The sequence below is a fragment of the Nuphar pumila genome, chromosome 16 (genome assembly GCF_984573655.1).
Source record: "Nuphar pumila chromosome 16, dmNupPumi1.hap1.1, whole genome shotgun sequence".
Lineage (NCBI taxonomy): Eukaryota > Viridiplantae > Streptophyta > Magnoliopsida > Nymphaeales > Nymphaeaceae > Nuphar > Nuphar pumila.
In genome coordinates this window covers 75,284,843-75,429,021 of record NC_143264.1, presented here as the reverse complement: position 1 = coordinate 75,429,021, position 144,179 = coordinate 75,284,843, and the positions used below count along the sequence as shown (strand labels likewise).

Here is a 144,179-nt window from a genome sequence, read left to right as displayed (position 1 = left end):
CACATTGTGGACCATTGATTTTTGAACCCCTTAAAAAACCTAATTACTTGTCATAATCACATGATTCAAAACAAGTTTCTTACTAAACAAACCATGTAGATCATATCCGTAACATTTGATCTGTGAAAAATTGGAAATTTTGAAAGAAAAAAGTGATTTCTACTCATTAGTTCCGTACCTTCATTAGTGGCCAATATATATATATATATATATATATATATATATAGAGAGAGAGAGAGAGAGCTCTCTAGAATAAACCTATAAAATCCTATGTAGATCAAGATTAGTAGAGTTCACTAGAATAAACCTATAAAATTCTATGTATCAAGGTCAGTAGTTCCAAAGTAATTTATACAATTGGATCGGGACTCACCGTTCAATCGTATGTTATTAAGTTCAGCAATACAACAATTATGACTAGCCTACATCAGGGTCATGGATATAGTAGACAAATTTTCTTACAAGGAAAAATCCTGATCATAAAATTCCAAAGTGATACAGTAGGTCAAGATATTCCAAGGCGCTACAATCAGGGTAGGTGTACAATCAATATTATAGGCATACCGTGATATGTAAGATGTTACCATATGAAGAGTGAAAGTGAATCACGTGATTGTAGACTACAATTGGCAAAACAGCTATTTACATGAAATGATTGAACTGTTAAGAAAACTAGAGCTAAAGTCCTAATCTTTATCATTGTTCACTTAGCTTATCACTAATGTGGATGAAAAAGTTAAATTGAGAAGAGTAACTTTTGATTGCTTTCTTTTTCATTTTCTTCCTTGATTATTACTGATCTAAAGTAAATCTAGTTTTAAGAGAAAATCAAGTTTTAGTGCATGACAAGCTAAGATTCTTATGCACATTTTCTCTTGTTCACATTTAAGACCTACATTTTTACATGAACTTCCAAATAACTAAGTATATGAACCCAACGGGGCTAACCCCCAGCTACAGAATATATACTTTATCTCCATTGTCAAAGAACCTTAAACTTTATGCTCATCTACATAGTCAATTCAATAGCATGATGATAAAGTTTAACGAAAACAGATACCATTTATTTTTTAATTGACAACAGTGACAAATTACACATTGGGCATTCAAGTGAGAATTCATATCACCTTCAAATCTCTGTGTTCAGTCATTAAGAAATTACATACTGAAAGAAGCCAATCTTGTCTACAAGAGAAAAATGAAAGGTACACAGTTTAAAACTTTAAATTAAAACACAAAAGGGTGTCTGTCAATTTAGAAACTGCGCCCAATCATACATAGGAAAAGTAATGCGCTAAGTGCATTATCATTACCATCTTAATCATTTCAACCACGTGTAAAACTATAACGTGAATTCTCATAATTGAATCCAATTGCATGCATATAAAAAGTTGTTGGTTTTGCTTCACTGAACTTACAGTATAATATCACACACAACGTTATCTTCAAAAAAAGTGAATGTATCCACTATGAGTTTGAGCTCCAAAATAAATTATGCTGATTAAGGAACCAAAATGGTTGAACCAAAAAGTGATTTGCAGGTTGTTAATTAAAACCAAGCACCTTAAGTACCATTAGAACCAGTCAAACTAAATAACAAGATCTCTCAAAACTAGAAGTCATCACCATGGACTGAAACTGATTCTTCATTAAGACTCACATTTATAGGTTCAGTTTTGGAATTGGGGCTCATCTGCAGTTTGTTGACAAGCACTTTGGACCTACTTTTAAGTATCATATGCCATGACCAACATGGAATTTGCATTTAATATTCAATAAAACAACAAGGCACCATCTACTTTATAAAGGGACAACATCAAGTGTGCCTAAAGAAAGGCTACAGGGTCACTAAGGCATCAATTTGGTCAAGGAAGGACATAAATTAATAAAAGGGAGAGGTTAAGAAAATCAAAGTTACGTGGAGGGTACATTGTGTGTGCAACCATGATTAGGACGTGCCACGTGATCGATACTGACTGGATCATTATTTTAATCTTCATGTTGGTCCAACTTGTTTGCCATCATAATTTAATCCAATCCCAACCTATCCCACCCCACCACATGACTGATGACTTCCGACTACAAGCAAAAAAGAAGTCATTTGTAAGGGAAAATTTAGTAATCTCTCTCTCTCTCTCTCTCTCTCTCTCTCTCTCTCTCTCTCATGCCTGTCTGGTTGATGAAGGACGGATTTTGGTTGCTTGTGTGACAATGATGATCAACATCATCATTATGGTCATGAGGTAGAGGAGCACTGATTTGTTATTGTGAGAAAGCTGTTATTTTGTTCAAACCAGTAACAATATCAGTCATTTTTCTGAAAATCTTGTGATTTTATGGCAAATGCTTTTTCTTATACTCTTTTATATAGTTTCTTATACACTGAAAATTTAAATATATCGATATTCTCCGGAGTTTTTTCTGAAAAAGAGATTTTTTTTTAAATTTATTGAGAGATTTTCATTTCCCAGGAAAATCTCAATAACAAGATTTGTGACTATGATTCAAGCCAACTGTTTTTCCTTTTACCAAATCATTATAAAAATGCATTTACTCAGAGCAGGTTTTATAAGATTAGTGACAACAGAAAACACCAACGGGGGCTCCGGTTGTCTGGTAGGAGCAGCTAGTGCACGTCACCTTGTATTGGGACGTTGCAGGTTCAAAACTCAATGGTATGGATCTGCCTAACCCCAGCTTGCCTTTCAAAAAAGAAAACAGTAACAACAAAATTACAGAAAATTTAAATGTCAAATAATTTTTAAAACTTAAGCGATGACCTTAAAAATACAACCAGCATTGTCTCTTTATGATCTCCATCAACCCAATTTTTTTTTGAAAGAATTTCATATCACCACAAGTACTGCAGAGATATTCATGAAAAACCTTAGGAGAAGCTCCTCGTGAAATACCATGACAACTTTATACATTTTTTCTTCTCTTTTTTTACGAGCATGGAAAATTTTTGGCCCTCTAATTTTCAAACATTAAGGGTGTGTTGCTTAGATAAAAGGAGAATCATTCTCTCTAATTTTTGAGAGAATGATTCTGAGGAGGACCGTTTTCTCACGTGATTGCAAGAGGGAATGCATCAAAAAAAGAAAATGATTCCCCACTTTTGAGAGAAAGGGAGTCACGGGGTGGAGGAAGTGACTTTGTTTCCATAGAGAAAGATTCAAAAGTGATTCCAAATAGCTTTTGCAAAGTGCTTGCAAACCTGCCCCATATATATATATATATATATATATATATATATATATATATATATATATATATATATATATATATATATATATATATATATATATATATATATATAAGCTGAGCAACCCTTAGGTGTGCAACTACCAATAGAATGACGTTTTTCTCAATGTCAATTTCCACAAAAGACTTTTACTGGCGCACTAAAAGTGTATGCCAGTAAAGGCTCCAAGCGTGCCGTTAAAGGTCCCAGACCTTTATTGGCACAACTTTTAATGTGTTAGTAAAGGTATTTTTGTTAAAATTGATGCTTAGCGTTCATCGTGTTGCGTGATGGATGCTCAGTGTGTAAAACCTATACATTTTAGATATTATAGATAAATAAATAAATTAACTTTATCCTCAAGTTAGAAATGTGTTTCTATCTTTTAAAATTATTTATTGGTATTTTACATGCTCAATTACTTATTTTTAGCCAATAGGAGTAAAATTAATATTTTTCAAAATTATTTCAAACAAGTTACTATTACAATATTTAATTTATTATTAAAACTATTTATTTTGGTGGGTTATGAGTTATCAAAGTGTTTTAAGCCTAACTAAATGTATTTTTGCAATTTTTGAAAGAAATTCTAATGAAGGGTATTTTGGTCATAAAATAATTTATGAGAATATTTTAATTAAATAAATTATTATTTTTTAAAGCACCAAAACCATGAATTATATACAATTAACATATATAGCTATTTTGAGTTCGTATGAAGAAAGAATTTATTTTAGAAAAAATGATGGATTTTAGAATGGACCTCTCCACCCCATTTGTGCATAGGTGAGTTCTTTTGGTGCATTTTCTTCTTCTCCTCTTCCTTCTTTCTTTTTGGGATTTTTTTCTCTTAGCCATTTTTTTCTAAATTGGGAGTTTATTGGGATTTGCACCATTTTAGCTTTAAAAACCGTGCCCTAGCAGACCTGGACCCTCTTATATCCCCATTGATGTGTGTAGGTATATATTCTTCCTTATGTCTTCTTTATCAATTCTTTGTTTTTTTTTTCTTTCTAGCTGATTTTCCTAAATTGAAATTTTCTTGGGTTTTATGCCTGATTCCCAACATTGGGAATCATGCATTGCAGTTGACATCTCCGTCAACAGCACCAACGTAGATTTTGTTCCCTCCATATTTGTTTTGGACCGATTTTCCCAAGGAAATCAAGCTTCTTGTTTGAGATTGCACATTAGGAAGCTTGTTGGAGCGTTGTAGCCACTTGGATTTACGTGCATAACAGAGTAAACTCCTACCACAATCGATCAGCCCAACCTTAGTTGTTTTTGGTATTGCTTGACTCAATGTTTGAGAAATCGACTTACCTAATTTTTGCTATTTTTATGTGAAAAGACTTTCTGATACTTTCTCGTATTTTATGCAACATTGTAGTGTTCTCCAATAGTGAAGAAGCACCCCAACTGAACCTTTTGTTGTGTTTATATTTGGTGTTGCATGCCGCACAAGTGTTTAGTGAATTGCCAAAGCGACAATTCTTTGCGGTTTGCAAAACCTCATGGAAGTTAGGGTTTTGCTATATTTGTTCTTTGATTTATGAAGGTAGGATCCTTAAACTAATCTTGCTAAATGCTTAATTAAGTTGTTTGGTCATAATCTAGTGTATTTGTATGTCATGTTAGCCTAAGCATATAACATAGGTACCATGTTAGCGAATTAGATTTTTGAGATGCCTAGTTAGTGAATTATATCATGATTTGATTATTGGTTGTAATTAGCATGACTAAATTAGTTAATTTAATTGTATATAACATGATTATAATTCTAAAAATTTAGATTATGCTATGAGAATTGCGTTGCATGCTAAGTGTTCTGTAAAATGCTCAAGAGAGCACAATTTTCATATTTGAAAGCGATTTTGAAGAGGATTTTAAATCAATTTTCAAATATGAATCATGTATATTTAAAACTCAGTTTTGAAAGGGTTTTATGCATGATTAGATCATGGTTATTATTATGTATGAGATGTGTCATAAAAATGCATGTAAGTAGGCACGAATGTGCATAGTTAACCATGTTAACAAGCATATCGTAAGTGCGGTTTTTGTACGTGCTCATGTATTGTTTGTGTTCAAATATTAAAAGTATTTAGAAACATGTACAAATCTAGTTTAGAATGTTTTAAATACTCGAATGTATGTACTATGCAATTATGCAAATTGTCATGCATGTACTACAAAATAAATGATATTTTATGTTAAGTATCACTTGCGGATAGAAAGGCTAGGCACATAAAATGCAATGCATTGTGCAAATTAGGTAAACACCTGTCGTAGTGTATATGATGCAAATGCATTACACAAAAGAATGTATGCTTGCATAAAACATGCTATGTGCACACATATCACTTAATTGGGGATATCTAGGACTCCTATGATTGTAGTTCAGAGATCATGTCGGGCATGATTTGAATGTATGATAATAAAAATATTTTTGGGTTGTGGTTCAGGCGATCATACTTGACATGATTTTAGATAACAAAATATGAACTATTTTTGCAAGTACATGTGTGTATACATGATTGATATGACTGTATGACTAAAATTGATTGTTTGTGCAAATGTTTTATGTGATGTATGTCATGTATGCAATAAATATATCATGCATATTAATTTAAATTGATTGATTCATGCAGAAGGAATTGAATTTATTAATTATGACATGTATCATGCATCAAAGCATATTTATTTGAGTCATGCATATGGTCATGAACTGTTAGTCATGCATGAGGGTATAAACTATTGAATCATGCATAACAACATGAGAAGATTATCCTGTGAGATAATGATATTGTAATGTGACCTATGACTTAATAATAAAGATAATCTTGAGACCACAGTCCAATTAAGGCATCGATGAAGCCGGGCACTCAAAGATGGTTGGGTCCATTATGATCTTTTGTCTTCCTTGAAGAAGGAAAGGCAATACGAACTTCGTGGGGTATTTTGAGAGTTAAAGGATTACGTATGCCTCATCTCCGCCCTACAAAGGTTAAGAGGATAGGCCTACTCAGGGCATTCACAGGATAGAGCCAAAAACTCTGTAAAGTAAGAGAAGACATTCTCTTTTGTTTTTAACATGGGCGCTGTACGCAGTCATAGGCTGGTACGAGGACTCTGTGTATATCTCTCAATCGTTGTATTGAAGGATTGACTGTCTGGGATAGACCAGTTAAACTATAGAAGGAAGAACAAAATACATAAAATAAAATCTTATGATTATTTTTGTATGGCTATACCCTATTTTGTACCATATCAGTTTAAATAATAAAGAAAAATAATGTATTATATTAATATAATAACTATTATCATGTATATAAACATATAAATTTAGACATATAGAGTTTGTTAATATTTATATATGTCATTGCATATGAATTTTACATGTGAATGAAAAATACATGTTTAGGGTCATGTGATTGACTTGTTGATGCAAGTCACACACTTGATTGTTGCACTTTAAGTGCTTGTGTGTGTGAGACACATGGGAAAGGTCAAGAAATGACATATTCCCTATATGATTTAAGTGCAAGAGTGCATTAAATGTCTTGACAATAGACATGATGATTTGATAAATGTAAAAATACATATCATAGTCATGAGTTGGATATGTGTATACTCTTTTCGAAAAAAAAATATAAATGCTTATATTTTCATAGACTACTATGTTTTATTTACTTGAAAGCATGTGCATATCAAGTATGCTAGAATGGTCAAATGAAACTTTGACCTATTTGTTAAATGCAAATTTTTAGAAGCATATGCTATATTTGAGAAAGATTCTGATGTTCTGATTTTTTTTAAAACCATGTGCGTGTATTTCACGCTAGATATGGTCAAATGAGATTTAACCTAATTATATTATGCAATACATGTGAATTGCCTAATTATTACTCATTTTTGTAAATGAATGTCATGAATGTGAATAAATGAATGAAATGATTATGAATGAATAAATGAATGTTATGTGAATGATTATTATTGTGGATTCTCTTAAACCTCATTTTTTTAAATGATGAAAATTATACTTTGGTTGTACTATTACAAACTTGATTTGTATTCTTTAATTTTGGTTTTAGATTTCCTACGAGCATGTGGTTAATGACCTACAACATTACAAATACTATCTTAGAGGACTGAGCGAAAGATGAATTGTTACATACTTGGAGGGACTACTCTTACCTAAGTTCGATTCCTGGGGGATTTAGACATTTTGATTTTGATAAACTTGTAAATGATTAAACTTTGTGATTCTGTATCTTTACTTTTTGAGGACTTGTAAATATTTTGGAATGAGAATCCTTATGAATGTTGTCTTTTCTTCTAGGTAATAATTGTACTTAAAATTATAAATTTTAAACTTTTACGTAACTCCTCAATTGTCTTACCTTTGAATAAATTTTGACTTCTGCATTTTTTTTATATGTGATGGTTCCTAGAGTAATAACTTCAATAGGGTTGTGTCTAAGGTTGATTTCGTACTTTATCTAATACTGAGAGGTTAATATACGCTTACGCTTGTTCTCAGGCAAGCCGTCCAGTATTTGAAATGGTTTGAATGTGGTCACGAATAAACTTGTAGATACATTACTCTCAGGAGTGTTGTAAAACTTTGTAACAAATGAAATTTTTTAAATTTTCTTAAATTTTTAGGTTTTAAAAAGGTTGGATTGTTGAGGAACGTCACACAGTGTCATCCCACTGGCATTGCGCTCCTAGTGATTGCGCTGATACGCATCTCTCTCTCTCTCTCTCTCTCTCTCTCTCTCTCTCTATATATATATATATATATATATATATACACGGAAGGAAATCTGTCCAACCAATAGAAGGTCTAAAATCTACAACCAACAATAATAAGATGGTGATCCTTCTCCAATGCTTGAACATTTCATCAATCGGACCTCATATATTTCTTTTTTTATAATTTATTAAGTAAGAAATATGTTTTACACGAAGACTTTAGACATATAGGTCATTGATTTTTAGAGCTTTAAAAAATGCATCTAAACATAAAAAATTCACGGCCCAAAACATGTCACTCTGTACATGAATGATAAAAACCTAATATGTAAAGTTCGATCATTGAAAAACTTGATTCTTAGAGAAGAAACACCGTTGATTATCATTAGTTGTAGATTTGGACCTTCCTTTGGTTGGACGGTCCTTATATATATATAGATAGAGAGAGAGAGAGAGAGAGAGAGAGAGAGGCTTTCACCATTTGGATGTAATCGAGATGCTTAGATTTATTGAAACTGACTCTTAGATCATCAGATTACGAGGAATAATAATTTTTTAAGGCTTGAAAATCAACAACTAAGAATTTTTGTAAATATTCAAAAATCCAAACATTGAATTTTTTCATCGAAAATACATGATCGTTGATTCCTAGCAAATGGACCATGCCGACTGCAGGGTTGGTTGCAAAAGAAGTATCAGAAATCCCTAGTTCACACTTTAGTTCACATATTTCTACTTAACATTCTAGCAGACATATATATATATATATATATACTCTCCATATATATATTCTAAAATTTATGAACTTGGTATTTAGGACACTTTTTTATAGTTGATCATGCAGATGTGTTCACACTACAAGAAAAATGTTAATTAGTGACAGAAATTTGTGACAGTTTTTTCCATCGCAAATTTGCAATAGATTAGCTAGAGAAAACTATTTGTCGCAAACATTCATATGATTTATGAAATTAGCGAAGGAAAAAATTTCATCGCTAATTCTCAATATAGGAAAAACATTTTAGCGACGGATTTAGTGAGGGAATTTTTCCCTCGCTAATCCGTCACTAATTAGCGATGGATTAGGGACGAAAAAATTCCCTTGTTAAATTCGTCGCTAATTTTCGATTTAAACCGACCCATCTAGAGCGCGAAATTTTTCCTCTTTCCCCGTTCAAAATTTAAACCCACATCTCCATCGCTCGATTTAAACTGACTTCTTCGTGGAGGGCGATGAAGTTCGAACGATTTCTTCGTGGAGGGCGCAAAGCAGTTCACTGCGGTCGGGTTGACGATCGACGAGGTCATTGACGCTGCAGAGGTTCTTCCGGTGGCCATTTCCTCGACCGTCGTCGGTGAAGCATATCAAGGCATTCCTGGCCAAGTGGCAGGGAAAAGGGAAGCAAAAAAGCGGAAGGGCTTATATCAGAGAACGACGACGATGCAGAGCGGTTGCTGGACAAAAGTTTCATGGAGGACGGTAGGGCTGATATCGGAGGACGACGACACTGGAGAGCACGCCGGTTCTGTGCAGAAGACCCCGCAGTGGCGGGCCGGTCCGCTCAGGTCTAAGACCCTGAGCAACGCCTATCAGGTGTGGTACAAGTCCGGCTTATTGTTGCCGAAATACCGCCCGACAAGGAGCAATTTTTTTTTATTTTTTTTTAAAATTTAGCGACGGATAATGTCTGTCACAAAACAAAATTTGTGCTACTTATTTAGCAACGGATCATGTCTGTGGCAAATTAGCGACAGAAGTAATGACATATAAGTTTTGTCACTAATTAGCGACAGAAAATTTGCGATGGGCGCTATCCATCGCTAATTCGTCGCTAAACCATTTAACGATGGATATCGGCTGTAGCAAATCCACTATTTTCTTGTAGTGTCAGCATTGTCGATTTGTTAGGAACCAAAATGTTGGATCATGTGTTTTGACAAGAAAAAACATGACTTTAAATGCTTGAATATTTGGAAAAATTCTGGATTATTAATTTTCAAGTCTGACCAAAATATGCTTGTATGTTCTAATCAGGCGATCCTATGAGCTGGTTTCTACATAACCAAGCATGTAGACCACATAGTCAGATTTTCAAGAAAACTTTGGTTCAAACAAAAGTTCACATATTTTCTTTAGGAATATAGATACACATTGGCGTGTATGTCATGCTAAGGCAACAAGTGGGATAGTGTGGAAAATTTTCCGATAGTTGGCACTTATCCAATGATCCCCTAACACTAGTATTGTTATATGTTGAGTGTTACTATTGACCTATAGGGCCTTGATGATTATGAAGTTTTTTTTTCTGTTTTTATATAAAAAAGAAAAAAAATTGGGGGTATCGTTCCAAGCAGGAAATTTTGAAATTAATGTATTGATGAGCCCTTAAACTCAAGAATGAATTGATAAAAAGAATTACGAAGCTCCGTAAGTAAACAAAGAGACTATCAAGCTCTTTGGTAGGGCAAGTGAACCAAAAAGAAAAAAAGAAAAAAAAAGTAATGGAAAGTTTTTGGTAGAATAGCCTTGTGTTGTTCACATGCAACAGAGTGTGCAAAGAGTTCCATTTCAACATGGCTTTGCTGCTCGTCTTTCCAAATTGCATCGGTGCACGTAAGCGGTGCGCAGGTTTAGAAGATTAAGATTCCTGAAATTGTTTGTCTTTCTAGGTATTCTTTTATGCATCAGCCTTCGTATGAAAAGCAGAAGATGTATAAGAGAGACTATTTATAAACATATAGATGCATTTAGTATGATTTATTTACTTTATTGAAAGATTTTATCATGTTTAATATAACATAAGATTTCATTTTTGAGATACTGAAAAATCAATTGCTCACAATTCATCAAAATAAGGGTTGTTTAGAAATTATATAAAATATCATATTTGAGTCGATGGTTAAATTTTGCTTTTGGAGCATAGATATATGTGAATCAAGTGTCCACCACCGCGGTAAAATAACACCTTAAAAGCACCCCCCCCCCCCCCACACACACACACACACATATATATATATATATATATATATATATATATATAAAGGGAAAACTAATGCAGTGGGCCCTTGCAAGTTTATGTTCACACACCATTTTTCAAGTCTCAGCTGGCAAGCCCACAAGGGCTTTGCGCACCTAGGTGTTGAGAACTCGAAACATAGAGTGCTTGTTGCAAGGCTAAAGCCAGCTAAAATCTCTCTTTGATTAACCAAAGGCAGCTCCACATGGTTGGTAGGAGCTGTCAGTGCACGTCTCATTAGGGTGTAGTGTTGCATTTTCAAAACCCAGTGGTACATTGAATAACAACTAGTAAGTAAGGGTGGCAATCGAGTCGAGTTGGCGGGTCAGAATACCTCAACACGAACATGATCCATTTATTAAACGGGTTGGATGTGGCAAACACGAACACGACCCATTTATGAAACGGGTAATCCAACACGACACGGTTAACCCGTTTAATAAACAGGTCGGGTCGACACGACACGATTACACAACACGGTGACCCGTTTATTAAACAGGTCAACCCGATAACATAGACACGATAACCGACCCAAGTAACCCGCAACCCGATAACATAGACGCGATAACCAACCCGAGTAACACGATAACCTGTGTGCAAGGGAAAGGGGAGAGAGAGACCAGAAAGGGCGACAAACGATAAGGGTTTGATATTTTTCAACAACAGAGAGGATGAGCAACCCGACCCGCCAGATGGTATACCTTTCGAGGCATGGAAATGCTTGGGAGAGAAAGGTTTAGAATGATTGACAAATCTTTTTAACAAGTATTGGCGGATAAATAAGATGCCTAATGAGTGGAGGAAGAGTACTTTGGTGCCTCTATATAAGAATAAGGGTGATATACAAGATTGCACAAACTATCATGGTATAAAACTCATGAGTCATACTATGAAACTTTGGGAGAAGGTGATTGAGTCTAGGTTGAGGAAGGTTGTCATGATATCGGAGAATCAAGTTTTATGCCTGGAAGATCAACTATGGAAGCTATACATCTTCTTAAACAACTTATTGAGAGATATAGAGAGAGGAACAAAGATTTGCATATGGTTTTTATTGATTTGGAGAAGGTATACGATAGAGTACCTAGAGACGTTCTCTGGTGGACAATGATGAAGAAAGGTGTTTCTCTCAAGCAAGGTTGTTAAATGCGATGAGGCGAAGCGAGGCGTTGAGCCTGCGCCTCGCCTCTGAGGCGTACGCCTCAGGTACTGAGGCGTACGCCTCTCACAACTGGTATGAAAGTGAAGCGGTGGGAGGGGAGGCAGGGAGCGGTGGTGGAGCAGCTGGCCGGCACCTGGCGGTGGATCCACCGGCACTTGGGGTTAGCACAGCCGACAAATCGGGCGGAGGAGGAAGACTTGGGGATGAAGGAAGGCTTCAGTAGGTGGATCCACCGGCAATTTGCGCATCACAGCACGCCTCAGTACCTTGAGCGTGCGCCTCGCCTCTGAGGCGTACGCTTCAGGTACTGAGGCGTACGCCTCTCACAACACTGCTCTCAAGTACATTAGTATAATTAAAGATATGTATGAATGAGTAGTAACCAATGTCCGCACTTATGGAGGGGTGACAACCAATTTTCCTATAACGGTTGGGTTACATCAATGATCTGCTTTAAGCCCTTTCCTATTTGCTATAGTGATGAATGAGCTTACGAGATCAATTCAAGAAAATGTGTCGTGGTGTATGTTGTTTGCTGATGATATTGTTTTGATTGATGAGTCTAGAACTGGGGTTAATGCTAAGTTAGAATTATGGAGACAGACATTGAAAGCAAGAGGTTTTAAGTTGAGTAAGAGTAAGACAGAATATATGGAATGTCGGTTTAGTAAGCAACAAAGTAGTGATGGGATTGTAGTGAAGCTTGGTGAGCAAGAAATACCGGTGGATGATTGTTTCAAATATTTGAGATCTATCATTCAAAAGTATGGAGAAATTGATGAAGATGTAAATCATAGGATAAAGGTTGGGTGGATGAAATGAAAAAGTGCAACTGGAGTGTTGTGCAATCGTAGAATGTCATTGCGGTTGAAGGGAAAGTTTTATAGGACGACTATTAGACCCGCTTTACTATATGGTACGGAATGTTGTGCTACCAAGAGATATCATATTCAAAAAATGAGTGTAGCTAAGATGCGTATGCTTAGATGGATGTGTGGAAATACAATAAAAGATAAGATCTGGAACGAGGAGATACCTAAGAAGGTAGGCATTGCACCCATTGAAAATAAGATGAGAGAAAATCGTTTACGGTGGTTTGGACATATTCGACGAAGGCCTAATGATGCTTCAGTTAGAAGGATGGAGAAATGGGAAAATATATTAGTTAAAAGAGGTCGGGGTAGGCCTAGGAAGACAACGGGTCGGGTTTACCCGGACCCGACTCGAACCAAACCCTATAGGGTCTGGGTATGGTGATAAATAAGACCCGACCTGAGTTCTGATTATGACCCACAGATTTTCAATGTAAAAATTAGTTAAAAGAGGTCGGGGCAATCGTGTCAGGTTGGTGGGTCGACCCGACGGGTTGACGGGTCAGCATACCTCAACTCGAACCCGACCCGTTTATTAAACGGGTCCGCTGTGGCAAACACGAACCCAGCCCGTTTAATAAACGGGTAACCCGACACGACCCGCCAACCCATTTAATAAATGGGTTGGGTCGGGTAAACGGGTTCTCAAGTTCGCGGGTCGGATTGACGGGTTGACGGGTCAGGTTGGCGGGTCGGGTTGGCGGGTTGGCAGACGGGTTGGCGGGTCGGGTTGACCCGCCCGACTAACCGGTTTATTAAACGGGTTGGCGGGTTGGCATACCCCCAACCCGAACCCGACCCGTTTAATAAACGGGTTAGGTGGGTCGACCCGTTTATTAAACGGGTTGGCTTAAGCCCAACCCGAACCCGCCTAAGAGGTGGGTTGGCGGGTCGGGTCAGGTTTTGCCACCCCTACTAGTTGTGCAGGCTTACAAGTTACCAGACCAACAACGTATGTAGGCTACAAGTTTCCTTAAAACGGTCAAACAGGAGCATTAAGTATTTTTCGTTATTTAGGAAAAATAGGAGCCTTAAGTTAACGTGCACGTAAGCGGTGACCCAATAAGATGACCCAGGTCCGGACCCGAAGGTATGATTAATACATGGTCCGGACCCGAAGGTACGATTAATGCATGGACTCGGGTATAGTTTGACAGTTTTCAGAAAAGCAGAGGCCCATATCAAAAAAAGGGAGGTCATCATCAATGGAATTAGGGGCAAAAGGTAGGTCCTAAATGAAAGTTTACCATTTTTTTATTGATAAAATGTAATCGTAGATTTATACGCCTTATTCTCATACTCAAGTAGACAAAAGAAAAATTAGCTAGAATTTGTCAAAAGTTTACTGGAAGGATGATCATATATTAAGCTTAATATTTTATTTAAAAGTATATAGCTAGAAATCCAAGTCTGACACGATTATTGGGTATGGGAGACGTGCATTGAGTTGATTAGTAAGGAATTGCCAAGGAGATATGCAGTTTGGGCCGTTCATCTGTCTGGGGGTGCTGGCTGTGTGATCGATGGAAAGAAATAGCCCCATTTTTTTCATGGATCTTATGTCCTATGCAAGCTGGTCTCATGCTTAGTTCCGATATTTGGGACGTTATCAGCTCCTGGATCGTTGAACTGGATTGGGACTGAATCCTGATCCTGGTCCACTTAATTTCTCCTTAACACCAGCCAATGTGCAGCCTGTGATATGGAGTTTTTCGCATGGATTATCCCAAAAACAGAAAAAGAAAAGAAAAAAGATAATGACAGAAGCTGATGTGATTACTATTTTCTTATAGAAATTCGTGTAGCACCAAAATCTGAATGATATTTGCCTCTAGGGCACTTTGTTATCAGTGATTAAAAAGCTAAAAACCTCCATGCATGTTCATGTGTCTGGCACGGATCAAGTTATATATTGGCTTGAAGGGCCTCAATCACAAATCACAGTGTCTAGATTTTCTTGTCTAGGAAAATCTTGTGATAAATTAAAATGTCTTTTGAGAAAATCTCAGGAAAATATGTTAAATATAAAATACCAAAAAGATAAAAGTATAAATAATATGAAAAAAAAGAAGAAGTTAAAAAGTGGGGTTTACCCATTAATATGGCAATATTTTAAAAATAAGCATTATTTTGAATATATCACGATATTTTAGATATTATATCCATGTCAAAAACGTTTCGAGGCCATACCTTGGCAACTCCAGGCTGTTTCGAGGATTGTGGTCAGTAGTAAGGATGGCAGTGGACTGGGGAAGGGGCCCGCCCCATCTTGCTCCGTTTGGACAGAGGATTGAGGACATGAAATGGGGATGGAGGTTGTTGTTATACCAACCTGGTGAAAAATGTATTTCTGAAAAGAGATTTCAAGCCTAGAGGCACGTTCTTAAGATCGCTATCTTTAGAACTTCAATCGCCCCACTCCGAAAATTCCAAAGATGCGAAAAAGGGTTTTGTTACGACTGAGTTCCCAGGATACAACTAGTCTTGAACCTCAAGAGAGTCACTGCTTCGCAAGAACAGATGACCTCTACCACACATAAACTCTGCAAGCCAAACCGAGAAGAAAGAAAGGAGAAAACTGGAGAGTCAGAGATCCTGATGATTCTCAAAAGACCAAAATAGAAGAATTTATAGACTTTTAGAGTGGCCAAAACGTTTTGCGATAAATGAGATTAATGGCCATAAATCTGACGGTTTGAAAATAGGACGAAAAGATACCTGAACGATCACCCACCTTTGACTGTTAATCAAAGGCCTCCAAAACCGTCCAACAGTCACAAAGCGCCTTAAACTCAATATAAATGATATTAAAACTTTTCAAACGGCCAGATATCTCAAAACCGAAAAATCAAAACGGATATTTGCGCCTCATATGCACCTCAAGTGCGCCATCAAAACGCCACATTGCGCCTCAAGCGCACGCATGCGCGTGTGCGCAAACAGAGCGTTTGTTGTTGCACGATGCGCAGCAACGTCCGCAAGCCACCCATGGACACAAGGCTTACCAAAGTAAAGAATAGAGAACAAATTCTGTATTTAAACAACTAGAAAAACTGATTTCTCTTAGATATGGGACTAAACTTTTTAAAACACTTTTGATGGAAAGAAATCATCAATTTTAAAACTTTCCTAACAGTTGTTTCAGTGATTAAAAAGATAATAGATCGGGATAACCGGGCCGGCCGGGTCCTGGCCTGGCACAATCTTAAAATACCTAAATGCTTGATTGAAATTGTGGGTTAAAGAGAGAATAGCACGTTTTCATGCAACTAATTAGGTAAATAATAATAATAATTACAAATAACAAGTTCCCATGCTACTAATAATTAAATAGTAATAATCACAAATAACAAGTTCCCATGCAACTAATTAGGTAAATAACAATAGTTATCTAAGTTACTCTGTAACAGTTAATTTTTAAAAAATTTAAAAAAAAATTAATAAATAACTCAGTCCCATCAAGCTCGCCCGATAGCCCAAGGGCAGACTCGAATTCAGCCCACGTATATAACGGGCTGGGTTTCAGCTTAATACCTAATGGGTCCGGGCCTAAAATCATGGCCCAAACTTGGGCCATAGCGGGCTGTGATGGCTTGGCCCATTGGGTTGCCCACCCCTACTACCTACAAGAGCTCCTCTAGTCTGATAGAAGTGACTTATAAACATTGGATGAGACATTATGAGTTTGAAACCCATTGAAGCTTATTACCTGTCTCTAGACTTAGGTTCGAAGGAGCGCGGATCAGATGCAATCACATTGCACACCAAAAGTGTGCTGCTGCACCTGACTGCCTTCAATCTCACTAGTGACAGGCAGTGCCCAGAGTGAGATGGAGGCTAGTCAGGTGCAGCAGCACACTTTTGGTGTGCACTGTGATTGCACCTGATCCTCCCTGGGTTTGAACCTGAGCTTACTATTCGGTGAGCAGGGTCGGCCTCAGAGGTTTTACCAAGGGAGAGGTATGCTACTGTGCGGTTGGTGATGTATGGTTCTATCCCCCCAACCCCAAAATAAATAAAAAACTTATTGCAATCATTAATATTAAAAAACAAGCACGCAAGGTTACACAGTTTATTTGTGGTTAGACTTGAAACTACATACCTAATCAGGAAAAAGGTTATGTACAAATGGCAGAATATATATTTTTTGAAAGGAAGCTGGATTAGGCAGACCCCATCAGTTATTATTCAATCATACCTCTAGGGTTTTGAACCTGAGACCAACCAGCCTCGTTGGTAAATAGCAGAAAATTTTGCTGCTTTTATCGTGGAACAGAGGGGATGACCAAATGATAATTTTTTTTTTTATTATTATTATTATCAAGCTGGGGTTAGGACCACCTCTATCACTTAAAAGGATCAATTACACTTCATATTTCATAGACTGAAGAAAACCAGTGTGGTGGTTTATCCTTCCAAACCCGAACTCCAATACTCCTAAATTAACCAAGTTCTTTGGACCATAAATATTGCATTCTTTTGGAATCCAGCGACACTGGCACCTTTAATTACTTGAAAAATACTGAGCTGTTGAAGCCTCTATCATTACATGATGAAATGGACCTAAATTTCAATGATCAAATTTTGAAAGTCAACATCTCGGATCATTGATCTCCACCACTTCCATTCTCTCCCACCAGCTACGTGTTCCTTACAATCCATCCAATTTTTAGAAACTGACCTCAGTGGTTTTGAACTGAACCCAATCCTCCATTTATTCTTTAATTATAACACTAAACACTGAAAGTTTCACCCAACCATGAGGAGGGGCCGGGGTCTCCATCTATTAGTATAAAGCCAATTCCCTTTAGCTGGCTGATTCGAAAACTCCAATATGGGCAATATGGACTCACAAACTCCATTGATAATATCATTTTATCCATCGTCACCCTCTTCTGGTGGAATAAGATGCGGTTCCTCGTTTCCCAAATTTTCCTAACAGTTACGTGAAAGGTCACCAATCATCCTCTATGAACCATCTTATGTTGGAAACATCTCTCTCCCCATTGACAAAGAGCTTGACCAAAGATAAAATCTCTAAGGACTCACTACAAGAATTCTGCAGATTAGTGACGGACAGTATCCGACGATAATCCATCGCAAATCTGATGCTAATCCGTTTAGCGATGGATTTGCGACAGCTTAGTGATGGATAGCGTCTGTCGCAATTTTCTGGTCGCTAAGTAGCGACATAACTGATCGGTCGTTACTTCTGTCACTAATTCACAACAGATTATCGAATGTCATGATCCATCGCTAAATAAGGACTGATTTGGTTTTACGACAGATACATATCCATCGATAATCCATCGCTAAAATTTAACGACGGATACGTATCTGTTGCTAAATTCTGTCGTCAATTTATCGATGGATTCACGACGGATTACATTTCATCGCAAAACATTGGTTGATTCAGTTTTCGAGATAGATAAATATTCATCCCTAATCCGTTGCTAAATTCACGACAGATATTAGCAACAAATAATATCCATCACAAATTTCAAAAAAAAACAAAAAAAAACTGAAATATAAATATCAAGAAAAAAATTCTTGTTATACAATTTATTTAACCTGTGTATAAAAAACAAAGTACACATAAAAAAATACATATACAAAGTAGGTCAAACAAATTTAACACAAGTTATAAGTGAAAAAAATTTAACAACCCACTATAATCCTCGTCAAGTTCTAATTATTTACAAGTGAACATATACAAAGAGTTTTGTTTAAAACAATAAGTACGTAAAACAAATTCAATATATGAATCTAATCATCACAAATATTTAGAGCATCATTCTCTTCATTGTCTCAATCTGTCCCTTCATCCATGCCTCCATCAGCTCCTCTACGCTGATTATCTTCAGCATCCTACAAGAGAACTGAAATGTTAGTATTGATAAATAAAATATAATAAAATAAATTATATGCAATGCACCTAATCTAAGGCAATCAAAGTAACATGATTGAATGACACATAAACTAGCAATAAAGTGAAGGACATTAATAGAATTCAGATATGTGTTCTAAGGATGACAAAAAAAATCATAGTGATTCAATCATGCAGATATGTGTTCTAAGGTTGTGAAAAAAATATCATAGTGATTCAAGCATGCATATATGATTTATAAGGCTATCAATTAAATATGTTCAAATAAATGTGTTATGTATCACAATCATGCATATATGTGTTATAAGGCAGTCAAAAAACTTTTATAGTGATGCAATTATGCTTATATGTGTTCTAAGGTTGTCAAAAAACTTTCATAATGATTCAATCATGCATATGTGTTATAAGGCAGTCAAAAAATTTTATAGTGATGAAATCATGCTTATATGTTAGTATTGATAAACAAAATATATTAAATAAAATTATATTCAATGCACCTCATCTAAGGCAATCAAAGTAACATGACTGAATAACGCATAAACTAGCAATAAAGTGAAGGATATTAATAGAATTCAGATATGTGTTCTGAGGCTGACAAAAAAAATCATAGTGATTCAATCACGCAGATATGTGTTCTAAGGTTGTGAAAAAAATATCATAGCGATTCAAGCATTCATATATAGTTTATAAGGCTATCAAATAAATGTGTTATGTATCACAATCATGCATATATGTGTTATAAGGCAGTCAAAAAACTTTCATAGTGATGCAATTATGCTTATATGTGTTCTAAGGTTGTGAAAAAACTTTCATAGTGATTCAATCATGCATATGTGTTATAAGGCAATCAAAAATTTTCATAGTGATGAAATCATGCTTATATGTATTCTAAGGTTGTCAAAAAACTTTCATAGTGATTCAATCATGTATATATGTGTTCTAAGGTTGTCAAAAAACTTTCATAGTGATTCAATCATGCATATATGTGTTATAAGGCAGTTAAAAATTTTTTATAGTGATGAAATCATGCTTATATGTGTTCTAAGGTTGTCAAAAAACTTTCATAGTGATTCAATCATGCATATATGTGTTATAAGACAGTAAAAAAACTTGCATAGTGATTCAATCATGCATATATATGTTATAAGGTAGTCAAAAAAAATCATAGTGATGAAATCATGCTTATATGTGTTCTAAGGTTGTTAAAAAACTTTCATAGTGAATCAATCATGCATATATGCGTTATAAGGCAGTAAACAAACTTTCATAGTGATGAAATCATACTCATATGTGTTCTAAGGTTGTCACAAAACTTTCATAGTGATTCAATCATGCATATGTGTTATAAGACAGTCAAAAAAATTTATAGTAATTCAATAATGCATATATGTGTTATAAGGCAGTAAAAAAATTTTATAGTAATGAAATCATACTTATATGTGTTCTAAGATTGTCAAAAAACTTTCATAGTAATTCAATTATGCATATATGTGTTTTAAGGTTGTCAAAAAACTTTCATAGTGATTCAATCATGCATATATGTGTTATAAGGTAGTCAAAAAACTTTCATAGTGATAAAATCATGCTCATATGTGTTCTAAGGTTGTCAAAAAACTTTTCATTTATCAAACACATTTTTCTCCACATGCATCACATCCAAATTATGTCGTATCAATATGGTCGGCTAATATGGTAGTTTCCAAAATATAGATTTTTTTGTTCAATTGTGATCATTTCCAAATCCAAGGAAGAGCGTCGAAATACGGGCATATGTCAGTCCATATGAAAAGTATTACAATCATCTTAAAATCTCTATGTCAGACAACCATGTAGGTAGACCTTCTATTTTAGTTGTGCCTACTCGGAACAGATTCCTTTATCATTGGAACGGATTGTCACTGGGTAGAAATCGATGATGACAATCAAACCAACACGGCTTCCTTCCATACGTCAATCTAAAAATTTTGTATCCTCCATGCAGTACAGACATGCCAACCTCCCATGTGTGCTCCAACCAAATAACATATCATACGTAGGAAAGTCACTAATTGTCCATAGAACAACAACCTTCATAATGAAGTTTTATTTTTTGTGGGCATCGTACATGAGAACACCATCATCCCACAGTATTTTCAGTTCATCAATCAATGACCTTAAATATACATCAAGATTTTGACCTGGAAAGGTCAGACCAGGGATCAATAGAGACAAGAAAAGATTTTGACGCTTCATACACAAGCTTGAAAGAAGGTTGTATGGGGTGAAAAATACTGGCCAACACGAGTATGAGGTTGATCTACCACCAAATGGATTAAATCCATCTGTACATAAACCTAGCCTAACATGTCTCACTTTCATTGCGAAGGTCTGATGAGTACGATTAAAGTGCTTTCAAGCTTTTGCGTCAATAGGATGCGTGATCTTGTCTTCATCATGTTAAACTTTATTTGCATGTCATCTCATGTGTTTAGTTGTCCTCAAATACATATACAATCATTGCAATCTAGAGATGAGATAGAAGTAGCAGAGTGACTTGTATGACACTTCTTTTGACCTCGTGCTAGCATTGCCTCTTGTCTTTGGCTTGAACCAAGGATGCCCACATGATGGATATGATATGTTATTTTCTTGATCTTTGAAATACAACATGCAGTAATTTGGATAAGCATCTATCTTTTGATACCCCATACCTAGAGCATTGACCATAACCTTCGCACGGTAGAAATTTTGTAGCAATTTTTCATCTTTGGGCAACATAGTTTTTACAATAGAGCACAGACAATCAAAACATGATTGACTCAAATGATACTCTGACTTCAAATTCAGTAGTTGAAGAACTGCAGACAAGATAATGTGACTCTTGCAACCATTCCACAATGGCTCATCAGCATCTCTAAGTAAGTCATAAAATCTACTTGTTGCATCATTTGTTGTTTTTTCCTCTACATCAGTTGGTACATCACTAGGACCCATAGTAGAACCCAGTTCTGGTCCTGCGATATCAAATATCAAATCTATAAATGGATTAGTGTGCACCACATCTACTCGTACATCAAAATTGTTCTAAAATTCTTCACCATGAAGCATCCAATTCTGATAACCACTCATAAAACTCTTCCTGTATAGGTGATGTCTAACGCCATGACACTATAGAAAAAATGCGTATTAGCGATGGATGCTATCCGTCGCAACATCTGTCGCTAACGTGTTTAGCAACGGATAGCATCCATCACATAATCCTAGTCACTAAACCGCGACAGAATTTATCTGTCGCCAATCCATCGCTAAATAGTGATGGCTTAGCAGCGGATCATATCCGTCGCTAAATAGAGACTGATTTGGTTATGCGACAGAATTTAATCTGTCACTAAACTGTAACGAGGGATATGTATCTGTCGCTAATGTCCATCGCCAATTTGGGGCCTGACATTAATGATGACTTAAATTTCATCGCATGCCATCAATTGATTTAAATTGGTGACAGATTAGTGACGGATAATATCTGTCTCTAATTTAAAAAATAAAAATAAAAAAAGGACCTCTAGATTTTGTCTGATAGACCCTCTTATGAAGGAGGGGCCTTAATTCTCCCAGTTCTGTTATGAAAAAAAAAAGGACCTTGGAAATTATTATGCATCCATCGCTTTTTGTATATGCTAAAATATGGTTATCATGATCAACATTTTCTTTTTCATTTATTGCATGGAAAAATCACACCCAATATCAGAGACCTGGCCGCACTTGTCTTTGCCTGTCGTACCTATGATCACCATCCCAACAACATAAAAGCATAGTTGGCAAACTCGTGACTTAGAGTCAGATGGCCCAACCCTTGACTCACGAGTCAGCGGGTCGACTCGGTAACTCGAACGAGTTAGAACTATGCATTTTCTAGTGTTGAGATATAAAAAAAACAAAATTCATATTGTATATTCACTAAATTTGGCACATGACATCAATGACTAAGCTATATAAGTATTCAACTATACATAATTGTTAATATTTATGATTTAAAAACACACAATTCTTTATAACAAGTATTCTATGGGAGTTATGCATTAGAATCACAAAATGCATGAAAAAAACACATAAGAGGCATGTGGATCAGCTAATCCTGAATCGGTGACCCAGTTGGGTCCGATCCGGGTTGACTCGAGAATCTGCCAACTATGCGTAAAAGTTTGCCGCGGCCCCACCCGGGGTTTTCTCTTGCTTTGGTGAGGGTTCCCCGTCATAAAAAAAACATAGTTACAGGCTTACAGCTGAATAATGTCAGTACAAATGAACTATTACCGCACAGAGAACATAAAAAATGGAAATTTTTCATTCAAATGAACCATAACCCCTCTCATCTCATCTCATCTCCAACACCTGCTCCGAAACACAAATGAAGGCCTGAAACTATTCTTCAATTGCTAACTGAGCTTCTCTGCTCAAAAAGCAAAATGAACGTTATTTTTTCACTCCGCTACTATGCTTCTTATTTGGATCTATGCAAAACATTTTTCATTTCATATATTCATGTTTTTAGCATGTTTTATGAAGTTAAAACTGAATAATAGTGCATATATTATTTGTTAATTTCTTATTTTCATTTTTCTATGGCCGGCCTTCCTTTATGGGACTTTTTTAATGCAGTTTCATTATTTTATAAAGTTTTGCCATATCACATATTGTAAACTGTTGTCTAACGTTGGTTGAGAGCTGCATATGATTTAAAGAATTTTGATAGAATAACACCGAGCCTTTTACGTGAAAAGATCAGGTGGTGCAATATGATGGAACAAATATTTGTGCATTAAGCACCTGATCACCCTCTTGGGGACAGGTAGGGACCGAGGCCTGATGGAGGGCGATTAGGTGTTTAATGCACAAATTTTGTGCCATGTGATTGCACCCAATCTGGATTCGCCTTTTTGCTGCTAACCATCGAAAACCGCTAATCTTCGTACAAAATTGGGCCCATTTTTCATAATTTGACTGGTTGAAACAAACAGACCCCATGGAGGGCGTTTGACTGCGCGGACAGGACTATACATAACAGTCTTGTCTGAACACTACTGGTCGAGTGCAGAGTTGTCTTGGATAAGTCAAGATAGGGGCACACACCTAATTTTTTATTTTTTATTTAAGTTTTTATATTGCTCCTCTTACAGGCAATCAGTTTTTACCAAATGGTGCATAATCATATCCACCCAAACGGGATTGAGAAACCCATGGGATAAATCAAATTTACCAAATTCTGATGAACTCATCTAATTGCCTTATAGATTTTGTTTATTCTTATTTAGATTTGAAAACCTCAAACCAAATTCATTTAATTTTTTTCTTTGCCCTAGATGTGAAAGCCTTTCAACTGGCTGGTTTCATACACATTTTACTTTGGGGAAATGACCGTACTATCTTTTTAAAAAGGTGCATTATCTCTAAAACTCACAATTATGTCAAAATTCTTTGTACATCCAAAATCATTGGTTCCAGACTTATTTAAGACCATTTTACTCTTTGAAATATATTTGATCTTTGAAATATATTTGATCTGACCTCTTGACGTTTGCATAAATATTTTGTGAACCTCCAAATATGGTTAAAATCATTAAGGAAGTTCGCAACAAATTTGCACAAACTTTTTGACGTTCACATAATTATGATGTGAACCTCCGAATATGGTTAAAATAACTAAGAAAATTTACAATATATTTGTGTGCACCTCACATACATTGCAAACCTCCGAATATGATTAAAATCATCAAGTAGGTTTGCAACATATTTGCACGGACCTCCTGAGATTCACACAAATATGTTGTAAACCTTTTAATATAGTTAAAATTACTTACAAGATTCGCAACATATTTGTTCTAAGCTCCTAATGTTCGCACAAATATGTTACTAACATTTGAATATGGTAAAAATCAAAGAGATTCGCAATATATTTGCATTGAGTTCTTGACGTTCTCACAAATATATTGCAAACCTTCCAAAAGTGGATAAAATCACTTAGGAGATTCACACAATATCTGCACGGGCCTCCTAACATTAGCACAAATATGGTTAAAATTAAACTAAAGATAATTGCATGATATTTATGAGACCTTTTTGACATTTGCACAAAATATCTTATTAACCTCTAAAAGTATATAGTCACATGATTTCAAACTCATATAAATGCTTGTGATTTTTTGTTGTGAATTGATCTTTGCCCCTCAAGAGAACCCTAATTGTATGTTATCCTCAGCTCTTAGTAATTCTTGGGTGATTTGTGCAAATGTCGATAGGTTCACTCAACTATGACGTAAATCTTCTCACAGGTTTTCATCATATTCAAAGGTTTGCATGATAATTGTGTGAATGTCAAGAGGTTCACACAAATATTATGTGAATTTCTTGAGTGATTTTAACCATATTTGAAGGTTTGCAATATATTTGTGTGAAGGTGAGGAAGTCCGCACAAATATATTATGAATTTTTTGAGTAATTTTAACCATATTCGAAGCAAAATTGTTTGAATGTCAAGAGGTTCACATAAATATATTGTGAATTTCCTCAAATATTTTAATCATATCATAACATATTTGTGCAAACATCAAGAAGTCTATGAGGTTTGCGCATATATTATAAATATCTTTGATGAATTTAATATATTTGAAAGTTCACAACATATTTATGCAAATGTAAGGAGGTATGCACAAATATATTGTGAATGTCCTTAGTAATTTTAATCATATTCGGAGATTCGTAACATATTTGTGAAAATGTGAGGAGGTTTGCAAAAATATACTTTGAGGTCTACAAAGGATAAAAATGATTTTGATTATTCAGAGAATTTTAGCATATTTGTGGTTTTTTGCGAGAACACGACACAACATTTTTTTAAAAGACAGTACGGTCATTTTCAGGTTTAACTTTTTTCTTTACGAGAATCACTACCAAGATATAATTTTCTATTCTTGTGTTATTTTAAAGCTTTTAAAAAACGTTAAGTTTGTGGTATTGGATAACCGGGGAAAACTCCCCACTCACTCGCAAGCTCCTGGGGAAGGTCTCCTTGTCCATGGGAAGTACACCCAATTTGGGCCTCGTGGCAAACCATGCAAATTCTTGAGCTTTTGAACTCATGATATCCCTTCAGCTTGGTGACATTCACCAGTCGCACCCAGGGGCATAGCTAGGATTCATGTGAGGGGGGGGCAAACATGGGTGTAGAAAAAAAAATTTTGTGTGATAGTCGGGGGTTCGGGGGCAGCGCCCCGGGAAAAAAATTGAGATAAAATAAAAAAATGGCTACAATTATTAATAAAAATCTATTTCATATGGACAAATCAAACTATTTGCTGCAGTCAGGGCTGGGCTGGGTAGGACTGGGCTACAGCCCAGTCCTGCCCCCCCTAGCTACGCCTTTGGTTGCACCTGTCTAGTCACTAGAGATATATGATAAATGAGCTCAACGAGGTAAGCTTAAAGTGTTCAAGCTGGGCTCATTCTCGTCCTGAGCCACTGGTAACAAATCCAAGTTAAACGAGCCAAGTTCGAACCAGCTTATTTAATAGAAAAAACACATTGTATTAGAGCTTAAAGCAATAGGATTACAAAAGGATATACATGTAATATATTTAGTATTACCTAACAACCTTAAACGAATCAAGCTGAGCTAAGTACCTATTGTTCATATTCAGCTTGCCAGATTATTTTACAAGTTGGAACTAGCTCTTTACAATCAGAACATGAGTTGCTTCTAGGGGTGTCAATAGGTCGGGTTTGGTTGGGACCCAGGTGGAATCAGACTTGGACCAGATTTTTGGGTATAGTATCGGATCTGGACCTGAGTATAATAAGATCTAATATAAGAAAAAACATACATGGATCCGATAAGAACTACATGAACCAGACCTAAACCATGCCTGATAAAATAGTATTTTTTTATCATTTTTACATTACAAATTTGTGGGTCTTAATCGAAACTCAGGTCGGGTCCGGGTCTGATATAAAATTTTACAAACTATACTTGAGTCCATGTATTAATTGGACCTTTGGGTCTGGACTCGGGTCTTAATTGGGTCTTCTTATTTGTCACCATACTCGGACCCTATAGGGTTTGGTCCGGGTGGAGTTCAGGTAAACCAGACCCGTTGACACCCCTAGTTGTTTCCCAGCCCTACCCGTCACTCCTAGATGAACAAAAGCTTTTGCAAGATTATTACCATGAAAAAAATATTAAAAAATTATAGGAGGCCTCAGCTCTAGTCCATTGGGACGTTGCAGGTTATAACTGGAAGGAGTCTGCCTAACCCCGGCTTGTCTTAAAAAAAAAAACAAAAAGAAAATATTCAAAATTATTATTTTGCCAAGCTTGTCTTTTAAAAAAAAATCAAAAATATTATTTTGCCAATATTTTGACAGGTTAGTGACTATGGTTACATTCATCATCACAAGCCTCGGTATGAGGAAAATCTCAAGATAATTTGAAAAGTTTTTTTTTTAGAAAATCTCGGGGAAAGACATGCTACATAAATTGGAAAAGATATATTAAAAGCGCATAGAAAACCATAAATAACAGATAAAAATTAAAACATCACAACAATGCTGTTAGGGGTCGTCGGCGGGTTGGCGGGTTAGAATACCTCAACACGAACATGACCCGTTTATTAAACGGGTCGGATGTGGCAAATACTAACACGACCCATTTATTAAACGGGTAACCCGACACGACACGGTTAACCCGTTTAATAAACGGGTCAGGTCAACACGACACGATTACACGATACGATGACCCATTTATTAAACGGGTCAACCCGATAACATAGACACGATAACCGCACAGGCGCACACCACCACTGGAGAGGAGAGGTCTCGGGCTCTCGCTGCGGCTGGGTAGGAAGGAGTTAGGTGGGTGACTAAAGTGTAAAGTTAGGAGTTAGGGTTAGATAAGTTTATATATATATATATATATATATATATATATATATATATATATATATATATATATATATATATATATATATAAACGGGTTGACGGGTTCGTGTAAACGGGTTGACCTGCTCGCCTAACCCGTTTATTAAACGGGTCAAACGGGTTGGCATACCCCTAACACGAACACGACCCGTTTAATAAACGGGTTAGGCGGGTGGACCCGTTTACGACACAAACCCGTTTAAGCCAAACCCTAACCCGGCTAAGAAGTGGGTTGGCGGGTCGGGTCAGATTTTGCTACCCTTAAATGCTGTGCCGTGATATATATAAACCCAGATAATTTTGAAGATATCGCCTATATTCGTTATATACGTTACGTTATACAATTGGTAAATAATGCACCACACGCACACACATTGACCCGGTAATAAATCGATCCGATGCGGGTTTCTTTGACTAATAAATCGAAAAAAATAAAAGCTATAATATGTATATGTTAACTATTAAAAAGTGCTCAAAGAAACTAGAGATGGACTTTGGGCTTCTTCGACGACCGAGTCTTGGCTCGAGAATCGGTTACCAATGCCATCAGACTCGTCCTCCTCTCTTCCTTCTTGAACCGGATCCCACAGGCGTTGCACAGAGACTGCCAAAAACAAAATAAAACAAAATCTCGTATCGGATCACATCTTCACTCTCACAAACCGAGACGCAATAAAAAAACGGGAAAAAGTTAAACGTATCGATCCGATTCACCGACCATTCCTTCATGCTCTTTATGGCCGAGTTTATAAAAGAATATTTAAATGACGAAATTACCGTTCATCTTCTGCCTCTCCCCACAAACCATGCCAATAAAAAACGAAATTCAAGAAAAAGACTAAGGGTAATTCCGTCAGATAAAAAGACAGACATCATCATTGATATGGTGTGACGAAAAAACCCACGAGGTTTTGGGTAATATTACCTTGGCGCCATTGGGCCCGTTCCGCCAGAGGGGAGTCTGGGTCGTCTCGCACGTCGCGCACCGTCTCACCGAGCCGGACTTCTCGGAAGAACCGGCCACGCTCGCGTCACCCCTACCCTCCTGCGTGGTCGTCACGCCAACGCACCAAGATGAGGAAGAAGTAGGCTTGACCCTTCCCTCGTGGACAGGACCACCGCCCGACTCGTTCCGCAAGGACGGACCCAACGTCAACGTGCAGTCGACGGAAGCTTCGCCGGAATATTCCTCTAGTCGCCGGAGGAGGTCCTGCTCTTCCACCCGATTCGCCTCCGATACGTCCACGCACTCCATCCTTTCACGTTCACGACGACCTACAAACACAGAGGGAGAGATTGTAATTATATAGGGATGTTTTTTGCCAAAAATAAAATGACAAATGTATCCCTAACCTTCTACAAAATGACAATATAACCCTTTTTTACCCTTAAGAGCTGCGATACATGGATCCGGAATTGCGTAATGAGAACACTTACCGGATTGTCAAGCGAGTCGGGTTTGTGTCCAGTATTTAACCCAATTCCGAAGTCAGGCAGTTAGACAGACATGAAAAATTCGGACTCCCATATTATTTTGGTCAATCCGAACCATATCCAAGTAACATGTAAGCTGGGTTTGGGTTATGATTTGTGTAGGTTATCTAACCCAATCTGGTTGACCCGATTATTTTGTATGTATTTTAAGTAAAAATGCATTTTTAAGTACTCTTTAAATTATATGGGTCGAGTTTGGGATTCCATATATTCAACCCGATGCAATTCAAAATTTATTGCATGTTATTTCCATAGGTTTTAATGTACCCTAATGGGTCTGATACCCGATCTGTTTACGGGTGCCATCTCATGGTGCAAGCAAATTTGGATCGTGGTTGTATTTGAATGTCAGCTAAGATTTTAACCATAAAAACCTCAGGCCAAGTGTGAAGATTATTATGTCAATGGGTCAGGTTTGGTTTGGATAACCAACTGTGGATTACTGTTTACATTGATTCAATTAACGCCCTCTATATCCAATTAGCTAATTGGGTTGGATCTTGTTTCAGGGTTTTTCATCTGGATCTAAGATCATCGTCTGACTAATATATATATATATATATATATATAAGTGTGCTTGATACAGAATGCTTTTTCATCAAACCTGGATTCTGTTACCTATTTGCTATAATTGGATATATTATTACATGTGACGCTGGATTTGATTTTATTGGATTCAGGTGTAAAAACCGTAAAAGCCAAACCCAAGCATTAATTGGGTCCGAAAGGCATAACCAAACTACGACCGAACGGGTTCATTTGACGTGCTCGCCTTTTTAGGAGAATGTAAAGATAGGGGCAAATTTGTCTTTGACTTAAGTACGCAAGGAGACTCGCTTACGTGCACCGCTCGATTCTCGAAGCATGTTTGCACGGCAGACGATGACTCCGGTAAGACAAAACGATGCCTTCTCTTTTGGGGCGCAACAGTTTAGTCAATGACGATTAAGCGCTCTCGACTTTGTCAAATAACTTTAATACCCTCGACGCTACCACGCAATCCGTTCATCTCTCTCAAACCAATTTTACCGTCAAGGAAAGAACTACACCTGTTTTTTGTAGTTTAATATCTTAAAACATCGTAATTTTCACGGTGAGAGAAATCAAAACGATAAACTTAAGACGTTTCTTTTTCTTTTTCATAAGAACGCTGACAAACATAAAATTAAAATGTAAGAAGCATATGGTCCCGTAAATATCTTGTTAATATCACGATATTTTCGGTCAAGAAGGCTCAACTCATCTGGGAGAGGTAACTTTGTGAGTATAACCAAGCTAAAGGAGGGACATAAATTTGACACCCACGGCATCCTTTGCTGTATCAAATGCTTTTTGCTGCTGACCAATCAGCTTTTGATATTACAATTTTATGGCGACATTGGAGAATATCGTCGATATTTTATGATTTTATAAGCGTAACAGCTCTTGAAACAGGCTGCAGGGTATTTTAGTCATTAACAGTATGTAGTGGACATTTCCGTCGAGAGGAGGCGCACGTGGGGGGATAGGATCCATGGGGCTCGCAGACCGGAATCCCCTTGTCCTGTCTGTCAGCGTCTCTCTCTCTCTCTCTCTGCACGTGTAAATGGGTATGGATCCTGCTCAGAGATCCTAACGACCATGTCCGATCGTTTTTTTTGAAAGGCAAGCTGAGGTTAGCGAAACCCCTAGCAGTTATACAACTATACCATTGGGTTTTGAACATGCAACGTCGTAACACAAGGTAACGTGAACTAACTGCTCCTATCAGACAAACGGATCCTTAATCGCATGTAAGAAAAGAACAAGTCTGGAGTTTGATAAGTAAGGTTCCTTTGTGACATATCGGTGATAAAAACATGATCTCTTGAAGGCCAAAATATTTTGGCAAAATGCAATATTTTCAGAATATTATCTATTTCTCTCATATTAATGAAAAAACTTTTCTTATTATTTTTATATTTTATTTGCAAATTTTAGACATGCATAATTCATATATGCTGATATTTTCTCAAGATCTCATCAAAATCAAAACATAGTTTATCACAAGACTTTTCTCAAAACGATATTTGTGACACGGGTGACCCCTTCACCACTCGTGTTAGCTGCAAGAATTTTTCTTTTTTTATAGGCAAGCTGTTGTTAGGCAGACCCCTACCAGTTATACAAAGGTACTCTTGAGATTCGAACTTGCAACGTCCCAACACAAGGTGACGTGCACTAGCAGCTCCTACCAGACAAGCGGAGCCCCCATTGGTAATACAGAATGACGAGAACTTGAGTTTTTGAGGGCCTTGGGCTTACTAAAAGCCTGGAAATCTATCAAATTGAGATATCCCCATAAACCATGTACGTCAACCAAGTTTGTTTAGTGATTGTAACATAACTGGGTTTTTTATGGAAAAAACTTAGTTGCCGACAGTAGCAAGGGTGTGTTTGATTACCTCAGATCTAAGATCCGAGTTTTTTGAAGTAGAGATCTGTTTGTAAGAAGGTTGGATCAAGGCATGGGCCCCAGACCTTGATCCAATAAACCTCAGTTATCAGAAATCCAAGGTAATCAAACGCACCCACAAGGTAGCTTTGAAGCATTGGAATAGGTTTTGTCCATACAGAAAGAGGTTACTCTGGAGAGGAAGGCTCTAACCAGCTCTAGCAATCTACTGAAGTCAAATCTGCAAGGAATTTGCTTACAAGACTGCCAGGACCGCGGATGTTGAATAAAGTTGCTTGTATCCCGGAAGATTTTTGTTTAAGAGTGCCACGATTGGGCCCACAAAAATGAAAAACCCCGCCGCACCGCCAATGGAATCCAGTTACCTCGCCATTGATCTCAGCAGATACTTCCTTGCAGAAAGATTGGAAGATACCCTTCTGCTACTTTTCCCACATCCAAACATGACCAAAGAAATTCAAAATCCAATCCACGACTGTTACAAGTCCTGAAGGACATACTAACACTATTAATGCAATGTAGATCAGCCAAAATGATCAATAGCATATCAGCATTAACCAACCTCCCCCTAGTCCTGTTCAATTAAAATACAGCATCAGCTTTAACTAGGAATGCTTTCGCCTCATTGTCAGTCAGCTCGCTGCATCAAGATACATGGGAAACAAATGCATGGTTGTAAAATTAGAATCATTTGAAGTAAAATGCAGTCAGAAACAGAAATTTCTCATCATGAATTTCCTGATGCATTGAATTTCTAATCCTCCAATTTCTATGCAAAATACTAATAAGTGAACTTAAAATAGCAAGCCATTATGAAATAATGAGAGAAATTTTATGTGCAGTTGAAAAAAAAAAGAACATTTAGTAATGTGATTTTGAAAGGAGAATCTCAGCAAAGTTTTTGAAGCCCTTTAGCAAACATGATGCATATTGTGCATGTCTGCATGAGTTCGTGCACACATGTAAACATACGATGTTCTTGTGGAGCTACAAGAAGCAACACGCACACATGCACACACCCAGAGCACCCAGGATAGAATATATACATAAATGCATTAAACAATATTATATCTCAAGCGAACCTGTCTACAGCTTCCTTTTTGGTTATCAAAGTGATGTTCTTAGAGACAAGAAGCTCCCAGAAACTGTTGAAGCTTTCACCTCTGAACCTACTGGCAAGATGATGCATAAATTGGTTGAACTCACTGGGTTCCTGAATATAAAGAGAAAAATAATAAGAAAATGCGCAGATATCCCTGCCAAAGAAAGTGCAGGCTGTCAACAACTGAGATCCTTTTGTTGCTCGAAAGTTTGATCTTGTGATTTTCATTAAATCAACCTCATTCACAACTTCAAATGTGTACGGAAGTGTAAAAAAAATTGAATGCCACAGGTGAACTCAAGTCTCTACATGTTTAACTGTGAATTGGCAACTCAATTGAATCTCTACAAGTTTAGAGTACATAAATGTCTGATTGAACTGAAGACACACAATTCAGTGTGTAACACCAGAATTCATGAGAAGTTATCAGATTGTAGGCCTTTACATACGAACCATTAAAACAAGTTGCCAAAAGTAAGCAAATTGTTCAATGAAATATAGAAAGAATGTTTTCATTCTGCAAATAAAACCAGTGTAAATCACAGGCCTCGCTCAATAGTATATTAAACTTTGACCAATCTGGCACCTGAACTCATACTGAAGTTCCAACTTTTCTAACAGATCATGCGCATTTTCTTAAAATGGAAAATTTTATTAGCCAAAAAGAAAAGTTCTGAAACTCTCCTTTGTAGAGCAGTGCAGAGAAATTTATCACTGGAAACTGCAGCGTACCTGCTCAATAACACAGCCATTGCGCAAGGCAGCTAAACAGTCTATTGCCCTTTGGCAAGTACTAGAATCAAGGCAATTCTCAATAAGGCCAAGAATTAACTTCTTCATCTCTTCAATTGCTTTTGAGACCCATTCCTGTCCATCTCTCCTTGACAACATTGCTTCAAAATCATTGACAGGTGTTGCAATCCCAATTTTCTCAATCATTCCTACAGATGAATTTTCAAAGGAAATGGTACTCTGAATATCTGATGCATCATCTTGACCTTGCTTATTATCATCATCAGACATTGATGGTTTATCTTTCCAAAGCCGTCTGGAACCCTTCTTTATCTGAAGAACAGATTATTAAAAAACAATAAGCAATCCAAGCATTGGCAATTCTCAAACAACCTGTGAAGTGGGAGAAGTTTAGACCTTTGGATTATCCTTCAACTCAAATTGTTTCACGAAACCAGCAATAACAGAGTTGTTCTGCTCGATAAGATCAGGGTCGGGTGCAACTATCCGTTTAAGAGATTGGTCAATGGGAGGAACATCTGCATCTGGTTGTCTTGATTTTAGCTCAAGGAAACTATAAAACCTCTGAAAAAAAATATAATCCACTGTTACCAAATTTTACAGCTTGTACAAAACAGAGAAGTCAAACACAATCATTGTCTCCACCAACACCAAGAAATAAGGACCTGTTCTTAACAGGACACGGGTAAACTATATGCAAAGTGTTTCCTTTTGCCAAGCCCTAGGCCGCCCATGTCTAGAGCTAGGGACAAATCAGGACTCTGCTAATCATAGGGTGACCGAGATCACTCTAGTCTTAATTTGAAGTTCAATGGCCAGTCAACCAGAAAGCTTACCAGTTTGATCAATCAAAAAAATGATCCGTACAGGTCATGAGCCATTGTCCCGAGTCCACCACTGACTATCAACTAAGACCAAAACTAAATACTGTCCAGGTCCTCAAAGTGTTCCATGGATCAGTATGATCCCATGTGCACTTCATCTTTCTAAGTGATACATAGTGTTCACAGAAAAATCCTCTGTGCATTCCAAGTAAACTAATCAAACATTTCAACTTCACCACATACTCTGGTCTGTGCACACAAAAAACACAATTGTGATGCTGCAGAATGAAGTGGTATAAGCATGGTGAGATAAGATTCATACCATAAGGGCAGGATTAGGTGTAAGATCTGGACACAGTATCTCCTCCTCTGGGGATGGTGCAAGATTAAGCATCTTGACCAAGTTGTCAGCTGCCTCCTGCTGTTTTTCATTTGGCTGCTTTGATGAAGGCAAGTTGCTGAAGGATGGAAATCGGAATTCACGTACATCCTCAGCAAATGGAAGGATGTTGAAGTAGAAAGAATCTGGCTGATCAATTCATGAACATGTAAATAATCTTGAATCTGGATAAGCCCATGAAAGGAGAATGTCTTTGGGAGCATCCTCGAAAACTGAAATTCAAGAATGCTAAACCCAGAAATTGGGTTGGCTCAAGCAAAGTATCATTTGACCGAGGCTGTTATGAGTTGCCCAACTAATGGGCCTCAATTCAGACTCAAGCTAAGTCAGATCAAGTCAGCCAAGAACAAGTAAATTTCAATATTTGTACAGTGTGCTAAAATTCATGCAATGAAGCAAGCAATAAATCTTACTGTATTTGAAGAGGATGAAACATTGGGAGTCAGAACTCCAATAATAACATTGGCCTGTCCTTGTCTCCATACACAACGTAAAATTGCTACCCTTTTTGTTTCTACCATTGCTCTAGCCAAAGCAGAGACCGCAAGCATGGCCTTTCTGTTCCCCGGTTCAGGAATAAAAACATATGTCTCCTTCATATAGTAGTGCCTAGAAAGAAAAATAGAAACAGACAGTTAAAAGATGTTAAATATTTTGAAGAACTGAAAATAATGTTGGGGGTGGGGGGGGTGTTTTCAAAGGGAGGGTCCGGTTCTCGACAACCAAGCACAAGTAGGCTTTTTCTTTGTAAATAACCCATAACTATATATACAACAATGTTGAAAGACTACAATTTCCATCCAGTTCAATCTAATGCAGAAAATCAGAGTTTTACCTCATAATGTTAGATGCATCTGTAAAGCCTAAAAGCTTGACACTCTTTTCTGGTTTAAATTTAAGAAGTTCCAGCTCAGCAGTTGAAATGGGAACAACTTGCGGGCCATAGCGAAAACCTTTAATCCTTTGCTCTGGAGGCACCATTTTACTAGGATCTTCTGCCCTCTTGTATTCAAAATCTACTTTGACTTCATGGGTGGCAAATTTGTCTGTTGGCGGCGCGTTATCAGAATATTTCTTTAGTGTAGGAAACCTATCCTCAGTTACTTTCTTGTAAACCCACACCTGAATCAGAGAGTATCTTAGAAAAGTGGGCTAGGTCAAAAATGAAATCAAACATGAGCATGGAAACATGTCCCAAATCACTGATTGAATGCACAACTATAGCAGGAGACAGTTTGTCCAAGCCAACTGAATAAAGTAGTAATCTGGCACACTTAGCAAAGACACATGATCGACCAAATCTGAACATGCTAAAACCTGACATGTATCATTTGCAGGTGATTCAGACCTTATTTATGTGTCTCACATATACTAAGCCTTCAGTGCATAAAAAATAGAACATTGCAAAAGAAATCCTTCAAGGGAAAAACTTATTTGAAATTTCTTCCATATTCATCAATACTTTTCCAAAAAAAATCTTCAAAATTAATTTGATTGATACAAACTTGGATTTTAATCTTCAATCATGAGAAAAAACTATTACAAGTAAAAAGTTTTTAAAATGAATAAGCAGAATGCTGTCTATGGAAAATCAGCATAAGTTGAAGCATCGCCGGAATTTATGAACATTGAGGGCTGAAAGTGCCCTGGCAGACTAAACAACAGCTCCTTCAACATGAAACAAACTTGACTAGCAGTGCTTCTAATCAAGGGACAGGTTAAAACAAATTTGGTCCACAAGCAATGCTTCTAATCAAGAGACAGGTTAAAAGCAAACTGCTCGTCAGGCAGACTTGCTATAATTAACTATAACCACCAAAGTTTTACAAGCATGTATAAAGTATGAATGGAAAAAATACGAAGATCCGGGGAGACAGTTTTATAAATATAACAAAGAACCATCCATCTACTCCCATAAAAATTTTAAAACTTTAGACTGACGAAATAAGGAGTCTCGCAATGTAGATGAGAAAAAAGGATGTATCAGAAGTCACCTTGATGTTCATGATTGGGCTTATTATGAGATCTCCCCTGAACACAGTGACAGGCGATATATTTCGAGTTCTCAAGGAACCTAATAATGAAGTGGAACTTTCCACAAATATTGTTTTTGCACTTGCTTTCTTTGAGAATTGTTTCAAAAGAAGATCATTCTCATCCGTTATCCTTTGATTTGCAATTCCTGCTTGTTTTCCCCGCACAACTATACAGTCCAATTTCATTCCATGTGCTTTCATCTGGGTAGATATGGTATCAATCTGATCTTCTTTGGTTCCATCATATGGCTCTTTAATAGGATATTGTGCACCAGTAATTAGACATAACCTTTGCTTGCCCTTGTTCGTGGGTCCGAATTTCTTTATGAGCATATCCATTCCAACAACAATAGCATCCAGAACTAGCAAATCGTTAAGGATAAAGAAAGGAACAGAATAAAAAACGAGCTGGGCATCTTTGATAGCAACAGCTCATAGGAAAGCATTGAGAAAAAACAACCATCGCATAAGTAAAATTTATCACCACACCCGGGGGGGAAAAAACTCGCTGCTTCCTTTAACTAAAAGTGTGTAAAGACCAATGTCTAATGTGGAGGCCAAAAGAGTGTTCCTACTAATGACCATTGTAGGAAGAACATAAAAGAAGGGAAAACCTGCAACAACGTAGATTCTTGAAACCTGAAGTTTCACAAACAGCAAGAAGTACTTGTAAGATGACAAAAGCTAGGTTTAGCACATGGTCACCAATATCATTCTCCGCAAATTCTTGGCAAGGTTTTTCTCAGGATTTTTCTTTTCAAAATGCTGTTTTTCTCAGGATTTTTCTTTTCATAAAATTGTTTTTCTCAGGAAAGTATCGGAAGTTTTAACTTTTCAAAAAATATAAAGAATAATAAAAATATAAGAAATAATAGGTTTTCTTGCAAAAATGTAAAGAAACAATTTAAAAGTTTAAAATATAAAATAAAAAAAATAGGAAACAAATGCTTAATATATATATATAAGATGTTTTTTGAAAATCTCAGGAAAGCACACGTTATATGCTTGTGATGTGTGTGTGTGCACATATACATTTCAAAGCCCTGTCTGTCACGTATGTTTTTAGGTCTTGATGTGTCCAACACACTTTACCCATGTTTGACATGGGCTAGCTCGCTCACACACACACACACACTTGAAAAAATTGGAAGGACTGTCCAGGTAATATAGCTTATTCCTTGAGCCAAATGATAACCAGAGAATAATTCAGAACAAGGATACAATCACCAGAAGCAACTCCTCTTGGAAGTTTCTGCAAGATCTCAAATGTGTCTTCATCAACAACCTTGATAGTCCGTAATACCACCACGTGCTCATATCCACCCACCTCTTTTTCTAGCTCATTAGAAGTATCTAAATTCCAAAATCAAAGCAATAGGTTCACTGTAACTTTTATCAAATACAAAGAAGTTAAACATCGATAAATCCAAATCATTACCAAAACCAGAAACATTCAATTGAAGAAAACCAAAATGCTTGCATATTTTCAAGATATCCAAACCGCAAGATATTCAAAATATTAGAAACTTAAAGATATCACAACATTGAAAGAGAGAAAGACCCACAAGCTCCAAACACATCTACTTTTTCAAAAGAGCTGGCATAATCCTCTATGAAGTCAAGAAAAAAATAAAGGCAGCATTGGAGAGCATTGATTTAGAGGTGGATTTTCATTTGGTAAAAGTAGAATAGCACGACATTGATATTAAAGCAACAAGTTCAACCTATTTCAGCTCAACTTTCTGTAGCTAAAAGAAAATGTTGGTTCATATCTGGTATGGTGTACCATTAAAGTACCAATGCCATTTATGTGTTAACAAAAAAATTGCGACAAAAGAAAATGTACTCACCTCGATTTCACAAAACCTTTTTCCAAAATCATTTAAAAGATATCGGATGCCCGTTTTCAGCCTCGATCTTCTTCTCCACAAAAAGGTGAAGTAGAAGCAGGTTCGATTTTCGCAGCTGGAAGTCCACTACCAGGAGAAGTCCAAACTTTTTTTGACTTTTGGTCTATATGTCTTTTGAGCTTCAAATGTCAAGCTTTTCTCGGCTAAGGCCCTCTCCTGAGGCGTGAGCAATAATTCAAGGATGACCTCTCCTTGGTCCAGCAATACCTCCGTCTAGATATGGAGGTTTAAGGATCGAGACGAGAGAGGGGCTAAGTGAGGGTAAGGTTGGGGGTTTGTTCTCTCTAAGGCCAGCACTTAGACAGGGAATTTTTATATGCCTAGGTTATAGGGAATTTTCATATGTCTGATTTGATCTACAAATGAACGATCCATCGTTCTTTGCCTTTTGTTTTTCTGCAAAGTATCTTGTATGTGTTTTCTTTCTGCTACTAGCCTTTCTCCAGAGTTTGCTTCTTCCTTGAGTGGAAACTATGAAAATATGGCTCTTAGCATTTTAAGAGCGGTGGTTGAAACTTGGTGATAGGATGGCCAGGGATTTTTATGAATTTATTGAGAGTTAAATTTCATATGCAGGTTGAGCTCGAGTAACAAGCTGATGAATTTTCTTTGATGTCGCCACCTCTTGGCCATGTGGGGGAGGGACCTAGGAAGGTCCATGTGGCTGTTCCCGCTGCTCCATCAGACAACACTAGCCAGAGCTGCCCTGGGTTGACTGAGCATAATTACATGGGGCTGTCAGACTCTTCTTCTGGGGATAGCTTTGTGATCACCTATGGCTTAGTTGAAAAGGACAACAGGTTCAGCTACAGAGCTTAGGCTTGGTCTTCCTGGTTCACAGTCTCCTGTCAGGGATCTTGACTTCTCCCTGTCAAACAATGTTAAACTTGGGGGAAAAAACCTCTTTCCTTTGGGACCTGTAAAGGAGGGAACAACACCTGAGAAACAGCATGTACCCAACCTTGCAAAAGAACATTATCTCTGGTAATAAGAGAGGGTTCTCTGATGCCATGGATGGGTTTGTTGAGGTAAAAGGCAATGTGTTTTCAAAGGGGAAATGGATTTTTTCAGGTGCAATTTCTGATTCTAAAAATAGTCACTCATCACCCCAGGGGAAGTTCGTTGGCAACTCGGGGTTGTCCACAGCTTTTGTTGGTATGAAGCAAGGCTCTGGCTACACCTCAACAAAAAGTTTTCAATTTTTTTTTTAAGGCTTACGCTTTACGCCTTGAGGCTTACGCCTCGCCTGAGATTTTGGTGGAGCGCCTTGCTATGCCTCAACGCTTTTCACAACACTGATAGAAATTAAGGACGGGATTTGGGTTAAGGAATTTTTAATTCAGATCCAACTCAAATAAATATGTGTTTATCCCAAAGGGGGGATAAAGCTCATCCAATGAGAGTTTTGAGTGAAAAACACACAGAATTGGGGTAAGATAGGGTCATAGGGATAAGCCTCTTGAGGCCTATCCCTGCATTCGAGGTACCAGACAACAAAAACTTTTGTCATCACTAATATCGGGCGGCAAAAACTTTTTGCCATCCCACACTGGACGACAAAAACTTTTGTCATCCCCAACTAGACAGCAAAAATTTTTGCCATCCCAAATACCGGACGACAAAAAGTTTTGCGATCCCACACCGGTGACAGACGACAAAACCTGAAAATTGATGAATTTGTTTCAATTTTAGTATTTTTTATATTTTTGTGGGATTTTCCTAAAATTCTAAAGATTATACCTAACTTTTGGGGTTTTCCCTAAACTAGAGTAGAAAATGATTAGTTTTTTTTTTTTTTACTTTTGCCTGAGAACCTAAGAAAATGTTTTTCAAAATATCAACACTTGGGCATCGTCAAAAATTAGGTGTCTACAATATGCAACACATATAAAGCATAACCTTTTTCACAATAAGGAGGTCACATCAAGCTACAGTTCAGCACAAATTGTATCATATTGTCTCATATGATTTTACAGTCAAACAATATGGCAAGCATACCATATAATTGAAGTATCCATCCACATTTGAATGTGACACAAGTAAAGCACAACCGTTTTTCACAAAATAGAGGTTGTACCAAGCTAATAATAAGATTCTACCTCATTAAGCAATATCACAAGCACCATACCCTGCCTCATATGCTTGTTGATCATGCATCTCTACTTTCTTACAAGACCAAATAAACCATTATCAAAGAAAGTTACATGAACATAAAAAATACAACGCCGAATAGTTAAAAGGCCCAACTTAGAGATTAGATAACTATTAATTATGTCCTTTAAAGTATGCGAAAATCTTATCCCAATATGGAAAATCAAGATTACTCCACTTCCAAACTCATTCCATTTTGCACATGAAATGCATTCTTTAAACTACTAATAGCTTGAGCATATGTGACATTTGATCTCTCATATTTAAGGCAGCCATTTGCATCAGCATTATCCTTGAGCAACAACTTAGACATGGAAAATTCCGTCTTTGTTGATGCATAACTTTCATCACATGAATCTACCAGCTTTTACTTAATAAGAGCTTAACAAACTTTACAAATAGACTCTTACATTTATGTCATTTTCAAAAAGCACTATGGATGTCGATAACAAAAGTTTATGCTGGAGTCCATTTCATCATAGTTGAAAAGAAAAGGAGGAAGAAATTGCATTACTTGCTCCTATCTTGAGAACTAGCATTTTCATAGTCATTTCTAATTGTCCAAAGACAAATAACTTACCTTCAGTGCCAAATATGACAAGACCCACCTCATCAGCCTTGTTGTAAATAAGCTGAAAAAACAAGAGAACAAAACAATTAAGAGAATCTGGGAGTGAAAACCATTGCAGCTATGAAAGAGAAAGGAAAGGGATGGAAGGGGAAAGCATCAGCCACAAGATATCATGATGAGCAAAAATTAATTAGTCAAAGTTGCAACCTTGAGAAAAGCAGCTGATGAAACTGTGTCAATGCCTCACAGCAAGGGTCATGACTAACCTAAAGTATAGGAATATTTGGCTCTTTGATAGAGTGGTTAGGCGCTATACTGCTATTGCTAACAATGTGAGATTAAATTCTGAAAATGAAAATAAATGGCAAAAAATAAGGTTATATTATAACATGAACTAGAACTAAGAAGAATATCTTTATTTTTCCTATCCCAGGAAGGATGAATCAAAAGAAAGTACAGGAAGCAAAAGACAATCCTCAAACTCAAGGTAACACATAAGTTAAAACTGAGAGGCTGGCTAAAATTGTAGCATTGTAGAACAGCAGAAAAGGTATACTATACCTTCTTTTGCACAAGCAGGCGGCAGAGTTTTTCAACCTCAGGAAGAATATTATGCATTGATGGACTAACATCAAGCAACAAAAGCAAAGCTTCCTGCAAAAAACAAAATAAACTTTAAGCATGAAATGGTATTTACATTTCAGAAAACATACGTAATCTCTTAGTAGATCAAGAGATGCTATAGCCACAGCACTTTTCAAAACCTTCTTTAAAATGAAACTGTCACATGGAGGGAAAAGTGATACAAGAAGCAAAATGGTGAAATAAGGATCCCTCCAGAGAGGGAAGGCAGGAAGCACGAAAAGCTCAAGGAAACTTCTGTAAGAAGCAAACCAAAAAATGTGGAAAGCATAAGTTGGTATAGAAGTTGAAGCATTAATTATATATACAATGATATACATAGCAGAAATTGTGTCGGCAGAAAGCATGATTCTCTTTTGTAACAAAACATTCCCGCACATAAATGAAGGTACTTCAGCATATGGTTTACATCTTGAGTACTCAAAATTTCCCACTGATTACGATATGAATTCTCTAAAGCAAAAGACTGCGAGTTCTCTCTCATGCTTCCCAATGGAAAGGGAATCAATAGAGTTAACAATAACAATATCGCATCTTTAAATTATTGACTGACGTAATATTGGTAGCACCACAAACTAAAAATGACATAAATTAAAATGAAAAAAGTATTATCAAGACCAGTTCACTGCCGTCCATCTAGTGCCTGCTCACGTTCTATGTCTTGTCACTAAAATGCATGTTCCAGTATTATCCTGTCTGCAAAAAATGGCTTCTGTTTATCGCGTGATAAAACGATTACGCCCGCTATTTTCATCAAAATATTTCATATTGAGATTTTACATCCAAATAGGCCGATCTTTTTTTTTTCCTTTAGTCGAAAGGACTTATCATTTTATCCCTACAACTGATCCCACCAACCATCTAATAGCACCAACTTAAACCAACTATACAACGAGACACTCCAACCCCATCATCATCATCATCATCACCACTCTTATTCACATCAACGCAGATTGGTTCCTACTTCCAAAGGATTTTCCCCCACAACTGATCTCACCAACCATCTAAGGGCGCCAACTTAAATCGTCCATACATCCAAGCACTCCCACCAATCATCATCATTCTTGTTCTCATCGACGTGGCTCAAGTTAAATTCTACGAAACTGGACGCCATCATACGACACAACAATCACATCTCACAGGAACAATTAGAACATCCGCCAATCATGCGGTGGACATTACCATTTTATGCCACCCGACAACAACCAAAATTTTTCCATGAATTCATCCTGTTCACCATATTCCATTGTTCTTTACACTGTTCTTTCAACAAATTAAACCATTAGGGATGGCGGTTCAACGCAACAAACAGAACCCAACTTCGAATTTACGCGCTACAAGGGAAAAAAGACGACTACCCACAAAACTATATCAACAGAAACCCACGGATCATACGAAAGACAAACCAAAAAACTGGAAAGAAGAAAGGTAATGGAACCTTCAAAAGACGAAGAGAACGAAACAACGAAGGGAAGAAGAAGAACCGAGAGCGGTACCTTGTTACGAGCCATCAGCAAGCAACCCTCCACGATTCGTCAGCTTCTTCCCGCCAACGTCCTGCTTTTATACCCAGAGAGAGAGAGAGAGAGAGAGAGAGAGAGAGAGAGAGTGGCTTCCCGCCTACGCCATTCAGAGGTGCACAAACTAAACCGACCTAAAAGAAGAAATTGGGCTGGTTCGAACTTCGAACCTCGTTGAAGTCCAGGCTGAGCCCAATTCCCGGGCACAACTTATCGGCCGGCCATGAAAATATCGTTTAAACTATGTCATAAAGATTTGTGGACTCGAGGACGCAGGATGCAGGTCCGACTAGCAAATTTGTATTTTTTTTTTTAAATGAGGCACGAGGACACGGAATTTCTTGATTTTTAATCAATAGAGCATTTTTCCATAATCCATATTTTAAATGTTTTTTTATTAAAATACAATTAAAAAGGTAATAAAATTTATTAGAAATATTAAAATAAAAGTCGCCGGAGTTCGTGCATCTATACTACGTATCACATTATGCATTTTTTTTAACATATTCAGTAAAATTTTCATTGAAATTTTTACATTGAGATACTCACCTTTTGCCTGATATTTCAAAGAGCCCCCATCCATATGGCTACTTTCTAGAATAGGGGTGTCAACGGGGCTGGTTTACCCGGACTAGACCCGAACCAAACCCTATAGGGTCCCATTATGGTGATAAATAAGAAGACCCAATTAAGACTCGAGGCCGGATCCGAAGGTCTGATTAATACATGGACCCGGTATAGTTTATGAAATTTTATACCGGACCCGGACTTGACCCAAGTTCTGACTAAGATCCATAATTTTTTAATGTAAAAATAATAAAAAAATATGATTTTACCGTGTATGGTCTGGGTTTGGTTCGTGTAGTTCTTATCGGGTGTGGGTATGGTTTTTCTTATATTGGAGTCGATTAAACTCAAGTTGGGATCTGATACTATACCCGAAAATCTAGTCCAAGTCTGGTTCCACCTGAGTCCAAACCAAAACAGACCCGTTGACACCCCAATCCACGACTCAACTTTTCACTGACATGGTGAGATAGAGACTCGAAGTTAATTTCATGGTTAAGAATTTAAGATCCGTACAAAATAACATTTCTAACCTTTGGTTTCAAAATAATGCGTTTTCTTATTTTATTATGCCATATAGATGGTTTAGTAAATTTTTTTTTTATACGTAACTTATAGTTGATCCAACTGAGGCCTCTGTTCAACAGTTCAGTGAAAAGTTGGGTCCCGAAGCTTCATTTCATAATGCATAGGACTCTTTATGGCAAAAGGTGGGACCCCAAATGAAAAAATGTTTATTTGATTTATTATTTTTAAATTTAAATTTTTTTTATTAACATCACTTTATTGCCATGTGTCAATGAGTCGGGTTTGGTTCAGATCCAGAAAGAACTACACCTAACCCTGATTTTGGGGTATAGTATCAGGTCGGGTCCGAACCCAAGGCTAATCAGATCCACCATAAGAGAAATCATACTCGATCAGAACTACGTGAACCAAACCCAGGTTATACCTGATAAAATAATATTTTTTATCATTTTTACATTGAAAATTTGTGGGTCTTAATCAGAATTGGAGACGGGCCCAGGTCTAATATAAAACCTTTGGGTCCAAACTCGGGTCTTTTTATTTATCACATACCCGTACCCTATAGGGTTTTGGTATGGGTTGGGTCCAGGTAAACCTGACCCGTTGACACTCCTATTTGCCATACATGCATTTTTTCATTACATGTATGTCTCTTACCGGTTCAACAAAGTATGTGTGTGCGACAGCTCCAAAAATTAAGGATTATGATTACCAAAGGATTGAAGCTGGGCAAGTAATTAAAATTTTTTGTTTTGCCCCTTTCATAGGAAAGCTGGAGGATCGCACCCATGTGACTTGAACCCTGAGCCCCATGGTTAGGGATGTCAACAGGTCGGATGTAACCCAACAACAGACCATAATCTGAATCCAATTAGTCAGATTTGGTAGCAATAATAGAATTCAGATTCGGTATTGAATTTTACATTCAAACCCGAACCCGAATCCGATTAAGTGCAAGCATTCAGCTTTATTTGATTCCATCTAGGTTGGACTCGGTAATGCTTAGATCCGACCTTTGTCCAACCTAGATGTCCTCCATCCCCGGTTCACTATCATCTCTAAAGGTATTTTAGTTATTTTACTAACGAGAATTGAGCGGGGTGGGAGAAAGTGTAAGTCCATCCCTGTACGGGTTTTGATTTTAACCTCCATCCCCATTTCATGTCCTTCATTCTCAGTTCAAACGGCCCCTATTTTCCCCATGTCCACTGCCATCCCTAACACGGATGGTGTTATGAAAACCTATGGATATATGATAACTACTAAGGGTGTCAATGTGCATGGTTTTACCCGAACCCGACCTCAACCAAACCCTATAGGGTCCGGGTATGGTCATAAATAAATAAAAAGACTCGATTAAGACCTCAAGGTCCGATTAGTACATGGACCCACAGGTATAGTTTGTGAAATCTTATACCAGATCCGGGCCCGACCTGAGTTCTGATTAAGACCCATAATTTTTTAATATAAAAATGATAAAAAAATATGGTTTTACCGGGTTTGGTTCATGTAGTTTTTATCGGGTTTGGGTATAATTTTTCTTATAATATATCCGATTAAACTCGGGTCCAAACCCAATACCATACCCAAAAATCTGGTCAAAGTCTGATTTCACCTGGATTCGAACTAAACCCTACCCGTTGACACCCCTACCAACCACCCTCACGTCTCCCTCTGATATCCCTCAAAAAACAGCTCCCAAACATAACCTAAGACTTTATCTATTAAAGAATGGATGCCAATTATATGGGTTTGTGTCATGTTCCACTAACTCGGTCCAATGAATGGTTTGGTGAGTGGCTATTAGATTCCATCAAACTTTAGTCCCTACTCTTAAATTGTGACCTATCAGCAATCTCATTCAACCACATTGGGTAGTGATATTTTGACTCATTTGTGGGCTTGAAGAAATTAAATTTTGATTAGTCTACCAGAGCCTCTCTCACTTGGTAGGCAAATTTATGCATCAACATTTAGAAATTCACAGGAGAACATCCCTCCCTGCAAGGGAAACAGATCAGGTCATGCTGAACATGAGCTCTTTTGTTTTGAAAAGTTAAGAAGTCAACAGAACAGTTATATGCTACGTGGCATTCATCCAAAATGCAAACAGACGGCCACGATGTTGGCATGATCAAAAAGCTCATGTTCAGCATGACCTGATCTGCTTCCGGATATATTTGAGGATGAGGCAGTTGATGTCCACCAACCATCCAAGCCAAAATCTAAACACAAATTTGAGATCTCAAAACTCTTTGTTGCCATCTATCTCAGTTCTTTTGCAGAGAGAGAGAGAGAGAGAGAGCACTGAGGATGAGGCAGTTGATGTCCACCAACCATCCAAGCCAAAATCCAAACAAACAAATTTGATATCTCAAAACTCTTTGTTGCCACCTATCTCAGTTCTTTAGCAGAGAGAGAGAGATGGCACTGAGGATGTGGGCGTCTTCAACAGCCAATGCACTAAGAATCAGCTGTGGATCCAAAACCACTTCCTCTGCATTTCCTTCCATCTATCTATCTAGATACTTCTCAACTGGTATGACACACCTCTCACTCTCACTCTCTCTCTCTCTCTCTCACACACACACACACACATACACGTACTAGTTCATAATATGAAACGGATCAGGTGTGCAGGTGCCTTTAACTGGTAGGCTCCTTGACGGTTAGGGTGTCGGTGACCCCACTCGGCGTTTGCCTCTCAGGGGGCGGCCTATTAAGTGACCCAGTTCTCGGCAAGTTATCAAAAAAAAAAAGAATATGAAACTAATCGAAGCAAACTCTCTTTCTTTATGGAGACACTGGTTATCGATTATAATGTGTTCTGAAATTGTGGACTTTTTTTTGCTTCAACAACAAAATGCAGGTCCCGTCTTCTTTTCACTAAAGCGTGGCCTCACGTTATTGGCCTTAACTAGAGCATTTGGGATTTGTATTTTCAATGCATCTTTCTTGGATACTGTAAATTGTCAGCACCTATTTGGTGGGTGATTTAGCAGTCGTGCCTACAAACACATTTGATGACTTACTTTTATATTGAATTCGTGATAAGGACCAGATTGCTGCTAGGAATTGCAAACTTGTTTACCATTGATTTCACCTTTTGGTAAAAGATTGAATGCCTACACAGAGTAATAATATAATGCTCTCTTTTAATTCTGCTTTTGTTCCTGAAGGACCGGTAGGATGGCCCTGGTCTTACTAGCAACAAGATATTTATGATTTCATTTTCCAGTGCTTACATTAGTTGCTTCTTTGCAGTCCTTGATGGATTGAAATACAGTGAGTCGCATGAATGGGTGAAGCATGAGGGATCAATTGCAACTATCGGCATCACAGACCATGCTCAGGTTGCTCCTAATCAAGGGTTTATAAGCATTTTTTAAGCAAGTAATTGTTCATTTAAGTTTGTTGGGATGTGCCATTGACTCATTTTGTGGCTGGTGGCTCAGTTCATTAAGCGCTTATTTTCATACCCATGAAGGATTTCCTTGTTTCTCAGTGCTTTTGTGTTTACACCCTTCTTGCTGATTCTAATGATATTTCCTATTTATCAGAATTTTTTTTTTAGGTTCTAAAATTTCTCATTAGCTCAAAATTGGAACTGTTTGCAACTCGCACATTGTGTACAGGATCATCTTGGGGAGGTTGTTTTTGTGGATCTCCCTGAAGCCGGCGCTTCCGTTTTGAAAGGTGCCAGCTTTGGAGCAGTGGAGAGTGTGAAAGCAACCAGTGACATAAATTCACCTGTTTCTGGGGAGATTGTTGAGGTCAATACGAAGCTGAGTGAATCCCCTGGTTTGGTAAGCATTCACTATCTTCAAATCCAATGAGTTTCTTGAAATTGTTTTGTCAGATGAAAACAGTGCTCTTTCTGCATGCCAGAGCACAGATAAATACACTCATCTCTCTCTCTCTCTCTCTCTCTCTCTCTCTCTCTCTCTCTCTCTCTCTCTCTCTCTCTCATGGTTTCCTGCATATAATCTGTTGAAGGCGCATAATTCAGGGAAATTCTGTCATGAAAGTACACTAAACTATGATTTTGTTTTGACCAACATGCTGAATTAGACCTTGCATTGAGAATGAACGCTATAATTCACCGTCTCTGGCTCAAGGGTGATGGGTTATTCATTATTTAGTCGCACCAGCAAAGTTGTTCATTATATTTTACTGGGTTTTGAGACTTTTCTGTATACTTCTAGAAGAGAGATTATCACTACAAGATATGATTATCAACACTCAGATCACTGTTGAAAGTGGAAGCAAGCATTTGTTTCTTTACTTCAAAGGTACATACAATGCTGATAACAAAATTATCAGAAAATTCCTAGTAACATTCAGGATTCTATTTCTGTTAATCTACTCAAATATGAATACTGATCTCATAATATCGGGTTTATCTTGATGATGTTCAAAATTGTAAGATTATTAAACAGTTATAGTTTATGCCCGTTGGTGATCCACCAAGTTCCACTTTTTTATACTTTGCGAAGTGAATAAATTTCCAAGGAACCCGCTTATTGTTTCAATTCCACTACCATGGCACCTAATGGTTTCTTTCTCATCCAGAATTTTCTTCTTTCTGATTTTCTTAATGTTCCGCTCCATTTAGTTTAAACATCTGCAAGTGTCATTTTGTCCTGTCCAGATTAACTCAAGCCCATACATGGAAGGATGGATGATCAAGGTCAAGCCCAGCAGCCCGTCAGAACTGGGATTGTTAATGGGACCTAAAGAGTACACTGAATTCTGCGAGCATGAGGAAGCTCACTAGAATCAAAACTGCATTTATATGAGCATTACTGGTCCTAGATTATCGATGTCCAGGGTGCGGTAGTTGACATCAAGGTGGTACAGTAAATCAGTGGTTCCCTATTATACCCGTTCTAGGCCTCTTCAAATTCATCAGTCTCAGATAAGTTGAGATCTACCAGGGTTTGTTGTATGTAGTGCATTTCTGTCAAATGGTGAATCATGATTTCATGATCAGCTAACACAAGACTTAATCCTTCTCTTTTGATCTTCTGTTGTTATGAACGATGAATTTTCAAGATATAAGATCCTCAACCTTGTTCCCAGAACTGTTTAAATTCCTATAATGCTTGAAATAACTTTCACTTGCAGAGTCATCTTTGGAGCATTTTAGTGGGGTTTAAAAAACGCCAAGTGCTTCAAGGCAACGAAACTGGGAGAACTGTTTCAGTGGGAAGAAAGGTCTTCCATACCTTATGCCTTTTCATGGGGACTATAAAATTTAGATTGAAAACAATCCTTAATGTAAATTAAAAAAGAAAAGCAGTGAACCCTGCAACAAGTTTTTTTTTTTTAATCTGCAGATTGTTGAAGATACTCAAAATTAAGAAAAACATGTCTTATGGCAAGGTTTTTGGTGAATTCCTCAATATATGTTATTGTTACATGAGGATGTGACCACTGACCAGTGCACAAGCAACACTATGAAACTTGGTTTGATTGAAACGATTTGCAGCTTGTTTGAAAAAATCAAACCTAGAAGTAGTCCAGAACTTTCAGCTGCATTATATTTACATCCACCTAGATCTTTTTGTCTTAGTTGAAATTCTTCACTGGCCATTTTAATTGCTGAAGCCCAAGTTGGCTGCAGACAATTATCTAAAAAACTCTTTTCTATAAAAAAAATTGGTCATCTATATTCTTTTCGGTTCTTTTTCATTTCAACGCATGGGCAAGTATTTGTGACTAGATTTCCTATTCCCATGTAATTAATATAAATTAATTAGAAGGTAGAAAAAAAATTGGATAGTTCCCAGTAGGAAGAGTAAAAAATTGCAGCTCAAAAATCATTAGGTTTGCATGTTTCAGCTATACAATTCCTGTGATGCTAAAAAGTGATGTTCATGTATAATGAAGGCGAGAGCTTATGCTTTTAGTAATAAAAGCAAAAGCATTATAGAATGCTTAGCATCTAAGATAGGTTTCTTATTTTGACATGCAGTTGTCTGTAGGTTAAGGATGCGGTAAGCACCTAACTGGGCAGCAGGGTTAAGCCTTTCAAGTCTGCACATGGAACAATATCAAATAAAAGATATAAAGCATTTAGGAAAACAAATTAAATTAACAGGCTGAGCTAAAACTTGATCACCTTAAACAATTTGAGATCTCTTTTCCTTCTGAATTGAAGACTTCAAATTTTGGAAGTACCTGACTATATTCCTTATCAATTACTTCAGCTCTGCAGGAATGTCTTGGGATATTCTTTCTCCTATATTTTCTTTTTTAATATCTAAGATCTTGGATGCAGGGCTGGCAGACAAGACTAACTAACTGAACAGGGCATGTTCAGGCCCGTTTACTAGTGGATTGAACTTGTGACTCGGCTCGTGACTCATACATGGAATATATATTTTTTATATATTACACTTAAAATATATAATTTATGTATTACACTTAATAGTTCATATTTTATGTATAGATTTTCTATGCATTCTTCTTTTTATACATTACATTTAAAATGTATATATATATGAGAGCTCTCCTGAGTCGAGCTTGGCCAGCCTATGTTTGGGCTCGACTCGTTTAAGCTAAACAAGCTGCTCATGGATTGGCTCCCCAGCTATACAAACTAACCACGAAAGAGTTCCTGAAGAGCAGAACCAAGACAAGTCACGAGCTGCTTGGTTCATTCTACTTGGAGGCCATAGTGACTAGTGAGGCATTTTAAATATCGGCAGCGTTTAGAAAATATTGAACTTTTCAGTATTACATTGATTTTGAAATGTCCATGACAAAATCATGATATTTTGCATAATGCTAATATACGTGATGTGGATCTTGACCATCCGTCAATAGAACTGATGCTCATCACACAACTGTCCTTAATTCCAGCTACAGATTTATAGTCTCATTATCGTCCAACCACAACAAAAATATCAACCTTTCCAGCAGATTGGCCCAAAAGGGACAATTATTCCATCTAGACAAGAAGGAACGTAGTACTCCTTGAATACCTCAGAGTTACTCTATTTTTGCGTATGTATCCAAATAAAAACCATACAGTATATAGCGCAACATACAACGGTTAGAAAGTTTACAAGCACTAGAAAAACAGACAATTGTGTGTGAAGAAAATAAAAGGACACTCACTCACTCACAAAAGCTATTTAAAGTACAGTTTTCAACTTATTGTCCCAGATATAAAACGTGAAAATACCAACTTCGCAGCCTTAACTAGTGAGGCTTTCAAATTGAGAAGGCATGTTCATATGACATCTGGGGGCTCAATGTAGGAAATGGCTATCAACTTCAACCTATATTCTTCTGCTTCATGACCATCTTTAGTCTCTAAAACATTAGATAGATTCGGACTGTTGGATGGCAATTTCGAAGGTACGGATTTAGCTGGATCCGACTGTGAGATTTGGATCAGTGATTGACGAGTTTTTTCCTCAGGAACTTCAGAAACAGGTAGGTTGGGATCCATGTAATGGTGTGTCTGCACTCAATTGAAAATAAAAACACTTTCCTGTGAATCTCAATCTTATAGAAAGATGCATTCTTGATAAGAAAAGATAAGAAAAAATAGGAAAATAAGAGAAAGAACCAACTTGTAAAAAAAATTGTAGGCGCAGTTGTCTGTTCCTAGTTGTAGCAAAACAATCAAAATTAATGTCAGAAATGATGATGCCTTCAAACAGAGTTGTAGGAACTAGCCCAGTGCGAGCAACTATCCAAGTGTAAGAACAATAGTATGCCTGCACTTTTGAAAGTAAAAGATGAAAGAACTTGGTTTCCATGATAATGAAGTAAGAAACGGCAATGAATTCAAGAGATAAAGATAAAAGTTATTTAATTGCTTGACATGCCTGTGTTAACAAGCAAAATCTGAATGCTAACAACAAAGTTGCTTTGGTTCCAAAAAATGAAGAACCTAAAGGGAAAGATCATCATTCAAACTGGAGAATATTAAAGTATATAATATGAAGCTACAAAAGATTGTTTTATAAGCATTACACAGTTTGTGTTTCAGCTAATAAGTTCCAGCTGATGTTGGCAAGGGGTGACTGGTTTGGTCAGTATTTTTCTCTGCAGACAACAAACAAAAATATAACATAACAAAACAATACATGAAACGTGTGTGCATAACTACGCATATTAAATCTTTTAGATATGCTTTCCTTGACTGGAGTGCTTAACAACATGGACTAAAAAATTATCTACTTCTGAGTAGAATAGAAAATGGTCTGTGGGCATGTACATTCAAATAAAACTTCGAAATATACAGCACCAGCATAATTCTGGCTGTTCCTGGCATGTTGCTGCACTTCTAAGTAATAGTAAACTTGATCTGAAGAAGAGTTGCTTGAAGACACATCCAACACAAACATGAGTTTTGTAAGGAAGCAATTTGTGTATCATATACATCTTACTCAAAGCAACCAATAATTCAGGGAAGTGACCTGTTTGGATGGCAACAATACCCTGATAAGGATAATCTATAACAACTGGTATCTCATGATGCTAAAAAAAGCACCAAAGTGCCAGACAGAAATGCATGCAGAAAAAGTTTCATAACGCATAGCAAACAAACAATAAGAAATAACACAAAAGATACCCAAACTGACTATCATACAAAAGGAAGCATCAACTCCACAAATCACTAACAGAATGATGCCTCGGTGACTCGGTGCCTCATCCCCACACGCTTGGGGAATATGGGCATAAGTGCAAGACCTATGCCAATGATGTGAAGACTTCCACTTAAACAACCCAATTTTTCTGTAAGACATAAGGATAATCAAGAAGGTGATTTATTCCATTCCAAAAGATGAACTCATGAAAGCAATTGATCGTGAATTCACCACCTCCATCTATTTGGACAGACAAATTCTTGGTTTTAGTAAATTTTGCACATGCCATATGAAGCAATAAAAGCTATCATATATTTTACATCTAAGTGAATGAGGAAGTAACCAACAGTATTGCTGAAATCACCCATCACAGAGAAATAATAAAAGAAACCATTTCTAGAAACCATAGGAGATGGAACCATATGACATAAGAAGGCAATTCCAAACAAGAGACAAGACTTGAAGAATGCAATGGGGATCTGGAACTTTGGTCAAGTTGACATGCAGGGGAAACTGAATCTGGGCTGAGAGATCTCTTAAATGATGTAAGCTTAATGATATGTGAGATTCTTGCTTTTTTGTAGCACACTTCTTGTGTCATACATTCTCAAAAAATCATAAATAGGGTCAATATAAGTGTCAACATTGTACCTTATTGAGATGGGATAAACTACATCTTTAGCTCTAGCCTTTACGGGACTCGTTTTTTTTTTTCCTGTGATGGTTGGTACATATAAATATTTTTTATGCAAAACTAAAATGAAGAGTAGAGATGGTTGATGAGCCAATTTGAGAGATGGGAATGCAACTCCACTACCAGCAGTGACATAGTCAGGTCCATTGCAGTCTATTTGCCTTGATAAATTGGAGACATCATCAGGTCCATTGTAGCCCATTTGTTTTGATAAATTGGAGAGTTCACGAGTCATGTGATGATTTGCCTCTAAATACGGATGCCAAGAATCATTAGGAACTGGATGATAGGCTGCATGGAGGGCACTTCGTTGATGTGGTGGCCTATGATTTTGAAAAGCGTGGTTCAGGGGTGTGCCTTGCAGCCAAGAGGACCATGTTCAGGTTCTTTGCATATCTGGCATATGATTCATGGCCGTGATTTTCCTTTTCCATGATGACGACAACAATGAAAATTTTGATATTGACCACAACTTGAACCAGATAAAAGGTTAACTGATGAGCCACAAATGCAGTTTGTTCACAGGTTCAGTTAGGTTAAGCCGAGCCAAATCAGTCATCCTAATCTCTTTAGAGATCAAAGATCCACCCGTAAGCATGAGAGATGGATTTTGATGAGAGATGGATGTAAGAAAAAGGCCATATTCCTATCATATGAGTTGTTTCTCATTTACCTAATGCATATCTATCTTTAGTATAGATATTTCTGAGGCAGAAGGATAATATTTACAAGTTCACTATTATCATCCATGTTAAATTTCTTAGGAAAAGCAAAGAAACAGGCACAGAATCTATCCAATGAATCACACGTAGAGATATTCATAAGACATAAAGTTAATGGTATTTGATGACTATAGATTAATCTCGTAAACAGAGTAAATTGTGAAATGCATAGTTACCGAAAGTACCTCCCTGAGAGGGAAGCACCTTTAGGAGAAGCATGGGGGAAACTAGCTTTCGACAAATGGGAAACACGCTTCTCATTTGTGGGAAGTAAGGGCGCATTCCACTCGCTTCTCAAATCAGTTCCCTCAGGCATCCCTTTAGTTTCCCATTCAATTTCTATCACTTCCCCCTTGTTTCCCTATTGTTTTTTTTTCATGTTAATATTTAATTTTTTCCACTTTTCCCTCGCTTCCCACTTCGTGTCGTTTCACGCTTCCACAATCGCTTCCAAAACCAATCCTACTTGCGGCTTCATACTACATTTTAACACTAGTTTCCTCGCTTTTGCTTCAGGCATCAATAAACCCATCTCACCAATATCCAAAATACTTCCACAATCCAAACCAATTTCCCTGATGGGTTCACTCTTTATTGCGTTGACAACCAACCAACACATAAAAAGTGCCACCCAAGAATAAAGAAGACAAGATTTAGGAATAGACTTCATGACTACTACAATAGAAAAGAAAAAAAAAACTGCTAACCGAGAAAATTAAAAGCACTCAAAATATCCAACTCAGGGAATAATAAACCCAACTAAAAAACCCATCACACACCACTCAAATAAATCCACAAGCCAAATACAACAGAATGAAACCATATAAAAAAAAATTTTGGGTGGCACAAACTAAGAAACCAAACCCAGAAAAACAGAAGAAAAGAAAATTAATCAAGAGCCTCTAGTCCTTGCGAACAATGTTGCATAGAAGAAAAAAACTTCAATACGTATGAAACAATAGAAAGAATGAAAGAGGGAAAGAAGGAAAGAGAAGCAGCAGAAGAAAAACTCACCCAATAGAAAAAGAAGGAAGACGAGAGAAGATCAATTTCCCTCCTCTTCTGTCTTCTACAACCCCTCACCCCGGCCTTTATCTACAAAGATCGATTATTATATTTGTATTATCTTATTTTGTCATGATGTCGCATCGTATCGTGCCAACCGTCTGCAGATATATATAAGAAAAAAGTTAAGTTACGAAAATATTTTATATTGTTGAAACAATGACAGAAATATTTTCACTAGGAGAAGGACTGCTAACCAAATTTAGGTAACGCGCATGAAGGGTGATTTTGTCATTTGATTTGATATTTTATTTTTTAAATAAATCGAGATCGCTATCGATGACGTGGTTTGAATTTCGTGCCGCGTCACCATCTTCCAATTATAAGATGACACGTTCTTCCGTAACTTGCCCCACTAATATCGAAACTAGGCAACGGATCTTATCCGATATCCGAACCGAATCCGACTCTGTTTAAGCTATTCTTTGGTAGCAGGTGTTGGAGAAGAGATGAGAGGGAAAGTGGACATGAGGGTGGAGTTGTCAACATCTTCATCTCTCCTCCCAACACCGTTCTCAACAACCTCTGAAGTGGTTGGTAGTATTAATTAGACTCTCTTTAAATACCATCTCCGGTTCCCAAACAAAGCTTTAATCGAATTTGGTTGGTAAACCAAAACCAGTTTGGGAGTAAGGTAGGTATATGAGGGGTTGAGAGGGTGTTAGAGATAGGTACATGATGGGGGCATGATCTAAACGGATCCTCTAGTTTTAAATTCATAAAAAGAATTAAACAAAAAGAAATGAAATAATTAAGACTTTTAATTTAAACATTTTTAAAGCAATAAATAAAGAGATCAAGAGGGTGGGATGTCCAACACCTCGAGAAGAGTCCACACAAGTTGGATGGGCAAGAGTTGTTGAAAAGTCAACCCTAATTATCTCATTAAAATAAAATTAAGAAAAAAATCAAATTAGTTAAAGAATTAGGAATCTAGAAGTTAGAACTTTCTATAGAATGAACTCTTCTCCCCCTCCACATGATTTTGGAGAGGGAGAGTCCAAATTAGATCAGCCTAAGGTTGGGAAGGGGATATGAATACACCCCTCCCACACACACACACACACACACCTCACATCTTTTGAGAAAAAAAATTATTTTCTCTCTCTTCTTCTTTCTCTCGTTTTTTTCTCTTTTATGGTTTTTTATTTCTCTCTCCACCAACACGTCTAAGAGGTCTTGAGAAGAGTTGTGCACCCATTAAAGTTGCACATACCTCGGTGGTGGTGGTGGTGGTGGTGGTGGTGTAGAAGTCGCATTATCTGATTCCTTAGTTCTACCCTAAAGATCTATCAATTCACATGTAAGATTTATGTAGCTGATGCTCCTTACGTACATGAAGCATGCATGTCTAGATTATTTTAGTTTTCAGTAGCATATGTACATGTTTGGATATGTTCTACATGTTTTTTTTGCTAAAGAAATCGTTTCTTTGGTTCAAAAAAAATAAAAAATAAGTTTTTCATAAAACTAATTTTGAGAAACATGCATAATTAAAGTTTTGTTATTATTATTTTTAGATTAAATCATAACATGATTTTGATGGTGTTATTCATGACTAAATTCATATTATGTCAAATCAAATTTGAAATAATAAGATTTTAAAAGTTTTATGGTCTTAAAAAAGGGTTTTTGTAAAAACATTTTTTGAGAAACCAAAATCTATGATATCTGACATATTATTCTCGACTAGTTTTGAAAATAAATTGATATCTTCTAGAATATCAGTCTAAAAAATCTAAATAAGATTACTACACATCTTGCTCTTGAATTTAGAATCTTGTTTCATTTATTTTGAATTGGTATTGATGAATATACACCCGTTTTAATAAAGCCTCAATTTCTGACTCTGGTTACAGGATGGTTTTGACTCATCTCTGGCAAAAGATATAAACACTCATGAAAAATGACTCCAAATATTTTATAAAAAAATTGGGTAAATATTAATATATAATAACATATTGTGTAAAAAGGGTTTTGTCAAAAACATTTTATATAAATTTCAAGAAATACATCAATCTAGTAAAAATCTTGTTGATTATAAATTATGGACCCGAAACTCTATTAGAATAAGGTTCTATAAACATTTCTTAATTAATTCTATATTTATTATTTTTGAGATATATCTATTGGGTTGTGTTCTTGATAGATACAAGTAACCACGGTAAAAATATCATGATTTTATATGCGTTTTGTTATTCTTAACAGATTTTATAAAAATAAGTCAATAAAGATCCAAATTTTCCTGAAGACCTATGCTTGTGTTTAAGTAGTAACATGTTAGCAACTTATGATTTTAATATATTTCTGACATGTATTGCATATTATTAGTGTTTATTAACTTTATTTCATAAAAAATAATGTGTTAGACATATAAGAAGATCTGAATGAAGGTTTGTGTAAATTGTGTGTGTAAGACATGACTCAATTTGTATTCTTGCAAATTAATTATTTTGATTGATTCCAAAGGCAAATAAATTTTTTATATGATTATTTTCAGCATGTTAGTTTATAAAATCTCTAGATATATGCTTAATTTAATGTATATCTTATGGTTTCTTCATAATAAAATCAAGACTCCGATTTCTCAAAAAATTGGTTTAAAGTTTTTGAGCTTTTTATTTTATTTTGATATTTTTAAAAGGCATATGTCAATGAGATATGAATGTTTACAATTTTGTACAACATAAATTAAATTAAGTAAAGTGTATTCATATTGTTTAAGCATAATTACAACTTAACGTAATTAGAAACATGTGAGCCTTTTCTGTTTAGGCTTATGGGGGACTCAATCGGGGAAAAAGACTTATATGCTTTTAGTTCCAGGCAAGTTGTAGTGGGTTCTTTAAGGTGTATGCTATCATGGATATTTTATTTAGGTCTGATATGATTTGAGAATTGAAAAGTCAAGATATTAATGGGAGTTATACCGATTTGCTTGGTGAGAGTTTATGGGAGCTCTTATCGAAAAAAGTCGAATTTATGACTTTAATTATGTTTTCATATTTTTTCTAAACTTTTTATAAATTGAGTTTTGATTCATATTACATCTGATATAAATATTTGTGATAGAGATAAATGTGAGTTTGATTGCTTTTGGATAAGTTATGATTATTGTGTTGGGATACCCTGTTTCTGAGGAAAAAGGCTCATACATATATTGTGATTGAGATTTGTGATTCTGTTCAATTATGACAGTTTAATTATATCATATATGATAAACTGATTATGAGCATGTTTATAAGAGCAAGGCATGTGAAAAATAAATATGAGCTTGTTAATTTTATTAAATATTGGCTATATGTGCAGATGCAGAATTATATATAGCTGTGATATTATTGTTTGCTTATTCCTACATATTGAAAATGTTGTGATACTATATGAATAAATTGCTAAACCGTATATTGACATGCTTCTTTATTACGAGAATGCATGTTATACTTTGAGATGTAGTATTTAGAAATTCATACAAGATTTATAGAAATTCTCAGGTTTGTATGGGCACTTGGTGTGCTTGATGAATTAAAAAATTTATGATTCCAAAAGATGAAACATAGATACGACAATGCACTAGCCAAAATGGTAGTTGTATTTGCCTATGACCTGATTAATAAAGACAACCCTCAACAGGATTTCAGGTATGCCTTTACTGAGGTATGCTAAACCAGAATGGTCCTTTGGTCTACCTTAGAGAGGGTAGGCACTATGAAACTCTCTGGGCCCTTAATTATTTTGAGTTGCGAGGGGCAATACCTCGACTATCTCTCAGCCCAGATAATTTAGGAAGACCAGGACTGCTACTTTTATCCTCAGTGGGCATGTCCCTGGGACTTCTGCAGAAGTGAGTGATCATGATCATCATGGCAGCCTAAAGTTGTCCCCCAGGTAGATTCTCCTGAAGCACCCCACTTCCTCTCACAGTCTGACTTCACTTTTGGGGAAGTATGTGACTTAGTATTCTACTCAAGAAAATTAAAATACATAGCATAATAAACACCCCGATGTAGTCTGAGTTGTGTTCGTGTTAGTCCTATGCATACTGATCATGCATAATATTTGCATTTAATTAATCATTATTTATGCATGATCTATATTAAAATCGCTTCAAAAACCCACTTTTATCGTTAGTTTTGAGAAACTGCATTGAAATTGAATTTATCAAAAAATCATGTATTTCAAAGCTTACCCTACATTTTTAGTATTTTTATTAGTTTTACATTTTCTTAATTATATTTTAATTAGGTTAGGTTTTAATTATCTAATATTAATTAGTTTAGGAAGTGTATTTTTTATAAAAAAAACACGTTTTTCATAAGAGACCCTATTTTGGAAATTATCAAAAATCATTGGACTCTTTTTAAAAATTTTATTTTAACCTAATTAGAGCATTATAAATATATTCTTTCCAGCAAGAGGAGACATTTTTCCAGTAACCTCTTGCCTCCCCTCCTTCTTGCCTCTCTCTTCTCTCTCTCCCTTGCTTCTCTTCTCTCTTTTGCTGATTTCTTTCTCTCTTACTCTCCTCCTCTTCTTCTTCTTCTCCCTCTTTTTCTTCAAGCTTCGAACCCTTTCATCATCGGCAACTTCTTCTTCGTTGAGGCAGCGTGGATGCAGCTAGATTGACCATCTTCTCTTCTCAACCTTTCCATCAGAGGTGATCTGTGACAGGTCATTTCTTTGTCTCTTTTTTTCACCATAGAATTAGATTTTATATTGCATTAAACATTGCATAGCATATAGTTTTAGTTGTTCATAGCATATGCATATTTCATCTAGTTATTTCATGTTTTGCTTCTAGAAAATTAAACAAAACAAAAAACAAAAATATATTTTGTTTTTGATAGTTTAGCCATTTTCTTGATTTAAGCATTGAAAATCTTGATTTAGGTAGATAGTAGTTCTAATATAGGTTTAATGTTTTATTTTCTTGATTTTAATTAGTTCTAGGTTAGGTTTAGATCAGATTGAGTCCAGGTTGAATTTTTAATATTCGGTTCTCATGACATCGATTAATTGGAAAATTTCGAAGTAGCCGAGTAGTTCTTTTTTTTGACACTTTTAATTATGTTCGATGTCCAGCGTTAATTGTTTGTGGTTGAAGCTGAGGTACATATTTTCAATAGTTTAACAATTCACGGTTTCAGCAGTTTAGGTATTAGTCATGTACATGTGTTAGGTAATAGTTGCAAGTGTAAGTAAAAGAAAAGAAAAAAAAATGGGTCTTATATCTGGTTGTTGCTCTCATATTTTAATTGGTTCTTTCTCATTTAGTCGTGAGTATTAACCATTCAGCAAGGTAGCGTTTCATGCTAACCAAGGCTAGGGTATTGCCTTATTGCTTACTTAGTTTTGTTTCCTTCTTTTAGATCATCACGTTCTGCCTATACAACTATACTATAGTTTATAATATAGCTTGATCACTCAATAATATAATGTTCATATAGTTAGCATAGACTCAATTAGTTTAGGTCATACGGGTTCTTGAATTTTGTGGCTGACATGTTTGAGTGTCTTTTATATTTGATAGGGTTCATTAAGCTGTAGTTTAGTTCAGTTAACATCACGTTTTATAGTTTTGAAGTAGCTAGTGTGCGTTTTGATTTACTATAGTCGATTTCCTGTTTTTATATTTTCTTATGCAATGATTAAATTACTTAGAGTAAATATCTTTGAATAGTTGTGAATTCAGTCCAGATTTGTTATTTAGTCCATATTAGACGTTATTTATATTTAGAGCATCCTTGCATTTAGCTTAGATTGATTGCATAATGCATTATTATTATTTTGATATTCTTGATATGAATTAGTATCTCTATTTCCAGATTTGTTAGATTAGATTAGATTTTTTTTATTATTCAGTTAGAATATGCATGTTGGTTCATTGCTTTCTGGATATTTTAGTTAGTCAACTAATTTCTTTTAGTCTTGAGTTGTTAGCCGATTAGTATAGTTTCAGGTTAGCTGAATTTTTCTTTCTTAGTTTTGGTTCATGTTTTTAACTTGTTAATATTAGTTTAACTAGTTATCATGTTCATCTGAGTTCTTTTCTTGTTTCTTTAGTTTACTTTTGATTCTTGAATTCTTGTTTCTTTTTTTTAAATTAATTAGATTGTTAGTTAGTTTCTTGAATTTTAGTTAATTTTGTTTTGTCATTTTGTCTTGTAGTGTCAGGTTGTTAGATTAGTTTGTTCATGGTTTAGTTCATGTATAGTTTAGTTTAGTTACTTCAAATCTTGTTTTTGTTGAATATTTTTAGTCATTAGTTATTAATTTCTTGTTTAGTTTTCGTCGTACTGTTTTGTTTTGTGTTTTGTAGGGAAGCGTTGGAACGTGCAATAGAGCCTCTTTCGTGTCCTCAAAGTACCCTCTGAGGTTCCCTCAAGCCCTCAAAAGTACCCTCAGAGAGCCCTCAGAGGGTCCTTAATCATGCCATATAAAAGTGTTCAACCTAGAAGGGACAAAAAGGGACCACAAAAGCCTCAAACACTGAAGACTCTTGCTTTTCTTTTTAGACTAGGCTTTTATTTTATTTAATTCAATTCATTGGGTTGTATAAGGCCATTTATTTATTTTGTTTAAGCCCTCTACGTAGGGCAATACTCTTTTAGTATTCTTTTATTGAATTAATTCTTTTTATTTTGGTAATAAAGAGTAGTTTAGATTGTGTGTTGAATACGAAGTATTTCTCGTTCCCTAAGATCGACCCAGACTCCATCACTAGTGCGAACCAATTTTTATATTTTTGGTGTCTGGCTTTCACTAGATTTTCATACAAAATATTTTTGTAAAAGGCGTTTTCTAAAACTCACACCACATACTCGATAGCAATGGATAATCAAGTGAAATATAAATTACTTGCTTACTTTACTGTATTTTATTTTTGCTCCTGAAATTTTGTGGATTCATGCTCATTGATACATATCTTGATCTCATTTAGAATTGATGTTATAGATGCTTGAGATTGTACTTTATACTTGTTTATGAATTATGGATACCTGAATATCTTGTAAAAATTATGTATCTGCCTTGTTGATAGTTGACGTAGTTCTTTAGTTATTGATGTATATCATGCAAGCTTTATGTATTGTATCTTGCATTAACTGTGCAAATTTTATTGTGACTTTTCAAAGTCTCATGCTTTCAAAATAAAATATTTTTAAGGTGATATCTGATGGTTGGAGCGAGTGCAAGATGCTAAAGAGGGTTGTGCATGTTGATTCTTTCGATGATCCCAAAGGCTCCTTGTTTCTTTTAAATTTAATGATTATCGATTATTTGAATGACTATTTAATTGAACACTTGCTTTAATGGTTCAATACTGAAATGAGATTATTTAATGTTCAGTAAATTTATATTCATGGTATATGATGGTAGTAATGTTTGAAATGTAATGTGTTTGGGAGATTTAACGAAGAAAACAATTTATGAAATTGATTTTCAAAATCAACATGTTTTTGCTGTGTTTACTCACATAAATAATAACTTAAGGATTTTGTCATTTAGATATTTCAATTTCAAACTTTGTTCTACGGAGCTATTAAATGTCGGTGCATGCACATGCTGACTCCCTAGAGCTTATTTTGGTTAAGACAATAACAATGATAAAATACTTGGTTTAATAATTTGTTTTATGGAATGACTCAATCAAATTCATTAACGGTAGTTTCATACTGGATTTGGTACTTGGAGGCTAAGACACACCCACTTTTTTGCTCATGTGGGTTGTGTAGTACTTGGTACGGTTGGAACGAGTCTATTGGTGAGACCATCACTTTATTATATTTTAGAAAAGAAAAAAAAATCTTTGTATTTTTTGGTTGAAATCTGTCACGCGATTACAATTGGTATCAGAGCTTGGGATCAAAAGTCATCAGTTCACAACCGCCCAACAATCTGGTATCTCGCTGTAAGTAATCTAGTGTTTGCATAAAGAAATATTTATATTTATGGATATTGTGAGAATAATATATAATAGATAATGTTCAAATTTATTATGTTACACCATAGCTAAGTTGTAGTTAAATTATTGTAGATGATCTAGTCCAAGGTACAATTCTTGTGGTTGGACAAGTCGCTTTAGTCTCTTTTGACAACGGGTCTATTTACTCTTTCGTTTTAGTAGATTATGCTAATTAGTTGGGATTACCTGTAGAACCACTTATTTTTGCTCTCGATGTTCATACCCCGGTTGGGAACAATTCTTTGCGTGTTTCTCATATTTGAGATGTTAGTTTAGAGTTGCAGGGGCAGGTCTTACCTGTCGATCTAGTCATACTCGATATGAAGGATTACAATATCATATTGGGTATGGACTGGTTATTTGAACATTGTGCTAGTATCCTATATTGAGAAGGGAAGGTCGTGATTTCAAGGCCAGATATCCTAGAGGTTGTGTTCAAGATATCCATACCTACCTTGTGTAGCTGTATCATCTATACAGTGAAGGCTCAGAGATGTTTGGATAGGGGTCACATTATTTTTTTGGTTAGTGTGATTGGGACAAAGCCTGATGTTCCATCGATAGAAGACCTCGACATAGTCAGGGAGTTTTGTGACGTCTTTTCGAAAGACCTACTGAGACTTTCGCCAATCTGAGAGGTGAAGTTCGATATCAACTTATTGCCCGGGATAACATCAATATCCAAAGCTCCTTATTGTATGGCACCAACGGAACTCAAAGAACTTAAGAAGCAATTGCAGAAGTTAATGGATCGCGGAGTTGTTAGGCCGAGTGTTTCACCTTGAGGAGCACCAGTCTTATTCGTCAAGAAGAAAGATGGATTGATGAGGTTGTACATAGACTACCACTTGCTCAACCAAGCAACCATTAAGAATAAGTACCTGTTGCACAGAATTGAAGACCTGTTTGACCAGTTGTATAGAGCGATGATCTTTTCAAAGATCGATCTTCGCTCTAGCTACTATCAACTATGAGTGAAAGAGGATGGCATTCAGAATACCGCCTTTTGGATGAGATATGGATATTACGAGTTATGGTGATGTCATTCGAGCTTACGAATGCCCTGACTGCGTTCATGGATTTAATGAATCGAGTGTTTTGCCCCTACCTTGATTCTTTTGTTGTTGTCTTTATAGAGGATATTTTGGTGTATTCGGAGAGCAGGGAACAACATCAGAATCACTTGTGGATCATACTCAGTAAACTCAAGGAACACTAGTTGTATGCTAAGTTCTCTAAGTATGAGTTTTGGCTCGAGAAAGTAATGTTCTTGGGTCATGTGATATCAAAGGATGGAGTTATCGTAGACCCTGCTAAGGTAATTGAGTCTTTTTAACTGTCATTTCGACACAACGTAATCATAAATCTTATTTTCACTAAAAAGTTTTGAATGATTTTGAAGGTGAACATCGTCTTAGATTGGGAGCAGCCAAAGAATGTTCGTGACATCTGAAGTTTTCTTGGATTAGCGGGCTATTATAGATGTTTTATCTAAGACTTTTTACAAATAGTTATGCCGATGATGAAGCTTCTGAGAAAAGGAACCAAGTTTGAGTGGGACGCCGAGTGTGAGGAGAGCTCTTAGACTCTGAAGAGAAAGCTTACGTCTACCACAGTATTGGCTCTACCGTCTGGCAATGGAGGTTTTGTGGTTTATACCAATGTCTCAGGCACTGACTTAGGATGTGCCTTTATGCAGCATGGAAAGGTTATTGCTTACGCGTCTCGTCAGTTTAAAATTCATGAGAGGAATTACCCCGTTCATGATTTAGAGTTGGCAACAATTGACTTCACATTGAAGATATGGCACCACTATTTATACAGAGAGAAGTTTGAAGTATTGTCATATCATAAGAGTCTGAAATACTTGTTCTCGCAGAAGGATCTCAATATGAGGAATGAAGATGGTTGGAGTTCATCAAGGACTATGACTTCGGCATCTTTTATCATCTAGGGAAAGCCAATGTGGTAACTGATGCACTTAGTAGGAAGTTAGGAGGCATTTTGGCAGTTTGTTGGGAGCAAGATGAAAATTGTTGGAAGACTTCGTGCCATGGAAGCCCTTTGCAATTGATGCAGGAGTGATTCGATTGTATAGTGTGACCATCCAGTCTGATCTTATCTCTCGAATCATCGAAGCCCAGAAGGAAGATCCTCAGTATGTGAGATTACATGTTCTTGCTCGGTTGAAGCCCTCGTCCTTTAAGCAGAAAGAAGATGAAAGTATACGGATGGATGAGCGTATTTGGGTTCTCAACGATCCTAAATTAAAGAAAGAGTTGTTAGAGGAGGTTCATAGAGCCAAGTACACTATATATCCAGAGAGTACTAAGATGTTTAGGGACTTGCAAAGGAAGTATTGGTAGAATGAAATGAAGCAGGAGATTGTGAGGTAGGTAATCTTAAATAGTTTAAGAATAGCATGATAATATATGTTATGGATTTATAACCCTAAGATTGTTTTATTTTGCAAGGTTTGTGTCAAGATGTTTGACTTGCCAGCATGTCAAGATCGAACATCAAAGACCAGGTGGTAAGATGCAATTATTAGAGATCCTGCAATGAAAATAAAAAGAGATTGTGATAGATTTTGTTATAGGTCTACCCAGGACTCGATGCTAGTATGATGCAATTTGGGTGATTGTCTATAGACTCACCAAATCAACATGCTTTTTACCAATCTGGATCAACCAGTCATTGGACAGTTTAGCCGAGTTATACATTCGGGAGATAGTTCGTTTACACGATATTTCTTTATCGATTATATCAATCCAAGAACCTCATTTCACTTTTGCTTTTGAGGACAGTTGCAGACAACTCTAGGTACAAAGTTGAAGTTCAGTACAACTTTTTATCCCCAGACAGATGAACAGTCAAAGCGCAAGATACAGACCTTTGAGGACATGTTGCGAGCTTGTGTTCTCGATTGAAAGGGTAATTAGAACAATATTTAGCACCAGCCGAGTTTGCGTATAATAATAGTTATCATGCCAGTATCGAGATGGATCCATATGAGGCTCTTTATGGGCGACCTTATCGATTCTCAATTTACTGGGATGAGGTTGGTCAACGTGCAGTGGAGTCACCTATCATTTTACAGTATTACACAGAGTATGCCTAGAGGATTTGCGACAGATTACGTGTGACTCAAAGTCGATAAAAGAGTTAGGTAGATAAAAGGTGCAGGGAGCTCACTTTTGCAATATGAGATTTTATATTTGTCAAGGTGTCTCCTACCAAAAGTGTGTTTCAGTTCAGAAAAAAAAAGAAAGTTGAGTCCCAGATACATTACATCATTTGAGATTTTAGAGCAAATAGGTGAGGTAGCATATTGAGTAGCTTTAACTTCTCAGTATTCGCATATGCATGATGTTTTTCATGTGTTTATGCTGAGGAAGTATGTTTCAGATCCCTCACACATGATCCAATATGAGGATGTGAGCATTAGAAAAGATTTGGCTGTTAAAGAGAGTCTCGTAGCAATCGTTAATAAAAAAAAGCAGGTATTGAGGACAAAGACAATTCACATATTGAAAGTATGATGGCAGCATCATGGTATTAAAGAGTGCACCTGGGAGCCTAAAGTTAGTATGCAGGAGAAATATCCCCATTTGTTTTGAGTCTATCTTATATCAAATTTTAGGGACAATTTTTTTTTAAAGGGGTACGATGTAAAACTCAAGTTTTTTTTTATGATTAAAATGAATAAATGATTGAGTATTGATATGATTATGACTATAATTGTGCATTCTTGATTTTCTTGATCTTCTTAAAATTCTTGAATTCGTGATATCCTTGAGTTTCTCGATTTTTTTGATTTTGTTGGTCTCAATTTTTTTGATTTTGTTGTTTTCGATTAATTATGAATCTTTGTCTCAAGTTATGAATGATATTTCAAGAATAATAAAAAAAGATAAATTATGAAGATTTCATGAGTTTGGACTGGTTTGGATCTTAACTTCGATTCTGGATCCAAAATCATCATTTGGATTCAAGTTGGATCTGGGGTGCAGTTCAATTTGGATCCAATTTAAAATGTTATTTAGATCCAATGGATATATTTTAGACCCTCATAGGGGATGTCTAATGTAGATTCCCATTTGGATCCAAGAGTCCATATAGATTAAATTATCCTCTGGTTTTAAATTCATAAAAATAATTAAACAAAAATTAAAAAAAGATAATTAAGACTTTTAATTTAAACACTTTTAAAGTAATAAATAAAGGGATTAAGAGGGTAGGACGTCTCACACCTCTAAAAGAGTCCATACAAGTTGGATAGGCTGGAGTTAGTTGTTGAAAAGTCAAACCTAACTATCTCACTAAAATAAAATTAGAAAAAAGATCAAATTAATTAAAGAATTAAACGTCTAGAAGTTAGAAATTTATATAGAATAAACTCTTCTCCCACTCCACAGGATTTTGGAGAGGGAGAGTCTAGATTAGATCAGCCTAGGGTTGGGAAGGGGATATGAATAGGCCCCTCCCACACGCCCCTCATATCTTTTGAGAAAAAAATTTCTTTTCTCGCTCTTCTTCATTCCCACCTTTTTCTCTTTTATGGTTTTTGCTTCATCTCTCCTCCAAGACGTCTAGGAGGTCTGGAGGCAGCCATTAAACCTGCATATACCTCATTGGTGGTGGTAGTGTAGAGGTCGGATTATCCGATTCTCTTGTTCTATCCTAAAGATCTATCGATTCACAAGATTTACGTAGTTGATGCTCTTTACGTACATGAATCATGCACGTCTAGATTATTTTAGTTTCCAACAACATATATATATATATATAGATAGATATATATATTGGATTTGTTCTACATGTTTTCTTTGTTGAATAACTTGTTTCTTTGTTTCAAAAATAAATAAATAATAAGTTTTCATATAAACGATTTTGAGAAACATACATAGTTAGGGTTTTCTTGTTATTTCATATTAGATTCAATCATAACGTGATTTTGATGGTGTTATTCATGAGTAAATTCATATTATGTCAGATCAGACCTAAAATAATAAGATTTTAAAGGTTTTATAATCTTAAAAAAGAGTTTTTACAAAAACATTTTCTGAGAAACTAAAGTCTGTGATATCTTATATATTATTCCCGACCAGTTTTAAAAATAAATTGATATCTTTAGGAGTATCAGTTCAAAAAATCTAAATAAAATCACTATGATAATTTACACATCTTGTTCTTGAATTTAGAATCTTGTTTCATTTGTATTGATGAATATACACCCAAATAGAGCTCCAGTTTCTAGCTTTGGTTACAGGATGGTTTCGACCCATCACTGGTAAAAGATGTAAACACTCTTGAAAAATGACTCCAAATATTTTATAAAAAAATTGGGTAAATCTTCATACATAATAATAGATTTTGAAAAAAGTGTTTTGTCAAAAACATTTTATATAAATTTTAAGAAATACATCAATCTGGTGAAAATCTTGCAAATTATAAATTCTAGACTGAAATTATGTCAGAACAGGGTTCCATAATTACTTTTTAGTTAATTTTGTATTTATTATTTTTTAGATCTATCTATTGGGTTGTATTTTTGACAGGTACCGATAACCATGATAAAAATATCATGATTTTATATACGTTAGGTTATTCCTGACATATTTTTATAAAAATAGGTCAACAAAGATACAAATTTCCTGAAGACTTATGCTTGTGTTTAAGTAGTAACATGTTAGCAACTTATGATATTAATATATTTTTGACATGTATTGCATATTATCAGTATTTATAAACCCTATTACATAAAAACTATTGTGTTAGACATGTAAGAAGATCTGAATAAAGGTTTATGTAAATTGTATCTGTAAGACATGACTCAATTTGTATTGTCTTACAAATTAATTATTTTGATTGATTCCAATGGTAAATACTTTTGTTATATGATTATTTTTAGCATGTTAGTTTGTAAAATATCTGGATACATGCTTGATTTAATATATATCTGATGGTTTCTTCGTAATAGAATCAAGACTCTGATTTCTCAGAAATCGGTTTAAAGTTTTTGAGCTTTTTATTTTATTTTGATATTTCCAAAGGTATATGTCAATAAGATATGAATGTTTACAAGTTTGTACAACATGAATTGAATTAAGTGAAGTGTATTAATCTTGTTTAAGCATGATTGAAATTGAACATAATTAGAAACATGTGAGCCTTTCTGGTTTGGGCTTATGGGGGCCTAAATCTGGGAAGAAGACTTATGTGCTTTAGTTATGAGCCAATTGTAGTGAGTTTTTTAAGATGTAGGCTATCATGAATATTTTATTTAGGTCTGATATGATTTGAGAACTAAAAAGTCAAGATATTAATTTGAGTCATACCAATTTGCTCGATGAGAGTTTATGAGAGCTCTTATTGGGAAGGTCCAGTTTATGGCTTTAATTATGTTTTGATGTTTTTCCTAAACTTTTTATAAATTTAGTTTTGAATAATTTTAGATCTTATATAAATATTTGTGATCGAGATAAAAGTGAGTAAGATTGTTTTAGGGTAAATTATGATTATGGTGTAGGGATGCTCTGTTTCTGAGAAAAAAGGCCCATACACATATTGTGATTGAGATTTGTGAATCTGTTTAATTATGGTAGTTTAATTATGTCATTCTATGACAAACTGATTATGAGCATGTTTATAAGCACAAGGCATGTGAAAAATGAATATGAACATGTTGATTTTATTGCATATTGGCCATATGTGCGGATACAAAATTATATATAGCTATGATATTATTGTCTGTTTATTCCTGAATATTAGAAATATTATGATACTATATGAATGAATTGCTAAATTGCATATTGACATGATTCTTTGTTATGAGAATGCATGTTTTTCTTTGAGATGCAGTAGTTGGAAATGCATGAAGGATTTATAGAAATCCCCCAAGGTTGTATGGGAACTTGATGTGCTTGATAAATTAAAAAATTTATGGTTCCAGAAGAGGAAATAGAGTAACGACAATGCACTAATCTAAATGGTAGTTACATTTACCTATGGCCTGATTAATAACGATAACTCTCAACAGGATTTTGAGTATTCTTTTACCAAGGTATGTTGAACTGGGATGGTTCTTTGATCTACCTTAGAGATGGTAGAAGCTATGAAACTCTCTGGGCCCTTAATTATTTTGAGCTGCGATGAGCAATACCTCGACAGTCTCCCAACCCAGATAATTTACAAAGACCAGAACTGCTAGTTTTATCCTCGGTGGGCATGTCTCTGAGACTTCTGCAGAAGTAAGTGATCATGATCATCATGGCGGCCTGAGGCCGTGACCCTCAGGTAGATTCTCTCAAAGCGCGTCGCTTCTTCTCACGGTCTGAATCCACTGCTAGGAAAGTATGCGACTTAGTATTCTACTCAATAAAGTTAAAATACATAGCATAATAAACACCACGATATAGTCTGGGAGGTGTTCGTGTTGGTCCTACACATACCTGATAGGCATAGATAATCAAGTGAAACATAAATTATTTGCTCACTTTACTTTACTGTGTTTTATTCTTGTTTCTGAAATTTAGTGGATTCATGCTCATTGTTACATATCTTGATCTCATTTAGAATTGATGTTATAGATGTTTGAGATTATGCTTGTTTATGAATTATGGATACATGAATATCTTGTGAAAATTATGTATATGCCTTGTTGATAGTTGATGCAGTTCTTTAGTTATTAATGTATATCATGCAAGCTTTATGTATTGTACCCTTCATTAGCTGTGTGAATTTTACTGTGACTTTTCAAAGTCTCGTGTTTTCAAAATAAAATATTTTTCAGGTGATATATGATGGTTAGAGCGAGTGAAGGATGGTGGAGAGGGTTGTGTATGTTGATGCTTTCGATGATCCCAAGGGCACCTTATTTTTTTTAAATTTAATGATTATCGATTATTTGAATGACTATTTAATTGAATAATTACTTTAATGGTTCAATACTGAAATGAGATTATTTAATGTTCAATAAATTTCTATTCATGGTATGTGACAATAGTAATGTATGAAACGTAATATATCCGAGAGATTTAACCAAGAAACCAGTTTATGAAATTGATTTCCAAAATCAATATCTTTCCGTTGTGTTTACTCACACAGGTAATAACTTAAGAATTTTGTCATTTAAATGATTTAATTTTGAACTTTATTCTATGAAACTTTTAAACGCCGGTGTATGCGCAGACTGACTCCCTAGAGCTTATTTCGGTTAAGGCAATGCCAATGATGAAATACTTGGTTTAATAATTTCTTTTATGTAATGGTTTAATCAGATTCATTGATGGTAGTTTCGTACTGCATCTGGTACTAGGATGGTAAGATATGCCTGCGCTTGCGCTCAGACGAGCCGTCTAGTACTTGGTACAGTTGGAACGAGTTTGTTGGTGAGACTGTCACATTATTACATTTTTGAAAATATTTTTTTTTGCTATTTTTGGGTTGAAATCTATCGAGCCGTTACACATTCACTAGCTGCTCCTACCAACCAAACCCCCGATAGTGGGTGCAACTTTTTAAAAGAGGTGTTCTTTTAAAAAGTGAGTTCACTGGGGCCAACTTGCTTTACGTTTTTTGAACAATTGAAAATTGGGAACGAAACGTGATAATCTCACGATATATTTAAAACAAGCAAGGTTTTCAAAATCTCTCAATATTAACGTTAAGATTTCATTTATTTAATAAGTGTTAGTGTTTCATTTCTTTAATAATTCATGATAATATCATGAGGTTTTGAATATCTTGGTGATATTTATGACTACCCTAGGGATGTCAACCAATAAGACACATTAGATATCCGAGCCGATTCCAAATCCGATTGATCAAATTCGGATAAGAAAATTGAATCATATTAGTATTGAGATTTGGATTCGATATAAGGAATTCTTGGCCGATGAATATCCAAATTGGATTGCATGTATTTTTTTGGGATTGCTTATGAGCCTATGTCGCAAAGGTTCATGGATATGAAGACATGTCCCAAGTTCGATTCACAAGTTCAGAATTTTTCCAAAGAATAAGAATTGAGGAGACAGATTTTTTAATTAATAAAATACTTTTTTTATATTTTAATACTAAACAGTATTTTTATTGAAAACATTAAAAAAGTATTAAAATAATGGTCATACGTGCTGGTGTTTCTTACCATGCTCACTAGTGTCACCGACGACATGCATTCAAAATGGCGGGTCCCTATAACATGGGTATTAGTTTTTTGTTTTAAATCCGAATCTTAATGTGAATCCAAGTCCAATTATCCAATATTTTATTAGTTAGATTTGGTAGAAGCTACATCTGAATCAAATCCGAAAATTTTACATCCCCAATTGCCGACGATTCTGGTTTGGGTTGGATAACAACCAAATCGTTTTAGTCGAATTCGGTAGAGAGAGAGAGAGAGTAACATCTGAATAATGATCATCTCTCTCTCTATATATATAAATAGGTAGGCTGGGTTTAGGCATACCCTTACCAGTTATACAACTGTACCATTGGGTTTTGAACCTGCAACATCTATCTATCTATATAATCCGTAAGCTGGGGTTAGGCAGACCCTTACCAGTTATACAATTACACCATTGGGTTTTGAACCTGCAACATCTCAAAACAAGGTGACGTGCACTAGCTGCTCCTATCAATTACATATTCAATTAGCTATTTATAAGACATGAGGACATTGCTACTCTTTTTTATTTTTTTTAAATTATGTGGAACTCTTGCAAAACAAGTAAAACCCTCTGCCCCATGACCACCCTGCCTTATGTGGCCTACCTATGAAAGCTAAGGGCACACCCATGCGTCAGCGAGGTGATCCGGCATCTTCGTCCCAACACTCTCACAACCACCCTGCTGGCCATGGGGGCGACCCCATGGTAGTATCTAGCCTAAAGACATGGGTTTTATTTGATCAAGTTGGCCTTACAAGCCTAAAGACATGAAAGTTGACATTTTTACTACAAGGTTCGTAATCATTGATTTTTGGAATCATTGGAAAACCAACTTACATGTTTGCAAAAATACTATCCAAAACCTATTTTCTGCAAAAGAAATTATATAGATTATATTTGCAAGGCTGGATCTTAAAAGATAGAAGATGTAAAAAAAAATTGGTTAATGAATAGCAAATTTTGCATCTCTCTCTCTCTCTCACACACACATATATATATATATATATATATGGACAAATAATTGCTAAAAATGTATGCATATATAAATGTTTCCCCTTTTCATTTTTTTTTGTTTTTTTATAACACACATATAAATGTTCCCCCTTTTATAACACACACACACGTGTATATATATATATATTTATATATATATATATATTGATTTATATTTCACCAAGTTTTAGTGTAATATGAGCTGTTGATTTTCAATCACTCTAAACATACATTTTAAACATTAAAATTGCCTAATCTAATTCATGTTTGATAAAAATAAAAACAAGATGTAAGTGTCGATTCTTAATAAATTGACAATGCTTAACATTAACATGCATCATGAGATCGACAAATTATTAAATAAAAATACATAAGAATATAAAAGAAACATATGTTATATATATATTATTGCATTAATACTGAGATAATAGTGATATTTTCATCATAAGAAATATTTGGAATTGAAAAGCCTCACGCGTTGACATTATATTGGCTTTTGAAAGATCTTGTTAAAACAGTCATACTTAACCAAATGTTTTCCCACATAAGTAGGGAGGCACAAGTAGTCGAGCTAGCGCGAACTCGACTCATTTGAGCTTTGTTCGAAGTCGTTCCAAAAAATAAATGAGCTGAGCTCAAACAAAGTTTAGGTTCCGTACACGAAAATGAACCCAGTTTAAACAATCAGTCCAGCTCGGTGAGCCCCATTAAGCTTGGTTCACATAGGTATATAAAAAATTAGACTATATATATGTATTATTTTATTGATAATATAGTTATAAAGAGAGGTTTTATAGTAATGTGTAGGTCGTCGGTCCTTTTTGAAAATGGTGTGAGTTCAAATCCCATTATCTTTCCTTATTTAAAAAATGGTTTTGGCTTGAACAACCAAAATTTCTTATCGAGCTAAAATGGATGATTTAAATTTCAATAAATTTAAATGCCTAATATACCCCTTGCACCATCCATTTTGAATTCCCAAAATACGAAACTTGGGAGGTATATCCGTAATTTGGATAAACTCCAGGTTCTCGGGGAAAATTTTAGGGGAGAATTCGAACACGCTCTTTCGGCGAAATCGGGAAATAAAAACCCTCCATTTTCCAGGTGGAACAAGAAACCCTAGCTCCAAGATTCCGGCCAAGTGTCCGGAAAGGCAGAAACCTCCGTCGGTATCTCGCCGGAAGGAGAGAGGAAGACGAGGATGAAGGCTTCACTGAAGCTCCGCGAAGACCGGAAACCCTTCATGAGAGCGAAGGTTCCGGTGGGAATCCTAGGGTTTCCGTTCGTCTCTGGGATCTCCGGCGGGGACCCCGGAGACCTCTCCTTCAGCATCCAGACGGCCTGGATTCCCGGGCTCTCTCTGAAGTTCTCATACAGGCCCAACGACTCGTACGACCCCTTCGTCTTCGCCGTAAAATCCGGCATCGGCATGTCGAGCTCGCCGGAGAAGTCCTCCGTCCTGGCGATGGCCGCCGAATTCAGCCTCTTGAAGAGGGGAAACCCGTGCTTCCTGCTTCAGATCAAGCCGGAGTTCGGCGATTTCTCGTTGAGGAAGTCCGTCGCGTCTCCCTCCCGCGGCAAGCTCGGGACCTCCGAAATTGGGAATCCGAAGGAGAACGGAGGGTTTCGCGCGTTTGAGAATAAGACGGAGGAGATTCCGTTGGGGAAGCTGTTGCGGTTAAAGGACTCCCCGGTGCACTCTGTGACTGCAGGCGGGATCCCTGAGTTCTGCTCCGGGGCGGCAATCTCCGCGAGGACGAGGCTTCCGGTGAGGAAGAATGCCATGTTGAAGATCCGCTGGGGCGTGAATTTCCCGCTGGATTCTCTGGCGGCGGACGGTGGATTGCGAGATGGCTTGGCTGGGATGAAGCTCCCGTTCTTGACCGTAGACAAGATCAGCATCGAGAATGTGGGATCGATGCCCCGCAATGTCTCTCCACATGCAAACCAATCGGAGAAAGAAGGGTGGTCTTCGGAATTGGGTATGCCGAACCGGATGCTCTGCATGATGAAGGAGGAACTGCAGGCTCTTCGGAGGGAGAACGGTCTGGTGAGTGAGAGTATTCATGAGCTGAAGTCGAGAATGGGAAAAAAAAATGGTGGTAATCTGCTTGGAACTGAATGCTATGACGTAGATGACAAGCCAAAGAAGAAAAGAGGTGGTGCAGATAACGGAATCAGGGAGCGGAAGCTGCCGGAGTATTCGGGGAGGTCAGGGAATTCGAACCAGACTGACTGCGGCAGATGTGAGTGAAGAGTTAAAGAAAGCCATTAGAGGTGCTTCTAGTGCTTAAAAATGTACATTTGTGTTCCCTTTCTATCAGGTACTTATTGCGTTTTAATGAAGGTTATTTTTTGTTCACCAGTGTTGCTAAGTTTTAGGTGGAAAAAATGGAAGAAATAGCCAATATGTATTATATTGAAGCGGTAATTGAGGCAAAAAATAGTTGTCTTGTTCTTGTTAACTACATGTCTTAGTTTGATCACTGAGAATTTCTATACTTATATGATAGCCACTTAGTCTTCCTTGTCTTCCTGACGGTATTCCATGGATCACTTCACATCTCTAATACTACTCTAGCCTTATTTGGAATTTTGGATGAATCTTTTCCTGACTGAATAACAGTACTCTGTTCGGTATCATTTTGTGGAAAACTAATGTCTCCTGCTGTCGACTTAATGATTCTGCTGTAGCTACCAAGAACATTGTTGTGGCTGCAATAGTATACAACATATATAGTTATCAATTGTACTCTAGTTTGTTCCCTCGATTGAGATTGTCACAACAACATATAAATAGATAATCTCAGATGCTGGTATATCCAAACACCAAGAGGTGACAAGGGCCCGGAAGCAACTCTCTGCACGAGGCACATGGTTATCAAGGGTTGAGATCTATGAGGACCCAAACATATTCTACTGATCGGAAAGATGCAAAGCATATTGAAAAATGGATCTTTTCTCGGTAGGTTTCTTGAATTAGTCATTTCACTTTACCCGATGTAGTTTTACAGCATATGCTCGGACAAGGTCCAACGATATAGTGTTTTTTCCCTTATTTATGCTTTTCCACTAATTCTGCTTTTGAAGCTTATGCTAAATATAGGGACCTTTGTCTATCATGATTTGCTAACAGACATATGAATAGGTTAATGTATTGAGAAAAGAGGCTGCCACTTGTAAACTGTTGTTGTTTGCTACTTGCTGTTTTCAAGGATAGAAGCATTTGGTTCGTAAGTCTGAAGGTAATAGCTTTTATTTTGTTAGACCTCTAGTGAGGGGTTCTTGCGAGATTGCATGCTGCCTCTCAGATAGATGAATCTCTGGTTATTTCTTTTATAGATAAAGGTTTTTTTGGAAGGCTAATAAAATCCCTTTGTGTAAAAAATTATTCTGGTGGCCATTTGCAAGTTCGTTTTGCTGAAATCATATTTCAGGGTAACTGTGAATTTGGTTGCCAGATTCAGGCTTCAAGTTGAATGTTGGCTTCTGTTCTTAACAATTTGGTTATGAGTAGTAGTATAAAGCTCTAAATATTTGTATTTGGGGCATCTTCATAGCTTGTAATTTTTTAGTGTAAGCACACCATGTGCTTAAGTATATATATATATATATATATATATATATATATATATATATATATATATATATATATATATATTTTCATGTGTTATGGGTCATCCAAGATGGCTGTTTATGTTGGGTTTTGGGACCAACCAATGCAAATAGCAAGCCTAGTAACAGTGGGTGAGATAGAGGAATATGCGCTTATCAGACAAATAAACTGAATAACAGTGGGTGAGCTAGAGGAATGTGGATGAGAAGGGGAACAACAATGTGACTGTTCTAAATTTCTAATGTGAGCAAAAAATTGCATTTGTTTTTAGGGCATTAGATGCGTAACAAAGCCCTACAGGTTCTATTCCAATCTTTATGCCTTCAGAAAAGGAGGAAGTGAAACAGGGTACTGTTGAAAGCATAGGAGCAACTTCACATGATTAGTCTAGAAGCTAAACTTGTAATCAATGACCGGCTAAAAGAGTTGAATAGTGTCATATGATGATAAACTGCATTTTTGGATGCTTTACTAGTGATACTTTGGTTATAGTAATGTGCTTGATCGTGATAATTTTCATTATGCTTAATGCGAAAGAGGGGATTTTGGAATCAAAATGCATGGATACATATACTGATTTACAGTTGTCTCCAGATTGCAAATCACATCCTTAAATGGTCAATCCATCATTTGCCTGCCTGTATAAAATCGCATCCACATCCTGTCCATGTTATTTTTATGCATTGTTCAAATACATCTGGTGACAAGATTTTTTTTTTGTTTGGAGAGAGAGAGAGCTAGCTTTCTTCATTGACCTCTTGAGCTTTTCTTGCATTGAATGCCTGCCTCAAGTCTGTGTTCTGCCTATAGTAAGAATTGGTATAACGACAGTTCTCTCGGATCTCCCCGTCACTTCCTGTGAGTGGATTGATGTGTCCCATCTTCACCATGGACTCCGCAAAGTGCCTGAAGAACAATTTTTGGTCGTATGCATAAGCCCACACCCAATATGTTATCTCATCATCTGCATCTTGAGAAACAAGCTTCCTGTCTGAAGCTAGCAATCCCTTCCCCTGCAGGAGGTTGAGGTAGTACTGGTTGTCAAACCTTGTTGCAGTCTTGAAGTCTAGTGGTGTTAGTGTATCATCATCTCCGTCTTCTGGACATATGGATCGCAAGGTCCGCCGGAACATGTAGTCATCCTCGGCGTAACGAGGGTAATCATAGCGGTGTTCATAGATCCTTTGTTTGAAGCTTACACATCTCGATCTACCGATTGTGTGACTCCCTGTTGGCATTTGGAGGGCTTGTTAATTGTCAGCAACAAGGATGGTAATTGGACTAAACCAGGATGGGAAGATATTTGCATAACTATATGTAATTGGGCACAACCTGGATTGTGCTCCTAGTTTATTAAGGTCTAGGTAAAGTTCTCAATCTGACTGGTTGGTCTTACCATCCAACTCATTGGACTTGGTCAACTGCGGCCCAGCTTATAAACCATGCTGTTCATGCTAAGATGAATCCCAGTTGTGGGTTTCATAAAAAAACATCACATCCGCATTCAGAATTTGAAGCAAAATTGGATATGTTGCACTAATCATATTAACAAATAACGTGTGTGAGTCCATGCCATACAGTAATTTCACTACAAAGAAGGGGCTTTGGATTTGACATACCAGACAGTGATACCATGTCTAGCTTGCTTAGTCCTTGATCTCTGAACTTTCTGATGAGAGTCTCTAGGCTTGAATTTGGTGCTGGAATATACTGGTTTGCGCCTGAGAAGCTTGCTGTTAACGAGTCCCTCCTTCCTAATTCCACTGGCCAAAATGGGCCCCCTCTCTTATGTCCAAAAGTAGGAGAGGGAAAGTCAGAAGTCAGGTCATGGTATTTTTTATCTTATTTAGCTCAAATTATTTTCTAGGTGCAAGTTCAAATGTTTGAAGGTGGTCAGTAGGGAACACAGCTTACAGATGTTGACTCACCCTACAAATATTGCCAGGACCGGCATAGTTCCTGTGGTATGCGTTTCACTTTTCACTGATTTGAGGTACACCTAAATTCTAGAGCAGAAATTTTCCTGGATTTTTTTATTTTTCTATTGTTAGTTCTTGGCAGCATTATAGAGTATATTTCAATCCTGCAAGAATTCCTGCACATCTAGATCTTCTACTGATAAGATGGATGTATTCTTTTGTGTGTGTGTGTGTGTGTATATATATATATATATATATATATTGAGTCAACCTAGGTTGACTGAGTCAACCTAGGTTGACTAAGTCAACTTAGGTTGACTTGTATAGCCGTTGGAGAGGTTCCAATGGCTGGAAGGGTTCTCCTCTTCTCTTTCTTCTCTCCTCTATTCTCTATAAGTATGGGGGTGTGTACATGTGTAGGGATTGAGAGAGCGATGGGTAGTTTTAGGATTATGTGTGTGATTTGTGTGTATTGTAGTGAGGATTATTTATAAATTTATATTTTATTTGAATTTCATCATTAATAAAAGTATTTATTTTTAAGTTTTGTGTTCTATGTGTATTTCTATTGTAAATGTGTGTTTAACTACATTGTATTCTTGGTTCTTGGGATGCATTCCGGAGTGCATTGGGATCCATGCCATTTCATGACATTGTATCAGAGCGAGTCATCAGGGTCTCGAAAATGATTCATATTAAATGAATGGAATGGATTCAAGGATTTCATATTCTGGTATGCATCTTTAGCTTTTTGATTTTCATATGTATGTTAAGCATTTTTGTTAAAAGGGAGTTATGTTAAACATAAATATTTTTAAGTATGTAGAAATTGTTGTGTTTTGATGGATAAACTATGTCTTAGATTATAAATATGTGTAGTGAAAAACTATATTTTGCAAAAATATACAAGCTCTTGCACACTTATTTCATTGAATAAAATTATATATATATTGTTTTATATTGTGTGTATTCCCTTTGTGGGATTTGTGAGTGTGTTCCTTGGAGAACACTTTTGTTGTTATCCACTCAAGTTGAAGTTGGTGAACTCTTGGTTCGTGATTGAAGACACTTTTGAATCACTTCTTAAAATATTGTGTTTTGCAAAATACTAAACTTCATATTTGAATGTCTCTTAACGTATATATGGACTATCTTTTGAATTTTTAATATATTGTGATGTAAACATGAACTTTTATTGGGATCTATTTCTAATAGTCTTTCTATCACCATTTGGATATGTTATTTCATTTGAACAATATTGCTCTATTAAGTAAGATTATTTTCAAATGACGTGTTGGATTAAAACCTTCTTTAGTTATATGCCTTAAGAAGTCTTTATTGAATTGCATAAGCGTGACTTGTTATCATATAATAAATGTGTTCATCTTAGTGGTTTCTCTCTTGCGTATTGATATTTTGCATCATGCTAATTGGAGAGTGTTACATTGTGAGAAAAATCTCTTGTTTGATGTGACCACATATACGTGGATCTTTATGGTTCTTTGGGAGTTTTTTTATCAATAACATCTATATTGTTTTTATGTCTCTTGCTTCTCTTTGTGAGGATTGGGTATAGCCCTTAGTTGGCTCTTTGTATATCGCCCCACTAGTGGCTTTGTATATGTGTGGTTGTGCACTAGTGCACTCAAGGTTTTATATCTCTTTAGGAATTTACATATGATTCTCTTCAATAGCCATATAGACTTATGATATAGCTCTAACATCTTAAAATCATATGGGTTCTTCTATTTAGTATGATTTATTGATCTTTTGTATGTGATGTGCTTAGTTCTCTCGTTTATTGATTGGTGGATTTGTGATCTTTTGAAGGATTCTCAAAATTTATAATTTCATCTCCTCTATGTAAATTGCTTTGGGGCATGACTGATTATTTGCTTATTTCAGTTTGTAAAAATTATCATAAGACATCATTGCATATAATTGCATCAATTAACATATTGTTGTGCATATGATTGCACTAATTCTTATGCTAAGGTTTTCATCTAACCATATTGGATTTGATTTGAAACTTGTTTTTTCAAATTAGATATTTGATATAAATTCATCTATTTGGAAATTGATTTTCGTGAGTATGTATCAGAGTTGCCAGTAGGGGAAGTGGGAGCGGGAAGCAAGGCACTTCCAAAATGTTAGGAAGTGAAAGCGCGAGACGACTTAGAAGCGAACCAATAATCGTCTTGGAAGCGAACCAGAAGAGACATAGGAAGCGAGGGAGAAGCGAAAAAATTAAGAAAAAATAAAATAAAAAAACAAAAAAAAATAAGGAAAAGCACAGGGGAAACCTGCTTCCCCTAAATGGAATGGGAAGCGCACTTTCCCTAAATTGGAAAGCACGTTTCTCAATTTTTTTGGTGCTTCCCCGCATGTTTCGAAAGCATCATATTTCACGCTTTCGAAATGCGCTTCGGAGAAGTGCGCTTTCCCATATAGTATGGCGCTTCCGATAACCTTAGCATGTATTGCCTTTTTATGGCATTTGGATTGTCCATCACTGGATTTTATATACTGCATCATTTGTTTTTTACCTTGTTATTGGGTCAGGGTTAGCCGTTGAGGTGAGTTGTGTGTGCACCTTCATGTCATCTTATCAATCTAGATTATCAAGTTTATGAGTGACATGTTGTCATTTGCCTTGGGTCTGATTGATGGATGATTGACCTCTGAATTCATTGTTGTTGAAAATCCGAGTTAGTCGTTGGGCGATTTGTGTGTGTACACCTCATGTCATCTTGTTAGTTTAGATATGTATCTAACTGACATGTGATTGACTTTAATTTCTATGAGTGTGTTTTATTACTCATTTGTTTATATGTCCATTGTTACGGTATTGTATGCTTGATATCTTGTTTGAAACTATGGAGTTTCAAAAGATCATTAAAATCATTATCACTATTATTGATGGCATTAGTTGGTTTTTCATTACAAGCTCTCTTATATCTTTTTGTTACCTCTTTTTATACCTCGTATCTAAGTATCATTATATGTAGACAAGAGATGTTTACACTTTTGTGTGTTTGTTTAGCCCATAAGATTTTGAGTGTCATTATATGTAGACAATAAATGTTTATTCACACTTTTTGTGTGTTTATTTACCCCATAAGTGACATTGAGATTGCACTCTTGTTCTAGTAGCTGATACACTTATTTTGACTATCATCATATATAGACAAGATATGTTTATTCACACTTTTTTGTGTGTTTGTTTAGCCCACAAGTGACATTGAGATTATATTCTTGTTCTAGTGGATGATACACTTATTTTGAGTTCCATTATATGGAGATAAGAGATGATGTTTTCAATGTGGTGAGTTATGTGCACCCATTGGTTATGATCTTGTTCTAGTCGCTAATACAATTGTTTTAAGTGTCATTTTATGTATATAAGAGATGTTGGTTATTCACATTTTTTGTATTTTTTAGCCTTTTAGTGACATTGTGATTATGCTCTTGTTATAGTTACTGATACACTTGATTTTTGAGGATTGGAGGTCTAGTGAGGTGATTGCTTGTGGTGGTCAAACAGTGTTAGATTTGCTAATATCATTCATTGTAGGATTTTTAAATCTCTTCGTATTTTTTCTAAACTCATTTGCTCTTGTATGAAAAATGATTATTGAAATGTTTTCATGCATTTTGCATTTAATATAATTTAGTTGCATGATTTGTTCCATGATTTATTGTCTTGCATGTTTTGCATAAGTTTAGTTAATGCTTTCTAGGCATTTGTTAATGAAGGTTATATTATTGTTACCTTGGGAGTTGTTTGTGTGTTTTCAATTGGTCCATAAGTGACCACCATCGTATTGATATCTCATTGTAGCTTTTGTGGCATTTCTTTGAGATATTGTTGGATTCATTAGTTAGTTTTCTAAGCATGTGTTCTTGAAAGATGTTTCATTATTATCTCTTAAAATTGGTCCACAAGTAACATTTTTAGTTGCATGGCTAATATTGCTTCTAAAATGAAATTGATCTATGTGTATTTGACTTTTCTTAAATCTTTTATTGAGTAATTAAAATCATTTCTTATCTTTTGCTGTGTAAAAATGATTTGTTATTTATATATCTTTGTGAGTTATTTCTTCGTGATGTTGATAATGTTGAAAATCCATATCTTTTATGCATTAATATACCTTTTGTGATAGATATATGTGTGCATGATTTCATGAATTAAATGACTATCGTGTTTGAAATTAATGAATTTTCAAAATTAATTCTTACTTTAAATGATTTTAAAAATTGTTAAATTGACTTTTCTTCTATATTGCATATTTGTGTGCTTGGCCATCTTCTCTCCATAATATATATAGGTATAATTATTTTTTTGTTAGATTTCTCTTGTTTTGATATCTTTATAGGTTTTTCAAATATTGGCGGTATTGATAATTTTTAATACATTTCGAAAATATCAAGAATTGATGATATTGAAGATCTTTTGTGTAATGGAGCATATGATTGAATACCCTTTGCAGAAGCACTAAATGAAAGAACTTGATGAAGTCTATGAAGACATTTTATGTAATGGGTTTCTTCTTTTGCAAGGGTTTTAAGATTGATGTATTCTTGTGTGTGTGTGTATATATATATATATATATATATATATATATATATATATATATATATATATATATATATTAAGTCAACCTAGGTTGACTTGTATAGCCGTTGGAGAGGTTCCAATGGCTAGATTTTTAGCCGTTGGAACCTCTCCAACGGCTAGAAGGCTTCTTCCCTTCTTTTTCTTCTCTCCTCTCCTCTGTTCTCTTTCTTCTCTATAAGTTTGAGTGTGTGCATGTATAGGGGGTTGAGAGAGTGATGGGTAGTTTTAGGATTATGTGTGTGACTTGAGTGTATTCTATGTCACAGGGACTCGGCAAACTGGGTGCCGCACAACGTGCCCAGGGTCATTTATGTCCAACTTTTGGACTTTATATATATATATATATATTTCCCGCACCCAAGTTTTTTGAAAGTGCCGCATCCCCGCACCCACACCCACACCCATGTGACAAAGTATATTGTATTGAATATTTTTTGTAATTTTATATTTCTTTTGTATTATTTGAATTTCATCTTTAATGAAATTGTTTATTTTTAAGTCTTGTGTTCTATTGGTATTTAACTACATTGTATTCTTGGTTTTTGGGATGCATTTTGGAATGCATTGGAATCCGTGCCATTTCATGACATCTATGTCTTATACATTCAGTAAATGGACCAAGTTGCCTTGTCAGGAAGCTTGATAATGAGCTGCTTCAGGCTCATATTAATCATGATTAGCCTATTTTATGAACTCAGTGTGTTTAACAAAGCTTAAAAGAGGGCTTCTTGGCTCAAGGTGTCTATATATATATATATATATATATATATATATATATATATATATATATATATATATATATATATATATATATATATATATATATATATAGAGAGAGAGAGAGAGAGAGAGAGAGAGAGAGAGAGAGAGAGAGAGAGAGAGAGAGAGAGAGAATCACGTAACCATGTGCAAATGAGCAATAGATGATATAAATGGTTATGAGCCGATTTCTTTACTTTAATCATTCTTTGAACTTTTTATTTTATTTGGTTACTTGCATGAACCTAGCAGTTCTCCTTGTCCTTTAAATTTTTTTGACTTTTTATTAAAATGAGCTGGCTTGGGCTCAAGTTCAAGCTCGTGTTGAGCCAAAACAGGTCAAAGCTTGAACAAAGGGAGCTTTAGTTTATTAGCCTTGTTTACTAGCCCTATCAATGACATGCATTCTGAGAATTACTGGTGAAGTATTCGGCAAGCAACTCTGCAATATGATTCGTAAGTGAGACAATTTGGGCTTACCAGATGCACAGAGTCACGTGCAGCAAGTGCAAGAATGTCAGCGCATGAAACTGTTTGAGGACAAGCTTCTTCTAAGGTGAACTTGATGCGATCAATCACCCCAAATCCTCTGGCAGAGTGCAGGTTTGGTACTGCTTCCTTTTCACTTACTATGTCTCTACTGCTGTCCAGTAGCACCGATCCATCACACCCCTGCACAAACAAATGCATGGACACGATATATATGTGTGCTTAGATTGCCTTGTACAAAGTAGGCTTAGGGTGCTTTTTGAATGTAGTTTTTGGATTTCTGAAATCAAATTATTCTGAAGAATTGAAAACACGAGAAACTATTAAAATTTCATATTTCACTGAAAACATTATGTATTTGAGAGAGAGAGAGAGAGCACCTAGCAATAACTGCAAATATGGGTTTATGGAATATTTTTTCAAAAACTGATAAAATCACAAAATCTTCACAAATATTGCTTATCTTGAAATTATTATAATGTGACTGCTGTATTAACACCTTTGTTTTATGTACAATATATACTTCTATGCTTTTGAAACTTACATAAGCTGATATTTTTCTCAAATATCCAAAATTTATTTCATTGCAAGATTTTCCCTTGCTGAGGAAACCTCGATAATGACGTTTATGACATTGCTCCCCACATTATAAAGTTGGAAGCTTGAAAATAAATTCGGAAGTCTTTCAAAACTCTAGAATCTCGGTAGCTTAAAAAAAAGGTAAAATCAAGTCTTTCGTGTGTGTGTGTAGAATTTAATAAACCAAACATGAAAAAAAGTCCAAAATATCAACATTATGCGCTTATTAAAACCAAACACGAAGAAAAATTCAAAATTATAACAAAAATATGAATGTTATGTGCGAATGACAGAAAATCACCATGACAAAGCAATCATGGAAATAGAGTCGAAGCAGCGGTCCTGCCATGCGTGGATCCCTCCAGAGTTCAACCTTCACATGATGGCTCACTATATGCTCTGCAACGGGACACGACTGGCTATAGTAATCCTCAACAAGCTCTCCAGCACCAACCAAACAAATGAAACGGCTGAAGACAATGAGGACTGAAACAATGAGTCTCCAAAGGAGCTTCATTCTTCAATCTTGATTTGCACGAGGAAGGCTACCTCTTTAACACATTTTATACACTTTTTGCTTGCATTGCTCTGTTTCGTGACACTTATTTTTCATTCATCTATGAAGAAATAAGGAAGAATACGAGACATGTTTATGGTAGATGAAACTACTTCAACTGTCGTGTCTGCTGTTCAATTGTTTATTCGAGTAAAGACCCATGTCAGTTTTCAAAATATTCTTTTGTGGGTCTCCCATGGTTTTCTTCCACAGGTGTTATTGTGGTTTGTTTGGCTTTTCCCTGCAACAAAGGTTTCTCGACACCATAAGACCAACCTCATCATATCTACCTCTCAAAAAATTTGATTCCGAACTGATAAGACTCAAAAACCTACTACAATTATTTCTTTAAAATGGGGTTGGTTGTTTCTTTTCTTGAGCTTGTCCAAAGATGACGGTAAAATGAGTGGATTACTCTGTCAAGAGGCAGATTTAGCCTTGAACAAAGCCAGAAACCGTCTCTAAAAAGAAGGAATGGAGGTAATTTTTATACTATATCTCAAAGGGTTACAGTACGCAGAATTTGGGCTATCTCAAAGGGTTACTGCCTTAGTCCGCATGGCTAGCTATCCGAGTGGTTGTGAAGGTGTTGAGATTAAGGCCCTGGATCAAACCCTGCTGGTGCACGAGTGTATCCGTGGCTTTAGAAGGTGTGCCACTTAAGACAGGTGGTTGTGGGCCCCACTTGGAGTTTGCCTTGCCGGAGGAGTGTGTGTGTGTGTGTGTTCCATTAAGTGACCAGGTTCTCGGCGAGGGCTCCTTAGTCACGAGGATCATGGTTGTGTATGTCTCTGGTGTTGTATGCCCGTGTCTGTGTGTGTGTGTGTGTATATATATATAGTCATGAGGATTATGGTTGTGTATGTCTCTGGTGTTGTATGCCCGTGTCCGTGTGTGTGTATGTGTGCGCGCGTGCGTGAGAGAGAGAGAGAGAGAGAGAGAGAGAGAGAGAGAGAGAGAGAGAGAGAGAGAGAGAGAGAGAGAGGGGTTATTTTCTAAAGATTGTAGACTAAACGTGGATAATATCTTTAAAATCAATTATCAATGTGTTATACCAATGGGGGCTCCGCGTGGTTGGTAAGAGCTGTCAGTGCACTTCTCCTTGTGGTCAGATGTTGCAGGTCCAAACCCCAGTGGTACATTGAATAATAACTGGTGGAGTCTGCCTAACCCCAATCTTGCCTTTAAAAAAGAAAAATATAAGTGTTACTCTGACTTCTAACGCAATTTGACAATTAGAAAATACATAAAACTTAGGTCAAGCCTATTTTTTATTGTAAACAATCTCAACTAAGAATTGCTGTTGGCTGCGTTTGGTTTTTGGCATCTGGGTTGGGTCGTGATGGCCCCCTAAAAAAATATCGGTTTGGAGGTCTGGATTTGGTAGGATGCCTAATGTCCTCCAATCTTGGCTTGGGAAGCCAACAGTGCAAATGGATCGGGCATTTTTTATTGTAAAAAAAAAAAAATATATAAGTGTTACTCTGACTTCTAACGCAATTTGGCAATTAGAAAATAAATAAAACTTAGGTCAAGCCTATTTTTTATTGTAAACAATCTCAACTATGAGAATTGCTGTTGGCTGCGTTTGGTTTTTGGCATCTGGGTTGGGTCGTGATGGTCCCCTAAAAAAATGTCGGTTTGGTGGTCTGGATGTGGTAGGATGCTTAATGTCCTCCAATCTTGGCTTGGGAAGCCAACAGTGCAAATGGATCGGGCATGGTCACACTATTTGAATCTGATGCTATTTTTGGATAGAGATCTTTGGATAATGATCTTAACGTGTACCTGGATCAAACTTGGATATGCTCAATCAAAGATTTTGCATTTGGATTGGATTCATAATCAGCATTTTATGCTGAACCAGAGTTTAGATTCTAACAAATGTGATTCATCAGTATTTTTTTCTTGTAAAAATGCTTGTTTTTAGTTTTTTTTTTACCCGATCTAGTGTTACCACGTACATTTTGGGTTCTGGATTCAACCCCCCTTCATGGGATGTCAAACTGACAATTGCAACCATGCCAACTTCAAATACCAATATAATGTTGGGAAATAGAGAATTCTGTGAGGATACCAACACTACCAACATAATGTTGATTCATCAAAAAACTAAATGTTGGATTTGACACCCAAAGGAACAAACAAGTTACACCAGTTTATTTCCCATCTTACACAACTTAGACAAGGAGCTACCTTACATCCATGAAATCTGGAGATGCATCATTAACAATTTCTTCATTGATGAGTCCAACAGGAAGAAAGCCTGCATTGGATAAACCGAGTACACTCTGAAGCTTCCGATGGCTAAAAACTTCAGCCTTCACCAAGAACATGGAACTAACAGGTCGATGATCAGAGAGCCCGAGTTCTGCTCTAGTGTAAGAAAGCTGCCTGATTCCCTTTCCAAACCAAAGTATTCGGTCACACCTGCCAGTAGCAACATGCAACAGCCAATCATGACCTTAAAATCTAAGGTGGTAGATACCAACCAGCTAATAGAAGCACACTTTGAGAGAATCACACACACACACAGATGCAAGATTGAAGGTCTAGTTAACTGTGAACAGATTTCATATGCCTATCATGCATGACAGGTAAGTCTTGCATTAAGTACCAAGCAGGTGATCGCTGCTTTCCTCCCCTTGCATTTTCACCAGCATACACATCTGAGTCGAATTCATACTTGTACGTGGGAGCAAAATCTATCCATCCCTCCTTCCATCCATCAAATATACGACCTCTCCACATCTCTTTACAAAGCTGCATGATACTGATATTACTAGCAACTGCCACTGTTATAAACTAGGAAGTATTTTGGAGACCTCCCAGACAAGAAATCTCCAAGAAACATTGTAATTCCCTGATTATTGCTGTTATGAATGACATATCACAGTGGCAGTCTCACCTGATCGTTACTGATGAGCTCATCCCATTGTCGCTTGGCAACATGCTTTCTCACTTCAGTATCTTCCATATCGAGGCGATAATTTAAATCCCCAAACCAAAAGATTTGACTGCAAAAAATGGACAGGCCAACAACAAAGCAATGGGGTGTTAGAAGAGCATATCTATGATGCATAACTAACATAACTTTGAAAAAAGTGAGGTCTCAACAATTCCTTACTCATGTGAGGTGATTTTTTGCGGTTCTTCAGCAGCAATTGCAGATGAAAATTTTGTGCATCGCAAGATTTCACGCACATCAGAATTGCGACGTTCTTTATCACCATCTTTTTGACCAGAAGTCAAATGAGAACAAACAAAGCATAACCTTGTCTGGAAAAGAGACATGCTGACTGAAATAGAACCCTGCAACAAAGGCAGCAATAGTAAATGAAGATGAGTATGATCACTAGCGTGACTTTGAGAGAGAGATAAAGGACCTTGTTTCCCATGTAACCCATCAGGCCTACACCAACTGGACAAACCTTCAGACTAGTTATATGTCTTCTCAATGCCCAGCGGACCCAAATGGAGACATATATTCCTACCATCTGCTTGCTGACAATGCGCACATATCTGGCACGCGTTCTTTTGCACTCATGTTCAGTTGTATCACTACATTGACCCTCTTTGAAATTGGAAGGATCAATGTTAACATCCGCATCAGTCGTGATGGCAGAAGGAACTCTTGATAGATTGCTTGCAGCTGTTACAGAGATCTCATCCTGCTCTGGCCAGATCAATCCAAGGTTTCCTGAGCTATGATACACTGTTTTCAGCTTGCTATTGTATTTTGAACCGGGTGAAGCTAAAACAAGTTGCTTTTCAACTTTGTGAGAGCCCAACACTCCAGAACTACTAGAAACTCTTTTTAGTCTATGAGATGAATGACCTTGCACTGCTGTGTCCAGTGGATGTTCTGGCCAACATAATCTACTATCTCCATCTTGGCCGGAATCCCCCTTCAACTGAAGCCTCTCACCGGAGTTTATCAATTCTCCAACATTGTCCATTCCAAAAGGAGAGTGTGCATCACACTTACTGCTTCCAGTATCTACATCAGGAACTTGAATATCAACATCAAGTTCATCAGGAGCAGAAGATGAATTCAAAACTGGTGAGGGAGGAGCAGTATAGTCTTTGCATTTTGTTTGCTTTTTCTGGGTCTGATTAAGTGTTTTTCGGATGATGGCCTCCCATTTTGGGATTGGGCTGCTATCCTCTGCACCTAATACATTCCTGGCATTCAAAGCAACTGCCTCTTGAAAACTGCAAATGGGAGGATCAGTATGAGATAGAAACTCATATATATATCAATCAGTAGCTCCTAGCGTCCTAACAATTTATGTCCAAAATCATCCTAAACACTTTCAACGAACATAGTTCCAAGTGTTTTTGGATGAATCCAAACTTGTAGACGTGTTCATCATTACTTATTCACTAAAAACTATGTTTGGATGTTTTTTTATTTCATCAATTTCAGTGCAATATGAGCCGTTGGTTTTTTATTTCTCCAAAAATACATCTAAACATGAAAGATTTCTCTCTTCTCTCTCTCTGTATGCACCTACATACACATGCATGTATAAAAAAATTCTGACATTGAACTCAGGCATGTGATATGAAATTATGAATTGGTTAAAAAATTCGACCGCAAACCAACTACTTACCCAATCACATATATGTCTGCAGGTTCTTTTGTAGAAAGCCATCCGTCAATATCAAGAGACTCATGGGGAAGTCTTCCTGCGACATTCCATGTCCCTATTGCAACTCTGAAATCCAAAATATTTTACATAGACAATGGGATAAAAAATTTAAGGGCTTCAAAGACACTACCAGCATCAGTATTTGATCGATGGTAGACCTTATCTCTTTGTCAGTTATGTATTCAGCACAGAGCATCTCTGATTTTCCTCCCCTAAGCCTCCATAGATAGTCTTTTGATGTTGGCCCTGAAAGATAAAGGCATACAAGTTATGACAGTGTGGATGGCAAGAAGATGAATGGCAAGATGAAGGGATACACTAAGTATATAATAAAAGTTGGTTCATCAAGATGCCAAAGAAAATGGTACATGCAAACTAGAAAGTTCGGGTCTATATAACACCCTGCATATGATCATCCAAATCATAATTAACTTAGTGTTTAGACTACACAAACCATTCAAGGTAACAAATATTGAATGTAGAGTTGGCTGGAAAATGCATAGCTAATTCCAAATGGATGAACTGAAAATGAACCCCTTACCATCAACAAATTGAGCAAACATATTATCAATGTCTATCAATATTTTCTTTTCCAAACAAAATCCATTCAAGGTAAATGCATTCCATGAACCTACATTCAACTTATAAGAAGCATTTTCTCTTTCAAGGTCTCAATAACTTCATCCACAGGAAATTCCAATTCTGTAAGATGTAATTACAAAAGTTGGTGGTTTATAATTTAAAGGATCATGACACATGTAGATGCAAAAATGGGATCAGGACTCGAGATTCAGTGTCCCAATGAATGGAACTTATTATTACCTGAACCTTGAATTTTGGATACAGCTTGCTTTCCATGCATTGTCTTAATTGGATCCCTTTCTAGGTCATTTGCATCTTGAGACAAAAATAAGCATAAGATTGAGTAGAGCCAGTGAAAACTGAAACTAATTAACCAGATGGAAATTCTACACACCATATAACCTACCACCGTCTTCACTCTCTGTGTCCGGTTCATCCTCACTAAAGTCATGCAACTTGGGCTTAACATTAAGCCACTTATTCAACACAATGAATGGCCAAAAAGACTGTGCACATGAAAGAGCACTAACAATTAAGTTTCTTTAACAGAAGAGACCAGAACAGGAACGTCTAAAAACATTGCTGCTGCATTACCTTTGAATGCTTTGATCTACGAGTTCTCATGGCAGATCCTTACTCAGGATCAAGTCTTAGAAGCCAATGCAAGCTTCTGGAGGAAGCTCAGGAATAAAATGTCAGAGAAAATAGGTGATGATTCCTCGTAAAGTACAACATACAATTAGTCAAGAAAGACTTTAAATGGCAGTGTGATAACCCTCAGATTGAGACTAATGAAGATGTGCTTCTTCAAATTGAAAGCAAGCAAGTTGGCAAGAAACTCCAAAACAAGAATTATACGTCAGGATATGAGATTCCTCGTTGGACCAAAGGTAAAGCAGTAAAGCTTATGGTCATTCACATACCTATCAAGAAAATGCATGTGATATAAATCAGCCAACAATAGTAATGATATCTCAAAGCTTAGACATGAACCAAAAAGTAGTATCAGGGCACCAATTCAACAGCTAGAAAGTGGCTTGCATCATCAACATATTAAATTATCTAATCAATTATTGTTTGGTCCTAAAATGTTAGGCCCATTTTAAACATAGTAAATAGTCTAGCTATTTATTTATTTATTTTTAGCTAGGCCAAGGGAAACCCTCTCCATCATTGACTGCATATTGGCATACCTCCAGTTGGTAAAAGCCTTGAGGTTCTCCCTGCCCACCAAGGAGTGCACCACCTTGGACCTTAAGGAGAGGGACGTCCTCCCTGGGTTTTGAACTTGTGATGTCTCGTCATTTTGGTAAATTCAAAAGTTGCCCTACTAGATGATCGGAGCCCTTGTGGGCAGTCTAGCTATTTATTATTAAGCATACGAAAGTGTAAAGAAATAATTAGCTGTCAAATATGGAAGGAATGAGAGCAACAGAAGTACAATACAATGTACCTGCCCAAAAGAATAAACTTCACAATCAACATTGGTTTTTGCATAAATGCAGATTGTGGTATGACGAATAGCAATGATTAGCGTGTCCCAGATAATAACTTGAACCATATGGACAGATGAGATGTTTTTACAGCAAAAACTAGTTCACAAAAGTTTTTTAGACAGAAAAGTCCTTACCATATGCAGAAAACCCAATTTATTGGAGATGATGATAAAGCAACATGAACTTTTCTAAAGTGGAGAGGCTGCCCTGACTTGCGTACAGGAAGACCCAAATGGCAGTGAAACATCTTGCCCGTAGATCTAAATTAACATTTTGGATAAAAAACAACATTACATCTTATTACTGTTGGGTTTTGAATACCCTAATTGATGCAACGGAATATGGCTACGGCCACAAAAAATAAGGTTGAGAAGGAGAGGAACTTAAACATTTTTCTCACACTTACACACAAATATACTAAAAAATAAATAATATTTTATTGAACAAATGAGATGAGATTGCATGTCCAACACAAGAAGGATGAGGGCTTTATATAGAGCAAAAAAAAAAAGAAGCATGTCCCTTCAAAAGGTTACACATTTTCAAAATTAACTTAATACCTTTTGGTAAATTTCAAAAACACATAAAGTTGAATCCTTTTATCAAGCAAGGTGTCTTTGGAAATCTAAGACATCTCTTCCCTTTACTTTTGGATTTGGATATTACAAATTACTAATTTTGACATTCTCCTTTAATTCGTAAGATGATCTGAAAATTTTGAACTTATCTATGGGCAATGACTTGGTGAACATATCTGCAGGGTACAAATTCCAACATGATTTCTTTTTTTTTTCAACTAATTTTTTGATAAAATGATGATGAAACTCAATGTGCTTTAAGCGGCTATGGAAGACTAGATTTTTCATCATCGCAATGGTAGACTTGTTGTCACAATTGATGATGGTCGGTCCTTCAAACTTTTGTTGTAAATCTAAAAGAATTCTTCTAAGCCAAACTGCTTCACTTGTTGTTGTGGTAGCTGCAATATATTCTGCCTCTCAAGTCGATAATGCAATTGTATTTTGCTTCTTTGATGACCAAGATATGATTTTGGATCCCAAGCAAAAGGCATGCCCTGAAGTACTTTTTCAATCATCAACTGACATTGCCCAATCACTATCTGTATAGCCCACAAGTTGAATGTTGTTGCAAATATTTCAATTTTTTTTTGTTGCTGCAAGATGGATTTTGCTTGGTTCACTAATAAACTTGGATACAAGACTAACATCATTTATAATGTCGGATCTTGTGTTAGTAAGATAAACCAATGATCCAACCAAGCTTCTATACATAGAAGCATCCACCTTTTTTTGTCAGCTTCTCATTGACCCTCATTGAAGTGCTCATCGGCTTACAATTCAACATGTTAAATTTTTCAGCAACTCTTCAAGATATTTTTTTTAAGAAATAAAAGTTTCCCCTTTCTTCTGCTTGAACTATATTCCAGGAAAATATTTCATAATTCCTAAATTTGTCATCTCATATTCCTTCATCATTTCCTCTTTAAACTTAACGACCATTTTTGTATTTGGTCCAACATAGATCAAATCATCCACATATAAGCAAACAACTAGAAAATCTTCTCTCTCTCTCTCTCTCTCTCTTTACATATAGAGATGGTTCGCTTGAGCTTCTTTAAAATTCTTTCTTTTGAAAATATTGGTCTATTTTCATATTCCAAGCTTGCGGTGCTTGCTTTAAGTTATATAAGGCTTTCCTTAACCTATAAATTTTTTCTTCATGTCCTTCCTTCTTAAAGCCAAGAGGTTGCTCAACATAGACATATTCTTTGAGTTATCCATTAAGAAAGGCAAATTTTACATCCAACTGATATACCGAAACTTTCAACTCGATGTTGATGGCTAGCACAACTCAAATTGTCTCCATTCTTACAACTGGAGCAAAAGTTTTATTAAAGTTTACTCCAAATTTTTGGGAATAGCCTTTTGCTACAAGTCGAGCTTTGTGCTTTTGAATTGAGCCATCTTCATTGAATTTGTTTTTAAAAATCTATTTCAGACCAACTATATTTTTTTCTTTTGGCCTATCTACCAATTCCCATGTATGTTTTTTCTCAATTGCAGAAATCTCTTTATTCATGATAGTTTTTCAAATATCATCTTTGATGGCTTCTTCATAATTTTGAGGCTCAAATGAAAACAATGCCATATGACAAGAAGCATATATATCTGCAAGAGATCTAACCTTTCTATGAGGAGTATCTGATTCTGAATCACTTGAGCCCATTAAGTCCATATGTTCTTTGCTTGTAGAAGTGTCTGGCATAGTCAAATTTGTCTTTCTTTGAGGTGCTTCTACTGAGTGTGTTCCCTAGTCCCATTCATTTTTTTCATAAAAAAACATATTTCTTGTGATAACCAACTCCTTTGTATTTGGGTTAACGAGGCAATAGGCTTTTGAAGTATCTCTATAACCAATAAATATGAACTTTTCTCCCTTCTCATCAAAATTTTCTCTATTTTGAGAAAGAATTTTGCTATAAGTAACACAACCAAAAACTTTAAAATGACTTACTTTTGGTTTGTGCTTGTACCATGCCTCATACGGAGTTTTGTTGTGAATAGACATGGTGAGAGCTTTATTCAAAATATACATTGTTGTGTTCATGACTTTGGCCAAAAAATTCTTTCAAAGATTCTTTCCTTTTAACATGCTCCTTGCAATTTCAATAATAGTACGATTTCATCACTCTGCGACACCATTTTGTTGTTGCATTTTTGCTACACTTAGTTGCCTTTTAATGCCTTTGATTTTGCAATAGCTCTAAAATTTATTGAATGCAAATTCTCTTTAGTGATCAGTCCTTAATCTTTTCAATTTGAACCCGTTCTCCTTTTCTACATAGGCTTTAAATTCTTTGAAAATAGAGAATGCTTCTAATTAACTTTTGTTGGAAAAAGTATATCCACATTATTCTGCTGAAGTTGTCAACGAAGAGTAAAAACTACTTTCTTCCATTATGAGATTATGTCTGCATCGGTTCACCAATGTCTGTATGAACCAATTCAAGAGGATGCTTCGCCTTCCAAGATGAATTTGAAAAAGGAAGTCTATGAAATTTGCCATATATACAACCTTCACATATTTTATTTTCTTCATCAATATAAAGAAGCCGAATCACCATATTTTTTTGCTTCAACAATTTCAAAGTTTGATAATTTAAATGTCCAAATCTTAAATGCCAAAGATTGATACATCTAAACTTTCAACCTTTAGTACTTGTCCATCATATGAACTCATAGTCAAGGGAAAGACGTTATTTGTAGACATCTTTACTTTGGCTATTGTTTGCTGACTATTTTTGTCAATAATAGTACATTAGTCATTATTGAAGTTTACTAAGTACCCCTTTTTTATCAATTGACCAACACTTAGCAAGTTTTGTGCTAAACTAGGTACATAAGAAACATCATGAATAAATTTGGTCTGACCTAATTTAGCTTTGACTGCTATGACTCCTTTGCCTTCAACATTTTGAGATTTTTCATCTTTCATTCTTACTTTGGAGGTGATAGTTTCATATAAAACACTTTTTATTTTCAGTCACGTAGTTGCTACAACCACTATCTACATACCCATATATCACTTGGTTCTTGATCAACGTTCATGCAAGAAAAAACAATTTGATCTTTCTCATCTTCATTTTTTGAGAAATTGGCTTCATGCTTTTCTTAAAACCAACAATGCTTTTGAGAGTGATTTGGTATTCAACATCTTGTACATTTGAATCAGCATTCTGTAGACTCATGCCCAGATTTTTTTTAGACATGTTAGCAATTTTATGATTGCTTAAACTGCCTTGGTTGAATAAAATAATTTTTTACTTTGCTGTGACCTTTGAAAAACTTTTGATTTCTTTCTTTTGAAAAATGTCTTCTTTTAAAACCTTCTTTTTATTCATCTATATTGAGCTTTGTTTGGAGTGCATGCTCTATCACTTGAGATTTAGTCCTTGCAATCCTCTTTTCATGTGCCTTGAGGGATCACATCAATTCTTGTAATGATAGACTTGATAGATCTTTTGACTCTTCTATGGCTGCTACGACATAATCGTACTTTGGCGGCAAACTTTATAAAAAAAATTTAACTATTTTTTTTCTTAATTTTATCGCCATAGCTCCTTATTTGATTGATAATCCCAATAACTCTAGTAAATTTTTTTTGAATGGATTTATTGTCTTTCACAGACAATGTATCAAAATCTCTCCACAATGCTTGAAGCATAATAGAGATAATTTTCATTGAGCCTTGTAATTCATTCTTTAAAATATCACAAGCTTCTTTGGAGGAAGTTGTATTCATGATTCAGGGAAAGATGACATTGCTTACCCCAAGTTGGATATATAGAAGTGCTTTTGCATCTTTTTTCTTTTTATCCTTAATTTCTTTTTGTTTTAGAGCGGTTCATGGTGCAAGACAGTTGGTTCTTCGTAACCGCCATGGATAATCTCCCAAAGCTCTTGTGAGGCGAATAAAGTCTTCATTTTAAGACTTCAAAAATCATAGCCTTCACCATCAAACACGGGCACTTGGAGTTGAGAGAGATTGATGACAAAGTAGTTTAAATTTCTTGCCATAATTTTGATATAAGTGTGGTCTCCTTCAACCTGGCTCTTGATACCACTTGGGTTTTGAATACCTTAATTGATACAACAAAATATGGTTATGGCTACAAAAAATAAGGTTGATAAGAAGATGAACTTAAAATTTTTTTTACATGTATGTCCAACACGAGAAGGATGAGGGCTTTATATATAGCCCAAAAAGAAACGTACCATGTCCCTAATTAAAAAGATTGCACATTTAAAAAAAAAACCTAATACCTTTTTGATAAATTTTAAAGAGACATCAAGTTGCATCATTTCATCAAGCAAGGTGTTTCATTGGAAATCTAAGACACCTCTTCCCTTCACTTTTGGATTTGGATATTACAAATTACTAATTTTGACAATTACAAGGCCAAAAAAGTGTGGAACAAAATAGGCTTTTCATGTCCTAAAAGAACGTTTAAGACCAACCAACCAATCCCTTCCTGCAAAACGTGAAATTCACGAATACCTCCCCACCAGAATTGCCATGGCCCACCGAAACAAGTTGTTAAGCAAACATGCCACACCAGTTCCACGTGAAAAGCAAAACAACACAAAACAGAAAAATGCCTCGGTCAAACAACAAAACTAAGGTGAATGATATTGCCAAGCTATGTCACACAGACACTCCATTTTGCTATCTGAGGCATGGGTGGACACCTGGACATGCCATTTTACCCTCCGTGTAACTTTGTATTCATTTTATAATTTAGAATTATATTTTTAGTATATAATATATATTTTATATGTAACATATATATTTAGATTATATTCAGTTTATTTTGAATTTATGTGATATATATATATATATATATATATATATATATATATATATATATATATATATATATATATATATATATATATATATATATATATATATATATATATATATAGTGATAGTGTCTCCTTACCAACATTTTTTGGAATTGCCTTATCATACCCTCAGCACCCGTACCCAGGTGAGAGAGTTGCCAAGATAAAAAGCACAGCTTTTTGTTTTTCATGCTTCAAAGAACACCTTACAACTCACACTTTTAGATACAGCCTATCAAAGACAAAGAATTTGTGTGCTGGAGAGAGCACCCACGTCCCTGAAATGAAAATGCAAGCCATGAAACGACTAAACAAGCGTGGATGAGATGCAAGATGGGCAAATTCAACAAGATCTAATATAATATTTAGTCAAAAAAGGCTTGAGGCCATCCAACTTGACAGGGATGCCTTTCCAAAAAGTCTGTCCTCTGAGCATCCAATTCTACGTTTCCGTGTTTACACCAGGATGTGCATCGATAGGGCTCTCTTTCTGTCATTTGAAATAGTCAAAAGCAAGAACCAACGATTCCATCCCTCTTTCCAATACTTGACATACACATTTGATTCGGTTTTCAGTATTTTTTTCCGAATTATCCATATGGGTGATGCATTCAGAGTATTGAGAGAGAGAGAGAGAGAGAGAGAGAGAGAGAGAGAGAGAGAGAGAGAGAGAGAGAGAGAGAGAGAGAGAAGGGTGACCACGAGGAATAGTTGCAAGGGACAAGCAGAAAAAACTCTAAATGGTAATGCAGAGGTGGTCCACCCCGCGCACTACCATCGACATAGATTTTCAGCTGATGAACATTCAATTACTCTGGTTGAAACCGGTAGCGGTAGAGATGGAATCAAAAGATTGCGATGAAAGTGGATTGAAATCGATCGACCCACTTGTTTTCCAAGAAGTTGACAGTTGGACTCGACCAGAACGTTCTAAGATGAATCATGGCAGTTTCTGTACCACTCCTTCGCCGGGGACAAAGGGTGTTTGGAAAGAAGATGACGATCTTTGGCTAAAAACTATTCACAAGTTTTATCTCAATTTTTTATTTCTTTCTTTAGTTTGTGGGTAATAGGTTCTTTATAAAAGTTCAGTCTCACCTTGAATGTTTTCTAGAAAACTCCATGAATGGAGGGGTGGTGCCATTAGGTCTTTTGGTAAAACTCTGCTTCTTCCTTATATATAGAAGGGCAGTGCCTTAGACGGCAAAGCACTAAATGACATTAGATCTTGGGCTTGTGCATTACTTGGACCTTGAATTTTGACCTTGGATTCAGTTTGACGTATTTTTTTTACTTTCTTTTTAGTATTTAAGACAAATTTAATTTTTGGACCTTCACTTAGCATTGAATCCTATTCAGAAACCTTGCCCAATGGTTTTTCATGGGCATTAAATGTTCAAAACGGTCCATAGCCACCTCTTATCCTTAACCTGGTTTGAACATTGACATGTTAACTAAGTCAAGATCGTTGTTAACTCTTCTAGGGTTATTTTGGATCCTTTTTTATGATTCTTTATGGACCATGACTTAGCATTGAATCCTATTCGGATCTTTATGGATCTTATCTGGATTTATTTGAACCTTGCCCAACGATTTTGCATGGACAGTACAGGTTCAAAACGGTCTATAGCCACCTGTTATCCTCAGTCAGACATGACAATTGACCTGTTGACTAGGTCAAGGTCATTCTTGGCCATTTCAGGATTATTTTGGACCCTTTTTTATGCCTCTTTATGTATAACAGTTTCAGTTTTTATGGTTGCGGTCAGCCATAGCCCATTATTTCTAGCCATTTTTTTGCCTCTTAAAGGCCTTTGATGGTCTATGAGCTTTATTACATAAACCATAACCCTCTCTCATTTCTATCATCCCATCCTCAACTCTCTCCTCTCCCCTCTCCCTCTCTCTCTCAAATTCTCTCCCAAGAGTTGTGTTTTCTCTCTTTTTTGGGTTTCTGAGTTGCAGTTTAGATCCCTATCTAGGATTCAGATTCAGTTCTTGTTCGAATCTCTATCCAGGATTCATATCTGATTCTTGTTAGGATCCCTATTCGGTTCCTATTCAAATCTCTATCCATGATCCACATTTGGTTGTTCGAATCCTTATTCAAGATCCAGATCTAGTTGCTATTTGGATTCATATCCAAATCTAGTTCAGATCTAGATCCAATTATTGCTCAAATCTAGATTCAGTTTAGATCTAGTTTGGATCCAAATCTAGTTGCTTAGATCTAAATCCAATTATTTGGATCCAGATTTAGTTCAGATTCAGATCAAATTTAGATTCAAATCCAATTATTGTTCAGATCTAGATCTCATTCAAATCTAGATCCATATCAATCTGTCATCCATACCCAGTTGATATTCAGATCTATTACTAAGATCTCGATCCAGTTTTTGTTTGGATCCGTACCCACTTACAGTTTGGATACATAGCCATATCTAATTTGAGCCCAGATCTTCCTATCCTAGTCAAGAGGATGCTCAAGGTGGTTCGTGTCAAGGTTATCAGTCTCACCCAATGTAAGACATGAATCAAATTTTTGCAAGTAGGAGAAAGCTCAGTTGTATCTTGAGAGCATAGTTGCACGAGTACCCATTGTACCGAGGACTTGATCCTAAGTGAGGTAACTATCGCTTGAAAGACAATGCGTTTATGCGTGCTTCCGAGCTCACTGGTTCAATCTCAATTGCCTGATCTACTAAAGTTAAGGTAAAATTTCCAACAATTTTCGAGTGATAGTACTGCAAATGGTGACTGTAAAGGTTAGAAACCAGTAGTTGCCCAAGTTGTTTCAATTCAAAGACACCAATTTCAAACAATGGTAACACAAGGTGCTCATTTTTTTCATAATTGCTAAAGTGGTGTGCGTGCTCATGGAGAACTATCAAGAAGAACAAGATGATGAAATCCTTGCTAAAAACCACAAGAGACTAAAGTGAAAGCAAGATGAGTTCATGTGTTGCAGACACATAATGAATGCACTCTCTGACACCCTGTTCGACCTCTACTCAAAAGTTAGCACTACAAAGAAGCTATGGAAAGCCCTTGAAAGCAAGTACAAAACAAAAGATGTAGAAAATCATAAGTTTTTGGTTAATAAGTATATGGATTTTAAATTCTTTGATGATAAGCCACTGCTACCTCAAGTCCATGAGATGTAGATCTTGGCTAATCAGATCAAGTTTGAGGGTATCGACCTTGATGAATCATTCAAAGTGGCTGTAATAAATGGTAGATTACCTCCATCTTGAAAGATTATCGAAGTGAATTCAAACATAAGAATGAAGAGTTTACCTTAGAATAACTTTCTCAACATCTTAGAATTGAGGAGTTAGCTTGATCTCGATATATGAAAGATATAGTAAAAAAAGTTTGTACTAAGGTAAATATGGTAGAACATAAACAAAACTTCAAACCCAGACTTAGGAACAAAACTAAGAATCCAAGTTCATTGCTAAGAAGAAAAATAATGTTTCCTACTAGTGAAAAATTAAGTCACTATAATAGAGAATGCAAACACTGAAAGGAATTGTAGTACAATAAAACTAGTAAACCCGATGATGATATGCTGGCCGTAGTTAGTGATATATTTATGATTAATTCAGATAAAGAGTGATATGTGAATTCTGAATCAATGATCGACTCATACAATGATAGAAATATATTCAAAACATACAAAATCGTGGAGGAGAACCATATGATTTATATGAGTGATAAACATGAAGCTGAGGCTCATGAAAAAGGGAGTGTGAATGCTTAACCCTCCAAAATGTATATCACGTACCTACCATCACGAAAAATATTGTATATGCCTATTTTCTTACAACTCATGATTTTAAAGTTGTACTAGACTCCGTAAGTATTATGTTGTCAAAGAACCACAAGTTTATGGGCAAAGGTTACACCACTAATGGGCTGTTCAAACTCACTTTGAGTAACAAAATTGATTCTTCTTCTGTTTATAAACTTGACTCATATGATTTGTTGCATGCTAGATCAGTACATGTTAATTATAAATCTTTTGAGAAGCATGTGTAACTTAGGAATTATTTCTAAATGTAAATCTGAATATGTTAGAAAATGTGATATCTAAATTATTAGATTTAATATACAGTAATATATGTGATTTAAAAAATATTCCAACTCGTGGAGAGAACAATTATTATTAATGATTTCACAAAATATGTTTATAAAAACAAAAGATGAATCATTTGAAAAAATTTAAGATTTTCAAAGCTGAGGTAGAAAGCTTTCATAATTGCAAAATAAAGTCTTTTAGATATGATAGAAGTGGTAAAAATCTTTCAAATGAGTTACATTGATTTTTTGACAAAATATTGGTCAAGAAAAAAAAGTTTGCAAACTGTTAAGGTCATTTTATGGTTTAAAATAATTCACCTAAACAATGAAATGAAAAATTTATGAAGTAATCATTTCATATGGTTTTAGAATTCAAGACTTTGATAAATGCATATATAACAAAGTAAAAAATAGTCATGTTATAATTATTTGTCTCTATGTGGATGATATATTAATCATGAGTAATAATATAGAATGCATAAATAGTACAAAAAGATTTTTTTTTAATCTAAATCTGACATAAAAGATATGAATTTAGCTGATGTTAAAATTGGTATTAAGTTGATTAGACACGTGAATGATTATGCATTAACTCAATCTTACTATATTGAAAAAATAATCATTATGATTGTAAGCCTATTGTTATTCTAATTGATCCTAGTGCTAAGTTATCGATTAACACTGGGAGAAGCATATTTGAGTTGAAGTATGTAAGTATTATTGACAGTCACCTATATGCTATGAATAAAACTAAACCAGACATAGCTTTCATCATGAGCAAGTTGAGTCGATATACGAGTAATCCAAAATAAGAGCATTGAGATACAATATATCTAGTCCTGAAGTACTTGAGAAGAACTCTAGAATATGAAATATTTTATGAAAGAGAACCCGTTATACTTGAAGAGTACAATAATGCAAGCTGAAATTCTGATTCCATTAAGTCATTATCCACAAGTGGTTGAATATTTATCATTAGATCTAGAGTAATGACTTAGGGATCAAACATGCAAACTGTGATAACCCATTATACAATGTAAGTAGAGTTGATATCACTAACATCAGGTAGTATGAAAGTTGAGTGGCTCAAGAATCTCTTAATGAAGATACCATTATGAGATAAGCAAGTACCCCTGATAGCTATGCGTTGCGATAGTCAAACAACTATATACAAAGTGAAAACTAATATTTACAGTAGAAAATATTGACATATTAGTCTAAAGCACAATTATATGAATAGTTTACTCAAGCAAGGAGTAATCTCAATTGAATATGTGAAATCATATCAAAACATAAAAGATATGTTGACAAAAGAACTTTCTCGAGATATCATCATATTTAAGACATCGAGGAGAATATAGTTAAAGTTTATAAAAGCAATCATCATTGATGAAAACCCAATCACATGATAAGAGTCAAACCATGTCGAGTGGTTCAATGAGAAGAACAAGTCTTTGAGTGATTGAATTGAACACTTAATAAATTTTTTCATTCCTGATGTCAAGTGCTCGAAAGCTGTGTAAGGAGGTTGAGTTCGAATTGAACTCTTAATAAGATCCATAGGCCTTATGGTTGGGTGTTTCAAATAGGTTGACACCCTTAATGGATTTACTTATGTGAGTGTGAAGGTGGTGGTCGCTCTCTATAAGACTTGGACTTTTATCTCTAGAGCACTCATGGAACTGAAATACAACACATGACCCTTAATGTGCGACTTCTACATATTGGTGGACACACTATGACTACCTGAAATGAAAGTGTGTGTTGCGGTGTCTGAAAGGTCAATTATGATTCTCAATTCAAAGCTATTGCTATTGAGATCCCAGACTGACTAAGACTAAGTAACACTAATGTAGGGATTCAAATCCAAAAGGTACCTTCACTTATGCACTGAATTTTCATGAACAACCTCTTGAGTCATCTTCTATAGTTTTGATCCACATGGAAGATTGTTGGAATTTGACTCAAAACTATCCCTAAGTTTTTTCCCATTTTTTTTCATTTTTTTCTAAGTTTGTGGGTAATAGATTCTCTATAAAAGTTTAGTACCATATTGAAGGTTTTTGGGAAAACTCTTGTCCTTATATAGAAGAGCGGTGCCGTAAAGGGTAAGGCCCTCAAAGGCATTAGATCTTGGGCTTGTGCATCACTTTATTCTTGGACTTTGGACCTTAGATCTTGGATCTTGATCTTTTAACTCTTGACCCTTAACCCTTACTTTTGACTTTGGACTCAGATTTAGATTCAGATTTAAAATTTGAATTCGGTCCAGTTTGGCTTGGCTTTGACTTTCTTTTTAGTATTTGGGACAAATTTAATTCCCAAGTCTAAAATCGCCTTTGGTCAGTACATTTATGGATGCTTTGGACTTTAGACACATATTTGAATTTGAATTCAAATTCAGTTCTATTTGGCTTGGCTTCGACCTTTTTTTATTACTTGGGACAAATTTAATTCCTAAGTCTAAAATTGTCTTTAACTAGTATATTTATGGACCTTGACTTGACATTGAATCATATTCAGATCTTTTTGGATCTTATCCAAATCCGTTTGAACCTTGCCCAACAAGTTTGCATGGGCATTAAAGGTTCAAAATTGTCCATAGCGGCCTCTTATCCTCAACCAAGGTCGTTCTTAACCCTTTGAGGGTCATTTTGGACCCTTTTTGATGCCCCTCTATGTATAACCGTTTAAGCTTTTTTGGGTAGCCATTTTTGGCCAGTTATAGCCCATTATTTTTGGGCCTTTATGGACTTTATGAGTGAGCTTGGGATGAAGCCTATATAAACCCCAAGACTTTCCCATTTCTATTATCCCATCTTTAGCTCTCTCCTCTCCCCTCTAACTCTCTTTCTCGCTCTCTCAAGTGCTCTCTCACAAGGTGTGTTTTCTCTCTCTTTAGTTTTAGAGTTACAGTTTGGATTCCTATCTAGGATCTAGATTTAGGTTTTGTTCAGATTTATATCCAGGATCCAAATTCAGATCTTGTTTGGATCGCTATCTAAGATTCAAATTTAGTTCTTATTCAGATCCCTATTCATGATCCATATCTGATTATTCAGATCTTTATTCAGGATTTAAATCCAGTTCAGATCTAGATTCATATTCAATTCTAATTATTTGGATCTAGATCCAATTTGGATCCATATCCAGACTTAGTTCAAATTCACTTGTTCGAATCTAGATTCAGATATATCTACTATCCAGACCTAGTTGATATTCAGATCCCTTATTAAAATCTAGATCTAATTGTTGTTTGGATCTATACCCACTTATAATTTGGATCTATACCCATATCCAAACTTAGGATCCATATCCAATTCAAACCTAAATCTTCATATCATAGTCAATAGGGTGTTCAAGGTGGATCGTGTCGAGGTTATCGGTCTCACCCAATGCAGGGCATTTACTGAATTTTTGTGAGTAGGCAAAAACTCGATTATATCCTAAGAGTATAGTTGCATGAGTATCCATTGCACCGAGGACTTGATCCTAATTAGAGCAACTATCGCTTGAAAGACAACATGTTTATGCATGCCTTCAAGCTCACTAGTTCAATCTCATTTGCTTTCTCATTAAAGTTAAGGTACGATTTTCAACAACTAACCCACGTGTCTTCAAGAGCTACGCAATCTTATGAGAGAGAGAGAGAGACCTCTAATCATAGTTTTCAGATAAGTAAAAATCTAGTTAATTGCAACATTTTTTCCATCAATGAACATTGAATTTGAATAAAGGATCTCCTTAAAAGCTCTCTACTCATAGTTTGTGATTGAAAGAACAATCGCGTTATAGTTCTCAGCTACCAATCACCAAATTTTCACATTGACCAAGTGTTGAAGGGAATGAAAATTTTTCTCCACCCAAAATCTGAAACCAATATTACAAATAGAAAACCATGAATCAATCCATTCTATGCATAATTAAGAAGCATAAGGCAATAAATTCATTAATAGATTACCTTCCCCAGAGAGTTGCTCGCCAGGAGATTTGATTCCAATTCTTCAGAAGCAAACACACGTTATTAGATTGCCTTCCCCAGAGAGTTGCTCACCGGGAGATATGATTCCAATTCTCCAGAAGCAAACCAACTGTGGATTTATCCTCACCATCACCGTTTCCTCTACTCGATCTAAACCTCCTTGAATCTTGTCGTCGAGTATAACTATTTGGTTAGAAAATCGTGGATTTATAGAAAAACAAGAACCGTCCAAGTTTCATCCTCTAGGATCAGAATTTCTATTAAATGCACAAAACAATCCGGGATTTTCATTCTCCCACCGATGGATGTGTTTGGGTTCACAGAATCGAGTGGAGCTCGGAATCAAAATTTCTCTTTCCTCTAGCTTTTGACACGAGAATTTTGGTGGAACTCGATTCCAATTCCCCAAACCCAAGCACTTCGCGAGCGAAACGCTAGAAAACTCGACAGAGAAATGAGGAAATATGGGAGAAAACCGAAACTTTGGGGGATTTTTAGGAGATTGAAGATCAAATCAAGGAAACAAATCGAATGATAAGATGAAATTCAGATTTCCGGAAACCATAATCGCATCCAAAGATCTGGTTTAGGGCATAATCCAATGCGATCGGAGCGTCAAAACAACGGCCAGAAACGAACAAAAGGAAATCAAGAAATCAAAGCGAATGAGAGAAATTGGAGGTTTAAGATCGAAGAATGGCGATCCCAATTTTTTTTTTCAGAATTTCGTTTGATTATTTCCATCAAAAAACTGCAATAGCTTTCAGAAGCAGGAGGAAGGAATTGGTTAAGCAAGCTGAGGGCATTTAAGTCATTATACATTCATGGCACCATTTTTTTTGAATATGAGGTTTGAGAAGTTCCCGCCTTGTCTTCTTGTTGGGTTTTTTTTCTGTTGGAGTTTCGAACCTGATCATACTCGTATGATCGTATCTTTAGATAGGCCAAATATCACACTAACACGTCATTTTGGTCGCACATCCCTGGTGACACGACTAGACACACTTTGACAATTACTACTACAACAACAACAACTACGACTTTATCCCAAAACAATTGGGGTTAGCGATATGAACCAAAAAAGAAAATCATTCTGGGTCTTCCACATGAATCCTTCTCCTCCAATCATTTCTATCCAATGCCATGTCCTCAGTGAGGTTTAAAGCATTCATATCCTTTCCTATCATCTCCATCCAAGTCTTCCTAGGCCTACCCCGACCTCTTTTAACTAATATATTTTTCCATTTCTCCATCCTTCTAACTGGAGCATCATTAGGCCTTCGCCGAATATGTCCAGACTACCGTAAACGATTCTCTCTCATCTTATTTTCAATGGGTGCAACGCCTACCTTCTTACGTATCTCCTCGTTCCGAATCTTATCTTTTATTGTATTTCCACACATCCATCTAAGCATACACATCTCAACTATACTCATTTTTTGAATATGATGTCTCTTGGCAACCCAACATTTCGTACCATATAGTAAAGCGGGCCTAATAGTCGTCCTATAAAACTTTCCCTTCAACTGCAATGGCATTCTACGATCGTACAATACTCCAGTTGCACTTTTCCATTTTATCCACCCAACCTTTATCCTATGATTTACATCTCCATCAATTTCTTCATACTTTTGAATGATAGATCCCAAATATTTGAAACAATCATCCACCGGTATTTCTTGCTCACCAAGCTTCACTACACTCCCATCACTACTTCGTTGCTTACTAAACCGACATTTCATATATTATGTCTTACTCTTACTCAACTTAAAACCTCTTGCTTCCAATGTCTGTCTCCATAATTCTAACTTAGCATTAACCCCAACTCTAGACTCATCAATCAAAACAATATCATCAGCAAACAACATACACCACATTACATTTTCTTGAATTGATCTCGTAAGCTCATCCATCACTATAGCAAATAGGAAAGGGCTTAAAGCAGATCCTTGATGTAACCCAACCGTTATAGGAAAATTGGTTGTCACTCCTCCACAAGTGCGGACATTGGTTACTACTCCTTCATACATATCTTTAATTATACTAATGTACTTGAGAGAAACACCTTTCTTCATCATTATCCACCAGAGAACGTCCCTAGGTACTCTATCGTATGCCTTCTCCAAATCAATAAAAACCATATGCAAATCTTTGTTCCTCTCTCTATATCTCTCAATAAGTTGTCTAAGAAGATGTATAGCTTTCATAATTGATCTTCCAGGCATAAAACCAAATTGATTCTCCGATATCATGACAACCTTCCTCAACCTAAACTCAATCACCCTCTCCCAAAGTTTCATAGTATGACTCATGAGTTTTATACCATGATAGTTTGTGCAATCTTGTATATCACCCTTATTCTTATATAGAGGCACCAAAGTACTCTTTCTCCACTCATTAGGCATCTTATTTGTCCGCCAAATCTTGTTAAAAAAATTTGTCAATCATTCTAAACCTTTCTCTCACAAGCATTTTCAAGCCCTGATAGGTATTCCATGTAGGCCAACTACCCTTCTTGATTTCATTTTCTTCAAAGCCTCTATAATTTCTTTCTTTTGAATCTTGCTCACGAAGTCACAATTCATCTTATGAAAAGGAATGTAGAAGTCTCCAAGATCTTGAGTTTGACTTCCATTAAATAGCTTATCAAAATAATCTTTCCATCTCTCCTTAATCTCCTCATCTTTGACTAAAACCCTTTGCGTTTCATCTTTGATACATCTAACCATACCCAGATCCCTCGATTTCCTATCTCTCATCTTTGCAAGCCTATAAATATCCTTCTCGCCCTCTTTGGTATCCAACTTGTCATAAACCTCCTTATATACCTTATCCCTCGCGTTTCGAACTACTTTTTTAACTTCCTTTTTTGCTATCATATACTTCTCAAAATTCTCATTATCACGACTCTTACTTAGATTTCTATAACATTCTCTTTTAACCTTAATAGCTAATTTAATATCCTCGTTCCACCATGATGTATCCTTACCTAGCGGTGCACCACCTTTAGACTCACCCAATACCTCCTTAGCCACCTTTCTCATGCCACCCGCTATCTTATTCCACATTGATTCTGAATCATCCTCGAGACACCAATCAGCTTCCTTAACTACCTGCTCTACAAACATTCCTTGTTTAGCTCCTTTTATTGCCCACCACTTAATTCTAGGATCTATCCTATGTCTATCCCTTTTGTGGCATTGTCTAATTCTAAGATCTAAAATTAAGACTCTATGTTGTGTAGCTACACTTTCTCCTGGTATAACCTTACAATCGATGCAACAACCCCTATCTCTCTTTCTAAGTAGGAAAAAATCTATCTGACTCATATTAACCCCACTTTTAAATGTTACTAGGTGAGACTCCCTCTTCCTAAACCAAGTGTTTGCTAAGATCATATCATAGGATAAACCAAAATCTAAAATCCTTTCTCCATTTTCGTTTCTTTCTCCTATACCATAGCCTCCATGAATACTCTCAAATCCATCCCTACTAATGCCTACACGTCCATTAAGGTCACCCCCGTTGAAAAGCTTTTCTTCATAAGATATCCCTTGTACTAATCCATCTAAATCTTTTCAAAATTGACGCTTAATAGAATCATCTAAACCTACTTGAGGTGTATAAACACTAATAATATTAATAATATCCGTACCTAATACTAATTTAATAAGTAAAATCCTAGCACCCTTCCTATGGACCTCAACTACATTATCTATAAACTCACGACTCATAACAATCCCTACTCCATTCCTATTCCTATTTATTCTTGTATACCAAATCTTATATCCCCAAGGTTTTATTACTTTTGCTTTCTCACCTACCCATTTGGTATCTTATAGACATAAAATATCAATCTTTCTCCTACACATAACATCTACTAACTCTACAAACTTACCAGTTAAAGACCCTATGTTTCAAGTGGCTAACCTAATTTTATGGTCTTAGACTAACTTTTTTACCCCCAGCCGTCCAACAAAGTGAGAGAACCCTTGCCTATTTGACACCTCATTCGAGCGCCGGTGTGATGCGTCGCTTCTGGGCGACAACCTAGCAACCCTTGCCCATTTATCACTGCCTCTGGGCCTATAGAGTACAACACGTCGATCAGTAGGGAACGCCTCAATGAAATTCTCATATTGGTTCATATTCATAGGTTATGACTAAGTTTTTATGTTGGCTGTCACTGGCCTACCGCAACCCTCCTCCTTTATCCGGGCTTGGGATCAGCAGTGTATAACTGAACAGTTATACACAGGCGGAGTTGCTTTGACAATTATTGATATAAATATATATATTTTTTATAAATTTTAGCAGCTTTCAATAAAATTTCCATAAACAAGGCATTATTATGAACTAAACAATAAAAAACAGCTTTATTGATTAAAAAAAAATCATGTCCTATTTTTCATTTCAAACTCGTGCACTCTACATGCATCACTTGTCGAGTCATACTCCTATCTTTGTGACATAAGGAAACCGTATCCAAATCTGGAGCAGATTCTAAACATAAACATTTGGTTCTTAATTCCAAAATATGAATAACAAGCCACCATTGGTGGTTTGGAATTGGATGAACAACATCTGTAGAAACCCCTGAGGCATTCAAACCGGATCTACTTTAATCATACGGCATCTTTCATTATATGATGGCGATGGCGATGGGGATGATGGGAATGATAATGAGTATGATTGTGGTTAGGTTTTGTAGTAGATATTGGCTGGAATAAATTCTCACGATATGTTCAGATCATTATAGGGCAGATCAGGTGCAATCACATTGCGCACATTGAGTGTACCGGAGCAGCTGTCCGCTCTCCAATTGCTGTTGAGCCGTGCAGCTGACAGACTGTATCCCAAAGATGGAGGGAATTCAGGCATACTCAACCTGTGCAATGTGATTGAATGCACCTTATCAACTCTTCATTTGGGTTCATTACCTAGCTGAACTTCTTGTGACCCAACATCCGACCTGAATATGAATCCAGTGACTCAGGTTAGGTAGCTATATTTGGATCTAATTAATAATCAGATTTGGGTTCAGTATTGAATTTTACTTTCAAGCCCGCACCCAAAACAGATTGTGTAAATATTGGGTTTTAAGCTAGTCAGATCCAGATTCAGTTTTATCTGATTCCATCAAGACTCCAAATCCAATTAGGCCCGACTCAGTATAGTAATGCGTAAATCTGACCTGAGTCCAATCCGTTTACATCCCTACATATTCCAGCCAGCGAAAGTACTTAAAAGTAAAAAGAATAACAGAATCCCAAAACTTTGTTAGGTCTCATGCTCTGGACTTGCTGCATTCTGATACAACTTGGAGTGCATCGGCATCTCAGGTACTCCCATGGAAACGCTTGTGTGCAATTTCAAGATGCCCAAAGGCCCCAAACAACACAGAGAGGTCAACCAGAAAGGTGCCCCACAAAGGCATCACATGCCCTAGCTCTAAGCCAAACCCATGAACCATGGGCCTAGAACAAAGGCCCATAAGGATGTCATATACCTTGAACACAGAAAAAACTGACAATCATTTCCAGATCTGAAACAGCTGACAATCATCAACTTCCAATTTCTGATCAGCCTTGCCTTTGTCCAGAGGAAACACCAGTCATCAGAAACTTATATTTGTCACATGGATACGTCTGTAGACACAGGGATACGGCCATCTTGGTGAAGTTATTCACAGACAATAATACAGGAGTAAAAATGGAGTATCCATGTGGCACATCACGTGAGAAAACCCTGTTTTACACTCGAATTTAACATCAGCAAGAGTGCTTACAAAAAAGGATGTGTTTGACAATGACAAGAAACAAAGAAATAACAAAAATAAGGGGCCCAATAAATGTACACATCTTTAGTTCTGTGCAACCTTACACACTAAAATTTTACACACATCACTGACAGAAACCATCTGGCTTCATGATCTTCCACTTCCCAAGAAGGCATTTTGCAGTCACATGACCTTTGAGCAATCACATTATGATGCAGCGACTCCTCTCCTCGGCTGGTGGTGCAGCCTGTTGCTGATACCGGTTCGACTCTGAGGGGTTGTACGTGAATTCTGTCGTGTCTAGGCCATACTGCAATGAAGCAAAAAAGGGATGGTCAAAACACCAACTTATGGAGATCTGATCAACCTAATATGGCTTGATAATGAGTCAAGAACAGCCTCCCAAATCACAAAGTAATCCTAAAACAAAGCCAACAGAAATAGTCAAGAGTTGAGACTTAAAACATCCATGCAGTACCTTTTCTCTCATTCGAGTGCTCCAAGCATCATTCTTACCAACACGCTGATCAGGGCCACCAAGTACAGGCACTCCAGTTGCCGGTATAGCCTGTCTACCTATCAATGGTTGTCGGATTCCAGACCTCAGAGCGATATATTCATCATCACTATCATAGTCTCCAGGTGGACTATTTACTGCTCGGACCACAAGGGCTAAGAAGAATGTCAGAGCCTGCGCCAAAGGAAAATTTTAGATGAAGCAGTCTCCACGTGCAGATATCAGCAATGTGCAAAGAACATGTCCAACAATTAACAGATAGTTCATAGAGCGAACCAGGAATCAGGCAAGCCTGCATAAGTCTCATATGAATCCCAAATTAAATAGATGCCATTGCCCAATCAAGTTTTGAAAGTTTAATCAAGACCTTTTGATTAACGCTGTAAAATATAGGGCGGTATTCTGTAAGCACCCATGCAGGTCCATGTACATGTCACACACACAAGATGACCGAGCCACTCTGAGACTACTTACCTCACCCTGACAGAAAGAGAAAAGCGAAGAAACGAAAGCAGGTATGGAAGACTGCAAATGCTTAAATGTTTTGGGGCATCCCGACAATTATATACCTGCTAATCCAATGCCCACTACTACGGCAAAAAAAGTTGGAACAATATGCAGGCAAGAAGCGCTGTATGCATTTACAAATGGCCTCCTGGAGCTCATCTGGCTCCTTATCCTTTTCCCCTTCTTTTTAAGGGGCCACTCATTAAGTGACCCGGTTCTCGGTGAGGGTTCCTTTGTCATAAAAAAAATGTCTGTGGTTTTGGGTATTTCGACCTGGATCCAAACATCCATTGGATGAGTTGGATGAAAATTGCTTATGTTCAAATAAAAGGATTAGCGTTTGATTGCCCTCATGTTTGTGTTTGTGGCAATGCTTGTTTGCTAGGGTATAGTTAGAGAGAGAGAGAGAGTCTATGGCCCATCTGAATTGTACAGTTGAACTGTACAATCATAAGAGAATTCATCTGGCCAACCTCCCTTGCAGTCAAATGGTTCAGTTGGGGCCATAGATGGTACCTCTCTCTCTCTCTAAAAGGCAAACTACTTCCAGTTTTTGGTCCTCAACAAGGCACAACTTGTGGCTCCTTCAGTGTAGGAGGAAGCAGCTGCTTGCTTACCCATTATTGGCACATTACATTGCTACCGCCTCCCTGGAAGGTAAAACTCCGGATTGAGGACATGACCACCCAGCCTTACATGCCCCAACCATGATAAAGTAACGGCATCCCCCATGTGCCAGCGGGATTCGATCCCGAGCCTTCAGCTTGACACAGGACCCCGCTGACCACATGGGTAACCAATGCGGTGGTAAAACCACAGACACATTGTGTTTGTGCATGTATCTGGTTAGATGCTTTTCCAATGATCATCAGATTAACAAAATGCTTTTCTTGACCTTTCTGTTATTCAAAAACAGCACCTTAGCAAAATATATATATATATTGTATCGATGCCATGCATGATAGTTTTGATGCAAATGACATAAAGTTCATACAAGAAAAACACAATAAAAATATATGGATTAAAAGCAGCCTACATCTTTTATTCCTTGAAACTTACACGTATTTGGAAGATTAATAACTTTGAATATATGTGTTCAGATGATTAACACTAGATATATCAACTCAAGAATTGAGACACAAAAAAACATGAGAATATCCAAGCTTCTTTATCTAGTTTCCTTTTACAGAATTTGGAGTCAAGACAATGCGGCACATCAATCACAACATTGATATCTTTACAGAATATGGGGAAAAGGGAGAAAAATACCTCCAAAATAACAACTCCGAGAGCAACCCACTTGGCGATTTTCCAGTGTTCCTTTAGAAAATCATATATCATGTCAAAATCTCCAGTACCGTCTGTTGGAATTTCCTATAAATGCAATGCAATGCCATCAATACATCTGCAGAATAGAACGTATCATCTGAAAATACATATACAACACTCACATCTTTCCAGCTATGGTCAAAGAATATGAAAGCTGCAAGTCCAAGCTCCACCAAAATCAATAGGAGCACCAGTATAGAGTACTGTTTGTGTTAAGTACATTTCTCACTTGATAAAGCCCAAAAAAAAAAGAAATAGCTAGCAAACATCCACGGACGTCAATATATGATTTTAATTGCTAAAAATTACAAGCAACCATGACTGAATGTCATGTAAGTACCTTTCCTTCTTTTTTTCTTTCTTGTGTGTGTGTGTGTGTGTGTGTGTGTGTGTACATAATGCATGCAATCTCAGAAGTGCCTGGAATGCGCATACCTTAAACATGAATACAGCACTGGTGAACCACAACACCTCAAGTTTTATGAAAGTTACAATCTGTCAAGTGTTTACTTAAGCATGCAAATAAAAAGATTTTAACTTCTGGAGAACTGGTGTTTGCATTGATTTGGCATTTGCATAGATTTCCTGACAGAAACGTAATGACCTTTATCATGCAAACCACTAGATGTTTCACCAAACACACCATGAAAAATGCCACTACCTTCCATAAAACGTTCTATAATCTTTTTTCTGAATTTCATAACATCAAAAAATAGCTTTAAACGCCCATGATTTGCAACTTTGAAAAACACACAAACAATTGACTTATGAACTGGCATTTCAACTGATGAATGAACTTTATCTTGTAAAATCACTTAGGGTACGCTTGGTTGTTTTTTTGAAAAGTGAAAATGCTGTTTAAAAGAGATTCACTTTCAAAATCTCATGAGATTTCAAATCTCATGAGACCTCATGAGAAAGTGAATCTCACACAAATGAGATTCACTTTCTAAATCTCACTTTTGGGGTTCTGTAAGAGTTTGCTTTTGGGGTTCTGTGCAAAATTATTCTTTTGTTTGGTTGTTTTTGGGGTACTGTTGAAATGAGATTCACTTTATAAAGTGTATTAGGAAGTGAATCTCGTGATCGAACCAAACATACCCTTAAAGTTTCATCAAATACACCATGATAAAATGCCATTATCTCCCAGAAGACTTTATATACTCTTTTTCTGACAGATCACAGAATATCAGAAGATAGCCTTAAATGCCCATGTTTTACAACTTCGACATATATCATTTCAAAAAAAAATCAGAAGTTTTACAACTTGGAAATCATTTTCAACTTGAAAAAATGTCATTTAAAAAGAAAAAGATGAATGACTTTTACTTATTCTGATAAAAAGCAGTGTTCTTTTTATAATATAAGAGTTGTGATTTTTTTACTTTATAAAATGAAAAGGACTGGTCATAATATAAGAGTTGTGATCTAGACATGATAAATGTCATGAAACATTGATTAGTAAAGTAGGATTAAAACTTGCAAAAAATAATATAATAGCTAGAGACAAAGGCAAATTAAGCAAGAAAGCAGGATACACAAGACAAGCAGCAGCCATGCCTAGTTGCTAATCCAATACAGCCAAAGCAAGAAATGATAAACAGGACGACTCCAATGCCAATGAATAAATAAATAAACCTGCAAGAAATATAAATAGTGTACCATCAGTTTCTGCAATGAACCAAGTAGCCTGCAATTTTCATTGAAAACTTTACATGTTAACTGAAAAAATGAAATCTCTAGGCAACTGCAGAATGCAATCAAGTTATGAGGACACAGGAAGCAAAATCTCTAGCAGGTTCCCTGTGGAATAGTAGAATATGAACCAAGCCTGAAGAACTGGATCAACCTAATGGCCTGAGTAGGACTTCAAAAGTAATTGGCAGAGCCTGCGATGATGCATGAGTCTCAACCTGGTCATGTAAAATTTATGCTTGACATCCATGTTTTCATTTCACTAGGTCAAGTTATAGCTACACTAACCAGGTGTTTTAGGTGATCTATCACTTAGACCAAGACAAGAGAACAGTCACGTGCATGTGCATGCACATCCCTCCATACTTGCCGCATTCTTTTATTGCCAAAAGAAAAAAAAATCGCACATCACCATGTGATTAGGTATGAACCAATGAGCGTAGAACAAAGATTTGTTGGTATTTGCATGAATCGATTTGAAGTGCTTTAAACATCCAAAAAGTAACTCCAGGACAGACACCAAAATGCCAAAATAAGTTGGATTCTAACTTCAATTTACATAAGTTCAACAGATGACCTAATTTGCCTTGGAAAACACAGCACAATGAGTACCTAAGTAGGAAATGAATGTTCTGAGAAGATGCTAAAACTTTTCCATGTATCTTCTCTGGCATTTTATCTAAGAAAGAAAAAGGAGCTTTACAATTAAAATATAAATATATTAGAACCTTTACAGTGCTAATATATGATGGAAATACACACCACAATTTAAACTTCAAAAACATAAGGATCTAATCCCAGACATAAATTTATGCCCCACCTAGCTCTAAGGCATCTCAAATACCACCATTGAGAGCAGGAAATCTGGCAAAGCATTTGCACTGATTTTATCTAACAAAGACAAGAACTTAACGAGGAGTTGCCAGAGAGTTAAAAACCCATCTAAGCAAGCCATTCTAAATGGATGCTAAGAATTCTAATGAAGAAGATGACAGATTGCAGTTTCCCTAACCAAGTCAACATGCCTATTAATAAGTAATAACACAGACACTATACCATCAAAACGAGCCTAAAGCACTGACAATGGTTGAGACATTTCAAAAGAACAAGAATTATCTCATGTCTATAAAGTCATCAAAAAATAATGGATTGGTCAATGACACGAAGAATGGAAAAGTGATATTAAAAAAGGGGTATTTTCCCCTTTTTTAATATCACTGTTCATATTGTGCCTAAAAATTGACACTTGATATCAAAAGCAGTGGGCAAATAAACAACCTAAGATAATACATCCTCTAAGAGTGTACGATTGTTCCATCCAGTTAGACCTTACCCATCAAATGCAAGAGCGGCAATCCAAATCACATCTCTTGTTTTGTCACTTTTAGCTTCTTTATGAGTTACCAGCTTTAGTGGAAGTAACATTAGCAGAGCCATCCTGTGTCACACAGAGAACACAACATGGACATGGTTGGTACAACATGAGAGTCCTATAAAACTAAGAGGCAGGGAGACGGCCATACTTCCACGATGTTTCAGTTTATGCTCCTATCTATTATCTGGACATTACTTTGATGATCTTAATCTTCCGGAATGGCAGCAACATACCTTTTACATATTCCCTTCTTTATGTCAAAGAATCATGGGAACCATTCAATTGGCATCCTAAGGTGTTCCAAGAAAGAAAGATCTTATCAACATCCATGAATGGTAAATCACAGATAGAACTGCCAAATCAGAAACATTGTGGGGCTTGCAACTCTTCACAGGCGCCCCATCTCTGGCACCTTTCATTCCATTCCTAGTTACTACACTAACAGGATCAGGACTCTTGCTTATTTGACAGCAACAAAAAATATTCATCCTATATGGGCTTTTCCCACTTGAATATCATCTTAAATGCAAACCCTTGAACAACAATTCAAAATCATCATGTTGTAAACATCAATGGTAACTGCAAATTGAAAATTGATGTGTAATGTAATCAATAACAACTTCGGTGGTTGCCCAGGACACCAAAATGTGTACAATCATAAGATTCAAAACCAAAAGACATGGAATATGCCCACAAATTTTGATCTGATTCAGCTAGTGAATTTACGATGCTTAAACCAACAAACAGCCCCACCAAAACCCATCAATCTCCTTCATTCCTAAAAAAATTATAGTCTCCCAAAATGCCAAAACACAACAAAAGTATGCAGCCAAAATCCAAAATGCAAACAATTACGGATAGAATGCACCAAAAAGAGGAACGTCATAAATTGAAACAACTGCTACGACCAACGACCGTCTCGATCCGTAAGATAACAACAGAAACAAATAAAAAACCGACCGAATCAAAGCAAGAATCCACCCACCAAGCTTTGGGAAGTTTATCGAGGATGCTGGTTGAGAGCGAGACGCTCATCAGCAGCGGCCGACCGAGCGTTACGATCTCCGACCCCTCGCCCACCACCAGATTCAAACCCGCGGTGCTCCTCTTCCATTCAACGAATAAATAGATCCCGTACCCCACCATGGCCAACCCGGCCAGCGTGAGCAGGAAATTCAGAAGCTTCAGCAAGCATTCCCAGAACCCTCTGCACGCCATTCCTTGAGAAGATCACGATCCTCCCGAATCGTAAACTTTTAAAACCCTAATTCATGATCGCCAAGAGCTCCCCGGATATTAAGGAACCCCGAAATCCTCAAAAACCTACCAACCAAAACATGAAAAAAATAAAACCAAAATAAGAACAATAACAAGGGGGAAGTAAAGAAGAGGAACACGATTTCGATTTTCACGGGAAATTTCAAGAAAACGTAAGATCACGAGTGATTTCTACTAAGAAAATAACGAGATAATTGAGGAATCGGGAAATCCCAGGCGATTGATTTCTGGATAATTGAACGAAGAAAACGATGAATTATCGATGAAAATTTTATGCAAATCTACGGTTTTCGATCGAGGAATTTTTACCTCTTCGGATTTCTAAGAGTTAGAAGAGAGTCGAGACGGAGCCGATGATGATGATGATGATGATGGGAGGGAGGCAGGGAGGGAGGGAGAGAGACGGAGGGATACGAATGACATTTTTGAGTTATTGTTTGCCGAATTATTTAGGCGGACCAGCCAATCATCGTTCACCACGTGGGCGAGAAAGTAGCGCGCACCGGAAACAAATAAATCCGCGGGAACACCGGCGTGGTCGACTTGGCTTTCTCTCGGCTCAGCTGATACGGTTTTCCTGAAAACGAGTCGTTGGATCTCTTGGCTCGGTTAATTATAACCGGCCTTGAAGGTCTGGTAATTGAACCATCAACCGTGATGCTCGTAACTTGGCTTGGTAACGACCATGTTCCGGCTTGTAAAACCTCTTGTATTTCAGCTCGATACGATCACGTTACGTTAAATGAACCGATTGAAACAAGGTTCAGTTGAGAACATGACCGATTTGTTAATATGTCTCAGTTCTTTTCCGGGGCATAACCGATTCGTTAACATTTCTTAGTTTCTTTTGAGAGAGCTTATCAATGTGTAATTGTGAATGAACTAGTTCTTCTAGAGTATGTAGTTGAGGATCCAAATTAAAGTACCATGGTTCGCACCAAATGGTGGCTTGAGGAAGTCATATCGGGACCGTTTATCGTGTGCTTGGTTCAGTCAAGTTTTAAGTTCGTCTCTTAGGTTATGGGGATCAGAGATTGAGCACACTAGGCTTGGACATTTACTTGGCAGGGTTCAAGTAGGCTTAGAAATCGAGTTGGCCGGGCTCAAGAAGGTTGTGAGACGACTCGATGAGCGGCTTTGTGGGTCGGAGTTCAACATTAGACAGCTCCACGGGTCAATCGAGTTCCTTCGGATATTCGACCATAAATGGTGGTGCGATATGCTGTTTGCTGGCACGTACCATCAGATTGCGTGACAAGATGGGCCCTACGTCACCATGGACATTGTGGTCGAGTGGTTTGTAGGGATGGCGGTGGGGGGACCATAGTGACAAATATCGCTAGAAATTGCGAGAAAGTTTAAAACGGCAATTTCTCGCAAGATTTTTAAAATATCACGAGATTTATGAAAAAACATAAATACTGTGATTTAAATGCGATATTTATGTTTTAAACGGCTATTTATCGTGAAAAAATGTGTATTTTTATTTTAAAATAATTTTTATTAATATTTTCTTATAAAAAATAAATTTTATATTTTTTAATTTATTTTTTTTATTGCCGAGATTTTACCAAAAAAAAAGTGAGATTTATGAAAATTTTTCAATTTCTCACAAGTTTTTGAAAAACGAGAAATTGCCATTTAAAACGTTTGTCACTATGGTGGGGACAAGGTCTCTATACCCATCTGTCTCCAAATCTTGCCTTCTATTCTTGCTTTCATCTCTATACTAGTTTTGATTTTAACCTCCGTCCTCAGTTCGTTTCTCGTTTCATGTCATTCATCTTTAGTTTAAATGAAGCGACGCGGGGGTAGGGCTCCGTTTTTTTCAATTCTTTTGTTGTTGTTGTCTTTGGGTATTAGAGGAAAGAAATGAGAAAATAAGAGCTCGCATTAAAAAAAAAAGAGGAAAAAAAAGATGATATTCGATAAAATGTTTTATGTTAGGGTTATATATATATATATATATATATATATATATATATATATATATATAGAGAGAGAGAGAGAATTTTATAATATGTATAAAAATATAATAATAATTTTCTTAACAAAGATCGATGAGTAGGGCAGGATGGGGGCGGAGGCAAGAGTAAGTCCATCACCTCCTACATCATCATCGGTTCAAACGGAGGGAGGCATGGTGGGGCCAGCCTTAGTTAGTTGTTCAGTGACTTTCCCTTTATATTCGTACATTCTAAAGAGTGGTGGGTCCATGACCGTGCTTTAAGGAAACTGCAATTTTAAGTGATTTACAAAAACAGACCCACCATGAATAATATTTACAAAAAAGAGCTTTAAACTTTTAATATGCGTACGAATTAGACCAAAAAGTTTGGTGTTTATTTAAAAAATTTCATTTTCATTATTAGGGCGCTACTCGATCTTAACAATCCGACTCACACCTAGGGCTGGCAAAAGAGCCAAGGAGCCGCACTTGGGCATTTGGGGCTTGGCACGTTAAGGGTACACCCTAGCTCGAGCCCGGCTCATCAGTTCATCATAAGCCAAGCTGATCCTAAGCTCATTAAGAGCCAATCTTGGCCATCTGATCATGAGCTGGCTTGTTTTCTTTAAAAATTTATTTTTAAGTTTTATAATATATATAAAATATATAAAAATGTATAAAACACATATATTATATACATATGTATTATAATATAAAATATAATATATATAAGTATACAGTATATAAAACAAGCCTATACAAACCAAGCCAAGCTTGCCATGTTAATGCTCAGCTCATTTACCAAAACGAGTTGGCCGTAGATCAGATGGTTGAACTTAATTTTTGAGCCGAGCCAAGCTGAACGGTGTGGGGCTCATCTTGTTTCCCAACCTTACTCACACCATCGTTTAGCCAAATGAAATGACTAAAAATGTTCTCACCGATGAGGGTCATTGTTTGATGCAGTGGTAAAGCACTCAAGCCGTCGGTGCGAGATTGCGAGATCACGGTTTGAGTCTTGGTGCGGCCACAAAAGGTTAGGTCCATCTCCCCCTCTTCAACACCATGGAATACAAGACTGCACTGGTTATAGCTTTTTTTTCGCTCTTACCATTGATTTATTTAGGGCGTCTTTGGTTAAGCCCCATGAGAATGACCAACTGAACATGAGAAAATGAGGTCGTGCGATTTTGAATCATGATCGATTATAAATCTCACTAGACCGTGAGATTTTTGAGATAGGAAGTTGTTTATTAACAAAGTACAAAAAGCAATCTTATACTTTTCTGCTTTTCCTTTTTCCTTTTTTTTTTGTTGTAAGGCTGGAAAAGAATGAAGGGTATGTTTTGTTACATTGGAATCACATAAGATGGAATCATATGATTTCAAATCACATATTCCACCTTTTGATTTGGGGTTCCTTGTTCGATCACATGAGATTCACTTTCTAATACACTTAAGAAAGAGAATCTCATGTGAACAATATCTTAAAATTAATCAACATAACATAAAACTTAAAAGCAATCTTTATAAAAAACGAGTTACACAAAACCCAAAAGTAAGATTTAGAATCTCATTTATGTGAGATTTACTTTTTAATGAAGTCTTATAGATTTGAAATCTCATGGGATTTTGAACAATATTTTTACTTTTAAAAAACATAACCAAACATATCACAAAAGAGTCACTTCAAATATGATTTCAAATCACATTCAGTTTCTTATTTGCATGAGATTCCAAATCACATGTTTGGTTATATATATGCAAATGAGATTCATTCTCTCGTTAGTATGAGATTTCAAATCACATTTGTGGTTATAGCTCTGCAATGAGATTCCAAATCACAATCGAATGCAACCAAACATAAGTGGTAACTAAAAAGTTGAGCATATGTTTTTCTAAATGTCCGATAAGCTGGTCTGCTTTTTCAATTTACTTGTAATTTTTAGGCCTAAAAGTTCGTTAGTGAAACGCGACCGAGTTCATGAACTTCAAAGTTCTTTCACCCTCGGGCTAACATGGAATGATTACGCTATCCTGCCTTCGCATTCAGTCCCTATCAACGCCTGCATCCTTGATAGATAAATTCAAGTATTCACTTTTCACATTAAACGTGACCAAGTTCATGATTTTAATGCTTTTACCAGTTAAAAGTTCAGAGTTAATTTGCAAACTTGGTTGCATGTAACTAGAGTTGGTAACAGATCGTTTGGTCCAACTTTATTGGGACCTAGACTTAGTTATAGTCATGGAAAAGTGACCAAGATCATGAACTCCAAATACTTTTACATGGTACAACGCATTTTTTATTCCTTACTTTTGAAGTTAATTAAGCAAGTAGATTTAGAAGCATACAGTAAAGCAAGTCATTATATGAGAGTTCGATAACTACTAGTGCTACATAGCTCGTAAAATGTACAACACAGACATATAATTGAGCCTACGTAGCCAAGCTTATTGGTTGGCTTTAATCATCCTCTAATCTCCTTCCTCCTCGCTGCTATCGCCTTCTATAAATTAACAAAATTGGTGAAGCTCTTAGATCTCAAGGAGTACTAGACAATAAGCTTGGAAAATGAGAAATCCGTTGTTTCCAGTAGGTTTGCAGGGGAGTCATACTCCACGATAGTACCTGCTCACATCCAAGATTCTCTCCATTAGGGCGCGTTTGAATCGCGCTACAAACCCGCACGGGACCGTTGTGTGTATCGTGTTTGAAATGCAGGAACAAATTAAGCTGTTCCTGTGGGGTATTTACAGGCCAAAGGAGAAATCGGGTGTCCTCATTCTTGAAGGGGAGAGATAATGACGTATCCTCTCATAAGCAAAACTATGTCCTTGTCAAAGGTTTTGGTACTCAATTTTGCAAAACAACTAACAAAAACCATTCAATATATATGATGGTTTTTACAAAAAAAAAGGTAGGATTTTTTAATATTTTTTAGTAATTATTTTATTTTATTTATTTTCATAACTTTTATTATTTTTACTATTTAAACCTTGTTCAGTTTCATAAATAACCATTTTAATTAATATTTTAATGCCTTGGTAAATTTACTGTTTTACACTCTTATAATTTAATTATTTTTTCAGAATATGCCCTTTGGTAATAAAATTACCATTTTACCCCTTAGACAATTTAATTATTTTTCAACATATATCCCTGTAATATGGATTCAGATTAATATTCAGATCTGTAAAAAATGTCTAATTCTTTAAAAAAAAAAACTATTTTGGATAATATCCATATACGATTCAGATTCTTATTTCACTTTGATAGATCTTTTGGACCTTGAATTGCATTCAATTTCGACTCAAATTTGATGGGTTTAAGCTGTCACTTCAAAAATCACACATCAGAATAGAAGAATTTATTAAACCTTTAAAAATTTTAGGTATTACATTTTCATTCTCAACAACTTATTAGTTTTGAACATCGGTTGCATTGTCAAAGCTTTGGATATCAACTGGAATTTGAGAAGCCTCAGTATTATCGTTCATAAAGAAATGCCCATCATGCCCTCTATCATCATGAACATGAGCACATGCGTCAGACTCAATGATGAGAGGGTCATTGTTGACACTATTATTGCCAACGTATTCCCAATCATCAAAGCTGAAAGAATCATCACCCACATTCTTTCATTTTTGTAGAGGGAAGACAGATCTTTAAATGAAAAGTTTCTCTCATCGAAAAACAACTGTCTCGATATGTATATTCGGCCTGTCTCAGTATAAAAACATTTGTAACTTTTGTATTTTTGACTGTAGCCAATAAAAATACATGGAAGCTATTTTGGATCAAACTTATCATGAACACCCTTCTATTTATTTTTGCTTTAAATTTCCTAAACCTAACATAATAATTTTCACAAAAAGCAATGATTTAAAAATATCTTAAGATTTACTTATTATGAGAAAAAAAAACATCAAGACTCCACATGGGTTCAGTTTGCCTAATGGAAGTGACTTGTGAACATCACCAAGCTAAAGCAATTGTCACCAGTTTGCGTTCTTTGACACGAGGCTAAAGCTAAGTGTTGTCCCTGGTGGGCTTGGACAACTTGGGTTTTTATGCAAATCTGAAGATGGAATCACAGAAATTCTGCCATCTTGGAAACTATGATGTACTGCTACTGTAAGCTAATATGTGGAGAGCTTAATTAGCTCTAATGGAAAATAATAGCAAATTAAAGAAAATAATTCAATAATTTATTCATCCATCTCTCTAGAAACCTTTACAATGAATATTGATAAAAATAAAAAAAACCTAATCTGATATATGGATCTGAGATTAATTAATCCAAATACTAACCAAGATCCAAACTTAAAAAATTCTGGAAAAGACAAAATGGACCACATAGATCTTGAAGTTGGGTATATCCTGTTTTTTGCCTTGCGTCACATTTTTACTCCAATGAGCTCGCCAAGTGATAGTTTTCTTGAATTGTCTAAAAAGAAACAAATGTTGTGATATGGGACTGCAAAATATCCCACTGGAATAATTTGGATCAAGCATTTTTGGGTTTTATTGCCTTCCCAAGCATAAAAATCACTAAGAGCCATATTCTATGCCTGGATTGTATGTAGCTGCTTAGTTAGGGCTTGTAAACGAGTTGAACGAGGCGAGCTTGAAGTGTTCAAGCTTGGCTCGATCTTGTGGTGAGCCAAGCCGAGTTCGAGCTCGTAATCAGTTCGAGTTAAAGCATCTGAGTTCGCGGTAGCTTGTTTATAGAAAGAACACATTGTTTCAAAGCCAGAAGAAATAAGATTACAAAAAAATACATGTGAAATATATCTAAAATATGTTTCTTACTACCTAACAAGCTTATACGGGTAGAGCAGAGCGAAGTACCTATCATATTCAGCTTCTCGAGCCTATTTTACGAGTTTGAACAAGCTCTTTATGAGCCGAACATGAGCCGAGCTACGAGCTACTTGGTTTGTTTCCCAATTAGAGTTTAGGAACCTAAGATTCCTACACATATTGCCTTTCAAAAAAAAGTTTCCTACACATATTAGGTCCTATATTTTTCAAAAAAACAAATAAGTTCAGAAGCTTATATATAGTAAAGCAAGTCATTATATGGTAAATCAATAAACTCATTGCTTCATACATTCTGCTCCTACTATATAGCTGATACAAAGCAAAACATATAGACATATAATGGAGCCTATGAAGACAAGGCTTATAAGTAGCTTTAATCATCTTCTAATCTCCCTCCTTTCTGCAATTGCCTTCTATAAACTAGTAAAATTGTTGAAGCTCTTAGATCTCAAGGAGTACTCTGCAATAAGCTTGGAAAACGTAGAATCCCTTCTTTCTAGTAGCTTTGCAGGAGAGTCATACTCGACGATAGTGCCTGCTCAAAATCAAGATTCTCTCCATTAGGGCGTGTTTGAATCCTGGTACAAACCCGTGCAGGGGACAAAGCGGTCCCTGCGCACGGTGACCACGTTTGAAATGCAGGGATAAAGCTGCCTCTGCAGGGACGGCATGGTCCCATTGTGTTGTTTCTGAAGGGATGCGCCAGTCGCACCCCATGAGGTGCTGCGTTCTGGACAGAGCTCTGCTCATATGTTCAGGGTGCATTTGTCCAGTGCGTCAAATGCGGCTTTAGTGTACACAGAACTTCGGATCCAGGAACCTCTTAAGTGATCCATTTGGGGCGTGTTTGACTTCCTGTCCAAGTTAGGGCAGAACATCTTGCCCAGGACAGACAGGACAGTTGTTCTGTCCAGAACACACTGTCCAGTTTGTCCTGAACATGTTTTTGTATTATTATTATTTTGCTTTTTAAAAACTGTCCCATCCCCACTGTTCCAAGGAAGGATCGGTAAAAAAAATTGTGTCTTGTTTGATTGGGGTGGCATCCCACGTGGTGCGCTATCGAACACAGGCTTATGTGCCCACAGCTAATCACATGACAACATTTTTTATTGGAACCTGCATTCTGTTCCTATGGGGCCCATGGAAAGCTGTCATGTGATTGGCTCGGAACCCTTCTGTGGCGTGGAGTTCTCTAGCAGAGGATCATATATATATATATATATATATATATATACCTTGGCTGAGGACGAGGACGAGGTCGCTATCTATGACTGTGTGTATTCTATGAGCAATGGTGATGACAGTTCTGTCCTTGAACTCTTGCCGGATGATCTCCTGAATCACGCCGTCCGTTGCGGTGTCGACGGAAGCTGTGGCTTCGTCCAGAACAAGAACGCTGCTCCTCTTCAGTAGAGCCCTGCCAAGGCACACCAACTGACGCTGCCCCACGCTCCAATTCTCTCCGTTCTCCACCACTGCATGGGAGACAAACTTAATTCTAACATGGAGTGAACTACTGATTTGAAGAATACGTAAAGGCCAAGACAAAACCTTGCAGTCCAAACTAACTAGTGAAATTTCATACTAGATTTGGATTAATGTAAAAAGTATAAACAAAATTTTAAAATTTTAATGTACAAAATATAAAAATATAAAGAATATTTTATCAGGAATGAGGCGTTTCATTTATGCAATCCTAATTGGACCTGGTTATGGTTTTACTTATGATAGGTTGAATTGGACATGGGTCCAAATCCAATACCAACACCTCTTGGTCTAATCCAAATCTGAACCCACTAATTTTTGCCAAGGATCTGACCCATTGACGCCTGTAATGGATATGATATCAATAGTAACGGGTCAACAAGCCGAGTTTGAGGTGTTCAAGCTTTGCTCATTCTTGCCGCCAACCAAGCAAGTTTGAGCTCATAATGAGTTTGAGTTAAACAAGCCAAAGTTTGAGCTGCCTTGTTTAGAGAAAAAATACATTGTTTTAGAGCTAACATTATTTCAAAACTAGAAATAATATGATTTTATCAATAAACTTATTTTTTGTAGACTAAATAGTTCAATCATATGTTTTTTATATAGTATATGATGTAAAATAGATGTAAAATATATTTAATGAGTAAACAAAATTGAGCCGAGCCGAGTACCTACTATTCATGTTGGTGCCCTTGCATCGTAATGCTGAACTTACAAAACTTGGGCCCGAGCCAACCCGACCCATGGGGTCAGGCTGTGATGGGTTCGGGCCACATTCGACGAACCTAGCTGCGCCAGTTCTGGGCCGGCTCGATGCCCACCCACTCTAGGTCGAGTCCGAACCGGTACGATGCAAAAAAACGGTTTGATCTACACACCGATACACGAGTTTCCGTCCCGGACCGAAATGTATAAATACCTGGTGAGTCCAGCTTTCCCTCCATTGCCCTCACCGTCTCTCCCAGCTGACATTTATCAAGCGCCTGTGGAGAAAAAACGAGCTCCAGACCGTCAGTTTCAGAAATTAGGGTTAGGGTTTAAGGGTTTTCCACTGTCAAACTTGCCTCCCAGATCTGCCGATCGGTGTAGTGCTGGAGGGGGTCGAGGTTTCCCCTCAGGGTTCCTTCGAACATGGTGGGATCCTGGGGTATGATGCTGAGCCTCTGCCGGAGGTCGTGTAGCCCTAGCTCCCCGACGTTGATGCCGTCGATCATGATCCGCCCTCTCCTCGGCTCCACGATGCGGAAGAGCGCCTGGATCAGGGTCGACTTCCCGCTGCCCGTCCGCCCGACGACGCCGATCTTCTTCTTCCCCGGGAACGTGCAGGTGATATTCCTCAGAACGGATGGTAGATGCTCGGCGTAGCGTACCTGAAATGTTTTTGGAAGAATGGAAAGAGGGAAATTGTTATTTTTTCTTCCGTTCGTTTTTTCCCCTTCCTCTTCTTGAATATGTGGCACAGTTTAATCGTTACCGTGAGATCCTGTGTTTAATCCATGTAATAAAATGGGAATAGAATCGATCGAGCATGGAAAAGTGATGAAATTAGGAGTCACCTCCAAGTTTTCTGGCCAAATGGATCACAATTTGATCGTTCCCATGAGATCTTGTGTTTAATTCATGTAATAAAATAGGAATAGAATAGATCGAGCTTGGAAAAAGTGATGAAATTAGGAGTTACCTCCAAGTTTTCTAGGCAAATGGATCCGATGGACGGCCAGTTACTTGGTGGCCTGCATTCTTCTATGACATAGGGAGCTTCGCTGGCGATTCTTGAGTACTGGAGAATCCTTTCAACGGAGATCATTTTATTTTCTGCACTACAGATGCTCCAAATGGTGGTGGCTTGCTGTATATTTAGGCTGAGCGCATAAGTTACTGCTAATCCTGCAATGCCTGCAGATTGAAATTCCATGCAATTTTATAAGACATAATCTTATGGAAAATTTTGAAGGTGGTTAGAATCTTGATTGGATTTCTTACTTGGATTTATTGCACCATCTGGGAGGCTGACTAACAACACTAATGAAAAAGCAAAAACAAGATTCGATAGAATGTTGAGCCTGAAGGAAAGCCATTCCATGGCAGACACATTGTGGAACCATGGCCTTGAGTGGGCATCGGTTAAATCCATATTTCCAGTGATAAAACGATCTTCTTGATTAAAAGCTCGGATTGTTACAGCACCTGAAAGTGATTCTGCAAAGTGATGAAGAATTGGAGCTCTTTGAATGCCTGCCAAGCGAGCAAGCTCTCTTGCTGTTGGTGTGTAATATTGCTGTAAAATGTCAATTTGTTTACCATATCAAGCTACTTAGCCATGATTCTGTAAATATGTTCCAAAGACCTACTGCAGTTTAAATGCTCTCTCCAGCCTGGAAAGAAAACATTAGGGGCAGCAAGTCTATTCGGGGTGTCTTAATGGGCATTCTGAAAAGTTTTTCTTTTCTGAATCCCCATTTGTAGCAGCATTCTTCCTCACAATCCACTACCATCAACATCTACACTGCTGGAATGAAACAATGCTGGTATGAATGGTTGTAAACATGCCAGATCTTGAAGCTTGTGTGCCATTGAAATGAGCATCTACGAGGGATTCAGCTGCTAGCGGTGTTAAGTCAGAGAGTGTATGGGATGTGCAAAATTTTCCCCTCCTTTTCTACAAGCAACAAAAACCTTTTTGTTTTTAAGAGATAACTTAAGGGCATTTTAGCGCTTGTGAGACATGATAAAATCCCTTTTCTCCAGATAAGTGTAGTAAAATCGACAGAAATAGTTAAAATAGGCCATTGTGCAGGTGTGTAAAACTGTAAATGCCTTAAATAGATGCTGGTTTTAGGGATTAATCAAAAGAAGGGGTAGAATTTGCCAGCTGTCTTCCAGGATCAACAAGCAAGAAATCACCATGAATTTTCAGTTTATTTTACATTTTCCTTGATTAAATGAAGAAGATGGTTCAGATTACAGTTCTGAGCTCTTGGTTGATGCATCAGAAATCTGATACTTAACCCATTCGTGGTGGCCAACTATCCATTCAAGAAACAGCTGATCCAAATTCAAGCCATTATTTGGGCTTCCTGATATGAATATGTGATTGGAATGCCTAGGAACTTATTGCATCCTTCTAACCAATGGTAAGCATTTGGCGAAGTATAGTTTTCTATGCTTAGTTTAGATGTGACCTCTGTTTAACTGATGATGAAAGGCATGTACAATCTTAATATGGTAAATAAAAAACTCAAAGCAAGATTAGACTTACTTGGTACCAAATGCAGATTGCTGTTACTGGAATGAATATGGCAAACACTTGCCACGCTACCTGTGACATTACCGTGATGGTACCCAGAATCTGTATGACTGAGAATGCACACCAGCCCAGCCTATTTTGAATTTCCAGGTCCAAAACACTTTGGTCTGTAGAAGCCTGTAGTTCAGATGATGCTAAGGAATTACTTACAGAACAGACCTCATGAATATGTCTATCTGCCAAACTTCTAATCAGGACATGGAATGAGGGATTGATCACGGGTAGGGGTTCCACATCTCATTCTGAGTCATCAGTGACTCAGACAAACATCCCATCTTACTGCCACGAAGTTGGTTCAGTCTTCTACAGACTAAACTCTTCTCGAGGGCCTTAGTTGGGTTGAATTGTCTTGAGTATGCTGGTGCTGAACATACATGCTTATTTATATAGGTTTTCATACTGACCCTGTTTAGGATTCTTCCGGTGGGTGTGGAATCAAAGAAGGACATTGGCGCATGAAGGATGCTACTAAGCATTTTTGTGAAGAGCTTCTGCGCTGTAAGGAGGCCGGTAATAGCAACTAGAGTCTCTCGAATCAGTACACAGAGTGAACTTCCTACTGAGAGAAGTATGTACACTTGGAAAAGGGTAGCCATGCTGACAATTTTCTCTGCTTCATCTGTTGGAGGAGAAGCCCATGCTATCCAATAATTACTTCCTACCTGTAGAGCCTGAAAACTAGTCTGTGCTATGATTATGAGTGGGACCAAACCACCATGACAAACTGCTGTCAAGTAGGACAAATAAACCTCTCTGCCGATACTTCCTTTCTCTCTTTCTTCATCCTGCAGTAATTTGCCTCCTTGGTTGGTGGACTCTTGGCATATGTCATGCTTTAAGTTGTGAGTTCTCTCATTTTGAAGACGAGTCCTTGATGCGAGCTTTGGTTCAGGATTTTCTTCTTCAGTAGTTTCTGTCATGCTTTTCTTTTGTATCAGTCTGCTTGAACTTTCTACGGTCAAAATTGTTTCAAGAGCTTGGTTGTGAGCACCTACTAACAGTTCAAATCCTATGTTGTGCTGCAAAAGCTCTTCAAACTTTCCAGCTTGTGTGATCCTCCCATTTTGCATGACCTGTTTACAGATTTGTTTTCCTCATTAACACATGTTAACTTTCTCTTCTGAATTAGTTTTATTAGATTATTTAACATTTCCTCAACATTATGAAATTTCTAATTTTCAGGCCATCTTAATACTTGAAATCAACAGGTCTGCTGAAAATCATGTTTGAGCTGACAAGACCAAGTTGTCAAAAATGAACACTTTGAGAAGATAGACTATCAAACCTTGAAAATGGTTTCTCTCATGTAGAATCTATTTAAGCTTGCATCATTATTATGAAAGATCAATAATTGGAGCAATATCAAACAGATACTCACCACAATGATGTCTGCGGCTGGAAGAAACTCAACTTGGTGGGTGACGTAAAGTACAGTCTTTTCTTTGAGAAGTCCCATCAGGCAGTCCTACATGTTATGCATATTGTTAATAAGTAGAAAACTTTCTAGGTAATGCTTGGCTCTCCCAACTTTTTATGATGTCTGACATTTCTCTTTTTCTCTTTGCTTATTTATTAGTTACCTCTGCGAAGCTCAATGGTTTCAGAGGAAAGATAAGAATATCTACGGACAAAGGTCGATAGGCAGGAAGTGTTCTATGATCAGATAGCATTAGGAGGCTTACCTGGAACAGGTGGGTGCCTGTGTGAGCATCCACTGCACTGAAAGGGTCATCAAGAAGATAAATATCAGCGTCCTGGTAAACTGCACGTGCAATTTGTATCCTTTGCTTCTGTCCTCCACTCATATTAATGCCTCTTTCTCCAATTTCTGTCAGATCTCCCTCAGCAAAGAGCTCTAAATCTTTTGTCAGGGCACATGCTCTGATTGTTCTATCATATCTTGAATGATCATATGCATTTCCAAAGAGAATGTTATCTCGAACATTTCCTGTCAATATCCATGGTGATTGAGAAACATAAGCTTTGGTGCCACTCACCTTCACTGTGCCTAACAGTTTTGGTATCTCACCAAGTATGGATGACAGCAGGCTTGACTTTCCTGATCCTACAGTCCCACAGATAGCCACTCTCATTCCTTTCTTCACCTGCAAGTTTATCCCACCCAATGTTACGTGCTTAGAGTCAGGCTCCCAACTAAAATTTCCATTTTTTATTTCTACAGTGAACTCTGATGCCACATCTATTGGTATGATCTCAACTGCATCAGGCTTCAATTCTTCTTCTTGAAGGTATTGTGCCACTCTATCAACTGATACTTTAGCCTGTGCAAGTCCTGAAAGTAAATCTGGGAGATTGTATATGGGGTCTTGTAGCATTCTGAATGTTGCCAATGATGATAGTACTCTCCCAGCTGTCAGTGGAATCCCCATCAGGATGCATGAACCAAAAGTCACTACTGATATGAAGGTAGGGGCACCCCAGAATATGAACGTAGAGATAGCTGATAAACACAGTGATTTCCGTATCCATTCATACTCTATTTTTCGTAAATTTTCAAGTTTATGAAAGTAATGTGTGTCCCATGCTTGAAGCTTTATGGTCTTAATATTTCGGAAAACCTCAGATGTTGCTTTCATGCGGTTGTCTTTGGCTTCCATGATTTTCGACTGGAACTTTTTCTGAATTTTAGTGATTGGTATATTGCATGCCATTACTGTGGCAGTTGCTGCAAGTCCTGCTAGTGAACCAAGGCCCAAGGTTGTGCTAAGAATGTATATGGCAAGGGAGATCTGGATTGGCAACATGCATATTATGTTTAGGTACCAGATAATGTCCGGGATGCGTTGGATATCCACACTCATATAATTAATAAGTTCACCACTTGTACGGCTTTGTTTTGATTGGCTCGATAAGCGTAGGCCCTTCTTGTATATATGTGATGTTAGAGCTGCTTGTAGGCGCAGGCTGAGCTGTCTTGCTCCAAATATCCATTGCCTATGAGATACCGTTTCAATCACTTTTGCACTGAAAAATGTCAAAGCAAGAACATATCCACTTCTTTTATGGCTATCATTTTTCCTGCTTAAAAATTTCACGAAGGCATTAATCAAGTAAGGACCAACATATGAGACACTGGCAGCTGTTATTGCAAATAATGCATTTATGGCAGCTTTCCTCCTGATAAACAGGTAAATTACTTTGTAGACAGAAGGATTACTCGAGATGCCTTTCTGTGAACCTAAATATTTATCAAACAAATGGGAGACAAACTCAGCAGAGTCATGGATGTGAACATCAGGTATGTCTTCTTTGTCCAGAGTTTTCTTGATTCCAACAGAAAACAGCGGATTGAGCCATGAAAAAGTGGCAAGCTGAATGATATTGGCTCTCATGTATGGGGATGGATCCCTGTTTCCTTGTGCACATTTTTCTTGTTCCTTGTGCAAGAGCGGATCTGTGATGCTACTTGAGGGAATATTAATGCCTGTTCTTCCTCTAACTGCAATGTAGAACAGATATATATAAATGATTGAATTGAGGAAGTCAGCATATTCTTTTAGTCCAAGGGGGCGATGGTATGTGATAATAGCGTTGATGTCAAGCAGTGAGCATAAAATTGACTGGAAAAGGTTGCATATCCACCAGATCCGTAGTAACCATGGAATTATTGTGGAACGTGCCCTTCGAAAATTGAAAACGATCACTAATGTTACAAATGAGGACATTCCTTGTGTCACTTCTGCAGAAATAACAGATGCTTCAGATTTGCAGTAGTACACGTTGCTTTCGCTAACAAAGAGTAGCCATATCAGTATCAAAAGGTGGGCTACTAATAGCAAAGAACAGCAAGCTACACTTCCCTTATATGCGATGCCCAAACTGACATCCAAGAGTGAAGGTGCTTCTGTGAGACACTTCTGCAGACCTTTCCCTTCTTCTGTAGTCCATTTCTGACATGCTTTTCTGATTTTTTGCCAGAGGTATTGAAGTAGCAAGATGCTAAGGAAGAAGGTGTGGGGAAGTGTCAGAAGCAGCTCTCTGAAACAAGGTGTACTCAATTGTAGTTTTTCTTGCCAGTGGTTAAGAATGTGGAATGCTGCGAAAAAGAAGTGCAGTAAGTCATACAGCAAATGATCATAAGTGATAATTATGATGTTAAGAAATGGTAATCATGGTGAATCAGATGCATGTAAATGTATGTCCTTGATATACTCTGAGATCCACACAATTTCGATTCTCCAGGATGTTAATCTTGTAGGTCTAAAATTATTTATGGTTTAGCCTTTCCTCAAGGATGTGTTTCTAATAATATAAACAAATCCCTACTAGTACTTGTACGTGGTGCATTAAGTGTAGCTTGATCTTGCGTTAAGATTATCGAGTCTTTGAAAGTTAATACAGTACAGACGATGCAAAGACAAAAAGATGAACAAAGTTCCCCTTGAACAACATATTCATCATTCTTGTGCTGCTTAACAATGAGCTGCTGTATTGATACAGAATACTGTACTTATAAAACACACGCATGAAAGATTGAAAAAAAATTGAAAAGCAAGAGATTCCTCTCAAGTGATTAAAACGAGTTCATCATTCATGTGCAGCATAGCCGTAAGCTGTTCAAAGCTATGTCACATGGACTCTTCTAACAGGGCACCGCACCCAGGCAGGTGCGACACTTGGACACAGCTTCTTTTGTGTTAGGTGAAGTCAACCATATTGAGGTCCATTTCTATCCAAAAGTAGATTCAGTTAACCCTAATCAAGTCTATTTGTATCTATATTATATATATAAATATATAAATGCACACACATACATACCGTGTTAACTTAAAACTGTTAAAAATTATATATATATATATATATATATATATATATATATACCCTCCCGGCACCCCGCACCCAAGTTTTTTTTAAAATGCTGCATCGCCGCACCCGCACCTATTTGACATAGGTTCAAAGTTATAATGGTACAGATATTGTCCCGAGGAAATTAAGGCTTGCTATATTAAGACATGACCAAAGTTTCCGCCTCAAAAAAGAAAAGAAAAAGTGGCCATGGTATGGTAACCATTCATTCCCAGCTTAATGTTAAGCTATTGAAACTTATATTATGTCAACTAACATGCGCATTTAATATTGTTATTCTCATGGAAAATGGGTTTTAAAAGCAATATAAAGGTCTATTTGATTGCTGTTAGATAGTGGGTTTGGTCCTTTTATGCTCCATGACAAGGCTTGTATGTCTAAGCGGAGTAGCGGCAGCTAAGTTGTACGATTCAATTTTCATGATACTGAAAAATCAACAACTTACAATCATGAAGATAAGTATGTTCAGAAATGACCATTAACATCATGTCAGTGTCAGCTCTCTAATATATGATGATTATGAACATGTTCCAAAGGCTAGTTTTTGCTCTTGGAGTTTCTATATGAATCAAGAGTATACCCTAATAAGCTGTTCTCATCCTTTAGTACCATGATAGGCTTGTGTCTGTGTGTGCACGTGAGCACTGTTAGGATCCTGGGGGTTTAAGAACTTGCCTTTTCACTCCTAATCACCTTAAGGCCTTTTTGTGTATTAGTTAGATATCTAACATTTGGTATCAAAGCAACCACCACGTCTCAAGTTCAAATTATGTAAGGGGTGATCACTTGGACCAAACTGAGCGCCACTTAAAGATGGAACGGGCTACTTGAAGTTTACGCCAAAATGAAAGCCATGAGCTGCCGAAGACATCGGCCGGAGAGTGTGGTGGATTGTTAGGATCTTAGTAGTTTAAGGATTTGACTTTATACACCTTAATCATCTTAGGGCTTTTTGGTGTATTGGTTAGGCACCTCACTCTCTCTCTCTCTCTCTCTCTTTGAACATGTATCTGGATTCCTAGAAATTGAGAGCCGAATGAGGACATGGTTGCACACACACATGACAAAAATAGCTGCATTTTATGTACTCCATACATATTTGAAATGCTATTTTACAGATAACGACCTAAAATGGAGAACCAAGTGGTTACAAGCTTCAATTTATTTTTTGCCTTTTTCCTTTAATGGGCAGAGTATTGCACTCATGGCACTGAGATCATCACAGCAGCTGATTCATATACTCGAGCACAGAAAAACAAGCACAACGCCGTTCTATGCAATTTTTTGGCATCTCCACTGCCACACCACGTGGTCTCATGTTGTCTGTAATAGAGAATTCCTGTCCCATTCCTCTCATAATAGTAAAAATGAGAGATGATGAGCTACTAGTGAAAATAATGTCAGCAACATAAATGAGAAGAAAAATAACATCAGTGTCCATGAATGCCACGAACAAAGAAGTATCAATCTTAAAAGCAATAAATCCAAGGCTGATAAGGAAACTGCTTAATCGATGAAACCATGCTCGTGAAGCTTGTTTCAGACCATATAGAGATTTCTGCAACTTACAAACAAACTATGGGAAACAAGAATCCACAAAGCCAAGAGGCTGAGCCATATAGACTTCTTCTGAAAGATTACCATGTAGAAAGACATTTTGCACATCAAGTTGCCGAGTTATAGCAACGGTAAGAATGAGACACACAGTAGTAAACTTGACAACTGGGCTGAAGGTTTCACTATAATCAATGCCTTCTTCTTGAGAGAACCCCTTGGCAACAAGGCGCGCTTTGAACCGTTCAACGTTACCATTAGCTTTTCGTTTGATTCGATATACCCATTTGCAACCCACTACATTATAAGCAGAAGAAGGGGGTACCAAGATCCAGGTTTGATTTTTCATATGAGCATGAAATTCATTAGCTTGACGCCATTGAGGGTGCTTAGATGCAATTGAAAAACAGGTAGGCTCATGGTTTGAGGGTAGTTCAGTAAGAAGAGCAGAGGGTAACGGATAATGTCTGATTTGAAAAATGCAAGGTTTTAGAGAGCCGGTTTGTGATCGAGTGACCATATGATGCTGACGAGTAGGTGGGAGTGGAGATGGAGAAGATGATGGAGGTGGTGGCAGTGGAGATAGATGTGAGGAAGTTGGTAAAGGTGGGTTAGAGGGAGATGTTGAAACAGGGGTGATATGAGTAGTTGTAGGAAATAAAGGAGGAGGTGGGAGGAAAGGACTGAGTAGATTGGTATCATGAGATGAAGGAGGTGGGTGGGCTGACGTTAAAGAGGTGTAAGGAAAGTCACCTTCATCGAATATAACATTGCGGCTTATAAAAATTTTGGTGGTTGACGGATCAAAGCAAATGTATCCCTTATGTTCGCCACTGTAGCCAAGAAAAATACACTTTCGACTATGAAAAACTTGTGTGTTGTAAGGACGAAGATGAGGATAGCAAGCACAGCCAAAGGTTTTGAGAACAAGTAGTCAGGTTCTTGCTGAAAAAGAATTTGGTAAGGGATCATCATATTTGTAGTGGGTGAGGAAAGGCGATTACTACAAGAAAAACCTTAATTTTCATCACAAATTTGTGATAGATTGTTTTTGTCACAAATTTGTGATAGATTAGCTAGAGAAAACTAGTCGTTCTTAAAATTAAAATTAGCGACAAAAAAATTCGGTCTCAAAATCCGTCGCTAATTAACGACAAAAAAATTCTGTCTCAAAATCCATCGTAACTTCGCGACAAAATATTTTCGTCACTACGCCATCACTAATTAGCGACGGATTTTGAGACAGAATGTTTTCATCGCGAATCCATTGCTACTTTTCGATTTAAACGGGGGCGCGAAATTTTTTTGGCATCTCCACTGCCACACCACTGCAAGTCATGTAGGTTGGTTGGTTTACTAGGTTCTTTTTTTGTGTGATTTTCTAATTGAAACAGGTGATGAGACGTTATGCAACTGGGCATCTTTACACAATTGATCTGGAGCTACAAGGTTCCACATGCTGCTGTAAGATATCCGATTGAAGAATTAAACACCTGTACAGCATGATATCTGGAAAGTGAGGCATAAAAGTACTGTACTGCTTGTGGTTGAATGAATCATCATTTAGTTTAGTGGTAATAAGCCACCACGTCTCTTTCCCCAGCAGTTCAGAACTCTATAATCATCTATACAGCAAACTCAGACCAGTTGACATTTTTTAATCATAATGCCTTGGTAGAACTGGTGATCTCGGAATACTGCTTAAAGCATTGCCTAAACTGTCTAAACACATAGTTCAGCCTCATAATCGAGAAATGATAGCTGCAGAAGTTTAACAGATAGCTCAAAACTCAAACACGTGAAGAAAAAGAAGACAGTTCGATATAACCAGGACTTACTTGATTCATACTTGACATCCAAAAACATATCTGTGCAAGATGATGGTGAACCAGTCAAGCAGAAACTCAGCACTTAATCGTCCGATCGTTGGAGCCCGTTCTACTGTAATATGGTATTCTTCTGCAGTGTGAGAATGTCTCTTCTGCAGAGAATTTGAAACAGGAACTGTGAGACATCGGGACAACAGCCAAGAAGTAGGATTTCTTTCGAGTTAAATCTGTTAGTACGGTGACTTATAAAAGAAACAAGAAAAAGAAGCACCTAAAAATGATTTTGTGCGACTGAGAGTAGAAACAGGAAGCTTCACTTTGAACTGGATTAGCCTAAAACAGGTAAGTGAAAACAGAGGCAGAAATCCACAAAAGTTCAGCAAAACTGAAATGGGTTTCTGTCAGTACAGAGAGAATGGCATCTCCAACAATGAAGCACGAGTAGAGGTAAAAGTTGTATTTCCACGAGGTTTATTCTGAGCATCAATGCTTTGGTGGTAGAGAGAGGCCTGGGAAAGTTAGTGGAGAAGAATCACGTGGAGTGGTTTCTCAGAAAGGAGGGCAGGAGACTTTGGCTGCTCGTTTGGACGTAATGTGAGCTCCTTCCTTTCACCTACGAAGAGAGCTTGTCGGGTGCATGCATGGTAGTGGTCTTACACTGCCTTTTGTCCCTCACGTCCATGCTTTCTGCTTTTATCTTTTTCTGTGGATATGTCCAAAACATGAGATGCTTTTTACTTTAAGGCTTATAACTTATACTCAATGGATTGACATGGTTTCTGTGATAGATGCCTTCAGCTTCTGCATGTGCCAGGCTTTTACAATCGTCTCGTCATGATATCATCTTTGCTTCTGTTGCTGTGGTCATTCTAATGTTGTGGTTAAACAAGCTTTAGTAAAAAAAAATGACCCTTTTCTTGTACTGGGTGTCTCAGGGGCAATGTGACTGCACACCTATGTCACATATGTGTGGATACTGGTGCAGATGCCGTGATGTGACATTTTAAAAAAAAATTAGGTGTGAGGAGGGTATATATATAAAATCTTTAATAATTTGAAGTTAAACTATGCGTGTGCGTTTTATGTATTTATATATAATATAGATAAAATTGGACTTGGTTAAGGTTAAATGAATTTACTTTTGAACCAAAATGGACCTCAGTGTGGTTGATATAAAGGAAGCCGTGTACAAGTGTCGCACCAGCATGGATGCAGGTGCGATGCAAGTGCAGTGCCTTGTTAGAGGAGTTCGTGTTACATAGTTGCAGGCTTTTGGTGTGCTGCTGCACTTGGCCAGTCACCCACCATCTTCTGTTGGGCTCTACTGACAGGCTGTATCCCAAAAATAGTTGGCTATTAAGTGACACTAAAGCGCAATCACAATCTTTGCTCGATTTGATATCATGGTCTTCTTTTTTGTGTTGTTATAATGGTTTAATCTATGAAAAGTTGGGATACACACCAAGTTGACAGCACATCACAACAGCAAAGTCAAAGCTGAATGTACTCCCCAATAGGCATTGGGGACCTCAAGGGTTTTACCAACTGGAGGCCAGCCAAGGCGATGGGTTTTTTCCTCCTAGATTATCTCAACAAAAACCTTGAGATATGTGAAATCTAGTGGTTAAATATCCACAATTGTCTTGCCTTTCTCTGCTTCTTTGTAAGGTTCAAATCCCATGAGAGTCACCCCTATGTAAGCCGAAGCTTGGTCACTCAGTGGGTCAAGGGGCAAGCCCTCAGAGTATTATGCTGACATGAACAGAAACCATGAATATGACAGGCTGAGCCAGCGTGGTTAGGTTTTCATGCTTTGAGCAGTTTTTTTAGTAAAAAAAAAACATTTTTTTTTTAATTTAAGAGAGAGACGAAATGAAGCATCAACATTAACGAAGGGTTAGCAAACATTGAGCCCAAAGATCAAAGTAGAAAACAGGCCCGAAGGCCAAGAGTAAGAACAAAACCAGAAATACAGGAGAACTAAACGAAAACATGAAAGATTCAGCCCGGGTCAGGAGGCGTCCAAGGCGGTAGAAAGTACTGAAGGTCAGGGAATGAGAACCACAAAATAGTGTGCACGTCTGCTAATTAAAATGCACTGCGTCAGTTTATTGAAAACAACTATGCATTCCCAGAAGATGGCATTATTGTGGGTCATCCAGACAGCCCACCAGGAATATAGAAACCACGTTCTCCAGATAAGCCACCATCGGTTGCACTTGCGAACAGGTTTCGGGCCCCATAAAAGATCAAGAGCGAAAGACTCCTGATGCACATTAATGGTAAGCTTGTTCCAGGTATGCTTAAAAAGGTCCCCAAAGATGGGGCAAGCCCATAACAGATGATAAGCGGATTCTTCAGTCGTCTTACACATAATACACTAACTTGGAAGATGAAAGCCGATACGTTTTAGGAGACAGTCTGTCTGAACCCGATCATGCATAATTAGCCATGCGAGGAACCGTGAATGAGGAGTAGGGCCCCAGGCCCAGATAAGGCTCACAGAGATTCAATCGGCACCAAGAGGAAGGAGGGAAAGGTAACAAGATTTGGTGCGAAAAGCTTCGCTGAGCGTAATAACCCGACGAAGAAACTAGGCTAGAGGATCAGGGTCACCCTCCTTGAAAATGATGACCAACCATGCTTTGATCCAAGACCAACGCAACGAAAAAGTGCAGCGTCTGTTGTGAGAGTGACGATTCAAGTAGAGTGACTCGAAGGAGCCGTACTTAGCAAGGAGGAAGCTAGCGCATGGAGAGCGAGGTTGGTGCGCGAGCCAACTTTGCTTAACAATAAGGATGTTACTTCTCATTCAAGAGTCAAATATCCCCAAACCCGTCTGACCCCTAGGTAGCGACAAATATTTCCAACCCACAAGATGATGCTTATTCTGTAGATTGTGCTCTGACCAAAGGAAATTCGCCAGTAAATTAGAGAGCTTTTTGTGCACACCAATGGGCATGACGAACATGGACATAAGAAATTTCAAGATAGACATAAGAACATGCCTGATGAGAGTTAAGCGTCCAGCGATGGAAAGATAGAAAGCCTGCCAGAAGGAGATTTTAGATTGGACTTTTTGGAGAGTGACATTCCAAGCGGGAGAGGGGATACACGATAGCTGAAGGGAGAGACCCAGATAGGAAATAGGAAGCTCCGAGGAAGTGCAACCAAAAATCTGCTGCCCAATAGCAAGCAAAGAAGGGGGACATTAAACATAGACAGACAACATTTACCGTTGTTCAGTGATAACCCGGACAACGAAAGGAAAATTTGAAGGATTAGCTTGAATCGTAATATTTGTTGAATAGTGGCGCAGCCGAAAATGATCATGTCGGCAGCGTAAGTAAGAATATGGTAAAGAAAGTCCACGATTCTGAGGGAATCAATAAGTCGATGCTCCACGGCCCTCATCAGCAAGACCACAAGACTTTCAGTGATGGCATTAAAAATCAAAAGAAAAAGAGGGCAACCTTGCCGGATATCGCGTCTGAGCTTGAACTGCTGGCCTCTGACCTTGTTGATCTTAATTTGAGAATGATCATTAGTAACCAGTTCGCGCACCCAACTAGAGAAGCGACAACCAAAACCAAGGTTGTCAAGCATATGGCCAATGTACCGAGTCAAAAGCTTTATAGAAGTCTAGCTTAAGAGAGAAAAATGGATGGCCGCTGATATTCAATGAATACAGAACTTCAAAGGCTAAAATAAAGGAATGATTAATCTGCCTTCGAGGGATGAAGGCAAACTGGAAGTCTGAGAAAATCTGAGGTGCGATAGTACGGAGCCGATTAGCCAAAACCTTAGCGATAATACGGTAGATCCCCCCAACACCGAGATTGGGCAAAATCTTGAGATGTCCGAGGATGCCGCATCCTTAGGGATGAGAGAGATAATTGTCAGATGAGTGTAGACCGGTAACCGACAGTTGTGATGGAATTTAGCAAAGACCTGAATAATGTCATTCTTTACGCAAGACCAAAAGATACGAAAGAAGTCAATTGAAAAATCGTCAAAGCCAGGAGCTTTCTGCCCAGACAGATCCCTAATGGCAAAACAAATTTCAACATCTGCGAACGTGGCTTGCATGGAGCTGAAAAGAGCAATATTCATTGAGCGAACTAAGGACCGACCGATAGAGCCACCGACAGACGAGTTTGGAGCATAAAGGTCCTTGAAATAGCGAGTAATAGCAGGAATGACATGGTTAGCCGAGTAGGTGACCCCGTCAATGGAGATGGATGGGATGACATGCCTTTTATGACAATGCGAGGCGAAAGAATGAAAAAAATGGGTATTCCTGTCACCCTCTTTGAGCCAGAGCAACCTCGACCTTTGCTTCTAACGGATCTCATCTTTCAGCCGCCAGGAATGCAAGAGAAGAGACAACTCAACCGATGTGGCTTTTAGGCCCTCAAGACAGGGGACAAAGAGATCCTCGGGAAATGACAACGAGTGATGAATTATAGACAACTTAAATTCTCAATCGCCCAGTTGCCAGAAATTTGTTGATCTTGCTGGAAGAAAGCCAAGAGCAAATATCGCGGGAGAGGCAAAAAAGCTTGACTAGGCAACGAGAAGCAACCCTAACCGTGGAGCATGGCCGACTCCAGGATCGGAGGACGATCACATCAAAATCTGGCTCCTTGAGCCACCATTGCTCAAAACAGAAGGTTCGGAAAATGGAGAAACCAATCCCCCAGCAAATAACAACTTGGCTATGATCAAAGATGGAAGGAGGAAGTAGACAACAGTTGATGTTCAGAAGAATACCCAGAAGATCAGGAGAAACAAGCATGCGGTCAAGCAGCCGGTGGCACAAACGGGATCTACGGTTAGACCAAGAAAAATCCTCACCGACAGGAAAAACATGATAAAGTTGGTGTATTTGGATGAACTCTTGAAAGCCGTGCATGGAGACAAAATTGGAGACCGACAGACTGGAATCATTGGAGGACAATAAGCAGTTAAAGTCCCCCATGATAAGGTGTTGCTCCCTAAATGATTGAATAACCCTAGTCAGATCAGACCAAAGAGCAACATGAAGATGGTGTCGGTTGGGGCCATAAACGATAGTTACCACGGTCGCGGCCGATATAGGCCTACCAAGCAAT

The 144,179-nt window shown here is 36.9% G+C and overlaps 8 protein-coding genes and 1 long non-coding RNA gene across 9 annotated transcripts; 3 read left to right on the top strand and 6 right to left on the bottom strand.

Annotated features, from left to right (window-relative positions):
• Positions 1-32,301: 32,301 nt before the first annotated feature.
• Positions 32,302-43,321, bottom strand: KU80 (Ku80 family protein). The gene is made up of 12 exons (XM_089991172.1): positions 43,241-43,321; positions 42,127-42,219; positions 41,575-41,626; positions 38,155-38,286; positions 36,892-37,295; positions 35,733-36,019; positions 35,311-35,506; positions 34,820-35,026; positions 34,070-34,237; positions 33,653-33,985; positions 32,901-33,031; positions 32,302-32,458 (listed from the first exon to the last, which is right to left on the bottom strand). Exons 1-12 carry the CDS (start codon positions 43,319-43,321, stop codon positions 32,401-32,403), a joined length of 2,142 nt encoding a protein of 713 aa, XP_089847298.1. The 3' UTR covers positions 32,302-32,400.
• Positions 43,322-47,084: 3,763 nt separating this feature from the next.
• On the top strand, positions 47,085-49,903 carry LOC149813645 (glycine cleavage system H protein, mitochondrial-like). The gene is made up of 4 exons (XM_089992385.1): positions 47,085-47,361; positions 48,087-48,175; positions 48,458-48,628; positions 49,474-49,903. The coding sequence occupies exons 1-4, from the start codon at positions 47,247-47,249 to the stop codon at positions 49,597-49,599; spliced, it is 501 nt and encodes a 166-aa protein (XP_089848511.1). The 5' UTR covers positions 47,085-47,246; the 3' UTR covers positions 49,600-49,903.
• Positions 49,904-51,800: 1,897 nt separating this feature from the next.
• LOC149813644 (uncharacterized) lies at positions 51,801-55,935 on the bottom strand. The gene is made up of 3 exons (XR_016428253.1): positions 55,862-55,935; positions 52,409-52,555; positions 51,801-52,296 (listed from the first exon to the last, which is right to left on the bottom strand). It is a non-coding gene; the product is annotated as an uncharacterized LOC149813644 (long non-coding RNA).
• Positions 55,936-59,491: 3,556 nt separating this feature from the next.
• On the top strand, positions 59,492-66,238 carry LOC149813643 (uncharacterized). Its single transcript, XM_089991171.1, has 4 exons — positions 59,492-59,566; positions 59,780-59,854; positions 65,572-65,779; positions 65,952-66,238. The coding sequence occupies exons 1-4, from the start codon at positions 59,492-59,494 to the stop codon at positions 66,236-66,238; spliced, it is 645 nt and encodes a 214-aa protein (XP_089847297.1).
• Positions 66,239-75,115: 8,877 nt separating this feature from the next.
• LOC149813642 (uncharacterized) lies at positions 75,116-76,506 on the top strand. Its single transcript, XM_089991334.1, has one exon. The coding sequence runs from the start codon at positions 75,243-75,245 to the stop codon at positions 76,293-76,295; it is 1,053 nt and encodes a 350-aa protein (XP_089847460.1). The 5' UTR covers positions 75,116-75,242; the 3' UTR covers positions 76,296-76,506.
• Positions 76,507-78,394: 1,888 nt separating this feature from the next.
• On the bottom strand, positions 78,395-86,750 carry LOC149813641 (peroxidase 20-like). Its single transcript, XM_089991170.1, has 4 exons — positions 86,326-86,750; positions 85,437-85,628; positions 79,277-79,442; positions 78,395-78,885 (listed from the first exon to the last, which is right to left on the bottom strand). Exons 1-4 carry the CDS (start codon positions 86,539-86,541, stop codon positions 78,395-78,397), a joined length of 1,065 nt encoding a protein of 354 aa, XP_089847296.1. The 5' UTR covers positions 86,542-86,750.
• Positions 86,751-88,649: 1,899 nt separating this feature from the next.
• Positions 88,650-92,441, bottom strand: LOC149813640 (type I inositol polyphosphate 5-phosphatase 2-like). Its single transcript, XM_089991169.1, has 10 exons — positions 92,412-92,441; positions 92,224-92,323; positions 92,058-92,132; positions 91,394-91,481; positions 91,197-91,301; positions 89,967-90,795; positions 89,708-89,892; positions 89,489-89,597; positions 89,198-89,343; positions 88,650-89,010 (listed from the first exon to the last, which is right to left on the bottom strand). Exons 1-10 carry the CDS (start codon positions 92,439-92,441, stop codon positions 88,773-88,775), a joined length of 1,905 nt encoding a protein of 634 aa, XP_089847295.1. The 3' UTR covers positions 88,650-88,772.
• A 20,101-nt stretch (positions 92,442-112,542) lies between these two features.
• Positions 112,543-119,692, bottom strand: LOC149813639 (tobamovirus multiplication protein 2A-like). The gene is made up of 7 exons (XM_089990973.1): positions 119,594-119,692; positions 118,992-119,329; positions 116,475-116,574; positions 115,059-115,139; positions 114,877-114,981; positions 113,062-113,274; positions 112,543-112,893 (listed from the first exon to the last, which is right to left on the bottom strand). Exons 2-7 carry the CDS (start codon positions 119,222-119,224, stop codon positions 112,786-112,788), a joined length of 840 nt encoding a protein of 279 aa, XP_089847099.1. The 5' UTR covers positions 119,225-119,329; positions 119,594-119,692; the 3' UTR covers positions 112,543-112,785.
• Positions 119,693-126,473: 6,781 nt separating this feature from the next.
• On the bottom strand, positions 126,474-137,494 carry LOC149813638 (putative ABC transporter C family member 15). The gene is made up of 11 exons (XM_089991168.1): positions 137,398-137,494; positions 132,538-134,912; positions 132,234-132,320; positions 131,260-131,928; positions 130,808-130,972; positions 129,532-129,826; positions 129,230-129,444; positions 128,613-128,918; positions 128,468-128,531; positions 127,299-127,538; positions 126,474-126,595 (listed from the first exon to the last, which is right to left on the bottom strand). Exons 1-11 carry the CDS (start codon positions 137,492-137,494, stop codon positions 126,474-126,476), a joined length of 4,635 nt encoding a protein of 1,544 aa, XP_089847294.1.
• Positions 137,495-144,179: the final 6,685 nt, after the last annotated feature.

Bases quoted from the DNA above. Each gene is read 5' to 3' on its own strand.
- KU80 (XM_089991172.1), bottom strand. From the start codon at position 43,321: ATGGCGTCCAGTTTCGTAGAATTTAACTTGAGCCACGTCGATGAGAAC. The intron at 33,986-34,069 runs GTCTAAACTTCT...TCTGTTCTTCAG, and splicing joins AGTTGAAGGATAATCCAAAG to ATAAAGAAGGGTTCCAGACG. The intron at 33,032-33,652 runs GTACGCTGCAGT...CTTTATATTCAG, and splicing joins ATGGCTGTGTTATTGAGCAG to GAACCCAGTGAGTTCAACCA.
- LOC149813645 (XM_089992385.1), top strand. From the start codon at position 47,247: ATGGCACTGAGGATGTGGGCGTCTTCAACAGCCAATGCACTAAGAATC. The intron at 47,362-48,086 runs GTATGACACACC...GCTTCTTTGCAG, and splicing joins ATCTAGATACTTCTCAACTG to TCCTTGATGGATTGAAATAC. The intron at 48,176-48,457 runs GTTGCTCCTAAT...CATTGTGTACAG, and splicing joins GCATCACAGACCATGCTCAG to GATCATCTTGGGGAGGTTGT.
- LOC149813643 (XM_089991171.1), top strand. From the start codon at position 59,492: ATGGTAGTTGTATTTGCCTATGACCTGATTAATAAAGACAACCCTCAA. The intron at 59,855-65,571 runs GTATGTGACTTA...GCCTTTATGCAG, and splicing joins CTGACTTCACTTTTGGGGAA to CATGGAAAGGTTATTGCTTA. The intron at 65,780-65,951 runs GTTGGAGTTCAT...CAATTGATGCAG, and splicing joins CAATATGAGGAATGAAGATG to GAGTGATTCGATTGTATAGT.
- LOC149813642 (XM_089991334.1), top strand. From the start codon at position 75,243: ATGAAGGCTTCACTGAAGCTCCGCGAAGACCGGAAACCCTTCATGAGA.
- LOC149813641 (XM_089991170.1), bottom strand. From the start codon at position 86,541: ATGAAGCTCCTTTGGAGACTCATTGTTTCAGTCCTCATTGTCTTCAGC. The intron at 79,443-85,436 runs GTAAGCCCAAAT...TTTGGACATAAG, and splicing joins CACGTGACTCTGTGCATCTG to AGAGGGGGCCCATTTTGGCC. The intron at 78,886-79,276 runs GTATGTCAAATC...AAATGCCAACAG, and splicing joins AGACATGGTATCACTGTCTG to GGAGTCACACAATCGGTAGA.
- LOC149813640 (XM_089991169.1), bottom strand. From the start codon at position 92,441: ATGAGAACTCGTAGATCAAAGCATTCAAAG. The intron at 91,302-91,393 runs GTCTACCATCGA...TTTGGATTTCAG, and splicing joins ATAACTGACAAAGAGATAAG to AGTTGCAATAGGGACATGGA. The intron at 89,598-89,707 runs GTAAGGAATTGT...CATTTTTTGCAG, and splicing joins CAAAAAATCACCTCACATGA to TCAAATCTTTTGGTTTGGGG.
- LOC149813639 (XM_089990973.1), bottom strand. From the start codon at position 119,224: ATGGCGTGCAGAGGGTTCTGGGAATGCTTGCTGAAGCTTCTGAATTTC. The intron at 116,575-118,991 runs GTGGGTGGATTC...TATTTCTTGCAG, and splicing joins GATAAACTTCCCAAAGCTTG to GTTTATTTATTTATTCATTG. The intron at 112,894-113,061 runs GTACTGCATGGA...GCTTCATTGCAG, and splicing joins GCACTCGAATGAGAGAAAAG to TATGGCCTAGACACGACAGA.
- LOC149813638 (XM_089991168.1), bottom strand. From the start codon at position 137,494: ATGGTAACGTTGAACGGTTCAAAGCGCGCCTTGTTGCCAAGGGGTTCT. The intron at 132,321-132,537 runs GTAAGCCTCCTA...CATAACATGTAG, and splicing joins CAGGCACCCACCTGTTCCAG to GACTGCCTGATGGGACTTCT. The intron at 129,827-130,807 runs GTAAGTCTAATC...GACATTTTACAG, and splicing joins CAATCTGCATTTGGTACCAA to CAATATTACACACCAACAGC.